At 41.1% G+C, this 144,179-nt stretch overlaps 2 protein-coding genes and 1 long non-coding RNA gene across 5 annotated transcripts; 1 reads left to right on the top strand and 2 right to left on the bottom strand.

Moving 5' to 3' along the window:
- Nucleotides 1-12,100: 12,100 nt before the first annotated feature.
- PTGER2 (prostaglandin E receptor 2) lies at nucleotides 12,101-26,347 on the bottom strand. Of its 3 annotated transcripts, none has more exons than XR_013440694.1 (3): nucleotides 24,529-26,347; nucleotides 13,180-13,488; nucleotides 12,101-12,467 (listed from the first exon to the last, which is right to left on the bottom strand). XR_013440694.1 is itself a non-coding variant. In XM_078053696.1 (3 exons), exons 1-2 carry the CDS (start codon nucleotides 25,369-25,371, stop codon nucleotides 14,696-14,698), a joined length of 939 nt encoding a protein of 312 aa, XP_077909822.1. In that variant the 5' UTR covers nucleotides 25,372-26,347; the 3' UTR covers nucleotides 13,424-13,488; nucleotides 14,675-14,695. The 3 variants fall into 3 exon arrangements, 2 of the variants coding, with proteins under 2 accessions (XP_035965096.1, XP_077909822.1); XM_078053696.1 differs by lacking the exon at nucleotides 12,101-12,467 and adding an exon at nucleotides 14,675-14,791 and having other exon boundaries at nucleotides 13,424-13,488; XM_036109203.2 differs by having other exon boundaries at nucleotides 12,101-13,488.
- A 32,758-nt stretch (nucleotides 26,348-59,105) lies between these two features.
- PTGDR (prostaglandin D2 receptor) lies at nucleotides 59,106-73,623 on the bottom strand. Its single transcript, XM_036109202.2, has 2 exons — nucleotides 72,678-73,623; nucleotides 59,106-59,472 (listed from the first exon to the last, which is right to left on the bottom strand). The coding sequence occupies exons 1-2, from the start codon at nucleotides 73,512-73,514 to the stop codon at nucleotides 59,233-59,235; spliced, it is 1,077 nt and encodes a 358-aa protein (XP_035965095.1). The 5' UTR covers nucleotides 73,515-73,623; the 3' UTR covers nucleotides 59,106-59,232.
- Nucleotides 73,419-119,720, top strand: LOC118546471 (uncharacterized). The gene is made up of 3 exons (XR_004922603.2): nucleotides 73,419-73,873; nucleotides 111,455-111,718; nucleotides 119,563-119,720. It is a non-coding gene; the product is annotated as an uncharacterized LOC118546471 (long non-coding RNA).
- Nucleotides 119,721-144,179: the final 24,459 nt, after the last annotated feature.

Genomic DNA, 144,179 nt, shown 5'->3' with positions numbered 1-144,179 from the left:
CTTCATTATTTATGTCACTTTTGAGATCTTATCTTTCATTCCTTAGGAAACTCAAACTACAGCCTCTAGTTTTAAACCCTGGGGAACTGTTCTTTGGCATAAGAAATAAAGATACTTATCAGAAACCAGTTTTATTTTATGTTTTGCCTAGAGAAAATTTCATGTAAAATAATGTATCTAAGTATAACACCATTATTTCTGTGCTATAATTTATACTCGGGAAGTCTTCTTGGAATATGATATTTTGTGACTGAACAAACTGGATTTCCTTATTTCAAGTTCTTGTTGAGTTAAGATGATAAATAGGTTCACAGAGATACATCTGACTGAACCAGTGTTAAGTGTTTTTTGTATTTTTCTTAAAAGTTGGGGACTATTTCAATCAGAGAAAGACATGTATCATATGACCTCACTGATATGAGGAATTCTTAATCTCAGGAAACAAACGGAGGGTTGCTGGAGTGGTGGAGGGTCGGAGGGATGCGGTGGCTGGGTGATAGACATTGGGGAGGGTATGTGCTATGGTGAGCATTGTGAATTGTGTGAGACTGTTGAATCACAGATCTGTACCTCTGAAACAAATAATACATTATATTTAAAAAAAAAAAAAAGCAGAAGAAGATAGCAGGAGGGGAAGAATGAAGGGGGGAAATCAGAGGGGGAGATGGACCATGAGAGACGATGGACTCTGAAAAACAAACTGAGGGTTCTAGAGGGGAGGGGATGGGAGGACGGGTTAGCCTGGTGATGGGTATTAAAGAGGGCACGTTCTGCATGGAGCACTGGGTGTTATACGCAAACAATGAATCATGGAACACTACACCAAAAACTAATGATGTAATGTATGGTGATTAACATAACATAATTAAAAAAAAAGAAAAAAAAAAGTTGGGGACTATTTGTAAGATTATTTGCAAGGGAATAAACAACTAGTCTCAGGTATGTTTTTCTACCTGTATTCAGTTTCTTTTATAGATGTAGATGATGGTATGATTCCACAGGTATTGGTGTTATATTATTGGTATTATATTATCATAATTAGGATCTCAGAAGCTATAGTCTATATGGAATAGGATGAATTTTTTTGTAAATTAAAAGAAAACATTTTAAAGATATGTGTTCAGAGGTACATATAGAGTGTGTGTGTGTGTATATATATATATTATAAAATGTCCCCATCACTCTCTTTCCTTTTCCCCTCAGTCTGTTCATTTTTGTTTATAACCTTTATTACCTGGATTAATTTAAGTTGTCCTAACCAGTTTTAGCAGAGTTACAAACATACTATTGACCATGATGTTGAATTAATTTGATCTTCATTGATGTCATGGTAGGAGTAAAAGGTCAGGAATAGCTCCCTCAGAGACTTAAAAATGGGTAGGTGTGTACCCGGAGAGAGGAGCAGAGCACTGCACACTGAGGGGCGACACGAGCCAATGGTGGGTGAAACTGCAAGTATCTCAGCACGGAGACCAGACACCGCGGGTACCTCAGGTGAGAGGAGGGAGTGAGCAGCCCCAGGCCAACCTGGCTTGCCTGCTAAGGAGCTTAGCTCTTACCCTGGGGATGATAGGGAGCCAGTGACTTAGAAATGAATTGGTTCTGGGCAAGAGTTACAGGTTAGACTCCTAGGTCCTAGAGGTGCAATGTTACAGTGTTCTATTTTTGGAAACTTATTCCATAAAAAGAAAAGCCCCAATCATGACAACAAACAAAAAAGAAACAATACAAAAATATATGCTTTTACAGATGTGTTTTAAAAGCTATGTGGCGAAGGCTACTTTGGGTTTTCTTGTTTGTTTGCTTGCTCTGTTTTGTTTTGCATGAATTGTACCGAAGTTGTCTTCTTTCCTTGTAAATCTCCCTGTAGCAAACATGGGGATTTTTTTTTCCAAAGACCTTTGGCCCCAACTAAAAATTGGGGTGGTTTGTCTCCAAACTGCGAGCTGACAATTAGACTCATCCCTTCATTTATTTAATAAATATTTATTGAACACCTATCATATGAGATATTGTTCTGATGGCAAATGAAAAAGACAAAAACCCTGCCATTATGGAGATTTTTTTTTTTCCACTCGGAGAGAAAGACAATAAGCCCCCGCACAGGTGCGTGCACACATGCCCTCCCCTTCCCCCAACTATAATGCCAGGTAGTGAGAAGGATAATAAAGGTTATAAAGAAGAATGAAGAGACTGAGGGAAAAAGGAAAGAGAGTGATGGGGACATTTTATAGAGTCATTTTATATTAGTCAAGGAAGATTTCTCTGTGGAAGTGACATTTGAGCAGAACCATGAAGGAAATGAGAGAACAATCATGGGACCATCTGGGGAAAAGACATGTTGAGTGCCTCCCACTGTCTGCATGGCATGGAGCTAGGTGGGGCAGTTGCTCAAGTCACTACTGCTTTGGTGAATCTTTGCTGTGAACATAGATGTAGATTCGGTCAGTTGCATCATCTCTGACTTCACCAGACTCCTCAGTGTCCCCAGTCAACCTCAGATTTGCTGGTAACGTGTCATTGGATAGACACCAGTATGATGACGTTTGTGTTGGTGGTGGTGGTGTGGCTGGTGGTCTAGGTGTGTGCGCCGTATGGTAAGATGGTTTTGAACATCAGAGGGCTGGAAGCCAATACACTATCAATATGGGATCTTAATAATATGATCACATTCTCATTAAAAAAATCAATGATGATAACAGCAACTGTCATTTTTTTTTAAAGCATGTGAGATGGACAAGTACTGTCCTCATGATAGAGGTGACAGAAGGGGCCTAGAAAGTCTAAGTTAACTTGCTCAAGATTATACAGTATATGCCAACAGTTAGGTTTGAAATGAGGTCTGTCCAACTTCAGAGTCCAAACTTTATACCAAGCACGGCACTGGTCTGCCTCCAAGGGTAATACCACCGAGAGCAGTATGGAGGATGGGCTCGGGAGGATGTGAGCGCTAAACAGGAGGAGGCAGTAGTTTTGAATAATTTCCTGACAACCTGCTCCCTTACCTGGGCATCCTGTTCACTTAGCCTCCAGAATAAACACAACTCTTCTACGCTTCTAAGCATAGACTTATGATTGAGTAGACAGATTTCCTATGAGGACAAGTTTTTACAGAAATTCATCTTTAAGAATAATCTTCATTTGTAAGATTCAAAACTGTATTGTATCTGTGCGGGTTGAACTGAGAAATAAGAAGGTTGAAGTCGGGCTATTTTATAGTTAAGAATGAACTGATGATTCTGTGGAAGCTGCGTAAGTCCACGAACTCAAATAATCGCAGCATGGGGCTGGACCTCTGGTGGATAAACCGTGTTTTCTTTTGGGCAGAATCATTTTCTCTTATGATATCTAAAATTAAGTGGATGCTGAGATAGCTGCATTCGCCCCCCCAAAATAACTCATGTAAATTCGAATGACCGCTCATAATTGTAAATGTGTTTGATCTCCTTTTCCCTAATGGGAATGTGATGACAGGTATATAAATTCTTTAAGCCAAACCATTAGCATCATACTGATGCTTAGCCTGACTTGGTGGTGAACGGGTTGGAAAGATTAAGATAACAGCTCTTCTCCTGCCAGTGAGATATCCATCATTAATATTTGGTTTTAGTTTTCATTTCACAGATACTCATTCACGGCTCAAAAACAAAACTTGTGAGGAAAACTGAATTAGAGTGATAGAAATTAGATTCTGATTTTAGTTTACCTTGTTAATTTCTCCCTATGTACAAAAAGCATGAATTTTTTGGCTTTCTTTCTTTTGCAGGGACTGTGCTTCTTGTTTCATTAAATTTTTTTTTTAATGTTGGAATCATCATAAACTCACGGGAACACTGTAACTTTTTTCCTTGAATTATTTGTGATTAGGTTTCAGACGTGATGATGCATCCTTACCTGGACTGCGACGGACGGAGTGTCTCCAAAGACGTTCTGCTACATAACACAATATAATCACCCAAACCGAGAAGTTAACACTGCTGCCTCCTATCATCTGTTCTTCAAAACCCATGTAAATTGTGCTAGTTGCCCCAGGGTCCTTCATAGTGATGGGGTCAAGTTCAGAACCACACCCTGCCATTAGTTGTCCTGTCCATTTGGTTTCCTTCAGTCTGGAACGGTTCTTCACTCTTCTCTTGATTTTCATGACCTTGACTCTTTTGAAGATTAACAGGCCAGGCATTTTGTAGAATATTCTTCAATTTGGGTTAGTCTGGTGTTTCCCCGTGATTAGATTCAGGTTACAAAGTTTTGGGATTAGATTCAGGTTACAAAGTTTTGGCAGGGAGAAATACCACAGAACTGACACCGTGTTCCTACTGCGTCCCATCTTCCGGCTCACAGTGCAAATGGGTTCCATTACTGAGGATGTTTACTTGGATCCCCTGGTTAAATCAGGGTCTATCAGCATTTCTGACTGTAAAGTTACTCTTTCCCTTTTGTAATTAATAGTTATTTTGTCGAGAGTACTCTGAGACCATATAAATATCCTGTTTATGGCTCCTTCTTTCCTTGAACACTAATTTTCTTGCACAATCATATGTTCCTGTTTTGTCTTACACTTTTTCTGCCCTTGGCCTGGGGTGAGACATTTCTCCAAGGAGCCCTGGTTCCTTTTAGAGGAAAATGGCATTTAGAGATCAGGATCTGTGTGGTAGATGTGCTTATTGCTATTGGCTGGGGAACGCAGTTGCTAATCTCAGTCTCAGCAGGAAAAACTAGAAAACACACACACCTACTTAGATATGCCTTTATTTCTATATTTATCTGTATAAATTGAAAAACAGGAATTAATACCAATACCCCCAATTCCAATTCAATACTACAGCATTCATTCTACCTTTCTCTCTTTTTATATTTCTCTAGCAGTGACAGACCTGGTTTCCATTATCCTTAGTATAATTGCTTGTTTGATAAATCCATTTGTAACTAGTCTCCCATCCCCACCATCAGCCTTTCCCCCCACATCTCCATCTTTCTGCTCAATCTGCCCCAGTCTGAGCCCCCATCTGCCCCACTTGGACATCTGTTCTCACTCTGCTTGGGTTCTGACAGCCCATGCCAGGCAGCCCCCCAGTGCATGCCCTTCTCAACCTGCTCAGGTTCCTAAACTCTGTTGCCAAGCTGTCCCCTTGCAAGGATGCCCTACTCTCCCACTCAGGTTCTGAGCCCCTACACCAGTTCACCCCCTGTGTGGATAGCCTCCTCATTCCCCTTGGGCTCTGATAACCCATGCAAGGCTGCTCCTCTGAATGGACTGGAAGATACTAAAACGTGGGGCATCAAAACAAAAGACACAACAGTCTCTCCCTCCTGCAACTCACAATCTAGTGCAAGGAGAGAGACCATGAATGTTATAAATATGTCAACCTTGAAGTATGTTTAAGGTCACTCATATTGGAAAAGGACGGACTAGGATAAAGGGAATGAGGAGTGGGGGGGGTGCAATTTTAGGAAGGGGGGTCAGTGAAGACCTCACTGAGAAGCTGTCACTGGAGTAAAATTTTGAAGATGAGGAAGTGAAGAAGTGAGCCATGGCTGTCTGGGAGAAGAGCATTTATTCCAGGTCAAGACAGCAGCCAGGGAAATGATCTGAGATGGGAGCTTGCTGGCCTGCACCAGGCAAAGCATGCTGGGCTGGGGGCCAGAGTCAGCAGTGGGGGAGAGGGGTGAGACAGGGGGCCTAGGGAATGAGGACACATCATGTCACCAAACTGATGTCTGCATTCCAATCCCAGCTTTACCACTCTGACTGTTGTTTACATATAAAGCTATCAGGTTTTTTTTTTTTTTTCATGTGATTTGTCTCTTAATCCCAAATTCCGATTACAAAGGATTCCAAATAGTAGTATTTTAACCTGGTCAAGTAGGTGAACTAAAGGCAAGGCATTTAAAAAACTATTAATACTGATAACACAGGATAATTTTGTTTCCTCACTTAGTATATTTTTGCAACAGTTGTGATTCACTATAACTTAATTGAGAACACAGAAGAAATTTGTAGAAGGAAGATAGGACTCTCCACCTTCCTTAGTTTTCCAGACTGGCATTTCATGGACAGATGTGAACATCTGAACTGGTGTTTCATCTTAGAAGTGGGTGTCTGACTCCCCGGTCACCATAATAGGTAGTAAAGAGAATAAAGATCCCACGTTTATAGTTAAGCTTGCCCTTCTTTTATTGGAATGCGTACTTACACCAGAAGGATTTATTTTTACAGGTCAGGGAAGTGCCCACTGTGATGTGGTTATTGTGTCTTTCATTTTACAAGTAACATGAGGTCAGGTATTTTTAAAAACATGGAAAGTTAATGTTGAATTTTCAAAAGCCTAAGCCTTTTTGGCTTGTTCCTCTGGGCTCTTCACAATGAGGGTATGTTAAGAAGCTTTCTACAACCTGAAAGACAGTCTCAACTGTGTCTTCAAAGGTTTAATTGTGCAGCTGTTGATTTTTGAAGTGTTTAATTTATGATGTATCATGCATACTCTTAGGACTGAGATGAGTATTGGTCAGTTAATTCTGGCAAAAATATCATTTGATGACTAAAAGTAGTGAGTTCCATTTTCAAGGAAAGAGATTATTCTCTGGGCCTTAGCACAGGCATCTAATTCCACATCATCTCAGGGCCCAAGTTTTTAACACAAAAGACAAGTTTCAGCTGATAAGTTCAAAGCTCGCGATTCCTAGTCTGCAGAACCAATCCAAGAATTTACAGGCAAATGACTCATGAGAAACCAAATGACTGTGTGATGTCAGGTGGCAAGATCGGCACCATAATCATAAGGGGGATCTTATGAGAATGTCCTTAGTGAGCAACTCACTTCACCCCTGCGCTCAGTTATCCTCTATGTAAAGTGGAACACTGTGCTTCTTTCATTTGTTGAAGGTTATAAAGTTATGACCTAATTGTTAATAAGGCTTGTAATACTCAGGTTCATTAATGAGAATAATGTTCAGATCAAGCCAACAACTGATGTGTCAGCACTCAGTATCGACTGGTTTAGAATTATGTGTTCGTGTTTGGTTCTGGACCCGCATATTAAGGTGGACATTGATAAGTCGGATAAGATCTGGGGGAGGCACCAAAATGGTGAGGTGTCGCATAAGTGATAGCTGAAGTAATCAGAAATATTTGCCTGGAGAAGTCCTGGGTGCTGTTTTCAGAAATAGGAAAGGTCGTCTATGGCACATGGGTTGGACTTACTCCGGGGATCTTTGGAAGATGATGTGTAAATGAAATCTGCTCAGTTTCAGTTTTTTTTTTAAAGATGTTAAAAAGATGTAAAATAAAAGATGTTAATTTATTTATTTTAGAGAGAGAGAGAGAGTGTGAGCAGGGGGAGGGGCAGAGGGAGCGGGAAAGAGAGAATCTCAAGCAGATTCCCTGCTGAGCACAGAGCCCGATGCGGGGCTCGATCTCACGACCCCGAGATCAGGACCTGAGCTGAAATCAAAGGTCGGACCCTTAACCGACTGAGCCACCCAGGTGCCCCTCAGTTTCAGCTCTGTGATAGAGTGTGTTTCCCAACACATAACATATCCTGTTTGAATAATGTTTCAGGTACTGTCCCCTCTAAGCTCCCCTACTTGGCTCTGAGCCATGTTATATGTCCTGTTGTCTGTCTGTGTCTCTTGCTCTCCTCTCTTTTATGCTTACACATTCCTCCACACTGTCCCGTGTGTGCCAGTCTACATTGCATTCTCTGAAATACAAACTTGTCCTACATGCTGATTATCATCATTGTTCTTGACAGTTACCCAGGGTCAACAAATAGATACCATGACCCCTGGCACCATGCCCCCCGCCAGGAACGAGCACTCTGAGCCAGAGGCATGTGAAGAGGTCAGAAGAGCTGTTGAACTGGGCTTCTAAGATGATACTAATCCTTAACCTTATTCGCATTTACCATGTCCAGGCACTGTGCTGAATGTCCTGCATGTATTTACTCATTTGAGCTTCAAAATAATTGAAGAGATAGATAATTTCATTATCCTTCTGTTACAGACAAGGAAAGTAAGAGTCGGAGAGGTTAAATAACTTGTCTGAAAAAGACTCAGCAGTCTGGCAAATCTATAATAACCCCTGAATAAATCTAGAGTTTGTTGAAAGGACAAAGGTTGAGTGTGTGCATCAAAGATGACACAGGACCCAGTGGTGGGGCGGAGAGGGGACGGTTTGTGCTGGGAACAGTGGGCTCTGGAAAGGGATGAAAGGAAATGAGTAAAGGAGGAGCAGAAACAGATCCTGTGGTAGCAGAAAGGGTAACTTTGACAGATGGCTTGGGAGTCAAACTTTGTCTACTCTTTTTCCATTTTGTTAAAATTTGCTTTTTCCTTGTACTTCTGTCAGCATTTAAAATTATGCAGAATTGCTGAATTGCTACATATACTCTTTCTTTACCATAGCTGTGTAGACCCATCCCTGCTATGTTAAATTTGGGAACAACCTGCCCTGCATTGTTAAGTGATGTTTTTCTTTTCCTTTCTTTCTTTCTTTCTTTTTTTTTTTTTTTTAAGATTTACTTATTTATGAGAGAGAGAGCATGAGTGGGCAGAGGGGCAGAGGGAGAGAATCCTCAAGCAGACACCCCACTGAGCATGGAGCCTGATGAGGGGCTTAATCGCACAACCCATGAGATCATGACCTGAGCTGAAACCAAGAGTCAGATGCCTAACAGACTGAGCCACCCAGGTGTCCCTAAGTGAGGTTTTTCTAGATTTTTCTCGCTCTAGTGGTCCACCTTAACAATGAGGCTCCAGTTCATTTCTAGACCAGCGTACATGGTTCCCTCTCTTTGTTCTGCCTAGAGATAGCTATACTGCTATGGGCAGGGGAAACACAAAGATGCTTTGGTCTGATCCCGCTTCTCTTTCTCCAATTATATAAAATCATATGCTTCCAAAGTTAGATAAATGTAAACGCCCAGCCTCAGGAGAGCAGGGCTAAGGACCAATATTTTGATGAAGGAATCTATAGTATTTCACCCCCTTTCATACAGATGGGGCTGATTTCTATTCCCCAAGCTTGTTAGAGGATATTTGAAGTAGAAGGCAGGAAGAGAGGCTGCTCACTTTGTGGTTTCATTTTTTGTGTTGGTGCAATAAAAAAAAAAAAAGGAGAACATATTTTTAATTTACTTATGCTGGATATTCTCCACTTGCCCTCTATTAATCTACTCTCCCCCTGTAGGAAGGCCTTCATGCACTGCTTTACCCAGGCTCCCCTGACTCTGTGGATTACAGTTGGGTTTGGCCAATGGGAGAAACAGGCTGAAGAGTAGAGAGCAGGAGGAGAGATCTTCCGGGAAGGTGGATCCCTTGTTGCCTCCCTGAGGTTTGGCAACAGTTGTGCTTACTTCCCTACTTAAGGCTACAGCTCCAATTGGGTGATGGCTCCTCCCTTGTCCCTTCAGGCTGAGGAGTGGAAGAGCTTGTGAGGGACGTCTCACCATCCCTTGCTGATTCCCTTAACTCTGCGCACCCCTCTGTATGTGTGCTGCTGAAGCGAGCACATGCCCAGCCCTCTGTAAATATTCCTTTCATTCAACAGTCCATGAATGAGATGGAGCACGCCATCTCTTTTTTCTGTTGGAAACTTTCCTGATTTGACTCGTGGCAGATTTTAAAAATGAAACACTTGGGTCATGGAATTAAACCACCCAAACTGGACTTTAATAGTACATTCATTTTATAGGGAATAAAAAAATATAATCCAAGAAAATTTACTTAACAATTAAAAGCATTGTAAAATCTACCCCCCAAAAAAGTAGCTTTCTGAAATAAAAATTAATGCCCAGTACATGTCCTTGGTCTCCTGTAGAGACTAGAGTTTTTGTGACTTGCTAAAATAATATTTATTTCCATAGTGTGCATTTATGGTAATAAAAATGCTTTGTGAATTAAAAAAATTATAATGCTGTTAGGTGATTGGAGGTATGTTATAAATGCATCCTCAGGGAGGAAATCCAATGAAGTTAAGTGTGTGATGGGGCAGAAGATCGTCATCAAATACTTAAGTTGCAACACCACCTGCATGAGCAGGCATTGTCCGCCCACACATAGAAACTTCTCATTTACAGAGAAGACTGCTACCCCATCTGTAAATGGCTCAAGTGGGGGCTCTTCCTAAATTCAGAAAACCATGAGTTTTGGCTAAATGAAATAAACAAACCTTTACATGAGTGCCAGCTAATTGTCTTCCCCTGCCTTTCAATGCCATCAAATTTTAAACCTGAATATATTGTTTTTTTCTTGATTCCAATCAGAGCTGACATCACGTGAACATTAGAACAACCCTTTCAAAGTGCACTGGCATGAGCAGACAGGGATGCCAAAAATTTAACTGAATTACACCAAGGATGTAGTGATTCAGACTGGATTTTCCCAGCCTCGGCCAACATGGTGGTTTTGGGTTGGCACTGTTTCTAGAGCTTTGTTCTGGCTCTGGGTTGTCATGGGCCCAAACAACTTTGAGATTCAGGTCTTTTGGAGGCTTTCTATAGCATCTCTCAGATCTTTGGAGATTCAAGGCCACACTTTAGTACCAGAATTTCCCAGTTCCCTCTTGGATGACCTGAGGCCACAGGGAACTGGGAACAATTTGGCTCAGGGCCGACTACTCTGGCCCATCCAATTCCTGGACACCTAAATTTAGGGCTGGCATTCTGAGGTGAAAATCCACTATAGTTTCTCCCTTTTCATCCCACTGACTGTCGGGGACAATGAATAAAATTGGTATCTTCTTTTATCACAGTTCAGTTCTCTAATATACCAGGCTAAGCCCTTGCTTTTTATCTAATTTGAAAATGAGTCAGGGCGCCTGGGTGGCTCAGTCGGTTAAGTGACTGCCTTCGGCTCAGGTCATGATCCCGGAGTCCCGGGATCAAGTCCCGCATTGGGCTTCTGGCTCGGCAGGGAGCCTGCTTCTCCCTCTGACCCTCTCCCCTCTCATGCTGTTTCTCTCTCTCTCTCTCAAATAAATAAATAAATAAAATCTTTAAAAAAAAAAAGAAAATGAGTCAGTAAGTATAAACAGGCATGTCTGATGTGATGAGATTTTTAGAAAGGAAATATTTACATATCTATTCTAAGTAAATTTTTTTGTTACCTTTAAATTGCCATTAGTAATAGGTGATTGACTATTACATAGGATTTTTACATTCAATTCCTTCTTTGTATATGCAGACGAAACAACAGGATTTAGCCATTTAACACAATGCAAGGAGCAGGAGTACATTAAGAAACAAAGCTCTAGAAACCTACTAGTTCTTAAATAAGTGGTTTAAATTCTTATATATTGGGCCCCCAGAGTGAATCATTGTGTTCCTACTAGTGATACTATGTTCAAGTGTGCCTTTTCCTTTTTTAAAAGTTCTCAGGCATTATTCCAGAATTTTTGGGGAGTGGTGAGGTGGAGTGAAGGATTGTAGTTAACATTTTCATTTGGTGGAAAAAACAGTCATCTGATAAAAGAAATCAATCTTCCAGATTCAAAGTAACTTCAGAGTTTTATGCTTAGGAATTACCCATGAGTGTAATTAATCCTATTTAGAACAATTTCTTAACTTTAGAATACTTGTGTGCAGGGAAGATTTATTTACCCGTCCAGATTTCAGTTAAGTTAAATTTTGCCTGGTTTGTTTAAATTAGTAGAAAAGCAAACCACTTATTTATTCTTTTAAAAATAAGAGCTGATTTGACATAGATTGTGTCTGATGCTAGATTGGTTTGGAATTACTTTAAGTGATCACCTAGTTTGATAACTACTTATAGGAGATGGTTTTACATAAGCAATTCAATGAGACTTTGGAAAAAACTAACATCCCTTTTTGTTTTTTTATAACAGCTATCCTGTAATAACACTCACTGCAAAATACATAAATAAATAAAATGTTCTGAAGATCATACTGTAAGGGGAAAAAAATCCTCTAATACCAAGTACTATACTGAATATTTTAATATCTAAATTATAATGCAACCACACTTTAAAAACCTGCCTGCCAAAATAAATATATTTTTTCTACTTTTATCTTATTAAAAATATTATAGCTACTCTAGAAACTGTTATTTGGGGGAATTCATTAAATACTATTCCATTTTCAAATTTTTGTTTCATAGTTTATTTTCATAACATTTCACATGAGTTTACACAGTAACTAAGATGATTGAACGGTGCAAATTTGCTGAAACACTGATGCTGGGTTTATACCATGCCAAACATCTAGATTTAGAAACATATTAAGACATGACCACTGTTGCATGATTTCCTATATAGTATGAGTCAAACCATGTTTCCTGGATAAAAGTGTAGATGCATGAGTTTTGCTAAAACACAGTCATCTTATCAAGTAGATGTTAGTCACAGCCTCATCATGAGCAATAGAAGAGTTTCAGGGTTTATTGAGAATTGACCAGATTTTTCAGTTTTTAATTCTAATATTCAGCTTCAGACATAGCCACATTTCCCCTCCCTGGAAATAGAATGAAGAGTATTAATCAGAATTTGAAACTCTCTTAATAGCCTATTATTTCTTGTTGAGAGGAAAATTCCAAAAGTGTTCTTGATTACTCTTAGCACAATGGACATTATAAAATAAATAACCAAATACTTTGACACACAGCTTCTAGAGGACTAGTAAAAAGGTGACGTTAACCAGCTGAGCCTTCTCCTTCACACATAATACCGTGGTGACCAGAGAGACGTCCCATACACACAAATAGGACGGTACAAAGTGCCTGTGATTTCCAAATTCATTGGCCAGACAAAGGGTTTGTTAAGCAACACAAGACACCAGTCTTAGTCGCTTCCAAGTACTGCCTTCTTAGAGGAGACACACGAAGTTTCATCTGGTCTGACTGCACACTGCGTGTTTATAACGACAGTAGCGTAGAAGATTAAAATAGAAAACACAGTAACTATTTAGGGTTTTAAACAAATTACAAAACCACATGCTTTCTCACTCAACGGGAAAGCTTAAATCAAAAGGCAACTGGATCCTCAAAGCAGTTGGTTTTTCCTCCAAAGCCCAACCTCATTGACCTGCTCATGGAGGGTAGGTCTTATAGATCCTTCCAACACCTTCCATGAAGTGCCTTGTCAGCACCTCTGTAGCCCCAATCTATCGCTGAGAGGTTTGTTCACTCTGTTTTATTAGGGTGGCGTTGTTGGATTTGTAAACTTACTTTTTTCATTTCTCCAAGCAGCCATTTCAAAATGATCTTCCAGATGCTGGCTAATGAAGCACTTCTTAACTATTGTCGACAAAGGTCAATCTACTTACTGGCATTGGACTGTAGAGAACAGGAAGTTGGTGTTGCATCTTGTGTTCTTAATGAAACCCGACAACAGAGGACTGAACGCATTAGTCTCAGAACAGGAGGCCTAAGGATGGCAAAGACCCAAGGGTCAATTATTGAATTGATTGATAAAAATCTAAGAGCTTGGAGGTCCCACTTGTTTTTTTGGGCGGTTTCATCCATATATGCAAAAATCTGTAAGAAGCAAAAAGGAAAAATGATATTAGTTTTATATTGTAGCAGTGGACAGGCTTGGAGCATGTGCAATTTCTTAAGAGCAAAATGGGGTTTTTTGTGTACCAGGGGTGGTGACAGATGGGTAGCAAAATCTCAGTCTTCTTCCATATGTTTATTCCTGACAAAAACTCTGAAATGTAAGTATTGTCTCCTTTTGACAGACGAGGAAGTGAACTTCAGGAGAGGTAATAACAATATGTTACATTTACGTCCAAATATTTAATCTGATTTAATTATCACAGTTCAGTGAGAAAAGGTACCCAGAGCATGGGTTCTGGACATGGGACTGCCTGGGTTTCAATCCTGGCTCCATATATAGCTTTGGAACCACAGGAAAGAACACTAACCTCTTTGTGCCTCAGTTACTACATCTTTAAAATGGGTGATAATGATAGCAATACTACTTCTTAGGTTTGTTGGGAAGATGACAGGAAGTAGTATGTGTGCGCTATTTAAAACAGTGCTTGCTCAGTAAGTACCCCACAATGTTGTCCATATCTCCAGATTACTAGTGAGGACACCGACATGAGAGAAGTTAGGTGACTTGCCCAAGTTCCCAGGCTGCTTAGTTGGCAGACTCAGGACATAAATTACAACTTCCTTGACACTAGTTAGTAAAGGGCTCAACCATGGGCTACATTCAGATAGCCTATATTAAAACAAAGGCCTTTAGAACAATATTCCAAATACTGGAAACCTGACATATTTTGCACGCTGACTAATGTTTTCAAACAGGTATACCAGCTCTCATCTGATTCCTTATATATTTTGGGATCAATGCAACTTTTTGGTAAGACTGAAAGGAATAGAACAGGACATGCTTGATAACGATCAAACACTTCACATAGCTTACAGAAAAGAGGAAAACAAATGGAAAGAAATCACACCCAGTCTTTTTTTTCCTTTTTTTTTTAAGATTTATTTGAGAGAGAAAGAGAGTGAACACAGGAACGGGGGTCTGGGGAGAGGGAGAAGGAGAAGCAGACTCCCCACTGAGCAGGGAGCCTGCCTCGGGGCTGGATCCCAAGACCCTGGGATCATGACCAGAGCTGAAGGCAGATGCTTAACCGACTGAGCCACCCGGGCGCCCCTCATACCCAATCTTTGAAACCAATTCTTTATAATGTTCTAGGGACTTTCTTACCAGTGGGAGTGAGTTAGAGAGCTACAACTTCATTCCTCCACAGTCCTTTCCCAGAAAAAGGAATGGTTTATTTCCTTTTCCCCTGGTACTTATTCTGCAGGCATCTGGCAACTGGTTCTACAAAGCGAATTGCAGGGAAGGAGAAGAGTAGTCATCTTTGGGTCGCTTATGTTAGCACAAGAGTGGGAAGGTTTGGCAGCCACAGGTGTTTATGCCAGAGAATCTTGGAATAGGGGATGGAGGAGAGACTTGGCGCATGAGCAAGGAAAAAGAAGAAGTGATGGTGGATTTCCCTGATTATACAGAGAAGAGGAAAGTTAGGTGGGAATATGCAATGGAGCAATCATTTTCTTGTCAGCCAAACTATTTTGGCTGAGAAATATACAGTGCTTATATGGTATGTCTAAGGAGCGATTTGGGAGTTTAGAAATTCAGGATAAGAGCGTACAAAAGGCTGATAGATTCAAGTATATTAGTTACTACACAAACAACTAACACTGTGTTGGAGAAAAAGTCTGTAGCAGAGTTTATGATCGAGCTTCACCAAAGCATGCGATGACAGTGAATTGGGCAGCCATCCTGGGCGGTGTGGCGAGGGTTCAGTGCTCCGGCGTCACACATGGAGATGAGTCAGGTTTTCAGTGGCGAATGACCTGTACGGTATCATAGCTCCTGATCTCATCAGAGTGACAGAGCAATGAGAAGTGAAAAATGGTTTTAGAGGATGAAGCAATTCTGTACTATTTGTTTCCTTTCCTTTTTATCCACTATGCTGGGTAATTTTTAGAAATGCTTAAAATTTGCATCTCAGGAGGTGGCCAAGATTTTATAGAAGGCAATTTCTTCTTTTGACACTGGGAAAAGTGACCCTTGAAGTTCCTGATGTAAGTTTTGTCTTTTCCGACCTCCCCATTTTTTCCCCCTTTGGTTCTTGCCTCTTGCCTAGAGTTCACAGTTTTTGATATTGTGGATACTTGGGTTTGTTTTTGATTGTGAAATACACATAGCATAAAATCTACCATTTTAACCATTTTCAAGTGTATCATCAGTGACATTAAGTACATATATATTGTTGTGCAACTGTATTGTCTATGTTTTTTGTTTTCTGTATATCAAGATGCTTTGACATCTTAAAAGCTTTCTGGCAGGGAAGAGACTGCCCCTCCCCAGGGCTACATTCTTAAGAACAGCCCAGGGCTCCCCTGAAGCAGTCCTTTGATATGCACAGTAATCAAGCGGGGGTGGGGTGGGGGGGGCCTCCATCTGGCCCTATATCCCAGGAGGCAATATTCCTCTGTAAAGGCCCAGGTTGTCCTCCTGCTTCTGTCCCTTCTGCCTCTGGACCCACACTACTGTTTTCCCTTGTGGCCCTGGTGTTGGCCCTGGTGTTGTGCACAGGACCTGTCAGTATGACAAACTTTATTTTCCTGAGCCTCTCCCGTGCTCCTCTGGTGGCCGCCCCTGACTGGCCATCAGGTAAAAGAACACAGACTACATCACCACCATCCTTCTCCAGAACCTTTTTTTCATCACCCCAAACTGAAACCCAATAACTCCACATTCCCCTCTCCTTCCAGCTGATCCTAGACTTTAATTAAAGGCTGACCCAATTGATAGGTCAGTTAATGAGTGATGTTTCAGTGAGATTCCGGAATTCAGCTTCGGAGGCTGATAGAACTTAAACACGTTTTTGCCTACACTACTAATCAATTTGCTATGAGAAAAATCTAAACAAGTTAGTTTTAAGTTCTTAGGATAGGCTCACTCTATAGGGCTTTGCTAAGAATATAGAGTTTGTTTTGATACCTACAAAGTGGTATGGATGAAAATCAGTGTTCTTTAGATTCAACTTCTATGATGATATAGAATCCTTTCAGCCTCCCGTGGAAAATTTCATCTTGGCCCCAGCCGGGGGACTGTTCTTCTGAGCTACTTCCCTACTGTTAATGCAACTCCATTGTGGTTTCAGAACATTAGAGCAAATGAGAACTTTATTTGGTTGTTCATTGAAATCACCTGAGGATTGTTAAAACTACTCTGATGGCTTGCTCCCACCCCCAGAGACTCTGATATAATTAATCTGGGCTGTAACATGGGTACCAAGGGTTTTAAATCAACCTGGGTGATTCTAACCTGCAGCCAAGGTTGAGAACCTCTGTTTTAGAACCTTTATCCAACACCTGAAAGAGTTTAAAATTATTCATTTATCACACTTAAAAATAAAAGACCCACTTAGGCCTGGTCAAAGAAATGACGTTGAGCTTCCAGAATCCAGTTTCTGATCATTAATATGCAATCTGATTTTCCTTTGGAAGTTGAACCCTATGCAGATAGCAGTTAATATTTACTGAAGACCTCTGTGTGTCAGGCATGGGGCTAAGCAATTTGTAGGCCTTATTCTGTTTAATCCTTACATCAACTTGCAAAATATTATTATTCCTATTTTAGCAAAGAGGAAATCAGGGCCTAGAAGATTAGTTACCATGCCCCAAATCACACTCCAGGTAAGTAGGGAAGCCACAGAACCACACTCCCAAGCAGTGGGACCAGAACTTACCTTTTAGCCACCACACACTCTGCCAACTTCTACATAAAAAGCTTGTGATACGGGGCACATGGGTGGCTCAGTAAGTTAAGCGTCTGCCTTCAGCTCCGGTCATGATCCCAGAGTCCTGGGATCATGCCCCTTGTCCAGGCTCGATGCTCAGTGGGGAGCCTGCTTCTCCCCCTCCCTCTGCTGCTCCCCTTGCTTGTGCTCTCTCTCTCAAATAAATAAATAAAATCTTAAATAAAAAAAAAAAAAGGCCTGTGATGTAAAGTCTCACGTGAAGTTCACCACTAACTGATATGGTTTCATAAGAGCCTTGTTTGCAAAGGTGTCACAAAGGTTTGTGGGTATGACTGTTCTTGTTTATCGACTTAAAAACCATGGCTGTATCTACTTGTCTTTCTTTGGGGCTTTTCTTTCCTTCACACTTTTTTTTTGGTAATCTACATGATATGTCTGCAGAGTGCTACATATGTATAATTTATATATATGTATAAATATACTGGATGTTTACTAAAAGATTTTATTAAAAAATTTTTTTCACTTGTATTTTTTATTTAAATTCAATTAATTAACATATAATATATTATTAGCTTCAGAGATAGAGGTCAGCGATTCATTAGTCCTAATCTTAAGAGTCGGATGCTCAATCGACTGAGCCACCCAGACACCCCTCTTTCCTTCACACTTTGCACAGTTAAATTGCAGGCAGAGATTATTATATGTTTACCTGCCTTGTGAAAGACATTTGGGTGTCCTGGCTATGGCTTTATATAATCCATTCTTTTTTTTTTTTTTAAGATTTTATTTATTTATTTGACAGAGAGAGAGAGCACAAGCAGTGGGAGGAACAGAGGGAGAGGGAGAAGCAGGCTTCCTGCTGAGCAAGGAGCCTGATGCGGGGCTCGATCCCAGGATCCTGGGATCATGACCTGAGCCAAAGGCAAACGCTTAAACAGCTGAGCCACCCAGGCGCCCCTATATAATCCCTTCTTTAAAAAACTTCTGGTGTCAGCTATACTTCAAAAAAAATTTTTTTAAACAAAAAACTTTTGGGGGGACAGTATTTTCCAGGTATATGATGTTTTAAAGAAATCCCTTCCCCCAAATCCCAGGTGCTTTGTGGTGGAGGGAACAGGAGCCTCTGTCCCTTTGAGGAAAGACTGGGGCATAGATAGGGCTCCAGCACCAAAGAGTGTTCCCTGCATTGTGCTTCCAGTGATCCCAGGGCTGGACACAAAGAGAGTTAATACTAAAGTTTAGAGCTCTGGGCTTGTATATTCCAGGCTGATGGCTCTTAATTCTTAAAAAAAAAAATGATGGGCACACTGGAACATCTACCCAGAACTCATATAAACACAAGATTTTGCAAATGATTTCAAAGTGATCCAAGTGCTGTCCATGGAATTCAGGAAGAACCCTGGTCCACGGGAAGTTTTGGCTTGCCCAAATGCACTTTCCCTATTCCTGGCCCTTCCCATCACTCATATGTCCTAACTGCAGAAGACTTCAGTCTAGTGTTCTGTTAGAGGGGGGCAATTTTAGGCAGCAAATTATTCTGAGAAGAATGAAGCTTGGTATATATTGGTCATATAAACTGAGGCACAGTGGATGTGAGATCAAGATAAGGACGGAGTTTGGTGGTCAGAAGCTACAAAATAGAGGACAGGAGAAGCGAATGGAAACCGAGCAGACCAAGTTGCAAATTAACTGGGTCTTAAACCTTAAGGTGGAAAGAGACTTGTCTTCCTAAACACCATGTTTCTGGAGATCAGTCCCTCACCATTTCTATCCTATCCTATTCCATTCCATTCCTTTAAAAAAAAAAAGATTTTATTTATTTATGAGACAGAGAGAGAGCAAGTACGATCAGGGGAGGGGCAGAAGGAGAGGGACGCAGACTCCCTGCTGAGCAGGAAGCCTGATGCGAGACTCATCCTAGGACCCCAAGATCATGACCTGAGTCCAAGGCAGACCCTTTATTTTTAACTTAATACTGTGATGGGCTCTTGACATGCCAAAGAAAGAAACACCATCCCTAAAAGCTGTTTTTCTTTATCACAACCACCATTTTATAATGGCAAAGGAAAAGGTGTCAAATGAAAACACTCATATAGAGGAACGTTCTCTTAAAAGGTTACGTGTCTTAAAATGATTTCACCAATCCCCAAGCATACCATTGGTGATGCAGAAATGATAAAAGGATTTCCCATAGTTCATGGATATAACTTAAAATATTACCAAGCAAATTCACTGTGGTTATGCATGAAGAGTTCTGAATTTCTCTTCTATCCCTACTAGAACTGTGGTATTTTCCATGTACATAATCAACAAATTTCATAAAAGTTTTACAACCCCCATTCATGTTACATTTTACATGAAGAGTTCCAGGAATGAACAGGAAACTCCAGTACTGTTTACTTGAGTTTGTTCTGTATTTTGAAGATCATATTTCCATGAATCAGGTTTGCCTAGAAATTACAGCCCTAAAGAATTTCTAAAGATGAAGACAGTTTTAGAATGAGCCAATGGTTCACTTTTGAAATTTTGGAACTGAATAAAATATTCTAATGGCAAGTAGAAAGCAGTTTAAAATGACCAGCAGCTGTCCACAGCTATTGGCAAAGTAGTGACCAAGTAACTTGACATGGGTTGGAAATTAAAACACAAACAGTATCTGAGGCAAGAATGGAGGTCTGATATAATTTCTGTGTTCTGTTCCATTTCAGGAAAAAAGTTTCTATTTATCTCTGTGAAATGGTGGCAACAGCTGATCAACATAAGGAGGAATTCATTAATTTATACACTATCCCTTTAGTACATAAACAGTTTGGAATATGTTGTTGGTCCCATGCATGATTTCATATTGGGCAGCCAAATTAATGCCATTTCCTAACGACAACAGAGGTTTTTTTTTTTTTATCACATAAGAAATGTTTTATGTGTACCAACAGAAGATTTTATGTGAGGGCTAATCTGATTATTTCTTAATTTAGACCAGTATTTATATTAGCCAATCTCCTTAAATCTCAGTGTCAGCCTTTCAATTCATAGGACTGTGGAGAAGAAAGAAAGGAACCGCACACTTGGCCCCAGCTCAGGCCCCTTGATGGGCATGGAAAAAAGGTCTTTGTCATTTTATTTTTAAAGTGAACAAGTTGGGGGGGCACCTGGGTGGCTCAGTCAGTTGAGTGTTGATTCTTGGTTTTGGCTCAGGTCATGATCATAGGGTTGTGGGATCGAGCCCCCCCACCCCACCCCGGTGCTTAACACCGAGTCCGCTTGGGATTCTTTCCCCCTCTGCTCCTCCCTCCCCATCCCAACTGGGGTGTGAGTGTTCTCTCGCTCTCTCTCAAATAAATAAATAAATAAATTTAAAAAATCTTTAAAAAAAAAGGCTAACAAGTTGGAATTGAGACAAAATGATCTAGATACTTATAACATCTTCACCATTCTTTATGAAATCTTTTTACATGTTACCCCTGAAAGAAGTACTTTTTCTCTGATAGTACTGTGGTTGGGAGGATAGACTCTGTGCATTTTTAAACTGTCTGGCTTTGAATCCCAGCTCTAGCACTCACTAGCTGGGGGACCCAGGGTGTTATTTGCCTCATCTGTAAAACAGAAACAATGATACTATCTATTTTGCAGGTTGTTGTGAAGATAATGGGTTAGTGTACGTAAAAATTAACAGTCAAAAAGTTAGCCATTTTGATGTTGATAATAATGATATTTGAAGGTTGAACTTGAGTTCATTACAGGGTGCTGGGTATTTTACATTTCCATAGTTATCACTTCCAAACATTGGAAGTCCCAGTTAGGATGTGTGGAAGACTGGTGTTCTTGGAGGAAGCAGTAATTCTAACCTGCCCCCCCCTTGGGACAATGCTGACATGAATGGTTCCAGGTTTCCTAAATTTCCCACTCCCCTCCTTCCCTCACTCCTGGATCGCTGGAAAAGGCTGGTGCCCCACTGGGTACACAGCTGTGAAATTTCTTTACTGGGCCAGTAGTGTGGCCCACTTTTGAGGGACATAGAAAGCAGCTCTGTTATCCTGAGGAAGAAACAGACAGAGATAGAGTAGATTGCTAGTACTTTCTGGGAACAAGGAAGTCAACTAGTTGGAATAGCTCATTAATAATCACTTTACATTGATTCCATTTTGAAGTGAAAATATTTTGGATATATTGGGTTAAATAAAATTACTGATTAATTTTTACCATTTCTTTTTACTTTTTGTTATTTGGCTAATAAAACATTTAAAATTCCATATGTGGCTCAATGTACTTCTATTGGACTGCATATGTTCTGTTGGAGGAACAGGAGAATTTCTGAAGGCCACCACAACTCTTTGCCTTGTCTAACGGTGTCCCAGTTAGGATGTGTGGAAATGATACCTGCCTTCTGTGGGAGATTGGTGAAGGCCATTTCTGACCACAGTTTTAGTGTGGGCCAAGTAGACGAAAAGGACATGAGGGGAAAGTGTCCCCCCTCCCAGGGCCCATGGCAAGCATTCTGAAATAGCAGAATGTATGCACCAGACAGTAGCTGCGACTTTGGAATCATCAGGTAAGCCCTCCACGAGATAACCAAAATCAGGATACTACAGCATTTCATAAGGTTTAAAGTGCTGTGCAAATGAAAGGTTCTAACAAGTATCAATAATCTATTGACAAAGTAAAATTAGTCAATGGTCAATGTAAATTTCCTTACTAAAAGACAACTTGATACTCCCCATTCAAGGTACAGTTCAAATACCTATTTGGGGCCTCGTGAGTTACCAATTCTTCATCTGGATAACATGTCATGTTAGTTCCAAGGCAAGGATCAGTGTGTCTGGCTTTCTGATTATGTTTACCCTAGGTTTCCCCTACTCTTTGGGAATCTTGGCCATGAATCCATGCAGAAGCAAACCCGGATAATATTTGCTGATAGTGTCAATGCCACTATCATAAAGGGCCCTTATAATCTTCATCTGGCGTCCTCAAGCCATAAACAGGCAATCTAAATAAAAACACAGCTTCAAAGCAAACCTCCTACTCCCCTACTCCTTCTAACCAGACTTCTAGCTCCAAGCCCCTTCCATTTGGCAACTCTGGAGCTGCCCCTGGCTTAATAGTAAATAAAGGGGGAAAATAAATATTCATATAAATGTGTGTGTGTGTGTGTGTGTGTGTGTGTGTGTGTGTGTGTTTAGACAGGGAGACTTGAAAATCGACATATAGCAAGGATTGAGTTCTCATGATAAAAGGCAAATTGACTTGAAAACAGGGGAACCTGTTGAAAATCACTGCCTTTATGTTTTATAATATATTTATGCAATGGGTTAGTCATGATCAAAGGAGAGACCTTTTCCTCCTGTTGTCTTCCTCTAAAGGGTTTAGGGAATAATAATCCTGTTCACAAGCATGTAGTCCCCTCGGAGCCCATTCCCAAGCTATTTAAGTGGCTGGGGGTAGGGGCTATTTTTAATTATACACTCAATAACCACAGATGAGACTCCAAGAACTGACCTCCCAATTCTCACCAGGCCAAGACCGGCACTGCCCAACTCAGAAAGGGTTTATGGCCTCTAAGTTGGATTCTAAGTTGTTTAGTGGAACTGGAAATGCTTTTTCTCTCATAGATACGTGTTCTGCATCTTTGTCCCGACCCAAAAAAGTTGATTTAACTCCTAACATGGCATCAAAAGTTTCTACTAGTAACGCAAAAGAAAGGCGTAGGAGCCATGCCGGTTTCTACATCACGGCCTTTCTGCTGTACAAACTCCCTGGTTCAGGGTGGAACGGAAGAGGCAGGGTCCTGCAGTGCTACCTCAGTTCATAAGGGGTACCTTCCTGTCACTTATGGATTCAGACCAGCTTCCGCCCTGACGGAGAATGGGGTAGGAGTGTGAGGACAATGGGGACCAGGGAGAAGAGAACATAGCTATGAATCAGTTCATGTAGGAGGACAGGTGTCCTTCCCCACCCCGGAGGAGGAGCATATGAAGATAATCCACAGCAGTGATGGAGGCGGGAAGTCAGATAAAGTTACTGCTTTAGTTTCTACAGCTCAGACCTGCTCATGGTAGGCACTGTCTAGCTCTTTCTTTTCTCCAAGACTGTGGCAGGCGGGAGTCACTGCCGACTGCTTACTCCCTGTAGGGTCAGTCTTGTTCTTTTGAAGAGTGGGAAGCAGGGCTACCAAAACTCCTCGGCCCCAGCTTCTGGTAAGAGGCCATGCTCAGACACATCCCAGGCTCTGCTACCTGTGTTATGCCTGGGGAGGCTCAAACTCACAGCGACACGGAACTAACTGCTAAGCTTGCCCCAAACGAGGACAGCATGCCATTCCCAAACCTGGGCTCCTGTCTTCAGTTCCCCGGGACAGCCTCTGGCTTGCTGGGTCATGGAACCAGCTGGACGTGCCTAACTCCCATCCCTGAGATGGACCAGCCATTCCTGTGTGTAGCTTTGTGCTCAACAAATGCATGACTATAAGCTGAAGAACACCTGTAGATATTTCTGATAGTGATATGAAGAGGGTATTTTGTAAGAAGATACAAATGCCTCCTTTAGAGGGATTGCAAAAGCTTAGTAAGAGGTTTCCCCAAGCAACCATCTTTCCCTTTAATTATCATTATGGACATAATATAATGTCCACATTTTTTTTTTCATGGCCACAAAGAGTTACTCTCCTAATATGTAAATTGGGAAACTTGTAAATTCTGTGTTTGTTGAACTTTTAGGACAAGTAATGAATGCTCTGAGCTTACCAACAGGGATGCTTCTCACTTGGGACCATTCTAAATGGCAGCTAGAATGCTGGGTGTTGGGTACCACATTTTGTGTTGGGAGAAACAGAAGGCAAAGCATGGAGAACTCGCACTAGTGAATGGGGAATACCTAGAGGCAAACTGCAGCTCGGGGAAGTCAGGTTGTAGCTGATACCCATCCACAGGTGGAAGGGGCTGCCTCCTCCTCAGGCACGAAGCCAGGCTGGCAGAGGCGGACAGGGACATATCCCCCCTTGTAACTCTAGGGTGGGGGTCTGGGCCGGCTTAGCGGAGGGCCAAGGATCCCTTTCAGGGGGACTGTATTAGGTGTGAGAAAACACTGGCATAGAGCTGCCGAAGGCCAGAGTTAGGGGAGGAAGGAAGTGGGGTGAAGGTGAGAAGCAAGAAGAGAAGGCTCTAGACCTCAAGAATCAGAACTTACTTTTAGAAGTTGCAAAGGCATGGCGGTGGACAGTGTGGGAGCGAGAGGGGAGAGAGTGAGAAGGCTGCTCAGAGCTGGGCTGTGGAAATGAAGTGAGTTAACTCACCGTGAAAGGCAAGGAGCAGACCGCAAAGGTGATGGTCATAATAGCCAGGAGAATGAGGTGGTCCGTCTCCTCCGCCATGGACACCCTTTCCCCTCTCCTGCGGGTCCCAGGGCCATCCCGGCAGCTGCCCAAGTTGGGTGCGCAGCGACTTCTCCTGCTCCGACGGTGCATGCGGATGAGGTTGAGGATGACACTGAAGTTGCAGGCGAGCACCGCGACGATGAGGAGCAGTAGCACGGTGGCGTACAGCTGCAGGTACGTGGTGTCCTCGGGCTGGATGAAGCACCACGTCCCGGGGCAGTACTGGACGTACTGCTTGGAGTCCAGCAACGGCAGGGAGCAAAAGAGCAGAGAGACCGTGTAGATGGCGGGCAGCACGGCCAGGCCGCCTCGGCGCGTGACCCAGCGCTGGTAGAAGTAGGGGTGCCCGATGGCTAGGTAGCGCTCCAGGGCCATGGCGAAGAGCATGAGCATCGTGGCCAGGCTGAAGAAGGTCATGGCGAAGGCGAAGTAGGTGCACGCGCGGCGCTTAGGCGCCAGTGCCACCAGGGTCTGGTTCCGAGCGTAGGAAGCCAGCACCACCGGGCTGATGAGGCAGGTCCCAAGCAGATCGGTGAACACCAGCTCTGTCACCAGCACGTGGAACAGGGAGATAGAGTTGCCGCGTCCTGCGCTGCGTCCCGCGTCCCCCCGCCAGCGGCGCGCCAGCAGCGCCAGCGCGATGAGGTTCCCCAGCACCCCGGCCGAGAACATCACCGAGCTGATGGCCGGGCTTTCGCCGGAGCGGAGCCACTCCAGAGACCTGCAGTCTTTCGGCAAGGAGTCATTGGAGATATTGCCCATGGCGGAGTGCCGGGAGGAGAGATGCGCCCTCCTCTCCCGGCTCGTACCTGGGAGGACGAGGGTCTGAGAGCAGGAGTGCTCCGAGAAGCTGAAGGAAAGGGGGAGGGACCCAAGTCCAGAGCCCCCTTCCGGCCCCCAGCGCGCCCAGGGAAGGCTCGGCCCCAGGGCTCGCGTTGCTCTCGGAGAGGCCACCGCTAGGCTGCAGCATCCGGGCGGCGCTCGAGGCTCCTCTGCCGATCCGCGCCCACCTCAGCCGGGAGCCTGCACCCAGGGGGCAGCCGCCACCGCTTCCGCACCCTCCTGGGGACGGACTCAGACGCGGGGTCACGGCGCCCGGGGCTAGCGCCCGCCAGCTACCCAAGGACTGGAACGCGCGCCACACCCCGTGGGAGCACTGCGAGTCCCTCAGCCGGGACGGGGAGAAGAGAGGGCCGGAATGCCGGCCCCGCGCGGCGCTGGGCGGGGGCGCGGTGCCCCCCGTTCCGTTCCCTCGGGGTTGGGTGCTGGAAGCCGCACGGCCGCTGATCTTGGCTAGGAAGCGTTTAGCCCCAGCAGAGGGCCGGGAGGGAGTGCGGGGCACTTGTGCGGTGTGCGCAGAACTCACCCAAGGAAACAACGGGAAAGCAAAGTGACTCACCGAACAATAGAGAAGTTAGAAGGACCCAGTCCCGGGAGATGTGTATAAGAAGGGAAAAACAGGCACCAAAGACCTCTTGCAGTAGGACCAATATCTTCTTTTTCTTTTTCTTTTGACATTCTCAGGAAGATGAACTAAGAGGGCGGGACCAGAATTAGGAGGAAGTGAAAAGCTCGCCTGGTTGTCCAAGGAACCAAACCCTGCGCACCGCTGAGCTATCTGTTGCGCTGTCGGCTTTGATTCAGTTGCCAGCATTTCGCCTTTTTCTATGTCAACACCCTGACGGATCCCCACTTGTTTAAGTAAGCAAGAAAAGAAAGAAAAGAAAAGAAAAGAAAAAGAAAGAAATGTTCCCTGTGTGTAGAATTGTGTTTGTGAACACAGCTTGAAATCATTGCACATTGTTCTCTAGTCAAGCACAGCCTTGAAAGAAAATCTTGTTCAGGATTAATTTCTTCAGGATAACCGTGCAGAGCACATCTGGAAAGACCCATTCCTGGTAAAGCTTTTTAGTAAGTGGCCAGTTTTAGAAACTAGAGCTGACAAAAGTAGACAACACTTTTGTGTTGTCACAATTGCAGACTCCTGAAAATGGGCTGGTGTTTAAAACTGTTTAAACAAATAAAATCCAGTTTGACAGACAAAAGGGGGCAATTATATTCTGTAAGGAAGGTCACATTCACCTGGGGAAGGAGGAAGGACTGGGAGACGGAAGGATCTGCATAGGGAACAGGCAAGGGGTAAAAGTCATCATGGTGGAATAAAGAAAAAATTACCTGCCGACGAACACATCTTACCACAGCCTGCTTGCTCTCCATGAATATTTTAGCTCACCTTGATAATTCTGGCCTTGGGATTGGAATGGAGATGGCGCTCCCAACAGGGCAAGTTCAAATGGAGTCTATTTTTCTCAAATAAGAAGTTCAGCAGTCATAGGCAGGTGAGCCTCCCGGGACCCAGTCTCTTTGTGTTCTACAGCCCTTCATTCCTAGCATGCTGGTTTTCTGTCTACATGTTTTTCCCCCATATAGTCACCAGCCGCTGCCTATATCAGTCAGGATGCAACCAGAGAAACAGAACCACTGTAAGTGATGAAGAATGAGAGATTTATTCTTAGGCACTAGACCTGCGCTGTTCAGTACGGTAGCCACTAGCCACATGTGGCAATTTAAAGTTAAATGAGTTAAAATTAACTAAGTAAAAATGTAGTTTCTCATTTGCACTAGGTACATTTCAAGTGCTCAGTAGCCACAGGCATGTGATTAGTGACTATCATATTGGGCAGCTCATATACAAAACACTTCGATCATCACAGAAGTTCTATTGGAGAGTGATGCATTAGACCCTACGCGATTGTGGGAGCTCCTGGAGAAGTCCATGCAAAGCTGTTTGCTGTCTTTGGTTCTAGTGTTGATTGAACCTGAAGTCACCATAGGTCAGACAGAGTGGTGGTCAGGGTAGAAAGCTGGTTGTGGATAAAAGCAAGTACAGGCTTGGAGCCTACAGGGATAAACTGGAATTCACAAACAACTAGAATCTTCAAAGACAGGCTGAATTTGTGTGTGTCTCTCACCACCTCTGACCTTGATAATGCAGGTATACTGTGGGAGAAGCTGGCATCCTTCATGGGGCTGCACATGCACTTGGCTTAGGATGCAGAGAAGCTGAAGGAGGAGATCTGACGGCAGCTGGAGTCTGCGGGCTGCCTCATACCTGCAAGGTGAGCCGGCAAATTAGGGACAATGTACTGGAGTTATCACCGTGCCTGGAGCCCTGCCTTGTCCTTCAGAGCATGAAAACCATAGGTGCTGCTTCACTGCTGTCTTCTCAATCTCACGCAACACTTGTCTTGTGGCTAATGCTAACCTTGAAACCATGCAGGATTCTGAAGAACAGATCCTGCTCAGCTGAGTCAACTCAGTATAAAGCTACCACACTGCCCCACAGGTCCAGGCATTAAGTCTGCACTGAAAGCAGATGGTGAGAAAGAGGCAGCCTCTGTGAGCTTGCTCTCTCTCGTGCCTGTTTCTTTCTTCAGAAAAGCTCGTTTTCCGGAAGCACCCCGATAGCCTTCCCTTCATATCTCATTAGCCAGAATTAGGGTAAAATGGCCACTCCTTAGCTCCAAAGGAGGCTGAGAAAGAGGGGGTACTGAACATTTCCGGCTTCTTCCAGAGTAGAGGCAGGCAGGGGAGAAGGGGCTTGGAATGGCATTGGGTTGGTCAGCCGAAAGTGTCTGCTGCAGATCTGCACAGTGGGTTCACCACTCTCCCCTTCTTACAGCCAGAAAGGAAGTGCAAGAACACCCATTCCGAGTCCTTCATTTGCAGTTGAAGAAACTGACGCACAGAAAAGTTGAGTATCTTACCCAAGGATATACAAAGTTAGTGCAAAGCTAGGAGTATGGAAGCCAGACCGTCTCATTTACATTACAGATCTCTGCATATTGCACACACTGTCCATTTAAAGCCAGAAAGGAGCCCTGGGCACAATACCCATCCTCAATCCTGCATTAGAGCTCACTGGCAAATCACTCAACACAATTTAGATGTTACTTTTTGCCTGACATATTGATAAAGTTTGAAAAGATTACACATATCCAGGATGACCAAACAGAGAGAGAAAGGGGCTTGTTGTTGGTGGAAGTGTGAGTGTGGGTACAACCTTCCTGGTGAGAATGGTTTATTAATTATCACAAACTTTGAATATGCTCCGGCGCAGAAATAATGTTATAGAAATGTACTGCCTCAAGGAGACATAATCTAACAAATACACAAAGTTGTCACACACACACACACACACACACACACAGCAGGAAGAATGTTCATTATTTCAAGAATCTAGAACTAAATGTCCTTCCATAGAGGACTGGTTTAATAAATTTTGGTGTACCCATGCGAGAGAATATATAGTCATTAAAAAGGATGACGTATATCTATATTTCTTGATAATGATCTTTACCACATATTGAGCTAAAAGCACGTATATTATTTCATTCATATAAAATTATATGCATAAATATTTGCATAGAGCAGCATCTAGAAGGATGTTCAGCAAAATGTTAGTAGTAATTTCTCTGGGTAGGACTTTCTTCTTTAGGCCTGTCTGTTTTGGCCGATTTTTCTATAAATATGTATTACCTTTATTTTAGGAAATTCAAGGAAGCTGCTTTTTGTTTAGAAAAAATTAATCATTGGAGGAGAATGTCTTTTCTACTTGACAGAAAGCAGGGAGTTAGATGCTAATGTTTTAAATCCTCCAGTTCTACTATTTAACAAGTAGGCAGATCTTGCCAGTTATTTGAGACTGAAGAAGATTGGAGATATATCCTTATATTTTTCATAAGGGTTTTGCAACTGTTATTCTTATTTGAAGATTGGAAATCATCACATATTTTGCACCATTTCTAACGAGATGTTGTCCTGCCCTACTTCAAGTGACTGCTCTGACATTAGATTTTTGTCATCCCTTAACCCAATTCTGATACTACCATTGCCAGGAAGTCCCTCTTTCATAAAGGTGGGAACAGAAGTAAAACAAAACAAAACAAAAAAACCCCCCAAAAAACCCCAACCCAAACGCAGTCAATAAAAGCCAATTTTGAGACAGGTTAAAAAAAAATAAGGGTAATTGTGAGTGGGTAGATACAGAATCTTAGTATAGAAATAGAAACTATAAAAAAGAACTGAGTGGAAATTCTAGAACTAAAATTTACAGCAGCTTGGAGTTGGCAGAAGAGAGTGAGCTTAAGGACTAATCACATCTGGTCACCTTTCTTTCCTTGTCATCATTACTTTTGTGCTCATTGGAAATAGTCTCACTCTTCCCATAACATGTGAGGCTTGCCCTGTTTTTATCCATGAAGTGAAGCATGGGTTTTCTGTTCTCTCAGATCCCTCAAACCTCTCTGAGATATGGGGTGCAGAGCCACATTATCTAGGAAATGCCTGTGTTAACATTTAAGCTCTCTTGTTCTCTTGAACCTCACCATCCCTCCTTTGCAGCCTGTGGACCCAGTGGGGGAAGAAGTGGGACAACTTTGCTCTTCCTCGTCTCTTCGGACCTAGGTCTCCTCTGTGTCTAGTCTTTCAAAAGTCCTATGCCAAACATTGACACCTGTGTTCTGTTAAATTGTCCTTTCCCTGAGGCAGTCAATACCACACCCCAGCTGCGGCTAAGACTAGGTAAAGGGCTGGACTATCAGCAAGTACTGGGCAACAAAATACATAGGTTAATATGTCAAATTATAACTTTTGCCTTCACGTAGGTGTGTGTATATCCAAGCCTTGGTGGGACTTATTACAACCTCATAGGATTGTTTGAGAAGCAATTTGATAAAGACCTGAGTCAATAAAAAGTGCTTTACAAACGGATGTAGTACAATAGTTCTCTTGTCTTTAGATGGGAAATGTCAGAACCGCTTATTAGCACCAGGAGTTAGATAAAATGAGTTACTCCAATAATGCCAGGAAGGCAAATGGCCTATGATTCTAATTTCCTTTTTAAGATTGATAGAGAACAAAGAATCCAATATAGTCATGAAAATTCTCTTTACTTAGAAAGGTTTGCTTCCAAGGACAAAACCAAATATAGGGCAGAAAAGCACATATAACACAAAAATCAGGCTATATTTATTCAATTTGTTTGTATAAAGTAACAACTCATCACAAAGATTTTGGAAAAATTAGAAGGAAGGAAAAAGTCACCCACAACACTTGATGTGTTTGTTTCAATTTTTCTTCAATGCACTTTTTTTTGTTTTCACAGCTGTGATAATATTATATGTAAATTTTTCTATACTGTTTTTTAAAAAACTTAAAAGCATGTTGACTAGCTTACATTGCAATATGCATTAAAGGCCTTAAAAATGTTCATGCTCTGAGATCCAGAAATTGTACTTCTAGAAATCTATAGTCCATTTATTTATTCACTCAACAACAATTTATTAAGGCATGTATTTACTGACGCAGCAGAGTATAGTTTGAAGAGCAAGGGTTCTAGAGTCAGATTGCTTTGGGTTTTTTTTTAAGTTTTTATTTAAATTCCAGGTAGTTAACATACAGTGTTATATTAGATTCAGGTGCAATATAGTGATTCAACACTTCCATACATTACCTGGTGCTCATTACAGCAAGTGCCCTCCTTAAGGCCCATCACCTCTTTCACCACCCCCCCCCACAATGTAACCATCAGTTTGTTCTCTATAGTTACGAGTCTGTTTCTTGGTTTGTCTCTCTTTATCCCCTCTTTGCTTGTTCGTTTTGTTTCTTAAATTCCACATATGCATGAAATCATATGGTATTTGTCTTTCTCTGTCTGAGCTATTTCACTTAGCATTATACTGTCTAGATCCATCCATGTCATCATTGCAAATGGCAAGATTTCATTCTTTTTTTAAAAATTTCATTCTTTTTTATGGCTGAATAATATTCCAGTGTGTGTGTGTGTGTGTGTGTGTGTGTGTGTGTGTACCACCTCTTCTATATCTGTTCATCAATCAATGGATATTTGCGCTCTTTCCATAGTTTGGCTATTGTAGATAATGCTTCTACGAACATCAGGTGCATGTATCCCTTTGAATTAGTATTTTTGTATTTTTTAGATAAGTACCTAGTAGTGCAATTGCTGGTTGACAGGGTAGTTTTATTTTTAACTTTTTTGAGGAACATCCATACTGTTTTCCCCAGAGTGGCTGCACCAGTTTGCATTCCCGCCAACAGTGCAAGAGGGTTCCCCTTTCTCTGCATCCTCACCAACACCTGTTGTTTCCTGTGTTGTTAATTTTAGCCATTCTGACAGGTATGAAGTGGTATCTCATCATGGTTTTGATTTGCATTTCCCTGATAATGAGTGATGTTGAGCATCTTTTCATGTGTCTGTTGGCAATCTGTATGTCTTCTTTAGAAAAATGTCTATTCATGTCGTCCACCCATTTCTTAACTAGATTGTTTATTTTTGGGGTGTTGAATTTGTTAAGTTCTTTATAGATTCTGGATACTAATCCTTTATCAGATATGTCATTTGTAAATATATTCTCCCATTCCCTAGGCTGCCTTTTAGTTTTGTTGATTGTTTCCCTCACTGTGCAAAAGCTTTTTATTTTGATGAAGTCCCAATAGTTCATTTTTGCTTTTCTCTCCCTTGCCTCCGGCAATGTTTCTAGTAAGAAGTTGCTGCAGCTGAGATCAAAGAAGTTAGAGCCTGTGTTCAAACTCCTCTAGGATTTTGATGGTTTCCTGTCTCATGTTTAGGTCTTTCATCCATTTTGAATTTATTTTTGTATATGGTATAAGAAAGTGGTCCAGTTTCATTCTTCTGCATGTTGCTGTCCAGTTTTCCCAACACCATTTGTTGAAGAGACTAGTTTTTTTCCCCCCATTGGATATTCTTCCCTGCTTTGTTGAAGATTAGTTGACAGTATAGTTGTGGGTTCATTTCTGGGTTCTGTATTCTGTTCCATTGATCTATGGGTCTGTTTTTGTGCCAGTACCATATTGTCTTGATGACAACAGCTTTGTAATATAGCTTGACATCTGGAATTATGAGGCCTCCAGCTTTGCTTTTCTTTTTCAGGATTACTCTGGCTATTTGGGGTCTTTTGTGGTTCCATACAGATTTTAGGTTTGTTTGTTCTACCTCTGTGAAAAATGCTGGTGGTACTTTGATAGGGATTGCATTAAATGTGTAGATTGCTTTGGGTAGTATAGACATTTTAACAACATTTGTTCTTCAAATCCATGAGCATGGGATGTTTTACCATTTCTTTGTGTCCTCTTCAATTTCCTTCATAAGTGTTCTATAGTTTTCAGAGTACAGATCTTTTACCTCTTTGGTTAGGTTTATTCCTAGGTATCTTACAGTTTTTGGTGAAATTGTAAATGGGATCAATTCCTTGATTTCTTTTTCTGTTGCTTCATTATTGGTGTATAGAAATGCAACATATTTCTGTACATTGATTTTATATCCTGCAACTTTGCTGAATTCATGTATTAGTCCTAGCAATTTTTTGGTGGAGTCTTTCGGGTTTTCTACATAGAGTATCATGTCATCTGCAAATAATGAAAGTTTGACTTCTTCCTCGCCAGTTTGGATGCCTTTTATTTCTTTTTGTTTTCTAATTGCTGAGGGAAGACTTCCAGTATTATGTTAAATAGTAATAATGACAGTGGACATCACTGTCTTGTTCCTGACCATAGAGGAAAAGCTCTCAGTTTTTCCCCATTGAGGATGATATTAGCTGTGGGTCTTTTGTATATGGCCTTTATGATATTGCGGTATGTTCTATCTATTCCTACTTTGTTGAAGTTTTTTTGTTTTTGTTTTTTTTTAATCAAGAAGGGATGGTGTATTTTGTCAAGTGCTTTTTCTGCATCTATTGAATGGATCATAAAGTTATTATCCTTTCTTTTACTGATGTGATGTATCATGTTGATTGATTTGTAAATATTGAACTACCCCTGCAGCCCAGGAGTAAAACCCACTTGATCATGATGAATAATTCTTTTAATGTACTGCTGGATTCAATTTGCTAGTATCTTTTGTGAATTTTTACATTCGTGTTCATCAGAGATATTGGCCTATAACTCTCCTTTTTAGTGGGGTGTTTGTCTGGTTTTGGAATCAAAGTAATGCTAGCCTCATAGAAGGAGTTTGCAAATTTTTCTCCCATTTCTATTTTTTGGAACAATTTGAGATGAATAGGTATTAACTCTTCTTTAAATGTCTGATAGAATTCCCCTGGGAAGCCATCTGGCTCTGGACTTTTGTTTGTTGGGAGTTTTTTGATTACTGACTGAACTTCTTTGCTGGTTATGGGTCTGCTCAAATTTTCTATTTCTTCCTGTTTCAGTTTTGGTAGTTTGTATGTTTCTATGAATTTGTCCATTTCTTCCAGATTGCCCAACTTGTTGGCATATATTTCTTCATAATATTCTCTTATGATTATTTGTAATTTTCTGTGGTGTTGGTTATGATCTCTCCTCTTTCATTCATGATTTTATTTATTTTGGTCCTTTCACTTTTCTTTGTGATAAGTCTGGCTAGGGGTTTATCAATTTTATTAATTCTTTCAAAGAACCAGCTCTTCATTTCCTTAATCTGTTCTGGTTTTTTTGTTTACTTGTTTATTTGTTCCTATATCATTTATTTCTGCTCTAATCTTTATTATTTTCCTTCTTCTGCTGGCTTCAGGCTTCACTTGCTGTTCCTTTTCTAGCTCCTTTAGGTGTAAGGTTAGGTTTTGTATTTGAGACTTTTCTTGCTTCTTGAGGTAGGCCTGTTTTGCAATATATTTCCCTTTTAGGACTGCCTTTGCTGCATCCCAAAGGTTTTGGACCATTGTGTTTTCATTTTACTTGCTTCCATGTACTTCTTTAATTCTTTAATTTCCTGATTAACCTATTCATTCTTTAGTAGGATGTTTTTTAACCTCCATGTATTTGAGGTCTTTCCACACTTTTTCTTGTGGTTGACTTCAAGTTTCATAGCCTTGTGGTCTGAAAATATGCATGGTATGATCTCAATCTTTTTGTTCTTGTTGAGGCCTGATTTGTGACCTAATATGTGATCTATTCTGGAGAATATCTCATGTGCACTCGAAAAGAATGTGTATTCTGCTGCTTTAGGATGAAGTGTTCGGAATATATCTGTTAAGTACATCTGGTCAGTGTATCATTCAAAGGCATTGTTGTTTCCTTGTTGATTTTCTACTTAGATGATCTGTCCATTGTTGTAAGTGGGGTGTTAAAGTCCCCTACTATGATTGTATTATTATCAATGAGTTTCTTTATGTTTGTTATTGTTTTACATATTTGGGTGCTCCCAAGTTGGAGGCATAAATATTTACAATTGTTAGATCTTCTTGATGGATAGACTCCTTTATTATGATATAATGCCCTTTCTCATCTCTTGTTACAGTCCTTGTTTTAAAATCTAGTTTGTCTGATATAAGTATGGCTACTCTGGATTTCTTTTGACATCCCTTAGCATGATAGATGGCTCTCCATCCCTTCACTTTCACTCTGCAGTTGTCTTTAAGTCTAAAATGAATCTCTTGTAAGCAGCATATAGATGGGTCTGGTTTTTTTTAAATCCAATCTGATACCTATATATTTTTTTAAATGAAAATGTTTCATTTTTAAGGAAAGTATACATTTCTTTTTTTAAAGATTTATTTTATTATTTATTTATTTATTTATTTAAGAGTGTGTGTGTGAGAGAGAGCGAGCAGGGGGAGGGACAGGGGGGAGGGAGAGAGATAAGCAGCTGCCACACTGAGTGCAGAGCCCAATTGGGGGGGCTTGATCCCATGACCCTGTGATCAAAACCTGAGCCAAAATCAAGATTTGGATGCTCAACCGAGTCACCCAGGTGCCCCATCCTATGTCTTTTGATTGGACCATTTAGTCCATTTACACTCAGGGTGATTATTGATAGATATGAATTTAGTGCCACTGTGTTACCTATAAAGTTGGTGGTTCTGGTGATGTTCTCTGTTCATTTCTAGTCTTTGTTGCTTTTGGTCTTTTTTCCCCCACTCAAAGAGTCTCCTTTAATATTTCTTGCCGGGCTGGTTTAATTTTTATTTGTCTGGGAAACTCTTTATCTCTCCTTTTATTCTGAATGACAGCCTTGTTGGATAAAGTATTCTTGGGTGTATATTTTTGCCATTCAGCACTTTGAATATATCCTAACATTCTCTTCTGGCCTGCCAAGTTTCTGTGGACAGATCTGCTGCAAACCTGATCTGTCTTCCCTTGTAGGTTAAGGACATTTTTTCCCCCTTGCTGCTCTCAGGATTCTTTCCTTGTTTGTGTAGTTTGTGAATTTGACTATGATATGTCTTGGTGATCACCACCTTTTGTTGAATTTAATTGGAGGTCTCTGTGCTTCTTGGAGTTCGAGGTCTGTGTCCTTCCCCAGATTAGGGAGTTTTCAGCTATAATTTGCTCAAACAAACCTTCTGCCCCCTTTTCTCTCTTCATCTTCTGAGACTCCTATGATATGAATGTTATTATATTTTAAGAAGTTGCCAAGTTCCCTAAGTCTACCTTTGTGATCCAATACCTTTCCTTCCCTCCTCTTTTTAGCTTCTTTATTCTCCATAATTTTAATTTTCTATATCACTGATTTGTTCTTCTTCATCCATCCTCATTGTTATGGCATCCATTCAGATTTGCATCTTGGTTATAGCATTTTTAATTTCAGCCTGACTAGATTTTAGTTCTTCTTTATCTGCAGTACAGTATTCTCTAATATCTTCTATGCTTTTTTTCAAGCCCACTAGTATCCTTATAATTGTTGTTTTAAATTCTAGGTCAGACATCTTACTTAAATCTGTATTGGTTAAATCCCTGACCATTACTTCTACTTCTTAGTCTTTCTTTTGGGGTGAATTCCTCCATCTTATTATTTTGTCCAAGAAAAAAAAAAAAAAGCGGCTAGATCCTAAGTGTGTTGGTCTCCTTGTTAAAAGAAGCTAGATCCAAAAAATAAAAGTAAAAAAATATATATATTAAAAAAATAAAAATAAAACTTAAAAAGTTAAAAAATAAAAATAAAAAGGAAGCTAGATCCTATTTCCCCTAGAGCTGAAGCTTTGCAGCACTCTGAGATCAATAGACTTGGTCCAAGCGAGGGGCTTGGTATAAGTGGCTCTGGTCTCCACGTGGTGGTGCTGTTTAGCTCACTGAAGTAGGTCAGACTGATGGGCAGGGGGTAAAATGGTGTGGCTCCACCTTCTAGGCCTGGAGAGGAGAGCTCGCACCTGCCACTCTTCAGGAAGCCCTCACAGAAGAGCAAACAATCTCCTCTCTTGTGTCCCTGGCTTCCATCAGGTCCCTGCCTTCACCCTGTCTGTGTCTGAGCTGTCAGCCTGCCAGGTGGCACAGTAGTCCTGTGTTTTATCTCGGGCACTTGGCTGGGTTTCTAAACTCCAAATTTTAGGGACTCATGTGGTGAGGTCATATGCTGATCCTCTGGGGTAGGGTCTTGCCATACTTTTGCCGTTTGCTGGTCTGTCCCACGAAAGTGGTTGCATAGCCTCCCAGTGGTTCAGAGTTTATGGCTAAGCAGAGCAGAAAGGTGACACCAAGATTCACTGCCCTCAGCCAGCATTCTCACTTCCATGACTGGGAACAGTGCAGCACATTGGCACCATCCATTCTTCTGTCCCCCAGAGAGGCCTTGCCACTGCTCCCAAATGCACTCAAAGCAGGAGAGCCATATCTCCTCGTGGGAACCTGGGGATCCTCAGACCACACTGTTTGCTCCTGGCTCTCTATCCTCCTTTCCCACAGAAGCATCACTAAGCCAGGCACAACCCTGCAGTGGTGGACTTCTAAAACTTCATATTTTATGCTCTGCTGCTTAGAATACCTTATGGTAGTCTCCGTAGGCAGGCTCCCTCCCCTCTGCAGTCCCTGCAGCTCTTATCTCCCCCAAATCAACGCTCCATAGCTCCTACTTTCCATGATTGTACTTGTAGACTTGCAGTTTTATTCTCTCAGTCCTCAGGCTGATTTCTTTGGTGTTCAGAATGATTTGATATTTATCTAGCTATGTTCAAGGGATGAAGCAAGCTTAGGGTCCCCCTACTCCTCCACCATCTTAACTCCTCCTATTTTCTTTAAGATTAAAACAAAAAGCATTACCCATAGAAAACTCTACTCCTTGACCGTGTTATCATTCTTTGAGTCCTGCCACTGCCAGAAAATAGTGTTACTTGACATGGTTTTGAAAAGAGGTGAAAAATGAGTTAGCTTATGCCCTAGAGGTCTGGTCACTTCTATTTCTGTTACCTGTGCCCAAAACCCAACATGTAGTATCACAAACCATGAAATACCAACTCCTCACTATCCCTTCTCCTGAGTTTCTACATTTTCTTTCCTGCAGTGTCCTCACATCAAATCCAAGAGAAGTAGGAGGGAGAAAAATATGGACTCAAGTAGGATAGCGAATGAAAATGTGATTCATTTTTATTATGTGGGGACATATAGACATATCTTATGATTTGACATTAAATACTGTTGTTACATAGGTGTGTTTTAGTGATAATTGTGTGTTAAAGGAAAATTCTACAAGATCACTGCTGACTTCTGTTTTCTCTTTTCCATAGCCCTTATTGACCATAATATATCAACAACTTAGTTATCTACTAGTTTTTGCTTGTTAAGTGCCTCCCTCTGATAGAATATCTGTTCCTAGAGGGAAGGGATCTTTGTCTCTTTACTTCATTGGTGTGTCCCAAAAATTAGAACTGTGCCTGGCATATAGTAAGCACTCAATAAATATGTGTTGATATTGCATGGAGCACTGGGTATTATATGGAAAAGATGAATTATGGAACACTGCATCAAAAACTAATGCTGTAATGTATGGTGACTAACATAACATAATAAAATTAAATTAAATTAAAAACAAACAAATAAATATATGTTGAATGAATAAAGAGGGCCTGGCAGGCTGGACTGGTGCTACTGAGAAGTCTAATACAATGAGTGCAGAGAAGTAGCCACTGACTTTTATTGGAGGTACTTCACTGGTGACCTGCTAAGAGCACTTTTAGCAGCATGGTGGGGAAAAAAACCTGACATGAGAGGAGCTAGGGGAGAGAATGGGGAGAGAACCATAGATGAGAAAGGAAAGAACAATGAAGACAACTATTTGGATGAGTCTGGAGAGCTATGCCCTCTGAGAAATTCAGTGGTGGCTGGAGTGATTGTGAGGTAAAGAGTTTTCTTTTTAAAATGGGTGGTAGCGTGTAGATGGAAATCACATGTATAGAGGGAGAAAAAGATGATACAAAAGAGAAAATCAGTACTTGCCAGTGCAAACAAGTTAAGAATTTTGAGAGGAGAAAGATTTAGGGCACAAGTAAAGGCATGTCAGAAAGGGGAGCGGGCACATTTCTGCCACTGAAGCTGAATGGAATCTGTGGTAGTTGGGAGGATGAGGAAGTTGTCCAAAAAGAGAAGGATGAGGAAATGTTGGCAATTTCAAGTAGAAATAATATGTAATTACCTCCTGGAGTAGGAAAGTGCATTTGTTGGGAAGGTGGTTGCTTATATTAGAATAAGCTGTGGTGAAAGTTGGCATTTGTAAAGGCAGCATTCCATACTCCCCCTCAAGCTGGATTTGCATCCATTATTCTCCATCTCAATGAATATGCATCATTGCTCATGTAGTTGCTCAAGCCAGAAACCTGGGATCATCCTTAGCTCTTCCCTCTCCCTTGACCTCTACATGTAACCACCAAAACCTGTTTGGACACTTTTCTGATTTGTCCACTTCTTTCTATCTGCACTTCCACTTTCTTAGATCTGGTTACCTGGTTACCTGGTTAGACTGCAGGTTAGGAGGCTTCCTAACTGGTTTTCCAGGCGCTAGTCCCATTCACCTCGGTTCAGTTCTCCATATTACACCCTGATTGGTCATTCCAAAAAGGAGATCTGATTATTACACTCCCCTGCCTATGTCTAGTCAGTGTCTTCCCACTGCATCAGGTTAAAGTTTAAATTCTTCAAGTTGGTATATGAAACCTGTCATGCCCTGGTCCTACCTACTTCTCCGTGAAGACAAAGACAGTAGAAGAAACAATAGCAATACAATTTTAAAAATTATAAAGATAATGGACAAAAAACTACTGATGTGGCAGGCCAGAGGTAAATACTTTTTATGATCATGAATTGTCGAGGTGACAATTAAAAGGTAGAAAATTGTTTACATGCAACGAAACACAGATATATAATAAAGAGTGTTACCTAAATTAAAGACAGAGAAGAACATTGGCAAAAAATATTAAGCATACAATTGAAGACTAGGATAGAACCTGGAGGAAGACATTTTATCTGTAAAATTTAAGTTAAAAATATGTCAAAATAGGGAGTCCAGCCACTGTCCAAAGTTACAACAATTTGAACATCAAAAAAAAATTATTTAGGGGATTTGATAAAATCCACATGTCTATATATAAAGATAAAAAAGAGAAAGTCAAAAGAGAACTCATAAGTCATAAATTGACTTCTTGCTTTGATAATGGGTAACTAAAGATAATTAAAGATTTATCCAACTTCTCCTGTAATAAATTAGAGTAACAGAACAGCCTCAACTGATGAGGGAAAATTCTATTTCACAGAAGAATGCTAGCCTCAGAATGTAGAAGGAATGATAAAATCAGAAAACCATTATTCTGTCCCCTCTCTTAAAATTATTGATTTAGACAAGGATGTTCCATTGCTATATTCATAGCATTTAGGTATGTGATGCCTAGGAACTAGACATATTAAGGACAAAACTAATACCACAGAGATCATTTTATTGATGCAAGGGGTACAAAGGGTATTAATTATTCAATAAAAGACTCAAATTCTTATCCTAACTCAGGATTAGGGCAGCAACCAGTTAATATAATAATGTATCATGTGTAAAATATGGAATATGTTTGTATGTAATAATGTCTATTAATAATGTATTTCTCTGATGGGTTGAAAATGCAACATGAAGTACAGTATCATCTGTTATATATCCTAGCTAAAATAAAAATTTAAATTCATCAACTCTTTGGTTTTAACTCTCAGATTTCAATTTCAAGAAGAACAAGCTGAATGGCATGACAAGGTGGCAAGCAGGCAAACTCAGAAAGGGGACAACTGACTGGGTCTCTTTAACAAGTAAGAGTCATTAAAAGAAAAAAGAGAAACTGTGCTAGATCCAGACACTTAAGGGACATAAATGACCAGATGCAAAGCATGGCCTTGGATTGGGTTGTCATTTGGACAATTGAACTATAAAGGTCATTTTGGGAACAAACTGTGGAATTTGAATCTGGGGCAGGCATGAGACAAGATGAAAATGTGTTGACAGGGAAAGTTGGAAAACCTTAAGTAAAATAAGCAGATAACAAAACAGCAGATAATAGTCTCATTTTGGTAACAGACACACACACAAATATTTGGAAGCACATACACTAAGGTGTTAATAATGGTAATTTCCTAGTGGTAGGAATATGGTGTTATTTTAGTTTTGCTTCTTTTTTGGGGGGTAACTTTCTATAATGTAAACATCTTTTTATATAATAGGATTATTATTATTATTATTATGAGGAGAAGGAGGAGGAAGAAAGGTCAAAGAAGATGAATGAGGGAACACCTTTGGGCAGGTGGTGAGGAACAGCGCCTCCACTTTGGCAATGGGTCCACAGCTGGGATGGAAGTCCAGGATCCTGGCTTTTTTTTTTTTTTAATTTAAATTCAATTAATTAACATATAGTGTATTATTAGTTTCAGAGGTAGAGTTCAGTGACTCATCAGTCTTATACCCAGTGCTCATCACATCACGTGCCCTCCTTTAAAAAAAAATTTTTTTTTATTATGTTCAGTTAGCCAACATGAATTGTCGAGGTGACAATTAAAAGGTAGAAAATTGTTTACATGCAACAAAACACAGATATATAATAAAGAGTGTTACCTCCCACCGATAGTGTAAGAGGGTTCCCCTTTCTCCACATTCTTGCCAACATTTGCTGTTTCCTCTCTTGTTAATTTTTGCCATTCTAACTGGTGTAAGGTGGTATCTCATTGTGGTTTTGTTTTGTATTTTCCTGATGGCTTGTGATGTTGAACATTTTTTTCATGTGTTGGTTAACCATTTGTACGTCTTCTTTGGAGAAGTGTCCGTTCATGTCTTCTGCCCATTTCCTGACTAGATTATTTGTATTTTAGGTGTTGAGTTTGAGAAGTTCTTTATAGATCTTGGATACCAGCCCTTTATCAGTAATGACATTTGCAATATCTTCTCCCATTCTGTGAGTTGCCTCTTAGTTTTATTGACTGTTTCCTTTGCTGTGCAGAAGCTTTTTATCTTGATGAAGTCCCAAAAGTTCATTTTTGCTTTTGTTTCACTAGCCTTTGGAGATGTATCTTGAAAGAAGTTGCTGTGGGCGATGTCAAAGAGGTTACTGCCTATGTTCTCCTCTAGGATTTTGATGGATTCCTGTCTCACATTGAGGTCTTTCATCCATTTAGAGTTTATCTTTGTGTATTGTGTAAGAGAATGGTCGAGTTTCATTCTTCTGCATGTGGCTGTCCAATTTTCCCAGCACCATTTATTGAAGAGACTGTCTTTTTTCCATTGGATATTCTTTCCTGATTTGTTGAAGATTAGTTGACCATAGAGTTGAGGGTCCATTTTCTGGGTTCTCTATTCTGTTCCATTGATCGATGTCTGTTTTTGTGCCAATACCATGCTGTTTTGATGATCACAGCTTTGTAATATAGCTTAAAGTCAGGCATTGTGATGCCCCCAGCTTTGGTTTTCTTTTTCAACAGTCCTCCTGCGATTTGGGGTCTTTTCTGGTTCCATACAAATTTTAGGATTGTTTGTTCCAGCTCTGTGAAAAATGTCAATGGTATTTTGATAGGGATTGCACTGAAAGTGTAGATTGCTCTGGGCAGCATAGACATTTTCACAATGTTTATTCTTCCAATCCATGAGCATGGAATGTTTTTCCATCCCTTTGTGTCTTCCTCAGTTTCTTTCATAAGTGTTCTGTAGTTTCTAGAGTATAGATCCTTTACCTCTTTGGTTAGGTTTATTCCTAGGTATCTTATGGTTTTGGTGCTATTGTAAATGGAATCATTCCTTAATTTCTCTTTCTTCAGTTACATTGTTAATGTATATAAATGCAACTGATTTCTATGTGTTGATTTTGTATCCTGCCATGTTGCTGAATTGCTGTATGAGTTCTAGTAATTTGAGGGTGGATCCTTTTCTGTTTTGCACATAAAGTATCATGTCATCTGTGAAGAGAGAGAGTTTGACTTCTTCTTTGCCAATTTGAATGCCTTTTATTTCTTTTTGTTGTCTGATTGCTGAGGCTAAGACTTCTAGTACCATATTGAACAATAATGGTAAGAGTGGGCTTCCCTGTTGTGTTCCTGACCTTGAGGGAAAAAGCTCTCAGTTTTTCCCCATTGAGAATGATATTCACCATGGGCTTTTCATAGATGACTTTTATGATATTAAGGTATGTTCCCTCTATCCCTATACTTTGAAGAGTTTTAATCAGGAAAGGATGCTGTATTTTGTCAAATGCTTTTTCTACATCAATTGAGAGGATCATATAGTTCTTTTCTTTTATTAATGTGCTCTATCACACTGATTGATTTCTGAATGTTGAACCACACTTGCATCCCAGGAATAAACCCCACCTGGTCCTGCTGAATGATCCTCTTAATGTACTGTTGGATCCTACTGGCTAGGATCTTGTTGAGTATTTTGGCATCCATGTTTATCAGGGATATTGGTCTGTAATTCTCCTTTTTGATGGAGTCTTTGCCTGATTTTGGGATCAAGGTAATCCTGGTGTCATAGAACGAGTTTGAAAGTTTTCCTTCCATTTCTATTTTTTGAAACAGCTTCAGTAGAATAGGTATTATTTCTTTTTTAAATGTTTGGTAGAATTCCCCTGGGAAGCCATCTTACCCTGGACTCTTGTTTTTTTGGGAGGTTTTTGATTACTGCTTCAAATTCCTTACTAGTTATTGGTCTGTTCAGATTGTCTATTTCTTCCTGCCTCAGTCTTGGTAGTTTATAAGTGCTCAGGCATGCATCCATTTCTCCCAGATTGCTTAATTTGTTGGCATATAGTTGCTGGTAGTAATTTCTAATAATTGTTTCTATTTCCTTGGTGTTAGTCATGATCTCTCCCCTTTCATTCATGATTTTATTGAGTTCGGTCCTTTTCCTTTTCTATTGGATAAGTCTGGCCAGAGGTTTACTGATCTTATTAATTCTTTCAAAGAGCCAGTTTCTAGTTCTGTTGATCTGTTCTACTATTTTTCTGATTTCTACTTCACTGATTTCTGCTCTAATCTTTATTATTTCTCTTTTCATGCTTGGTTTAGGCTTTATTTGCTGTTCTTTCTCCGGGTCCTTTAGGTGTCATGTTAGCTTGTACATTTGGGATTTTTCTGTTTTTTTTTTTTTTGAGTGAGGCTTGGATGGTTATGTATTTCCCTCTTAGGATCGCCTTTGCAGTACCCCATAGGCTTTGGACTAATGTGTTTTCATTCTCATTAGTTTCAATGAATTATTTAAGTTCTTCTTTAATTACCTGGTTGACCCAAACATTCTTTAGCAGGGTGTTCTTTAACTTCCAAGTGTTTGAATTCCTTCCAAATTTCTTCTTGTGGTTGAGTTCCAGTTTCAAAGCAGTATGGTCTGAAAATATGCCGGGAATAATCTCAGTCTTTTGGTATCAGTTGAGTCCTGATTTGTGACCCAGTATGTGGTCTATTCTGGAGAAACTTCCATGTGCACTCAAGAAGAATGAATATTCTGTTGTTTTAGGATGGAATGTTCTGTATATATTTACGAAGTCCATCTGGTCCAATGTGTCCTTTGCATTCTTTGTTGATCTGCTTAGATGATCTGTCCATTGCTGTAAGTGGAATGTTGAGGTCTCCTACTATTAATGTATTATTATCAATATGTTTCTTTATTTTGGTTAATAGTTGATTTATATAATTGGCTGCTCCCATGTTGGGGGCATAGATATTTACAATTATTAGATCTTCTTGTTGGATAGACCCTTTAAGTATGATATAGTGTCCCTCTACATCTCTTACTACGGTCTTTGGTTTAAAATCTAATTTGTCTGATATGAGGATTGCTACCCTGGCTTTCTTTTGATGTTCATTAGCACAGTAAATGGTTCTCCATCCCCTCATTTTCAATCTGGAGGTGTCTTTAGGTTCAAAATGAGTCTTCTGTAGACAGCATATGGATGGGTCCTGCTTTTTTATCCGGTCTGAATCCCTGTGTCTTTTCATGGGAGCATTCAGCCCGTTCACATTGAGAGTAACTATTGAAAGATATGAATTTCGTGTCATTATATTGCCTGTAAAGTTCCTGTTTCTATAGATTTTCTCAGTTTCTTTCTGGTCTATGTGACTCTGGGGTCTCTCCTCGCTTACAGAATCCCCCTTAATATTTCTTGCAGGGCTGGCTTGGTGGTTGTATATTATTTCAGTTTCTGCCTGTCCTGAAAGCTCTTTATCTCTCTGTCCATTCTGAATGAAAACCTTGCTGTATAAAGTATTATTAGCTGAATGTTCTTTTCATTCAGTACCCTGAATATGTGTTGCCAGCCCTTTCTGGCTTGCCAGGTTTCTGTGGACAGGTCTGATGTTATTGTGATGTTCCTCCCTCCATATGTAAGGAACCTCCCCTCCCCGGCTATTCTCAGGGATTATTTCCTTGGCTATAAAATTTGCAAGTTTCACTATTATATGTCGGGGTGTTGATCTATTTTTATTGATTTTAGGAGGGGTCTTCTCTCCCTCTTGGACTCAAATGCTTGTTTCCTTCTCCAGATTAGGGAAGTTCTCAGCTATTATTTGCTGAAATATACCTTCTAGCCCTCTCTCCACCCCCTCAGGGATCCCAAAAATTCTGATATTGGAACGTTTCATGGTATCATTAATCTCTCCAATCCTTTTCTCATGTGCTACTAGCAGCCTATCTCTGTTTTCCTCAGCTTCCTTCCTTTCCATCAGCTTATCTTCTAGATCACTAATTCTCTCTTCTGCCTCATTTACCCTGGCTGTTATAGTATCCAGTTTAGACTGCATCTCATGCATAGCATTTGGCCTGATTAGATCTCATTTCTGCTCTTAGAGATTCTCTATTGTCACTAATGCTTTTTTTCAAGCCTAGCTATTGACCTTATGATTGCTATCCTTAATTCTATCTCTGACATCTTGCTTATATCCATATCCATTAGTTCTGTGGCAGAGGACATTTCTCTGTTTCTTTTCTTTGTTGAGAGTTCCTCCTCCTAATCATTCTGTCAAGGGATGATTGAGTAAATGAGCAGAGTCCAACATCTCAACCACAACCCAAGCAATATGCACCCTAACAAAATCCGGAGTGGTCTGAAGCCACCACCAAAAAAACAAAGCCAAAATGAAACACAAGAATAAAATTTTTAAAATAAAAAAATTTTAAAAAGGGGGTAGGGGTAGGGGGGCTATAATCTCTCAGTGTGGACAATACAGGGTGTTTCAGTTGTTCCTGGGTATATTTTGGTCTGTGTGTTAAAGGACACTACATCCCAAAATTATAAGAAAAGTAAAACTTGTATATATAAAGGTAAAATTGAATAGTGAAAAAAGGACTACAATATAGCATATATCTATAAAAAATTTAGGTGTGAAAAAATACAAGTTAAAAAGCTACTATGAAATATAACTTGATATAATAAACATCTAGTTGAAATGAGAAGGTAAAAAGAAAAAAAAAAACAGAAAAAGCATAAGCAAAAGGAAAAATAAAAGGAGAATTTTATCTGACAAATAAACAAGTCATGAGGCCACACCTGGAGCTCAATATATAATTTTCCCCTGATGTTGGGATTTTACAGTCCACCTGTTCTTCCAGCCTGTCTTCTGGGGGAGGGGTCTGCCACGCTGTTTCTCAGGTAACCCTGCCTGGGCGGAGTTGCTCCACTCCCTCTCAGGGTGATGGGCTCAGTGGAAACTGGTCTTCTGTGTGGCTTTTGTTTCCTGGGGGCTTTCTGCTCCTCTTCAGAGGATCAGAGCAAAAATGGCCACAGCCAAACCTCTGGTTCAGAGCAGAAAATTCACAGTCTGCCCTTTAATAAGCCCTCCAGGACAGTCTCCACTTTGGCATTGAGCCACTGAAGACTGCAGCCTCCCCTGGTGTGCGCCTGCAGCAGCTCTCTCAGGGGTAGTCCCAGGGGCCCTGCGGTGCCACTGCCCTTTGTGCCTCTAAAACTGCGAGCAGCCGCGGGCCCGAGGGTGCACCCGAAGCTCCTGGATCATGTCTGAAAGCTGCTCTAAAGCCCTTTCTACACCGTTACCGCTTTGGGAGTTTTTGCCCAGTTGCGGGTGCAGGTTCCAGATTTTTTCATGCTGCCCAAGAGAAGAGCGATTATCAACCAGCCTGGCTTGAGGCTTATGGCGATCTGAGCTGAGACACGAGACATTTTGTGGCAAAACTGGGTTATAAGAAAGAGTTTATGAATCTTAAAATTTTTGAAATTTAAATCCAACAAACAGTTGAGAACGTTTAGAGTGAACTCAGAGTGAGAGCCAGATGTAACCCAAGGACTTCCAAAGCCGAACCCCAGCTCCTGTTGCAATTGGCATCATGGGAGAGACATTTCAGGTCCCAAAGTTGACCCTTGATCAGACTTGCCCTGATAAAGCCCTAATAAAATTAACCACACATCAAAGTCACAAATTCTCTCCTTTTCTTCTGTGGAGCCCAGTCTTACTAGGATACCAAAAACAAAAACAAAAAGCAAAACCATTAAATGAGCTGACAGAATTTTTTTTTTTTTTTTTGAATTTCAGGGGATAGTTATTAGATTATAATTCTATGTCAGTAATGTTAGGGCTTTCAGAAAAGTTTGCGTCCTAGATTTTTCCCCCTATTACTATCTTCCTCTCCACTGGGAACTTCCACTCAACAAGATTATATACTCATTGTGAGAAAGACTAGGTCATGTAAAAGCAGCACTAATAACAGAAAATAAATGTTTTGTAGCTAGGGAGTGCCTTCTGTATATCCCTAACATCAAAGAAAACACATTAGATTATCTTTGAAGTCCCATGAGCTCTAGAATTCTGGACTACAAGTATGGTTGTAACGTATTTTAAGTACTTGTGCTCCACCTAGAGGAGCAATATAGAGAAATCAGTCTGTCAGCTTTTGTCAAGAGTTTTTAAATTAAATGCTGGTGGCATTTATTTTTTTAAAAGATTTTATTTATTTATTTATTGGGGGGGGGCAGAGGGAGAAGCCAACTCCCTGCTGAGGAGGGAGTCCAACTCAGGGCTCCATCCCTGGACTCCGGGATCATGACCTGAGCCAAAAGTAGACACTTAACCGACTGAGCCACCCAGGTGCCCCTCTGGTGTCATTTAAAAGAGAAAGAACTGATTTGGAAATAGTCAGGAAAACCTAGTTTCAATTAACTATAATTTTTATATTATAAAAGTAATAATTTTCCATAATCATACCACTTTAATGTGATTCCTGTTTCCAATTTGAAATATGTCCTTCCAGTTTTGTCTGCTATACAATACACAGAAAATGTTGCAACCTGCTTTTCTCTCTTAACTGTATTTTGTATGTAATATCACTGTAATCGTCATTCTTCTGAGTAAATCCCAATCATTCCTCCCATTGCTGATAGTTTCCATTATTTGATAACAACTACACGTAACATCTTTCTTGCATGTAGCATTTCCACATTTGGGATTCTGTTCTAGTACTGAATGTTAGAAGTGAAATCACTGAATTGAAGAATATGATCTTTTTTTGGAATGACAGTACATATTTCCATATCACTTCCTAAGAGGGTTGTACCAATTTGTATATTATCATTAATGTATGAAAATACCAATTCCAGGAACCCTCCCAGCCCAGAGTATTAAATGTTTTATTTATTAAATGTTATTAAGATGTTTTCAAATGTTACCTTATTGTTTCAGTTTGCATTGCTTTGACTTTTGGTGAGGTTGAGCATTTTTCCCAGATTAAGAGTTTTATTTCCTCTTTTGAGAATTTCTGTTCACCTTCTTCAGCATTTGTCTTTTGGGGACTTAACATTTTCTTACTCTGTGAGCTCTTACTGTTAATGACCACTACCACCACCTCTACTAACTAGCTATCATTTGTTGAGCAGCCGTAATATGTCAAAGATCATGCTCACAGCTTTATGTGTATTTTTAACCCTTGTCACACCCTGCAAGGAAGAAGGAAATTGAGTCTCAGAAGAGCTAAACAGCTGACTCAAGGCCACACGACCTTGGACAGGTTACTTTCTACTACGGCTTCTGCCTCATGTAAAGATTTATCTTAATTTTCTAATGAAGATATTAACCCTTTGCAATACTTTCCCTAGGCTTGTCAGCACTTTTATTTTAGTTATTGTTTGGACATACAGAAATGGCATCTAATACTGTAAACTGTATATCCTTTTCAAAGCCAAACCTATCTGGGCTTTAATTAGGTAGTACAGAATAGCCATTTAAAGTGATAAAAAGATAAGACATGCTTGTATTTCTCCAAAGACAAATTAGGGTCTAGTTTCAAATTGTTAAAGTTATTTGCCTATCATATATTGACTAATCTTTCTTTTCCTCATTGATTTATGATGCATTCTTTGTCATTCAGATAGTAAGATCTATAATTGGACCTGTTTTGTTGATCTAGTTATCCTTTGTACAAATACCATATTGTTTTAATTACCTTATCTTTGTAAGATGATTAAAACAGAATAGAACTAATCCTCCCACAACTTTTTTTTTTTTCAGAATTTTCTTCCCTTTTTATTTTCCAAGTAAACTTTTGGATCATTTTGTCAATGTAGGCAAAAACATATTTTTCTTTCAAAGAAGGAACTTAAAGCAATAGAGATTTTGATTGGGTTACATTAAACCCACAAATTAAATTCAGACATAGTTATTTTCATATCCAGTCTTCCTAACCAGGAATAAATATCTGGCTACTTTCCAAGTCTTATTTTATATATTTTTATATTTAAAAAATTATTTTTATATTTTTAAAAAAGATTTTATTTATTTGAGAGAGAGTGAGTGAGAGAGAGCAGGAGTGAGGGGAGGGACAGAGGAAGAGGGAGAAGCAGACTTCCTGCTGAGCAGGGAGCCCTGTGTGAGGCTTGAGGCTCGATCCGGGACTCTAGGACCATGACCTGAGCCGAAGGCAGACACTTAATTGACTGAGCCACCCAGGTGCCCCTTTATTTTATATTTTTAATATAATTTATATTTTCTTCTTCACATGTCACTACATACCTTGTTAAGATGATTTCCAGGCATTATATGTGTTTTAAATGCCATTGCAAACAGGACCTATTTTGTTTGTTTTTGTACAGGTTGCTGCTAGTATAGAAAAATGTTCTTGATTTTTATATATTTTATATTAAGCCATATTTATAAGCTCTTATTAATTTTTAATAGTTTGTCAGATGATTCTTTTATTTGTATATATTTTTAAGATTTTATTTCTTTATTTGAGAGAGAGAGAGAGCGCATAAGCCAGGAAGAGGCAGAGGGAGAGGGAGAAGCAGACTCTCCGCTGAGCAGGGAGGGGGATGTGGGATTCAGTCCCAGGACCCTGAGATCATGACCTGAGCTGAAGGCAGACACTTAACCAACTGAGCCACCTAGGTGCCCCCTTTTATATTTTCTAGAAACAAATAATATTAGTTAAGAATGATGCTTTTCTTTCTTATAACATTCTGTGTAGGAAAGAATTAACAGAGCAGGTCTGAGACAGCTGTCTTGGAAAGGCCTGCTTACAAGGTTGGCCTGTGGTTGGTTTCTGGGAACTTGGATTTGAGGAGGGTTCCCACTGTTCCCTAAGTGATAAAGGTTGATTACTGTGCCTACACTGTTTGTACAAGCAATATTGGTTTATGCTGAACACCAGCTTTCCCTCTAGGAGTCTGAAATTTTGGTATGTACGAGGCAGAGGCTGCCTATGTGAGCAACTCCCAATAAAACGCTTAGACACTGAATCCCTAATGAGCATCCCTGAAGGACAACACTTCACTAGTATTGTCTGGAGGGATGAAGCACGTCTGTGTAATTCCACTGGAGAGAACTCTAGGAAGCTTGTGCCTGGTTATCTCTGGACTTCACTCCATATGCTTTCTCCCATTGTTTATTTTGCTTTGTATCCTTTCCAAATCATAGCCATGAACACAACTATACATATGTTGAGTCTTGTGAGTCCTCGTAGAGAATCCTCAAAACTGAGGGTGGTCTTGGAGGCCCCTGATACAATTTGTAATGCTTATCTCTTAGGTGTGGTGTTTTTGTCAAGTGTAGGTATCAATATAAACAGACCTGCTCTGCCTGCCTTCAGAGGAGAAAGGTTTGGACCCTCCTGACTTTATCTCCTGCCACTCCTCTCTAATGCCTACTCCCCAGGGGCTCTGGGCTGGGGGTGGGGGTGGGGACCTTGAAAATGACAGCTGCCTAGTAGCTGTCTACAATTACAAATTTGTATCAGTGTCATATCTCTTTTATCTTTAATTTTGTTTTGGTTGTTTTCCCAGTTAATTAGTTAACTTTGTCTTTCTTATCTCTTTCCCCACTGCCAAAGAATCAGGTTTTAGTTTACTTATGTATATTTTTTTATCCTTTATTTATCTTTACCATTTTTAAATTCATTTTGCTTAGGATCTGGGTTCTTTTTCTAAAATTGCAAATAATGTAATCCCTTTCTCTTTTTTTAATATTATTTGTTGCTACAGATTTACCTCTAACATGCAGAACTGAATACACCCTATATATTTTTTTTACTTTAACTGATCTTGTTATAATTATTTATTAAACTATTTTAGTGATCTCATTTAAGAGATTCCCTTCCTCTTCCCAGAGTTGTTTGATAGCCTGAAAACTTAAAAGAAGTCTTATTTTGGGTAATGTAGCAGGCTAGATTCTTCAGACTAATCCTCCAGTTGAAAACAACTAAAAAATGTGCAAAGATTTTAAAAGTCTAAAGAACATGAAAAAGATAGTAAGATAGGAAGGCTTTATTTATCCGGCCAAAATCTAAATGAAAATGGAAATTTAGAGGGAAAAGCAGAACACGGATGTTGCTTTTGCCTCTGAGAACATCTGCCAACTAAAAAAACTTGGTTTTCATTTGTTATATCCTCTCAGGGCCCACAAGTTCAGAAATGCAAGTCTAAATTCTGGCAAAGATGGAGAGTTTAATAGGAAACCTTCCCCCACAAGGCTAGGATCCAAAAGGGCTCTTTCCTCAGATTAAGAATGAACCAGAAGTAAACCTTGTTTTTCCCTCTCTATCCCCACCCCCGGGAGACTGTAAGAAAAATAAAATCCTTCGATGCTGAACAGTGCAGAGGCAGTAAAGAAAACCCTATGTTTTAACCACATGCTGGTAGTTTTAACCACCTGCTGGTAGTGATTGTGAGTTTGTAACCCCAATTCACCTCACCCGGATGGTCCAAAAAGCCAAGTAGTCCTGAACTGACCATAGGCACTTGGCAAATGCAGTTCCTCTCTGGAGGAAGGTGGCACCACCTTAGGTGTCAGAGAATCTCAGAAATATGAGCAGTTAGCATAATTATCAGGCTCCCAAGGAAATGAGGGGAACCAGAAGCCAGAATCAACAGAAAAACACCTACAATGGCTTCAGGTATCCTTCATTATTGAAATTCTCATTTTGAATTCTAGGAACCAAATAGATTTGGATTTACTAGAATTTCCACACTGTGCAAAATTTTGCTGCACTCTAGCCAAAGTGCAAAACTCAACAACTTAGTAGATTCAGATGATGAAACTCTCATAAATCAATAAGCAAAACCTCTTATAAAATGGGAAAAGATTTGCACGCATACCCTCTTATAAAATGGGAAAAGACTTGCACGGATCCTTTACAGAGGGATATCCAAAGGCCAATAAACATACGAAAGGGTGCCTATCAGGAATATGCAAATTAAAACCACAATATAATACCACTGTATAGTCCCAGAATGGCTAAAGTGAAATAGACTATACGAAGTATTGATGAGCATATGAATTGACTAGAACTTTCAAATACTGCTGTAAAAGTATAAATTGATACAATCCATTTTGGAAGACTGCTTGGCAGTATTTACCAAGGACAAAACCTTATGACCTAGTAATTACTTCACAGTTATATCCTTAGTAGAAATGCGTGCATGTGTTCCACAAAGATGTGTACCAGAATGGTTATTACTGTTTGTAACAGCCCAGTTAGAAATAACTCAAATGTCCATCTACAACAGAGTGAATTAATCTATTAGTAGCAAATTCACACTGTGGAATACTATACATTTCAGTGTTGAGAAGAAACAAAACTATCTGAACAACATGGGTGGATTTCATGAGCATAATGTTGAGTGAAAAATGCCAAGTATATACTGTGTGATTTTATTTACATGAAGTTCAAAAGCAGAGAAAGTTAATATATGATGTCAGAAGTCAAGAAAGTGGTTACCCTTTACGGGTGAAGTTAGTGGCTAAAAAAGTTTTGAGGGTCTAGGATTGTTTTTCTTTCTTTCTTTTTTTGATCAGCAAATGCTAAGTTAATTTTATTACTTATTTCTGCAACTTGTGGGCATAAATAATAGAATGATATACAGTTTGGTTATCCATTATTTGAGGAGATTTTTGGAAACCCTTATATTTTGGGCCCATAATCTCAGGCTTTAACATACACCAGAATCTAAAGAATTAACTATATCATTTCCCTACACTCTCTTATATATCCTAAGTAGGTTTTCTTTCATCTTTATGGATCTACTAAAATCAAAGAATCCAAACTGCTTGTCACTTGAATAAGAGGAAGTGTATTACTCTCTGCCCATGGTATAAAATGTTACAAAAGCTCTGAAGATGGAGGGTCCTGTGGGAAATCGGGACTCACCAGCCTCCCCTGGCCAGCACTGTGTGATTGATGCTGCTTCGCCCCCCCCCACACTCACTAATGAAAGCGTGCTTCATGCTGGTCTCCTCCGTAAATATAAGCAAATTATAGTGCGTCTGCTCGGAAATCGTCACTGCTTTCCTACAAATGCCACTCCAGATGCAGCATTGACTATCCTTCATGGACAGCCCGCCTTCCCAAGGGAAGAACAAAAGCAAAGCTTCTCAAACTTTAGCATGCATTCCTGTCACAGGAATAAAAATCACAGTATAGGAAATACAATCAATGGCATTGGAAGAGTGTTGTACGGTGACAGGTAGCAGCTACCCTTGTGGTGAGCATAGCGTAAAGGATAGAGAAGTTAAAACACAGCTGCGCACCAGAAACTAATGTAACGTTGTGTGTCAAGTATACTCAAATTAAAAAAAAAAAAAAAATTCCTGGAAGAGTTGTTATAACACAGGTTCCTGGAATCTACCACCACGAGTTCTGATTCAGTAGTTCTGGAAGGGGCCTCCAAATTTACATTTCTTTCTTTCTCTCTCTCTCTCTCTTTTTTTGTTTTTATTTAAATTCCAGTTAGTTAACATACAGTGTAATATGAGTTTCAGGTGTACAATTTAGTGATCCAACACTTACATACAACAAGGGTCTGGGATTCTGATGGTATTGTTTCTTGGTCTGAGTGCTGAGTACTTAGGTGTGTTTACTTTGTGAAAATTCATTCCATCATCTACTATGTGTATTATACTTTAATGAAAGCTAAAACCTTAAAAAGAGATACTGAAGAAGACCAAAGTAAATGGGGAGGTAAACCAAATTAATCAATAGATCCAGCCTAATCTCAATAAAAAAAAAAAAAAAAAACACAGCAGGTTTTGTTGTTGTTGTTGTTTGGTTGGTTTTGGTGGAACTTGGCAAGGTTATTTAAAAATTTATATGGAAACACAAAGCAGGGCCTGCTTCAAAAAGAACCAGATGGGAGGACTGAATGTACCAGGTATTATGAAACTATAGTAACTAAGATAACAGGCCAGTTATCTTAGTACAGTTATCTTATAGTACAGAGAGATATCTAGAAACTTGCTATGTGACCAAGATATGACATTTAATATCAATGGGGAAAGAAAGAACTTTCCAGTAAAAAGTTCAGTTGGAGACAACTGGTTATTTATATGGTAAAAATACAAAATTAGTTATCTACATAATACCATATGCAAAATAAATTATAGTTGCATTAAAACCTAAAAGTTAAAGGGCACCTGGGTGGCTCAGTTGGTTAAGTGTCTGACTCTGGATTTTGGCTCAGGTTCTGATCTCAGGGTTGTGAGATCGAGCCCCGCATAGGGCTCTGTGCTGGGTGTGGAGCCGTGCTTAAGATTCTCTCTCTACCTCTCCCTCTGCCCCTTCCCCTCCTCTAAAAAAAAAAAACAAAACCAAAAGTAAAAGATAAAACTATAAAGCTTTTATAGAATAATATAAAAAATATTTCATGATTTAGGGTTTCAGGCTAGGAAAAAAAATTCTCAAATAAGACAAAAAAGTTAATCATGAAATAAAAGCTTAATAAACTAGATTTGAACAAAATGAAAACTTCTATTCATTAAAAGTCACCATAAAGAGACTGAAAAGAGGGATTACAGAATGGAAGATGAATTTTGAAACACATAGAACTGACAAAGTATCAGCAGGTCAGACATCTTCAAATCAATAAGAGAAGACAGACATTTTATGGAAAATCTAGGCAAAAGACCTGAACAAAAACTTTATAAAAAGAGAACTTCCAAGAGCCAATAAAGGTATGAAAATGTGTGCAACATCCTTATTATCAAGAAGGAAAACACATTAATCCTTAATGAGATGCCATTACAAACTTACCAGAATGGCTAACACCTATAAAGTCCAAAAATACAAGTAGAGCATTGGGAGCTACCTAAATGAGGCTGCTGTGTGGTGTGAACTGGAAAACAATTTTTATAATATAGTAAAATCAAAGGTGCACATACCCTGTGACACTGCCATTCCACTCCTAGGTATATGCCGATACAGTATGTCCAACACAAGGCATGGTAAGAATAGTCAAAGCAGCATGATTTGTAATAGGTAAATCCGGAAACAACCTAAATGTTGACTGACAGCATATGATATAGTCATACAACAGAATGCTATTTGTCAATGAAAATGTATGAACTGCAGCTACTCATACAGCAAGGCTGAGTCTCAAACAGACTATATCGTGGATGCTGCCCAGATCCCCTTTGGGGAGCCCTGGCCAGTGCTCCACCCCTCAGCTCCTGTATTGGTTGCTAATGGCTTGCAGCAGGCCCCTGATCTGGACAATTGTCCTTGGCCAAAAGGGTACTCCTGGTACACACTGGCCGAAGACTTTTTATGACATGCTGTCACAAGTATCTCAGTGGGACCAACATTGTGGTACTTTCCATGCTCCAGGGCTCCGCCGGGGATCAAGCTGAAGCAGAGACCTCATCCTTGCTTAGCTCCTATCCCTGTCCTGCTTCCTTTGCCCCCTTTCTCCTGAGATCTCGAGCTCCACAAATTATATACACCTGAATCCCTGTCTTCACCTTTGCATGTGAGGAATCTGACCTGAGACATATAGCTAAGCTAGAGAGAAAGATGCAAAAGGGTATATGTATTATGATATACACATAAGTGGTAAAATAAAGGAAGTCAGAATAGTGTTCACCTCTGGAGCTGTGATCAGGGAAGGTACACAGGGGGCTTCTGGTACTGGCAATGTTCTATTTCTTGACCTGCATGGTGTCTCTGTGGATATTCACTTTATAATTATTATTTAAATTGTATGTGCATGGGGTGCCTGGGTGGCTCAGTCGTTAAGCGTCTGCCTTCAGCTCAGGTCATGATCCCAGGGTCCTGGGATCGAGCCCCACATCGGGCTCCCTGCTCAGCGGGAAGCCTGCTTCTCCCTCTCCCACTCCCCCTGCTTGTGTTCCCTCTCTCGCTGTGTCTCTCTCTGTCAAATAAATAAATAAAATCTTAAAAAAAAAACTGTATGTGCATGTTTATGCACCATTTAGCATGTATGATATATGCAAAAAGAAGAAAAATTTATAAGTAATTAAAGAGATTTTTTGTTGCGAGTTAAATAAGAACGTATCAGAGAAGATGAACTGTTTAATTTGTGCTTTCTTACATTTGTTGAGATCTTCCTTGTAGCCTAATATATCAAGGCTTGTAAACTATTTCATGTATCACATTTATCAATAAAATATGCTATGGATTTTTTTAAGATTTTATTTTTAAGTAACCTCTATACCCAACATGGGACTCAAATTCACAACCCCGAGATCAAGAGTCACATGCTCTACTGACTGAGCCCTGTGCTATGGATTTTTATGTCATTGGTATAGTGATTGTATTAGTCATCTATGACTGCTCAAAAAATTACCCCCAAATTTAGCAGCTTAAAAAAAAAAACACTTTCTCTCACGGTTTCTGTGTGTCAGGAGTCAGGGCACGGCATAGCTGGGTCCTCTGGGTCTCTCACAAGATTGCAATCAAGGTATTGGCTGGGACCACAACTCCCGCAAGGCTGGGACTCCAAAGGCTCCACTTTCAAGAATGCTCACGTGGTTGCAGGATTCACTTCCTTGTGGGCTAATTGCACTGAGGGCGTCAGCTCCTTGCTGGCTGTTGGCTGAGCGACCTCCCTCAGTTTTTTGCCTTGTGAGCCTCTCAGAGCATGGCAGCTGGTTTCCATTAGAGCAAGCAAGCAAGGCAGAAGCCAGTCTCTTTTGTCTATCTAACACAGATGTTTACATCCCAGATCTTTTTTGCTGTTTTCTATTCATTAGAAGAAGTTTCTAGGTCCAGCTCACACTTGAGAGGAAAGGATTACACCAGAGCAAGAACACCAAGACGGGATCATTGGCAGCTCTATTAGACGTTGCCCACTACAGTGATATAAATCACCAGCTGGCTTGTCCATTGTTGCTTGGAGAATCGCTAACCATCATTAAACAAACAAAATCCTGACTGATATTCATCCTAGATCACAGTATACAGAATTTCGCATGCACAAAGCAGCTAGATCACAAACATCTAAGAGCCAGAGATTCTGTTCCTTGGGACTTTGATTTTGGGGCTCCTGTTTGAAACACTGTTCATTTTCTCTGCCCACCACAGTTTTACATATGGGATGGATCTTCCTCAGTGACACAAGCTTCTTATTGAACCTGTTTGAGCTGCTCTGAAGAACCAATGCATGATTTTCTTGCGGTGCCTTTGAGACCCCAAAAGTGACCTGTAAGTCTTTATCATAGCTTATGCTTAAAAACAGACCATCCTAAATATACTCTCCCTACTGAATACGAATCCAAGTTTTGAGTTGTGTGGAACCAGAAATATGTATTTAAACAAATGTCTTTTTGTCTATTTGATCTACCTTTGATTGATGAGGAGGCCAGCTCAGAGTCTGAGTGTGTTGGGGTACAAAGGGATCCCAGAGGGGCTGAAACCTCTCTAACATGCCCCATGTGTTCTTTTACCAAAGGTGAAAGTTCTTACCTACGAACTGGGCTTACAGTTTCTTGTTTGGTTTATTAGCTGCAGCTGTATTTTCCCCACTTCTCCCTTTTGGCTGTAGTGTTGCTAACCTTTGTAAACATTTAAATGTACAATTAAGGTGCTCACTTGTGCTCCATCTGAGCCACATCCTCTCTAGTTTTGAAAGCATAGTTCTCAGGAACCTCAACATGATCTTACGGTTTCCACAAAGAGCAGAATATGACTGTTAATAGGTAGATGTTAAGGTTGTTGCTATCATCCTCAATTGAGGTTGGCTGAGTCCGGGGTGGGCTTTGCTCTGTGCCGAATGCCCTGCTGCTTCACACAGCCAAATGCAGTAAACATGACTCTCTGGTAAGTCATACATCCCTGTTTTTCAAAGAAGCATAAATCCCTCCTGCAAAGAATCCATCAATATGATAAACCTATAAAACGAAGTTTCCAAAAATTGAAACATTTTGTAACCCACTCCCAAATTTTGATACCTTAACACACAAGAAACTAGACTCCAAAAGATAAAAACTAATTTTTCTTCTCTGGGTTGTGGACCATAGTCACACCTTGTCTGTGTCTACTTATTTATAGATCACCTCCCCACATGAGCCTTCAGAGGGCGGCTGGGGAAGGTCTCCCCAAACCCTGACCTGGCTGTATTCCCCATCTCATTTCTCTGTGGAGTATCTATAATTCAGGCTATTACGATACAGAGTCAACAAATCAGGTTTCACTAGAAATGAATAGGGTAAGAAATTTTAAGAACACACATCACATAATTGTAAACAGTGGTGTTTCTGTTAGCTTTGAATAAAGACCTAGAGGTCTCTAGACCTGTCTAAAAAATTAGGGACACCAGAGGTCTCTAGACCTCTCTAACAAATTAGGGACACCAAGCACAAATGTTGGAACAATTAATATCATCATATCATTGCTTTAAGACTTTTAACATTGGTTACAATATGTGAAATTGTAGTTGCTGTTAACAACTCGAAATGAAAACATCTACTGAACTGGCTCATGAATATAGAGTGACTGCACATTGTTAAAGATGTTATCAAATAGTTTTGAAAATACATTTAGATGTTTTGTTATAGGAGATGACTTTTAAAATGTAAGTTTGTTTTTTTTTTTTTTAACATGGTTCTTTGACAGAAAATGTAACATATTCCTCAGCTTACCAGAGACTGGGTGGTAAAACAGTGTCACAGACTGGACTCCATGTTAGTTCGGCAGGAATTGCTGGGCCAATTTCTGTACATAAGAGGCCTTATGAAAATCTTGTGAAAAAACATCCGAAATACTGGTGTTCTGAAAATTATGAAAATCCAAGGGTCCACAATGGAGATTACAGATAGAAAACGCAAGGCTCGGAGGTCTTCCATTTCTTCAGAGGTTGCATCTTCCTCATGGACAGTTTTAAATGCTCCATAGTAAGCACGATACTGTTTTAAAGAAAAACATCCCATTATGATATTGAAAGTTTGATGACAGAAATAAATGCACTTACCTCACTTTAGAAACATTAATTTCTTAAGAACATGGCAGCTTGGCTTGGAAGATTCATTTTTGGTAAATGTATAAGCTGCAAAGACCACTGCTGCGAATGGGGGTGAGTGAGGAGCCGAGTGGGTGCAGGGCTGAGCTGAAGGCTCAGTGGAAGGGGGGTACTCCTGGGAGCCCGGGTCTCAGTCCCTGGAGGCTGTCCTGGCTGCTGTGAGGCTGCAGGGCTGGAGGTCTCCAGGTCCCTCCACACAGAGGAAGAGTTGAGGTGGAGCCAACCCAGTCCGCTGAATCTCTTATGAACAGGGTCAGCACACTCCCGTAAACACAGAGGTTCTCTTTCCTTCAGTTATCCTTTCTTTCTTCTGACTGCTTCCTGTCCTCTTATTAGCCCAGAAATAAGCCTTACTTGGTGAAACGTCATGTATATGGAGACAACAATGATACAGAAATTTTAATCAGGAAATACTCCAGTGAGAAGACTGGAGGAGATTTAGAAAAGGATTTGTTTAACTCCCGTGAATTACTTATTCTTAGAATAGATGGTTATTACCTTTACTGTGGTTGACGCCCTCTTTTCAGACTAGAACACACACACACACACACACACACACACAGAAATATAAGCCTACTTACTTGCGCCTGACCGCCCCTATTGTCTTGATCTTCCTGGAGGTGTCAGGCCTCCTTGGCACCCTGCAAACTGCCCCCTCGCATGGCTTTTCCTGCCATTGAGCCAAAATGGCCGACATGTCAGCTAGGGCCACAGCTGCCTCCCACTCTGTTGGAGGCCAGCCATTCCTTTCTCCAGGCCTACTGAGATTCTAAATCCATAATGGGACAAAATGGACTCTAATAGGACAGAAAATATGTAAACTCAACATTTGTGGAAGGGGATATGAATAACTGCCCAGACTAGACCCACTCGGGGCAATCAAGGAAGATGAGATGTGTTTTCCCGTAATTGTTTCCTTACCTTTTACTCTCTTTTTTATAGAGCATTTCAGCAGGCTCAGACATTCCCGTCTACCCCACTTAAGAAGATATACTTGTGGGGCACCTGGGTGGCTCAGTCGGTTAAGCATCTGACTTGGGTGCAGGTCATGATCTCAGGGTCCTGGGATCGAGCCCCGTGTTGGGCTCCACGTCAGCAAGGAGTCTGCTTGTCTCTTTCCCTTTCTCTCTGCCCCTCCCCCCGCTTGTGCTCACTCTCTCTCAAATAAAATCTTTAAAAAAAAGATATATCTGAATGCCCTTTCCCATCATCGATTACTACTGACTAATAATAATAATAATGGCTACTGGCCATGTAGAACTTACTATATCCAGGCACTGTTCTAAGCATTTTATTTTTTAAATTTTTAAAGATTTTTCTTAATTTATTTGAGAGAGTGAGAGAGAGCACAAGCAGGGTAAAGGGCAGAGGGAGAAGCAGACACCTCGCTAAGCAGGGAGCCCGATGTGGGACTCATTTCCGGGACTCCGGGATCATGACCTGAGCCGAAGGGAGACGCTTAACCGACTGAGCCACCCAGACACCCTAAGCATTTTATTTCAAAAACTTCTTTTTACCCTCACAAAAGTCCTATGAGGTAAGGATGACCGTTATCGCCATTTTACAGATGTAGAAACTGAATATTTTACTTCAAAATCTTTTGGATTTTACATGCCCAAATCCTAGCTCCTTTCAAGGTCTGTCTCAAATACTACGCCCTTCAGGAAGCCTCTCTCAGAGAGTGGCTAAGCCCAGCAGCTTTAGAATCTGACTATGGGGTTGGATGAAATCCCCTCACTGGCTGTGTGAAATCGGGCACATTATTCCATTTCCTCATCTACACAATGGGGATAATTGTACCTACCTTCCTTCTGTGACTGTTAGGAAGTCTGAATAAGATGGTATGAGTAGGACCTTGACAACAGGTCCTAGCACATAGTAAGAACTCAAAAGTTTGTTATTATTATTTTATCAGTTAGTAGTGACTCCTTTTCTCCTCTAAACTCCTTTATGGCCCCAATCACTCCATCCCTCACCCAGTATTACAGCTTACATGGGCAGATGTAATATTTTTCTTATTTTATATCCCCACAATGAACTACAGTGTGTTGAATGTTGTAGGTACCAGCTGCATGCTGAATTTGATTAATGGTTGACAATAGGCTATACACTTAAGCTGATTTAAAAAGCAAGTACTTTATGTAAGTTTGTTTTTACATTTGCTCCTTCTTCTTGAAAGTGAAGTACAGCAAAATATAATTCCAACTATTTCAGAATACTTGATTAGTTGGGATCTGAGTAATGAAATGACATCTACATAACCAAAACCATTTTATTTCTATGTAGTATTTATCCATGTCAATTCTATTGCATATAATTAGATTATTTGTATTTTCAAGTCACTTGATTTATATTAGAAATGTATTGTTCTATACCTGGCTGTTTAATTTAATTTTAATTTTATTTTAATTTATTTTATTTTAGGTTTACTAAAAATGTGACAGAAATTAATTCATTTATGACAGTGATCAAAGTACATATTCTATTAATTCTGAAAAAGGTATCAATTGGAACTCAATTTAGACTTTCAAAAAATCTCTGTTGCTCAACACTATTCTCTAGAACACACTTTATAAACTGCTCCTGTAAAAGATGGCTAGATTAATGAATAACCTCAGAATATACACCCCACATGTTTAAAGTAGTTCAATTTTCACAGGGAATGGTGTGAGAAGAGCTCCTTCTATTGGATTTAGGAGTCCATGAAAAAATGTTGCTGTTGTCAGTTTGCTGGAGACTCATGTAGCTGGACATCCTTGCTGAGGAGAGCTCTCTGGATTCTAATGCCCCTTCCATCCAGTTCATCCATCACAACACCCTAGACCTCATCCTCTGCTCTAGCCCTTTAAATCCACTTTCAACCCTTTTCCCTGGGGCCATGTTTTGCCCACCATCCCTTACGTATTTCTATCAGCTTCTTTTGAAAGGAGCATCACACTCATTCTTTTTGCCCACCAGAATGAAATACATACATATCTCAATACATGCAAGATGTCCTCCATCATGTCTCTGACTCCATGGATTCTGATATATGCAATTACACAAGCTCATACTTATCTTTACCTGGCTTGTCAACCTCTCAAGCTATTATGTCCAATCTTTCATTAGATCCCTCTCTCATCTGTCCCTGCTCACCTACCATCCTCCAATACGTTGTAGGTCTCTAAGGTAAAATGAATTTTTTTAAAGATTTTATTTATTTATTTGACAGAGAAAGACACAGCGAGAGAGGGAACACAAGTAGGGGGAGTGGGAGAGGGAGAAGCAGGCTTCCCGCTGAGCAGGGAGCCTGATGCGGAGCTCGATCCCAGGACCCTGGAATCATGACCTCAGCTGAAGGCAGACGCTTAACAACTGAGCCACCCAGGCGCCCCAGTAAAATTAATTTTGATGAAAATAGGTTATATGCATTAGAAAATGTGCTGCAAACGGCTTCTAAAGCTCATCCCATATTCTCTGTACTTTCTTCCTGAGAAAGTTTTCATGCTGGAAATTTGAAAATTCAATTTGGGGAAGTACTTTGCTCTAATGCAACATTATAGCAAAATTAATTTAAAAGATCAAACCCCAACACACTTTTCATTGGCTTAATGAAATACAATATTCATGCTATGAGCAAGGTTTCTTCTTAAGGTTCTTTTCTCCCTTCATATAGAGCCTTATTTTTCCCAATCACTAGACCCAGAAGAGTGATTAGAAGAGTGATTTTCAAAGTGTGGAGGTTTCCAATACTCTGTCAGTGTGTCTTCAGAGTCAAAACTATTTTCATAAAACCGAAATTATGTGCCTTTTTCACTCACAGGTGTACAGTAAGTTTTACCAACATCATCACTCCCATGTGTAATGACATCATCACTCCCACGTCTAATGGAATATATAGTGTGTATTCTTGTGTTTTCTATACCTTTCTAAGGTAGTTGATTTGGGGTATACATATATGTACATTTTCTTTTTTTTTTTTTGTAGTTTTTAATTTTATTATATTATGTTAGTCACCATACAATACATCATTAGTTTTTGATGTAGTGACCCACGATCCATTGTTTTCGTATAACACCCAGTGCTCCATGCAGTACGTGCCCTCCTTAATACCCGTCACCGGGCTAACCAATCCCCCCTCCCCCCTCCCCTCTAGAACCCTGTTTGTTTCTCAGGTCCATAGTCTCTCATGGTTCATCTCTCCCTCCAATTCCCCCCCCCCATTTTTCCCTTCCTTCTCCTAATGTCCTCCATGTTATTCCTTATGTTCCACAAATAAGTGAAACCATATGATAATTGACTTTCTCTGCTTGACTTATTTCACTTAGCATAATCTCCTCCAGTCCCATCCATGTTGATGTAAAAGTTGGGTATTCATCTTTTCTGATGGCTGAGTAATATTCCATTGTATATATGGACCACATCTTCTTTATCCATTCATCCGTTGAAGGGCATCTCGGCTCTTTCCACAGTTTGGCTATTGCGGACATTGCTGCTATGAACATTGGGGTGCATATGGCCCTTCTTTTCACTATATCTGTGTCTTTGGGGTAAATACCCAGTAGTGCAATTGCTGGGTCATAGGGTAGCTCTATTTTTAAATTTTTGAGGAACCTCCACACTGTTTTCCAAAGTGGCTGTACCAACTTGCATTCCCACCAACAGTGTAAGAGGGTTCCCCTTTCTCCACAACCTCTCCAACATTTGTTGTTTCTTTCCCTGTCCATTTTGGCCATTCTAACTGGTGTAAGGTGGTATCTCAGTGTGGTTTTGATTTGGATTTCCCTGATGGCTAATGATGATGAACATTTTTTCATGTGTCTGTTAGCCATTTGTATGTCTTCTTCAGAGAAGTGTCTGTTCATCTCTTCTGCCCACTTTTTGACTTGATTATTTGTTTTTTGGGTGTTGAATTTGAGAAGTTCTTTATAGATTTTAGATACCAGCCCTTTATCTGTAGTGTCATTTGCAAATATCTTCTCCCATTCTGTGGGTTGCCTCTTTGTTTTGTTGACTGTTTCCTTTGCTGTGCAGAAGATTTTTATCTTGATGAAGTCCCAAAAGTTCATTTTTGCTTTTGTTTCACTAGCTTTTGGAGATGTATCTTGAAAGAAGTTGCTGTGGCCCATGTCAAAGAGGTTACTGCCTATGTTCTCCTCTAGGATTTTGATGGATTCCTGTCTCACATTGAGGTCTTTCATCCACTTTGAGTTTATCTTTGTGAGTGGTGTTAGAGAATGGTCGAGTTTCATTCTTCTGCATGTGGCTGTCCAATTTTCCCAGCACCATTTATTGAAGAGACTGTCTTTTTTCCATTGCATGTTTTTTCCTGCTTTGTCAAAGATTATTTGACCATAGAGTTGAGGGTCCATATCTGGGTTCTCTATTCTGTTCCATTGGTCTGTATGTCTGTTTTTGTGCCAGTACCATGCTGTCTTGGTGATCACTGATTTGTAATATAGCTTGAAATCGGGCAACGTGATGCCCCCAGCTTTGTTTTTCTTTTTCAACATCTCCTTGGCGATTCGGGGTCTTTTCTGATTCCATACAAATTTTAGGATTGTTTGTTCCAGCACTTTGAAAAATGTTACTGGAATTTTGATCGGGATGGCACTGAAGGTATAGATTGCTCTGGGTAGCATAGACATTTTAACAATGTTTATTCTTCCGATTCATGAGCATGGAATATTTTTCCATCTTTTTGTGTCTTCTTCAATTTCTTTCATGAGTGTTTTGTAGTTCCTAGAGTATAGATCCTTTACCTCTTTGGTTAGGTTTATTCTGAGGTATCTTATGGTTTTTGGTGCTATTGTAAATGGAATCATTTCTCCAATTTCTCTTTCTACAGTTGCGTTGTTAGTGTATAAGAAAGCAACTGATTTCTGTGCATTGATTTTGTATCCTGCCACATTACTGAATTGCTGGATGAGTTCTAGTAATTGGGGGTGGAGTCTTTTGGGTTTTCCACATAAAGTATCATGTCGTCTGCGAAAAGAGAGAGTTTGACTTCTTCTTTGCCAATTTGAATACCTTTTATTTCTTTTTGTTGTCTGATTGCTGTTGCTAGGACTTCTAGTACTATGTTGAACAACAGTGGTGAGAGTGGGCACCCTTGACGTGTTCCTGATCTTAAGGGAAAGGCTCTCAGCTTTTCCCTATTGAAGATGATATTCACTGTGGGTTTTTCATAGATGGATTTTATGAGCTTGAGGAATGTTCCCTCTATCCCTATACTCTGGAGAGTTTTAATCAGGAAAGGATGTTGTATTTTGTCAAATGCTTTTTCTGCATCAATTGAGAGGACCATATGGTTCTTCTCCCTCCTCTTATTAATGTGTTCTATCACATTGATTGATTTGCGAATGTTGAACCACACTTGCATCCCGGGGATAAATCCCACTTCGTCGTGGTGGATGATCCTTTTAATGTATTGTTGGATCTTATTAGCTAGGATTTTGTTGAGGACTTTGAAATCCATATTCATCAGGGATATTGGTCTGAAATTCTCCTTTTTGATGGGGTCTTTGCCTGGTTTGGGGATTAAGGTAATGCTGGCCTCATAGAATGAGTTTGGAAGTTTTCCTTCTGTTTCTATTTTTTGAAACAGCTTCAGTAGAATAGGTATTATTTCTTCTTTGAATGTTTGGTAGAATTCCCCAGGGAATCCACCAGGCCCTGGACTCTTGTTTTTTGGGAGGTTTTTGATCACTCCTTCAATCTCGTTACTGGTTATTGGTCTATTCAGGTTGTCAGTTTCTTCCTGTTTCAGTCTTGGCAGCTTATAGGTTTCCAGGAAGGCCTCCAGTTCATCCAGATTGCTCAGTTTATTGGCATATAGTTGTTGATAATAATTTCTAATAATTGTTTCTATTTCCTTGGTGTTAGTCGTGATCTCTCCCCTTTCATTCATAATTTTATTAATTTGGGTCCTTTCTCTCTTCTTTTGGATAAGTCTGGCCAGTGGTTTATCAATCTTATTAATTCTTTCAAAGAACCAATTTCTAGTTTCGTTGAACTGATCTACTGTGTTTCTGGTTTCTAATTCATTGATTTCTGCTCTAATTTTAATTATTTCTCTTCTAATGTGTGGCTTAGGCGTCATTTGTTGCTTTTTCTCTAGTTCTTTAAGGTGTAGAGTTAGTTGGTGAATTCGAGATTTTTCTATTTTTTTGAGTGAGGCTTGGATGGCTATGTATTTCCCCCTTAGGACTGCCTTTGCAGTATCCCATAGGTTTTGGACCGATGTGTTTTTGTTCTCATTGATTTCCATGAATTGTTTAAGTTCTTCTTTGATTTCTTGGTTGACCCAAACATTCTTGAGCAGAGTGGTCTTTAGCTTCCAAGTGTTTGAATTTCTGCCAAATTTTTTCTTGTGATTGAGTTCCAGTTTTAGAGCATTGTGGTCTGAGAATATGCAGGGAATAATCTCAATCTTTTGGTATCGGTTGAGACCTGATTTGTGACCCAGTATGTGGTCTATTCTGGAGAAAGTTCCATGTGCGCTCGACATGAGAATGAGTATTCTGTTGTTTTAGGGTGGAATGTTCTGTAAATATCTATGAGGTCCATCTGGTCCAATGTATCATTCAAAGCTCTTGTTTCCTAGTTGATTTTCTGCTTAGATGATCTGTCCATTGCTGAGAGTGGAGTATTGAGGTCTCCTACAATTAACGTATTGTTATCAATATGACTCTTTATTTTGGTTAACAGTTGGCTTATGTAGATGGCTGCTCCCATGTTGGGGGCATAGATATTTACAATTGTTAGATCTTCTTGTTGGATAGACCCTTTAAGAATGATATAGTGTCCTTCTGTGTCTCTTATTACAGACTTTAGTTTAAAATCTAATTTGTCTGATATAAGAATTGCTACCCCAGCTTTCTTTTGAGGTCCGCTGGCATGGAAGATGGATCTCCATCCCTTCACTTTCAGTCTGGATGTATCTTTAGGTTCAAAATGAGTCTCTTGTAGACAGCATATGGATGGGTCCTGTCTTTTTAACCAATCTGCAACCCTGTGCCGTTTTATGGGAGCGTTTAGGCCATTCACGTTGAGACTGATTATTGAAAGATATGAATTAATTGTCATCATGTTGCCTGTGAAGACCTTGTTTTTATAGATTGTCCCTGTAAATTTCTGTTGTAGATCACTCTTGGGGTCTTTCTCCTTTTATAGACACCCCCCCTTAATATTTCTTGCAGGGCCAGCTTAGTGGTCACATATTCTTTCAACTTCTGCCAGTCGTGGAAGCTCTGCATCTCTCCATCCATTCTAAATGAAAGCCTTGCCGGATAAAGTATTCTTGGCTGCATGTTCTTCTCATTTAGTACCCTGAATATGTCTTGCCAGGCCTTTCTGGCTTGCCAGGTCTCTGTGGATAGGTCTGACGTTATTCTGATGTTCCTCCCTCTGTATGTAAGGAATCTCTTCCCCCTAACTGCCCTTAAGATGGTTTCCTTGGTTCTAAGATTTGCAAGTTTTACTATTACATGCCGGGGTATTGGCCTGTTTTCCTTGATCTTGGGAGGGGTCCTCTCTGCCTCTAGGATGCGACTGTTTGTTTCATTCCCCAGATTAGGGAAGTTCTCAGCTATGATTTGCTCAAATACATCTTCTAGCCCTCTCTCTCTCTCCACTCCCTCCAGGATTCCAATTATTCTGACATTGGAACGCCTCATGGTGTCACATATTTCTCTGATTCTATTTTCATGGATTCTGAGTTGTTTTTCTCTGGCCTCCTCTTTTCCCTTTTTATCTATTGTACTGTCTTCCAGATCGCTTATTCTCTCTTCTGTCTCAATTACCCTAGCTGTTAGATTATCTAGATTGGATTGGATCTCATTGATAGCATTTTTAAGTTCTGCCAATTCACCTTTCATTTCTGCCCTTAGAGACTCTATGTTGCCATTAATTGATTTCTCCATTCTAGCCATTGTCTTCACAATTGCTAGCCTGAATTCCATCTCTGACATCTTGGTTATGTCTGCATCCATTTGTAAATCTGCAGCATAAGTCATAGTCTCTGAGTCTTTTCTGTTTTGGGGGCTCCTCCTGCTAGTCATTCTGTTGATGGGTGTTTGAGGGAATGTATAGAGTCGGAATTATTGACCAGAACCCAAGCAAGATGCACCTGTTTTCTTGGGACCTTAGGGTTGCTGGCCTCTTGTTTTCCCAGCCTGTCTTCTGCAGGAGGGGCCTGCCGCGCTGTTACTCAGGCAACCCTGTTTGGGCGGAGTTGGGCGGAGTTGCCCTGCCCCCCTGTGGTGGGGGATGGGCTCAGTGGGAATCAGTCTTTGGGGCTTTTGTTCTCTGGCGCCTTTCTCTGGCGGCTTTCTGCGTATCTTCCGCGAGTCAGAGCAGAAGAGACCGTTTCCAACCCTCTGCCTCAGAGCAGAGAGACCGCAGTCTGTTCTTCAGTGAGCTCTCCAGGCCACACTGTCTCCGTTTCTGTCCGTGCTGCTATAAACTGCAGCGCCCTGGGTTGTGCGCCCCTCCGCAGCGCCCCCAGTCCTGCCTCCAGGTCGGGACTCGTCTCTGCCCTTTGTGCTTCTAAAACCGCCAGCCGCTCCCAATTCACGCCCCTGCGACTCCGCTGCTTGGGGTTTCCTGCAGTTCACCAGCACGACCCCAGCGCACCGGGTTTCCGTCTCAGAGGCTGCAGTTCCCGTGTGCATGACCATCGCTCCGGTTTCTGTCCGGGGGGGCTGCAGTTGGCGTGCGCGCGAGCCCGCCGCTCCGGGTTTCCACCCCGGGGGCTGCCCTAAAGTTCTTTCCCGATGCTACCGGTCTGCTAGTCTGTGCCCCATCTGCAGCGCGCGAGGCTGTCACTCACCGGCAGTGTAGGGTCCCCACGTCCAGCCACCCTCCTGCCTCCGTTTATCCTCCGATATCTGCCCGCAGGATCACGGCTCTCCGCTTCGTACCTCAAAACCAACCGCCTGCGATATTCTGTTTGTAGAGATCCAGATCTTCTTACATCTCAGGCTGGTTTCGTGGGTGCTCAGAGTGGTCTGGTAGTTATCCAACTCAATTCCGGGGACCAGTTGAAATAGGGTCCCCTACTCCTCCGCCATCTTTCCCCTCCCTCCTGACACATATGTACATTTTCAGAGACTGTTCTCAGTACTTCTGTGCTCTTAACATGCTTTTTTCTGTTTTACCTGCTATAATCTCTATAATTGTATTATCATTCATTAACTCATTGTGAAAGCCCAAAGTTTTCCTTACACCTATGCGAAAACACAAGAAGTACATTTTGTTAAATTGTTTTGCAATAATGTTTAAAATTTCTCTTATTTTAAATTTCTAATATGATAATACTGATAGATATAATCTACAAAAATAAAAGTTCTTTGCATCCTTAATAATTTTTAAGAGTGAAAAGAGGTTCTTAGACCAAAAAATGTTAGAAAACCACTGCATTACAAAATAATGCTCACTGGGTGATGTCTGGAAGTGTTGAATCACTATATTGTACACCAAAAACTAATATTACACTGTATGTTAACTAACTGGAGTTTAAATTTAAAAAATTTTTTTAAAAAGAAAATAATGCTATTTCCTGAGGAGATCATATTTCTTGGTTAATTTTCTATATCCAGCAGGCAATAATAATAAATGGAAATTATAATTAGGAATAATAGTACTGATTTTTGATGCCAGGCACCTGGCTAGGGGCTTTATATATATCAAATCTTCATAACTATCTTATAGGACAAGTATGGTTATCCTCGTTACAGATCAGAGAACTAAGGTTAGGGGCACCTGGGTGGCTCAGTTTTTAAGTGACTGCCTTTGGCTCAGGTCCTGATCCCCTGGGATCCAGCCTGGTGTCAGGCTCCCTGCTTAGCAGGGAGCCTGCTTCTCCCTCTCCCACTCCCCCTGCTTGTGTTCCCTCTCTCGCTGTCTCTCTCTCTGTCAAATAAATAAATAAAATCTTTTAAAAAAATAAAGAAAAGAAAACTGAAGTTAGAAAAGATAAATAAGCCACTCTCACAGCTAATAAGTGATAAAGGCTAATTCAAACCCATGTATTATGCTAAAGCCCTTATCCTTTCTAGAAAGTTTTAGTTCCTGTGAAGAATGCTGTCTGAGTTGCGTATCCTTGGAACATTACAGTTTTTTATAAAATCATTTTCAAATCCATTATTTCCTTCCATCCTCACAATCCCCTATAAGTTAGTTATTCAAGTCCCCTGAGAGACATGTCCAAATGCAATGCTCTTGTATTATACTCTATTATGCTCTTTTCTGCATTATTATTACTAAGACATTCAAACTGAGGACATAATATCCATGCATTTGGCCACTGTCTGCTTTCCCACAGCATAGGTAAGTAAGGCTATGAGTTTAGAGCAGGGGTCTGCAAACATTCTCTGTAAAGAGCCCAAGAGTAAATATTTTAAGTTTTATAGATCAAGAGGCAAATGGTGAGTGTTTGGCAGGTACTTTTATAACAAGAGAGAAAACACATTTTCACAACTTTCATTGGTGAAATTTAAAATGTAATAATAATTAAGTACTTTGGGGGGGTAATTCATGTCTACTATGGAGAAAAATCAAAGTCTTTTTTTTTTTTCTTGGAATAGTATTTGACCTAGTTGGAGTTTAGAGTTCCTGTGCACTATCATCAAATTGATGTCAAAATCGGTTCATTTGCAAAAACTCTTCTTATTTCCACCCACTGTACAAAAACAACAGCAGGATGGATTTGGACTGTGGGCTGTGGTTTGCCAACTCCTGCCTTAGAGTGTGGTTCTCCCAGATGGGATCCCTGGATGAGCAGCTTTCACCTTACCTGGGAACTTGTTAAGAATAAGAATTCTTCAAAAACATCTGAACCAGAAACTCGGGGGATGGGGGTGGGGGCAGCCATCTGTGTTTTTAAAAGCCCTGCTGGTGATTCCCAGCAGGCTAAAGTTTGAGAACCACTGCTAAATATCTATGCCCATATCTTCTCTATTCATATAGATTTATTTATTCATTTTTGGGGAATTCTGATCTTAACCCTGCATGATGATGCCACAGACAACTCTTTTCCCACACATTAAGGCCTTCGTTTAAGGACAATCACATTATATTTCACCTCTATGCAATCTTGAAAGTAACAGCCAAAATTGCTGCATTGCCATAAGAAACTTAACATTCCTATTCACAGAAGTCTCAGCGTTCAAAGGCACTGAATTGGCAGTGAATTGATTTAAATGTTGTTCGTGTTGAACAAGTACACTGGGCCTGGGGGAGAGGAGCAACCCTCAGAAAGTCTTCTCAGCATCAGCCGCTGCCAGAAGTCTTGGCCGGGATCCCAGGGGGAAATGCCTTCAAAACGACTGGTTAATTCCATCTCCACCACCACCGCCGTTAGTAAACTGAAACCCGGGATAATGACTTCCGTGTCACCCCGCTTGCCGAGACAGACACAAGACCTGTCAAGGCAGGTTATCCAAACGACACCACTGGCTGAACCGTACCTACACCCCTGCCTGTCCAGACAGCCTCTCCGCCTCTGTCGCCACCATCCTCCGCGGCCGCAGCACCAAGAACAGCAGCCGCCACGCCTCCAAGTTTCCGTACGAGTTTTTAAAAACTAAATCTACCTTTAGTCTCTCACCTTTGCAAATCACCCTGGCATGAGTACACCCTCCCTTACTCTCTTCCCACGCCAGCACCTGGGGAAAAACGACCAGGTGCATTAGCCCGTATCTGATGCCATTAAAATCACCGGCAGGTCTAAGAAATAAAACGTTACCTAGCCACCGGGAAAGAAAGGACTCGTACTGCCAAGGAGGAACAAAATTCTGCTCCTCAAAACAACCCCGAGATCTTCCCAGAGGGAAGAAGAGATGAGGGGATGCTGCTAACCGGAGAGGTTTTGCGGGGCTAGGAAAACACCATCAGACTCGGTCTCTCCCTTCCCTGTTCGGGCTCAACAAACTCGGTTCCAAGTCCTCGGGGCTGTGGAGATAACCAGATGTGGGGAGCGCCACAACAAACCGTCCTGGCCCAGGGCGTAGCTCCTCCTGCGCGGCGTCCAGCACGCTCCACCCTTCCCTCCCGCACCCGCCGCCGGCCGCGCTCCAGTGCCCCCAGCTGCCTCGGCACGAAGGGACTCACTATTAAAGGCAGGGAGCACATGGTGAAGAGCACGGTCATGAGGGCCAGCAGCAGCAGATGGTCCAGCTCCTCCAGGGGCTGCGCGGCCGCCTCCCTCTCGTCGGCGCCCGGCTCCGCGCGGTCGCGAGTGCCGGAGACTTGGCGCCGCGGGAGCCGCCGGTGCATCACGTAGAGGTTGCGCATGGCGCTCAAGTTGCACAGCACGATGGCGAGGACCAGCAGCGCCATGAGGCTGGCGTAGAGCACTGAGTAGCCCAGCACCGACAACGAGCGCTCCTCGTGCACCATCTGGATGAAGCACCAGGTGCCGGGACAGTACTGCACGAACTTCCCGAAGCCCGCGAAGGGCAGCGCGCAGAAAGCCAGGCAGAAGGCGCCCACGACCGGCGCCACTAGCGCGCCGCGGCGCAGGGTGATGTGCCGTCGGTAGAAAAAGGGGTGCCCCAAGGACAGCCAGCACTCCAGGGCCATGGCCAGGAGCTGCAACGTCGAGGCGAGCCCAAAGAAGGACATGAAGAAGGCGAAGGCTTGGCACAGCGAGCTGCCCGACGCGGGCGCCAGTCCCCACAGGCTCCGGTTCTGCGCGTAGGCGGCCAGCACGAAGGGGCTCACGAGGGATTTGCCCAGCAAGTCTGTGACCGTCAGGCCGCACACCAGCACGTAGAAGACCGAGGGCGGCGGGCGCGGCGGGCACGACCCCAGCCCCGAGCGCGCCAGCAGCCCCAGGGCCAGCAGGTTGCCCAGGAGGCCGGCGCTGAAGAGCACCCCGCCCATCGTCGCCGAGTTGCCCTTCTCCACCGAGGTGGTATTGTGGCAGCGGGAGAGCGGCGGCCGCATGGCGGGCGGCGCAGCGGGCAGGAGCGGGGCTGCGGGAGGGCCAGGGCCCCGGCGGCTGCGTATGGGAACCCCCGGCGGCTCCGGACGAGGGGCTGCGCCGCAGAGGCAGCTCCGCGGGCACAGGGGTGTTAAGCACGGCAGGCGCCTCCTTCTAAACCCTCGGGTCACACCCCGCCTCTCGGGGCGGGCCGCGCGGCCGAGTGCTCACCCTGCGCTGCCATTGTGGAGCCCCCAGCAGCCGCGCAAAGATCTCCGCGCTGACCCGCGGGCCCGGAGGAGAGTCGAGCCCTCGCGCCCACAGTCGGAAAGAAAGAAACGTAGCCAGAGCCTGAGCACCCAAGGCCTGTCCTTCCTACGAGGCAAGAGAACTGCTGAAGTGGAGGGGAGATTAAGCCGCAGCCACTAGGGAGGAGAGGGGCGTGAGGAGGAGGTGGTGGCGGAACTCTTGAGAGACGCGTGGAGGGGAGGCTGAGAAAAACCACTAGTTTCTGAATTCGTGCGGTAAGGAGGGGTAAAGGTAACTCACATTTGCATAATACTTAAGCCTTAGCGCGCGTCATCTTGCAGATCCTTGCAAGTTGAACAATGATCTTTATTGTGTAGGTGAGGAAAGTGAGACCTAGGGTTGTTAAGCTGTCTTTGCCCAAGGTGACAGAGCCAGTAAGTGGCAGAAGTGGACCTGGAACCGGGATCTTGTATTTACAGAGTCCATCGGTCTTGCTTCCATACCTTCTCCTCTGAAGAGGTTGGCTAGATTTCAGGGAAGTGGCTCCAGGAAAAACCAAGAAGAGATGCTAGCCTTGGGTACCATGAATCACAGTGGTTGTGTGTAGACGGTGGGAGGAGTATGGTTAAGAGCACTAATGCTGTTATCGTATAGACGTGGGTTCGAGTCCTGATTCGGCCTTCCACTCACTGCTTTTGTGAGCCTGAGGGCCTTGCTTAACTTCTCAGGAAGTAACCTCTAGCCAGCCTGCTTGGCTCTTCTGAGGTGTAGGGATCACATTTGTAAAGGGCAGACACCTAAGAAGTGCTCGGTACAATGCAATTGTCAGGATTTTCACCTGTTTTAGTAGCAGAAAATTTAACTGCAGTTTTTAGCATGGATTTTGAAACCAGAAAACAGTAGACTTGATTTAGAGCTTTCTCTGTTTTGTGACTACTAGAAAACATTGGTTCCCTTCTGGCCTTTAACTTGCCTGCATCATAGAGGCAAGGGAGTTCACGCTGGTAAGTGTGATTTCTTTCTATAACCCTTGATAAACTGGGAGAGCAACTGGTTTTGAGTGTGGAATTTGAGTGGGATTGATTACTGGGACCATATTACACAAGCAAATAGATTATGCTTGGCTTCAAGAAGCTCATTCTTGGGCTCAGTGCCTGTTTGGATGGATAGACTCAGGGCGAGAGAGCAAGACTCTTGAGTTTTCGATGTGAAAGCCAGAGAAGCTGCCTCCAGACTGAAAGTGTGGCCAGAAATTCAGGCCATGGGATAGAGATGAAGAGTCCAATCTTTGCAATTGGATAGTTCTGGAATTGGATAGCTGTGGCCCTGGTTTAGTTCACTCAATCTCTCTTAGTAAATCTCCTTGCAAATGGGATATGGGATTTATGCTGACCTCCTAGGGTTGCTGTTGCAAAACCCATTGTGTTTGGCAGAGAGTAATAATATCAACAATAATAATAACAATTAACATTTATGGGTCTTTATACATGCTAGGCACTTTCAAATCCTTTCACATCTGTTGATTCAGTTAATAGAAGGCCTTCCATGGGGTGAGTTCCCTTGTCATCCACCTTCTCCCACTCATCCCCACCTCCAGCCCTTAATGAAGAATGAAGGGTTTAGAGGAGCACCACTTGAGTTGATGAAGTGGAAGAAGGAGCAGGCTCTAAAACCAAGACACAAAATCTGATGACATCTGAGGTCTCCTTTTCAGACAAACAGACGCACACACACACACATACATACAAACACAAACACTCATAATTTACTCTAATTATACTGTGTTACCAGGTTCCTGAAGTCCCACTGTGGTGCCCAGAGGAGGCCCAATGGACTAGCTTAAAAACCTCCTCTAAGGACGTTGTCCCAGAGTGTTCTCTGAAGCATACCTACTCCGATTCTTTGCAGCCTTGTTGTTCTGTTACAGCTGCCTTCACCTCTGTACCCCGTCTAAGATTCGTGCAGGGAGAGAGGAGCCCACAAATGTAAGCAACTTTTTAGAAACAACTCCAAAGAGTGACTGAAGGGAGAGCTGTGATCCTTGATAGTGTTTATATATGTCATGCCTCAAATGTTGATGGCCTTACATGGGTACAATTCAGGAAACCACGTTTCCTCCTGGCTAACATAGCTGGCCTTTACCATGGGGTTTCCGGCTGCTTTCCTGCCCACTTCGCTCCTGTTCACCCTGCTCAGTTCTCAGGCTTAACTTCGGAATCTCCTAAGAATTCTGATTTTACAAATTTACTGTTCGGCCAAGAAAACTGTAATTTCTTCATGCATCATGCACTTTTTGAGCTCTTACTTTGGTGCCAAGCATGGCAATGAGGGATGTGGGGACTGAGCAGTGCACAGCAAATAAAGGAAGGCAGATGTCCTGTCCTGTGACTTTTACATGGTTACAAATTTTTATATCAGTTTTCAGAGTAATAAGGCTAAACTTTTTTTTTCCGGTAAGAGGAAAACTTGTAATGAAAATATCTTGGGCCCAATTATATAGTAAATTATCTTCATTATTTGCAGAGCTGTACTAGGCGGCTTAATTGGCTTAAAAACAGTCTGGAAAAATATGCATGGCATAATGTGAGTAGACAAATCTGAATATATAATTATGATTTTGTGATTGTAAAAACCATATGTGCTCATGAACAAGACCTAGAAGTTGACATAGGCACAGGAAACATTGACGTAAACTTGAGAAGGGATGGTAGAAAAATTTCTTTTTGGCTTTCTGATATATCCAATATAGTATCTCTAATAGTTATCTCAAAAGATTTTAAGCAGAAATCAAGTGTATGTTCACAGCCTGGTTTTAGGAAGGGGAGGAGAAGGAAAAAGAATAGCTTTTCCTAGGTCCTTCTTGACTCTGCTTCTAAATCTTATCCATCCCTCACTCCTAGTGAACTGCAAGCAATATTTCAGGTTGTGGATTGTGAAAAGCAGAGAATGGAGAAGAAGAAAGCTAAAAAGCAAAGAACGAATTAGCTACCAATTTTGGAGTATCTTCTGCATGCTCAATTCATGCTGGAAGAAGGTTCTTTACATTCAGTAGGTGGGATGATAGGACAGCAGCGTGCTGATGATGGGTAAGGTCTTTGGAGTCATACTGTGTGAATTTAACTCTCAGCTTTGCCCCTTAATAGTTTCATACGCTTGAGCAATCTTCTAACCTTTCTAAACCTCAATTTCTTTGTTTGTAAAAATGAGGGGAGGACAGATAATTGTACTAAACCCGTGGGGTAGTTCTGTGGCTTCAGTAAAAGTATCTGCAGAGAGCAGTAGTTCTCAACCTTGGCTGCATTGTAGAATCACCTGGAGAGAGCTTTACACGTTTTTGATGCTTCAGCATCCCCAACCAATTATATCAGACTCTCTGGGGATGCTTTCCCAGCTTCAGTATTTTTGAAGGTCCCCAGTTCGTTCCCCTGTGCAGCTAAGGTGAGAACCACTACGAGTTCATGTTAGTATGAAGCACGGTGCTATGACATGCTTTGCATGCCTCTGCCAGTGGGGTTAATGTTTTCATTCCTGCCAACAGCACCAAAGAATTTTTTTACCTCCCTTTTTGCAGGTAAGGAAAATGAGACTCAGGTTAATAACTTCTTCAAGCTCACATAACTAATAAGGGATGAGGATAGAATGGCATCTAGGTCTTTCAGATTCCTTAAGCCTCTGCTTTGGAGAAAAGGAAGAGCAGAGGAGATAAGAGAGTGAGAGAAAAAGAAAGGACTCTGCGATTCCCTGTGTGTGCTCAGAAGTTGGGAGGCAGAGTTACCAGCGGGGTCAGACAGCATGCCTGTCCCCTACATTTCTGCTAGCTGCATAATATCTTGTGACCACGTCAGCACAAATGTCATTTCAGCATCTTTTTGCTAAAATTTGCAGGTAGTTTAGTAAAGTCTTCGTTTTGTCTGATTTTGATTTCAGCTTTATAGGGTCCCCCAACCTTTCATCCAGCAAGAAATTCCATTTTGATATCTTTTGCTGCCAGAGCAAGAGATTAAATCCTTCAGAGATTCTGGGGAGTGGGAGTGTCTTGGCCAGCCTCGTTTGACCTTTTGTGTCCACGTGTAAATCCGAATCAGAATCTCTGTATGTTCAGACTTAGAGAAAACATACTCTCAGTTTTAGCTTGGCTGTAGTTTAAACCCTGAAGATCAGCATGAATTTTTGAAAATGTCTTTGGGTGATGACCTACGAGTAAATAAATGGTGGACTAATACATTCGTTAACTCAATTATAGGTTGTGACAGTTCACCAGATACTTAGGTTTTCTGGCATTTTGCTTGTGGTTCTAAGGGAAGTGGTTGGAAGTGTGGGCGGTTCCCTGTAAAGCAGACTCTAAGATGGAGATTAGCATGTAGGGTATTTATTAGGGAGGGCTTTTGGATTGACACCTGTGAAAGGGAATAAACAGAAGCAGGATTGGACAGAGAGAGAAATTGTGCTGTGATACAGTTTCAGTAAAAGGTCTTACCCAAACCAACCAGAAACTCGAAGATGAAAGGGGCCCCAGGTTATCCTGAGTTGGAGGTGAGGGCCTTTACACCCTTGGTGGGTCAGGCACTGGGGCCCAAGGGAAGGACACATGGCCTTGGGTGCAGCCAGTCTCTTGAGACAAAGCAGTACCTGGAGTAGGCTGACAGCTAAGGGCTACGTGTTGGCATCTGGAGGAATAAGTCCTTTTGTCTGGAAGGCGATCTACGTGGCACATCACAGTGACCACTACCGGGACAGTGCTGATGGGCATCTCAGCTGAGACCCAGGGGCAGGGGCCCTTAAGTTCCACCTATACCTATCTCAGGTTTAAAGGAGCCTCCCTAAACACATTTTCTGGTGACCTCAGGCAAGATAGGCCCATACCTAGGTCATAGCATTCAGAGCTGTTTTTAATTCATACCATTTTGATCTAGCTTTCCTTAGCATCATCTTGAATTTTTATTTCATCTCTCTGATCACTCAACAGTCTTCTTCAGATTCTTCCCAGAAGTTCCTCACCCTCATCCCCAAACCTAAGTGATCCACTCTCTTGGGCTCCCTCAAATGTCCCATAGCATTTACTATATTATATTGTGTTGTGTGTTTGCATGTTCAGGTGTGAGTCTCTCAAGGGCAAGGGTCATGTCTTGTTCAACTTTGTCCCCCTAACCCCATATCTCAGCTAGGCACACAATAGGCTCTCAGTAAATGTTTACTGCATGAATGGATAACCATGATACCTTCTATTTTTCCTTGTCCTGAAAGGCTCTCTTCTTGAGTCTTAAACAATTTTGATCTTTGATACTAAAAAGCTAAGATATTCTTTCATATTCAACTACCAGGCAGAAAGCCCAGCTCAAATAAATATAAGCTGCTTGCAAATACAAGTCTGGGTCTCAAAACTGTTTCATATACCTGGCTGTGGCTCTGGAGGAAGACCTAAAGGAAATAGTTGTGATTGACTTTTGAAATCAGTTGTTTCTCTGTGTCCATGCTAATTTATATGGAAGATGGATTATTTAAAATAACACATATTCTTAGTAGAAAAATCTTGAGAACAAACAACTGGAAGAGTTGGAAACTTCCAAGTTTAAGGATGAATTATTACTCTCAATATGATTGGGGAGAGAGAAGGAGAAATTATCTGCTTTAAATATTTCTGCAATCATCTTGTGATAAATGTGCTCCTATTACAAAGTAATATGAATTGAACAAAGGATAATTTGCAGGCATGCCACTTTTAACAGCGGATCAAGGGTGGTCAGTAAATGTCATCTAGGTGAGGAAATATGGTAAAGGAATGTTGGGGAAGACTTTGATTTAGAGTCTGCGGAGTGAATGAAATGAGCAGGAGTATTGTTAATCTGGGCAGTGAGACAGTGATCTCTGTATGTCTTATAAACCTCATCTGTATTTATCTTGTACTTGGCAAAAAATGTGATTGTGAACAACAACCAACAACTCAAATTTTGCAATTTTGGCTCTCTTTGGGGATTTTTTAAAAAAGATTTTATTTATTTATTTGAGAGAGAGAGAGTGAGAGAGAGCACGAGCAGGGTGAGGGGCAGAGGGAGAAGCAGACTCCCCACTGAGCAGGGAGCCGGATGCAGGGCTCAATCCCAGGATTCCGGGATCATGACCGAAGCCGAAGGCAGATACTTAAGCAACTGAGCCACCCAGGTGCCCCACTTTGGGGATTTTAAATACAAATTCGTGGTAAGCTTATCTCATCCATTTGCTTATCTCAGAAGTCTTCAAACTTTATTATTATTATTTATTATTTTTTTTTTTACACAACCGTAAAGGCTGATGAGTCTGATTGTGACTGGGAACTATTCTTATGTCATGGTTTATGACAAAAATAGTAAGAGAAAAAAATATTGAGTGATAAACTTGTGATGGCAGAGAGTAAAGAAGACATGCTAATCTTTGGCTTAGAGGACTGATCAAATGAAATTTTCTGCCCTGGAGTGTACTGAGTCAGGGAGCAGGGACTGTCGCTTGTTCCAATCATGCCTGCTGATTTGGCTGAGCCAGAATCCATTATTGAATTAGCTTAGCTGTGAGGCAGAGACTGCTAGTTTCCCACCAAATCCATTTCCTCTTCTTGGGCAGTCACAAAAGCTACATTTTTTCTGACTTCCTTGTCATTATGTGTCACCATATATCTACATGCTGTCCTCCCTACTCTTTTCCCATCTGCTAGCTGAATGTAAAGGACTTTAAGGTACTAGGAAAAGATAAGCCAATATATGGAAAGAGCTTGTGTCCTGGAATGACCATGGAGAAGGCTTGCTGTTGGCCAGGAACACACATTTTGGGTGTTGTGTAAGCAAGTAAAAAAAGTACTATTGTATAAGCTGATAAGGATTTAGAATTTATCTGTTAGAACAGCTGGCATTAATCTAACAAACACAATCTTGTCAGCTTATATTTCATAAGGCCAACACCACTGCAAGAGAGGGATACAGTTGGAATTGGGCTGGTAAGGAAGAAGGGGGGAATGGGACATTTGGTGGTCAACCAGCATTCTCTGCCACAATGTGTAATAGTTTAGATATTGCAGAGTGATTGAGGAAAATGAGAACGAGGAAAGATCATTCCGTTTGGCAACTAGAAAGTCACTGATGACCTTTGGGAGCCCAGAGTAGAGTCATTATTAGATTGCAGAAGATGAAGGAGTGCATGGGCCATGCGTCATTGAAAACAGCAGTTAGTTTGGGCTGTGAATGGAAAGAAAGAAATGAAAAGTTTGAGTGGCAGAGGGGTGAAATAAAGGATTTTCAAACTGGGGTAAACTTGTTCACACTTTGAGACCTGACAAAGGAAACCCAGAGTAGAAATTCTAGAGAAAGAAGAGTAGAAAAGCAGATTAAAAATTCTAGAGAAAGAGAAGACTGAGAGAAGAAGACTCAAACATACTGGAATGGGACTTGGCAGGGAAGAAGAGATGAGGAAAGGAAAGGAAAAATCTTCTCCCATGATAGGAGTTAAGAAAAGGTGGTGCATATAGAGACAGATACCTTGAGGTGAAAAGTGGGCTCCATGGTAGAGCTGACCATAAGTAGCCTCATCTGTTCATTCGCCAAATACCAGTGTAGACAGAGCTGTGAACACAAAAGACGTGGTCCCTGCTTACACAGACGGGGAGAGGTGATCATTGAGCAAAAAATTACTTAAACAAGAAGAGTGAGGCGATGAGTTTGTCTTGAAGGTATAGAGTGTCTGGGGTATAAAAAATGAGAAGAATGGAGCAGCCGGTATGGGGAAGGCCCTGAGGCACCACTAGGATGTGGTAGTGGTTAATAAAAAGCAGCTGAAGTGAGCATGAATTTGTAGTGAGTCCTTTAGCATACTTTACTTTCTCATCCGTATTCTGTGACCCGAAGGCAGGAATGAAAACACCTGGGTCACTTTAGGGAGTATTCTGTCTCTAATGTTAAGTGTGGTGATTTCTGGAACAATGGTCCAAATAAGTGAAAATCCTATACAATAAATTATTTAAAATCCATTAGTTTTATGATCTTTGTGTAAGTTAGTTGAAGAGAAAAAGAACCCTAATAGGGATAAGTTACACTTTAGTAAATACCAATTTCTATCATTTGCAAGTTATTTTGAGCCCAGATTGAACATACATTAAAGAGTTCTTAATTTCTTGAGCATGATTTGGAAAAAGTTAATGATTTTAAATTGAATTACTGTGATAGAGACCAACCGCTCACTAACCCAGTTTCCTCTTTTTTTCTGGGCACTCAGCTAGATGACATCTCTCAGCCTCTCTTACATTCAGATGTGGCTGTTGCCTGAGTTCTGGCCCATGGAATGTAGGAATGTAGGCGGAAGTGATGCGTGCCACTAGCAGACTCCACCTATGAAAACTAGCCATTTGTGAGCCTCTGGTCACTCTCTTCTTTCACCTGCTGGCTGAATGCAGAGCATCCAGTGGAGGACTCTGAATCCCAGGGATTTAAGGAGCCAGGCTCACTGAATTCCATATGAAAGGCTGCCCCCTGAAAATCCAGTTGAACTCTACTGAGCGTAAACTATTGTGTTAGGCCTCTGAAATTCTGAGGCTTGCTTGTTATAGCAGCTATCTGGCATTTCTTTCCCTAAGTAATCAAATTAGTAATCAGATGGGAAGTGGGCTTACTTAATAATGAGGCAGTTGTCTAGTCGGAAATATGGCAAGCCCTTCCTAACCTTAAATTTCTTTACACAAAATTTTAATACATACCAATTGACTTAATACCTTTCCTATAATTGTGAACATGTTGGATAATGTGTTTGTATATTTCTAGTCACTGATATTAAAGATTAATGGGAGAGTTGCTAAGAGGAAAGGGAGTTGAAGTATACGTCAGAGCCTGGGAGGCTTTGGTTTTGAACTCTTTATTTAATGATTCTCTTGGTGTATGCAGGTATATTTTTTAAACTTCTTAAATTTCCAGTTTAAAAAAAAAGATTTTATTTATTTATTTGAGAGAGAGTGAGAGAGAGGGCATGGGGTGGGGGTTGGCAGGGGGAGAGGGAGAGCTGGGGAGAGTAGGAGCAGGAGAGGGAGAGCAGGGAGCCCGATGCGGGACTCGATCCCTGAGCCAGAGGCACACGCTTAACCGACTGAGCCACCAGTGTGTCTGTATTTTTCAAATTTCTTTCCCTGTTCCTAGGATTTAAAAAACTTGGCATTCCCCCAATAACTTCCCTCTAGCATACCTCAGCACATTGCTGATGAGAGAAACGTAGCTCCACTCTCTCCCCACAGTGTCAGGAATGCAGGTACAGGACTCAGGAAGAAATTTACTTCAAATTCTTTTATTTTCCCATGGCTGCATTCCAAAAGGCCTCCTCCCAGGCTCCTTCATACACTTCACCTCCTTTTTCTCTTCATAACTTTTCCACGAATCCTTAATAACTTATAGCTTAGGTATATGTGATCCAAAATTTAGAGTTATAGAATTAGTTTGTGTTTTTTACATATTCCAGTCTTTGTGTGAGATTCTCTATCCTATCATGTATTTTATCAAACATTTTAATTACTGTTACTTTAAAGCCTGTGGTGAATCATTCTAACACTTCAGCCATCTATAAGTACATTTCTATTGTCTGCTTTTTCTCTTGGTCCTGCCTAATATTTTTTTTATTAAATATTGGGCATTGTGTAAAAATACTGTAGAGGCTTTCATGAAGTTATCTTTCTCCAGAGAGGGCTCACCTAACTTTTAGTGGATAACTAGAGGAAGGGCAAAATACCTTAATCTGTTCAGGGACTGAGCTGACTTGAGGCTGGGTTGCAGTATTTTTGGGGCTATCTTGGCTGGGGGAATGAGGGGGGCTGAAATCCAGCTGGTAACTCTACTCCTAAGCCATGATTCCTGTTGTGACCTGCATCTGCCCAAAGAAAAGGGTGTTCTGTTCAACTGACGCAAAGGAACGCGTATGGACTAGTAGTTGTCCATTTTCACCTCTTCTCATCACTGTTGTTTTTGGGAAAACAGGCACAGAAATAGGTCTCTTAGGGCAACCTCAGTTAATGGCTCTGGCTTTCCAAAACCTGTAGTTCTGAAATTCCAAGAAGCTTGTAAGGCAAATATACTAAAAAGAGTGGCACTGGCCCCCTTTAAAAAAACAAAACAAAAACCAAAAAACAAAACCCCATGAATGTGGCATCATGATATGTTAAGTCTACATTTAATAATAATTGTGTAAAAGAAAAAACAAAAACATTGTCCTGAGATGTTCTGATGTCTAATTAATTCAGGGCAGGACTGAATGGCAAGCTATCTGAAGAGTGACTCCAGCACATTTTCTCTAAAATCCCACAGGTATGTTCAGTGAACATTTACAAGCCTTCTTGGTTTCAAGATGATGGGAGCAAAGAGAGGAGAAGACATGGCAAATAATTAGAATCTCAGCTAAAGCTAGAAACCAGGCTGCCTGATCTAAGTGGTCCTTTAGGCTGACCCACAATAGACATAAATAGACAAAACCTTTTTACTTATTTAAGTCACTTTATTTGTACACATTTGGGCCCCAGACAACAAAAATATCATTTAAGGGCACCTGGGTGGCTCAGTTGGTTAAGTGTCTGCCTTCGGCTCAGGTCATGATCCCAGCGTCCTGGGATCGAGTCCTGCATCAGGCTCCCTGCTTAGCGGGGAGCCTGCTTCTCCCTCTCCCTCTGCTATTTCTCCTGCTTGTGCAGTCTCTCTCTCTCTGTCAAATAAATAAAGTAAAAATCTTTTTAAAAAATCATTTAAAAGTAACCCTTGCAGTAATTTTTAACTAAAGGAAGCACAACTTCACTGAGTGTTATATGTAAGTGATGAATCACTAAATTCTACTCCTGAAACCAATATTACACTATATGTTTTTTTTTTTTAAGATTTTATTTATTTATTTGACAGAGAGAGACACAGCGAGAGAGGGAACACAAGCAGGGGGAGTGGGAGAGGGAGAAGCAGGCTTCCTGCTGAGCAGGGAGCCGACGCAGGGCTCGATCCCAGGACCCTGGGATCATGACCTGAGCCGAAGGCAGACGCTTAACGACTGAGCCACCCACGTGCCCCTACACTATATGTTAACTAACTAGAATTTAAATAAAAACTTGAAACATGGAATGAATGAATGAATGAGTAAGTAAGTAAGTAAATAAACAAATAAATAGGAAGCACAATTTGATTTAACCGGAATGAACTTTGCAATTATATAATATTTTCCATGTATTCATCAATTAGGGTGAATGACATGAAACAAAAAGAAAAAAGAGCTGAAGCTTATATTGCATTTTTCAACTGTTTATTTTCAGGAGATATTTATAGGTGGTGCATATTTGCACATTTATTAAAGTTCAGAGTAATTGATGAATTTCCAATTAGACATACCCAAATATGAAAGGAGATCTCTGGGAAAAAGTCTCTCTTGTAACTTTTCATTCTTTCTTAATGTATGTATCTGTGTTCTGTCCAGGGGTCTTTGCTCCTTGCCCTGCTCCATTCCATCTGGATATTCCCTGGGTGACTAATGTCAGTATAAGCAAGAAAGTATTAGGCCTCTTCTGTTCTATCTTTTCCATTCCCAGCTGTTGGCCTTAGATAGGGCATCTGAAATGGGAAGGAAAAGCTCTAAGGCCAGCCAGCATGACTCTCCAGCTATCCCGCCCAGAAGTAGAGTTGATGACACAAGCTGAACCCTTAGTCCATTAGGGCCCAAGATTTTAGAAATTCAGAAGCCCTTTTCTTCTCAGAACTACGGGCTCTAACACGAGTCGAAATCCTAGCTAGAGGGGCGCCTGGGTGGCTCAGTCACTGGGCCTCTGCCTTCGGCTCAGGTCATGATCCCAGGGTCCTGGGATCAAGCCTCGCATTGGGCTCTCTGCTCAGTGGGAAGCCTGCTTCTCCCTCTCCCACTCCCCCTGCTTGTGTTCCCTCTCTTGCTGTGTCTCTCTGTCAAATAAATAAATGGAACCTTTAAAAAAAAAAAAAATCCTAGCTAGAAACTCAAAAGCCAGGCCTTCCTTTCTTTGCTTCTTGGCTGTTCTTGTTATATCTTTTTCTTAAGGCAAAGGTAGAAAGCCCTATCTGTTTGTTCTGGGGGACAGGTAGAAAGGTTCACCACATTAGGTATCATACCAATACAACAACTAACACTCTTCATAATCTGGCCGAGCCCCTCTCCTCTCTTTTTAGCCTTTTAACTTATTCCTTTTCTTTTTTTTTTTTGAATTTAAATCATTTTTATTGTTATGTTAATCACCGTACATTACATCATTAGTTTTAGATGTAGTGTTCCATGATTCATTGTTTGTGCATAACACCCAGTGCTCCATGCAGAACGTGCCCTCTTTAATACCCATCACCAGGCTAACCCATCCTCCCACCCCCCTCCCCTCTAGAACCCTCAGTTTGTTTTTCAGAGTCCATCGTCTCTCATGGTTCATCTCCCCCTCTGATTTCCCCCCTTCATTCTTCCCCTCCTGCTATCTTCTTTTTTTTTTTCTTAACATATATTGCATTCTTTGTTTCAGAGGTACAGATCTGAGATTCAACAGTCTTGCACAATTCACAGCGCTCACCATAGCACATACCCTCCCCAGTGTCTATCATCCAGTCACCCCATTCCTCCCACCCCACCCCCCACTCCAGCAACCCTCAGTTTGTTAACTTATTCCTTTTCTTCCTCCACCCCCACTCCAACCTGCCTGCCACTCACCATTTATCCTATAGTCCAGCTGTACAGAACAGTTTTCATTTTCTGAACATGCTGTGCACTTTCATGCCTCCGTTCTTTGCTCATGTTGTCTCTGCCTAGAATGCTCGTCCACCCTCTTATGCCCTCCACTGCTGAAAGTTTACTTGGTCTTTAAAGTTCAACTCTTACATTACTTCCTTGGAGAAGCCTTTTTCCTGTGCCTGTCCTGGGTTCTTCCTCTGTGCTTTGCCAGCATGTAGTCCCTACTGTTTACAAAAAGAAAAAAAAAAACATATATCATACCATTTTAAGGTCAACGTTGGGTCTCCCCCACTAGTAGTTAGCTCCTAGAGAAGGGAACATTTTTCTAGGTATCTTGGAATCTCTAGTGCCTAGCACAGTGTCCAGCATGTAGGAAGCATTCTATAAATGGTGAGTACTTAAATAAATTAATGAATGAATGGGAAAAAAGTGGGGAAGTCTGGAGGAGGAATAAATTTAGATAAAGGGGAGGCGATAATGAATTAGATTTTAGATACTTTAAGTTTGAGGATGCCAGTGGGGCATTCGGATAGAGACTCTCTCTCACCTACGTTCTCCCAGACCCTCCTGGATTCCCAGTCTTGCTACATGTGTCTTGAAATGATGCCGACTGGATCTATTCAAGATCGGGACTATGTCAGTTAGGGTTGTGGCAGGAAAGAGATACCACATTTAAGCAGGAAAACCGAAGAGGGTTTAATGGACTATTTACAAAGACGTTAAGGGAAATAACGTTTCTTGGTCTTGCAAAGGCAAAGAGTGGTTACTGGCATTTATGAGGGTGGAGTCGGAACTGTGGTTCTAGCTCTAGCTGTAGGAGAGGCTGCTGGAGAGAAGTTGTGCTCTTCGGTGGGGCATGCAGCCACTGCCAACCTACAAGCACACAGGAGGGAACTTGAGAAATCAATTTCCTGCTCTCTCTTTCCTACCTGCCCCCAACTGAACATCAGTGGATCAGTGGGTAAGGGCAACTGTTTGATATTATCCATAAGGGTCAGCCTTCTGGGGCATGGAGCAGGTAGAAAAGCATGGAGAGTGGACCTGGAGGGCAAACTGAGGCTGTCTAGCACAGAGGCTATCTGAATCAGCCATCAGAGATGCCTTGAAGCCCTTCTACATGCTCTCCTTTAATGGAGTATGCCTCTTGGGCATATGCTGTGAAAGGAAACCCCACGGTTTAGGCTGGATTGAGCAAATGATTAACTACAAAGCAGGGAATTCAAAGGGATGAATTAGAATTGTAATGAATATGGAAGCTAGAAGTCAGAGCTGGCTGCAGAATAGCAAACATAAGTCTAAGGAGTGAGGCTGTTAGAGGAAGGGATAAAGGAGTTGGAATAATGAGACCAGGAAAAGCATGATGTAGAGGGCGGGATTGGTGGAGGCAGCCAGTTCAGGAAGAAAAGCACAGAATTATCATATGGTTTCACTCATATGTGGAACATAGGACTAGCGTGGAGGACCACAGGGCAAGGGAGGGAAAACTGAATGGGAAGAAATCAGAGAGAGACAAACCATGAGAGACTCTGGACTCTGGGACACAAACTGAGGGTTACGGAAGGGAGCCAGGTGGTGGGTATTAAGGAGGGCACGTGTGGTGATGCGCACTGGGTGTTATACACAACTAATGAATCGTTGAACACTACATCAAAAACTAACGATGTACTATATGTTGGCTAATTGAACTTAATAAAAAAAAGAAAAAGAAATAATAAATAAATAAATAAATAAGCACAGAAGAGGTGAGGTTGTTACAGGTGAGCTCTTAACAAGGCCTGGCATCACAGTAGGGTGCAGAGAGGTGTGAGCCCGCTAGGTTAATTATGCCAGGCCAGACCCAACACAACTTTTGTTAACCTTCCACTGATTTTTTTAAATCACTACTGCAATTCTTAAGTCTCTGAGACAACAGTCCAACCTACCTCTTTCAGCAGTGGCCCCAGCCTCCTACTTTAGCAGGGGGATTGAGGTCCTCAGGAGTATACTTGCTCAACCTCCAACTCATTACCTCACTTCTTGTCTTCCCTTCCTGTTGTCTCAGAGACGTGTTACCTTTCTGGCTCCCTCAGCATTCTGAGCCTTCCCCTGTGTCCTTGATCTCTGTATCCATCCTCCCTACACCGCCCCCCCACCCCCGGCAAAAGACTTTGTCACTTCAGTTGTTTTCTCTCTTTAGCACTTTCATTAACTTTCCTCTACACAAATAAGCACAAGTATAGTGAGCCTGAAAAACAAAACCACAGACTGATCCTGATTTTCTGGCTACTGTCCTCTCTTTCCTTACCTTAGGCACCAGAATTCTAGAAAGGTGGCTGCCTCTCAGTCCCACCACTTGCTCCATATTTAATCCTCTGAGTTTTGGCTTCTTTGACACTGCTCTGCTGAACAAACATTCCTAAAGTCTCCAGAGCCCAACTAATCATTGGCTTTTTCTCAGTCTGGGGCTATGGACTATTTGAGAGATTTATCACTATGAATGACTTTGCCTTCTTGAAACTCCTCTCTTCGTATCCATGATCCGGTGTTCTCCTGGATCTCTGCCACACCTCTTGCACAGCACCACCCCCCACCCCCCGCCTTCTCTGGCCACACTGGGCACGGTGTGGTTCTGCAGTCAGACTTACTGGGTTCAAATCCTGGTTCTGCCACTTCCTATCTATGCAATGTTGGGCAAGTCATTGGATCCTACTGTACCTTACTTTCCTCATCTGTTAAACAGAAATGGGAATAGTACATGTCCCTTTGAGTTGTGTGAGGATTCACTGGCATATTGAACATAGGGCACTTTGTAGATTGCCGGCTTGTAATAAATGCTCAGAGTTAGCTGTCAGCATTTTAATCTGTCTCTTCTTGTCTCTGATATATTTTCTTCTACCAAGGGTACCTATACATCATTTCCTAAGCTTTCACTGTGCTTCCCATCTTACTCACATCATTGCCTCTCCCTGGAGGGTCCCCCCCCCACCCTCATCTATTGAAATCCTTTGACTTCCTTAAATGCCACCTTTTCTAGGAAGCCCTCTCAGGTCACTCAAGCCAAAGCTGATTTGTTCTCCAGTGAAGTCTCATAGTCTTTTGCTCATTCTTCTGGCATATTATGCCTTGTGTTATAATTATTTAATTCCATGATTTATCTTCCTTACAAGATTCTAAGTTCTTTGATGGCAAAAGAACACCTAGTCAGTGTTGAATAGTAGATGATCATGAATGGAGTAATATGGGGCCATGTATCCTAATCCAGTGAGGAAAGCATTACATTAGATTCAGTGGGAATGTCTTTACAGAGTATCTACATGATCTGCAGAGACTACTGAATAGAGTCCACTTAGAAGATTCTGAAATAAATTACATGGGAACAGCAAAAGAATGAGCAGATAGATTCATTTTTTAATGAATATAAAACCCTGGGAGAAATATATAGGAAGCTGAAGGTTGTAACCTTAGAAAACAATTTGATTTTAATGTACACAAGAATGAAATGCTGAGTCAGAGGGGTTTAAGAATTAAGTAAAAAAAAGAAAGCTTATATATTGAGTCCATCCATGCCTGTTCTCAGAAACTCAGGAAACAACCAAGAGAGTTTGAATTTAGCTCAAGAGGGGAAAAGGGAAGAGATATTGGAACAGATCTTCCATACACAGTTGGTCTTCACTAAATATGAGTGAACAAATGAGTTAAGGAATGAATTTGTCAGGGTAAAATCTTATTGCTTTAAGATCACCATATTGCACCGAGTAGATGGAACTTGGTTAATTTGCCTATGTGACTTTGACAGTGAGCACTTCTCACTCTGCTAATATTTGTCACATTTTCTCCTGCATGTTCTCCCTTCTCCTGGGCTCTTTCAAGATAGTTTTCCTCTTCTCTGGCCACCCATTCTGTTTCTCTTTCTCAGCATTCCATTCTTGGAGCACCTCACTTCTGTCTTGCTCTCTACATCCTCTCAGGGTAATCCATTCATCCATGTCCATGGTTTCAGCTCTCCTTCATCTGCTCATAAGCCTCAAATATGCATTTCCAGGCTCCACACACACATATCCGACTATCTTCTTGAAATCTTCACAACTCACTTGTCACACTGAGCTGAAGTCATCGGTTTCTACCACCCAGCCTGAGATACAGGCGCCTCTTAGCTAGTTACTAACTTGGCACTCCACACTTCATCCTTTTATCCTTTATTTAGGATAGAGGCTGAGAACTTCTGTGAGGAAGAGTAGAGAATGAATTGTTACTGTTCCAAAACCCCAGCCTCTCTTTTACTTTCCTGGCCCAAATCAGCTTGGTACCAGACTTGGATATCCCATTCAGAAAAACAAAACCAACATGGCTTATCAGAACCTACATTTTTAGGAGTCAGGTGAGTTACCATCTTGGGAGGAGAGGAGTCTTATCCCAATCTGAAGTGGCTTATGAGAGTATTCCTTAGAACTACATGTAATAATCTCTTTCACAGAAGTTCTGTAGACAGTCTTCTGCATCTCTTTATATTGCCAGTGATGTTTAGGGCCCCACATAGATAAGGTCTCCAGGAAGCCGCCCACCTAGTAGACTCTGCCCTAACTCAAGGCTCACTCCCCTGCAGAATTAGCAATCTCAGTAAATGTTACCACATCACATATTTCCTCAAGTCAGAGCACCAGGTATCATTCTTATTTCTTCCTTCTCTTACTCAATCACCAAATCAGATCTGCTTCTAAATTTCTAAAATAAATGAGCTTTCTTATTTTAAATAACTTATCCATATATCCTCTTGAATTCTTGTGCAGAGAAGGATATCATCTATGTGTGTAATGACCATTTTGTTTTTTTCCTTCCAATCAGTATGCCTTTTTATCTTTTCCTTGGGCATCCAGTAAAATGTTAAATGGAAATAATGATGGCATCTATCTTGTTTCTTCTCAAAAGGAAATGATTCTAATGATTCATCGTTGAGTATAAAATTTGCTCTAAGTTTTTGGTAGATACTCTTTATCAAGTTAAGGAAGTTCTCATGTATTTCTAGCCTGCTAAGAGATTTTTTTAAAAGTCCTATATGTGTGTTATCTTTTACTATTTTTTTTCTAAATATCTTGAGATGATCCTATTTTTGACCCACATAAATTGACAAGAATCATGCTTCTCTATTTACTCCGGAGATTGTTCTGCATTTTTCTTTTCTCATATTGCTCTTACCTAGGGTTAGTATCAAGCATATACTTGGCTCATTATATAAGATGGGGGAATGGACCTCTCTTTTTCCTCATTAGAACAGTTTGTAGAAGATTGAAATTATATGTTTCTTAATGGTTTGCTAGAGCTCACTTATAAAACTGATTAGACCTAATGTTTATTTTATTTTATTTTTAGAAGCAGATTTTGATTTCTTTAATAGCTATAGGCCTAATCAGGGTTTCTTCTTGAGTTTCCTTTGACTAGTTTGTTTTTTTAGGAATTGTTCCTCAATCCAAATTTTCAAAATTTATGGACATAAAGTCTCTTTCTCTCTAAATGCAATATAATTTACTTCTTTAATTGCTCAGTACTCTTCAAAAGTGTCAATATCATAAAAAAGAAGTAAAGTCTAAGGAAAAGTCACACATTGGAGGAGACTAAGGAAAAATAACAATTAAATGCACATGAGGGCCTGGATAAGATCCTGGAACAGAAAAAGAACATAGTGGAAAAGCAAGTGAGATTTGAATAAGGTCTGAAATTTAGTTAATAATACTGTGCCAATGTTAATTTCTTGGTTCTGATCTTTGTACTATGGTTATATAACATGAAGAGAAATGGTGAAGGGTATATGGGAAATCTATTCTTGCAACTTTTCTGTAAGTCTAAAATTAGTTTAAAGTAAAAATTTTTAAAAAAGAAATCATTCTGGTAGTTGTGTAGAAAATAGACTGGGGGTAGGGACAAACTGGACACAGAGAAAACAAGTAGACATTCAGGAAAGGTGGTTTGGAAGAGTAAAGATGGTAGCAGTAAAGATGAGAAGTGGTTTACTAATTTTTAAAGCTATCATAGCTACACCTCTGTATCATTTTTTGATTGATAATATTATTTATTTGCACCATCTCCCTTTTTAAAATTGATAAATTTTACTAACACTTTATTGATTTTGTTAGTCTTTTTAAGGAACTAACTTTAAAAAAATTCTTTAAATTTTTTCTTTCTTTTCCATTACATTCATTTCTGTTCTTTATTTCCTCAGTAGATATTTGCTGAGCTTATTATATTCCAAACACTGTTCTAGTCACTTGAAATAAGTCAGTAAACAAAACTGACCAAGATTCTTATTATTAAACCTACCAAGTCTTAAGTCAGATGAGCCTAGCTGCACTCCATTGTATGAGGGAAATGTATATCTGGGATCAAGCCCAAGTAGGACCAGAGGGCATAAATAAGCTGTATTAGCCAGTTATCCAAATCCTCATGTCACCCCCACAGTTGCACCAGTGCCCCTGCCCTTAGTTATGGCCATATGGAGAGACCCATATGACCAACTGAAAGAGGCATAATCTCAAGTTTGGTTTACAGATGAGTTGGGTTGGTATGTTGTGTAAACTAAAAATGAACAGTGGCTGCATTATAGTCACATTCAGGAGTGGCCTTGAGGGACATGGAAAATGAAAATCTTTCCAATGGCTGGAACCGTGAGAGGTGTACCTGGTCATCTACTTTATGTTGAAGAAGTGGCCTGAGCTGAGAATGCATATAGATTCCTGACCAACAGCCAATGGCCTGGCTGTCTGGAAAGGAAATGTACTGGAAAATCAGAGACAAGGAAGTCTGGTGTAAAAATATTTGATGGACATATGGGAGGAGGTATGAAGTATGATGACCTTTGTGTCATATATAATGCCCACCAGAAAGCATCTACCATGGAAGAGGCTCTGAACAACCAGGTAGACAAATTGACTCAGCCAATTGACATTAGCCAGCCTTCATCATCAGCCATCCCAGAAATGGCATGATGGGCACATGAATGGAGTGGGCATGGCAATTGAGATGGAGGCTACAGACCTGATTTAGCTACTACTACCTCTAAATGTCTGCCCTGTCAGCAATAGAGACCAATACTAAGCAACTGGATATGATACTATTCCTTGAGATCAATCAGCCACCTGGTGGCAAGTCAATCAAATTAGGCCTCTTTCATTCTGGAAGGATAAGCAGAGAGATACTTTTTCTGGGTATACTTTGCCTTTCCTGCCCATAGAGTAAGCCTCAGCCAGCATCCTTATCTATGGGCTTATAGAATGCTTGATCCACAGGCATGGGATCCCACACAGCAAAGGAGATCCATTTCACATTAAGAATGTGTGGGACTGAACCAATACCCATGGGATCCATATACCACATCCTCCAGAAGAAGCAGGCCTTATAGAATTCTGAAACAGTATTCCAGAGGTGCAGCTGAAGCACCACCTCAGAGACAACATGCAGAGAGCCTGGGTATTATCATTTAGGATGCAGTGTATGTGCTAAATCAGAGATCTCTGTATAGCACTGTGTCCCCATTAGGAATAATACACAGGTTGGGGAACCAATAGGTGGAAGCATGAATGCCCCCCATTACTCCCAATGATCCACTGGGGGGCATTGTGCTTCCTGTCCCTACAGCTCTGGGATTTGCAGGGTCAGAGACTATGGTTCTCCAAAGAGGCTCACCTTACCAGGGAACTACTGAACTACAAACTACAGTCACTATCAAAGCACTTTGGATTCCTTGTATCTAGAGTCAAGCAGGAAAGCAGAGGTATCACTATCTTGGCAGGAGGTAGAGCTGTTGTTACACAAGGGGGCAGGAAGAATACATGTGGAACTAAACAATCTACTTGGAGCCTCTTGGTGCTCCCTGGCTCCTTGTAACTGTGAATGGACATATGCAACAACCCCAACCTGAGAAGACACCTTAGGAATGAGGGTTGGGTCATACCACCAAGGAAGGCACCAAGACCTGCTGAGGAGATAGCTGAGCGTGAGAGAAATTCAGAATGGATAATGGAGGGAGGAGATGATGAGTGTCAGTCATGCCTTGGTAGCAACTCCAATAATGCACCTCCTCTAAGTTTTCCCTTAAGACTAGAGGACATGGGAACCATGAAAGAACTGCTCCCCAGCTGCTTCCACTTACATGGAAAACTGTGCATAGATCTGTGCAGCTTAAGGGGTGGACTATGGCTGCTATGGAAGTGAGCCACTGAGATCTGCTATGGGGAGTGTATTTGACTAACAAGCCCTCTATATCTACCACCATGTTCACACACAACATGGCACATGACTGGCACAGCTGGGGTATGAGTGAAGACTCATTCCTATTGGTCATGGAATAATTCTAAAGGGAAACTTTGGCTCAAAGACTGCAAACTAGCTGTAGCTCCTCCACTACAAAGAGTAAAAAAACCACATCTAGATGGGTAGGAGAGGCAGAGATGTGGTCTCACCAAAAAAAACCATTCCTCGTGCAATGACTCATAATCAGGAAGGATCTTACAAATACAGAGTTTCCTCCTAAAAGTGAGGGGTCTGTGTCCCAAATCAGGCACCTCAACCCTTGGGACTTGCACGAGAGAGACAAAGCCCCCCAAACATCTGGCTTTGAAAACCAATGGGGCTTATGTGCAGGAGAATCATAAGGCTGGAATTTCCATCCTTAAAGGGCTCACTTGCAGACTCATTCACCACAGGATCAAGCACAAAAGCAGCAGTCTGACAAGTACTTAGACTGTACATGAAGGAGATTCATTTGCCTTAAAGTGTCTGCTGGAGGGGCAGGGGCTGTTAGGACTCCAGGGATGGAGGCACTGGCAGGTGCTATTTCTTGTTCTCCATCCACCTTACTAATGCTGGCAGGTGCCATTTTTGCACTCTCCCTCTAACCTGCTAGCACCACCCCAGCAATCCCACCAGAGTCAGGCAGCCAAGTACCCTGTCCTTGTACTGCCCCTGGGTGGCATCACCAAATCCATCAGGCACATATAGCCCATAAAGGGGACTCCCCTTGAGCGCCTGGCTCTGGTGACCAAGAAGGACCATGATTCTGGACCCCATGGGTCTGAAACAATCAGAGACAGTTCTTGATAGGCTACCACCCTCAATGCACTGCTCAGCAGACAGCAGACGAAAATATACCCAGTCTTCCTATGAAAAAGGCCTAGTTACTTGCCCTGGAGCTTCAGCCTGAGTTGCATGCTTCAGGATTACCATACATCTAGAGGGTATGGAGATGCTCTCAGGGAATGCAGACTGAGAGACATCATTTTTACTCTCTCCTTTGGACTCACTACAGCTCACTGATACCTCCCAGAAAGGCTTATACACTCGTCCAGGGCCCTGATTTTTGAAACTGTTGCCAAGAATACACCTTCAGATTGTCTGGTCTGGAGGCCAACAGCGTTTACATTTGCAGTCCCACAGGACTGTGTATATTGCATACCTTAAAAGATCCTGCCTGAGAGTCCAGCTTCCAATCAGCCTGAAACTAGGGGTTGACTGAGATCCCTCCCTCTGGAACACACGGGTCTTGACATTCTCTCAACAAGTGGGACCTACCAAGAATAAATCAAGATGCTTAGACAAACTGCAAAGGTTTCAACAGACAACCAAGAGCTAGGGCAAAGTTAAACAATAAGGTTCATCTACTACACAGGCCACTTCTTAAAGATCAGGAAAGGTAGCTGTTTCACCTAATACATAGAAACAACACAGAGTTAAGCAAAATGAGGAGACAGAAGAATATGTCTTTCCAAACGAAAGAACAAGATAAATCCCCAGAAAAAAACCCAACGAAATGGAGATAAGTAATTTACCTGATAGTTCAAAATAATCAAGTTAAAATAAAGTACTTTACATCAAAGTAAATATGCTCACCAAACTCAAGAGCAAAATGGATGGACACAGTGAGAACTTTAAGAAAGAGATAGAAAATATAAGAAAGTACCAAACAGAAGTCACATATTTGAAGAATACACACTCAATGAACTGAAAAATACATTAAAGGGGTTCAAAGCAGACCAGATGGAGCAGAAGAAAGAATCAATGATCTGGAAATCAGAGCAAATTTGATAGATGATAAGAAAGTAAATCTTAAAAGCTCCCATCACAAGAAAAAAATTTTTTTGTAGCTTTGTGTGGTGACAGATGGCAATGAGACTTATTGTGGTGATTATTTTGAAATGTATACAAATATTAAATCATTATGTTGGACACCTGAAACTAATATAATGTCAAATACACTTTAATTTTAAAAAATAATAAAGTTAAAAATTTAAAAAAAAGAGAGAGGCAATGAGAAGACAAGAATTGGAGATGCTGAGTATAGGCAACTTTTTTGCAAAGGGGAACTGAGAAATGGTTCGGTAGCCTGCAGGGGAATTGAGGTCAAAGAAAAGGCTCTTATGATGTAAGAAATCACAGTATATTAGTATGCTGTTAGGAATGATCCAGTAAAGATAAAAAATTGATGGTGTAGGGGCACCTGGGTGGCTCTGTCAGTTTAAGCGTCTGACTCTTGATCTCAGCTCAGGTCTTGATCTCAGGGTTGTGAGTTCAAGCCCCACATTGGGCTCCATGCTGGACGTGGAGCCTACTTAAAAAAAAGAATTGATGGTGTAAGCAGAGAGTGAAGTGAGAAGGAGCGAGGTTCTTGAGTAGGTAAGAAAGGATGAGCTCACTGAGGTCACTGGCGGGGAATCTCTTCAAAGAGTCTTTGCTCCAACTCCCTGCTTTTCCCAGGCCCAAGCCTTGCCTGGGGTCAGTTCAACTCCAGTCCCTGAAATAGAAGGACACAGTTTCCCACATTTCCACAGAGACTTTTGCATCAGCTCAGGCACTATCCTCTCCAATTTTCAGTTCCCTCTTCATGTTTGGTGTCTATGGATTTCACTCTGCTGCTTGTAATTTTGACTGTGCTTTTAAACCATTTTTTAAACTTCTATGCATTTCATGGCTTTATATTTGGAATTTTTCTCCTGGCTATCTCACCCTCATATTACTGGAAATGAGAGTGCCCTAGAGTGATTTTTCTCAAGTATGGAGCTGATTAGGCCATATGTAAAATCCTTTGCTGGTTTACAATTACCATCAGAATAAAATCCAGGTTTCTTATGATGACCTAGAACACCTGTCATTCCTCTCTGGGCTTCTAGCTATCCATCTCTGCAGCCTCAGGAGATAACCACGAGTTCTTGGACCCACCTTACTCTCTCCAATGGGCCCTTGTCTTTGCATATGCTGCTCTCTTCCCTGGAAAGGCACATCTCTTTCATATGTGTCATGTTTGCTTATGCTTTTTGGACACATTTCAGCAGTTGCCTATGAGACATCTTTGCAACTCCTTTTATCCCCAAGAGTGTTTTAAATGCCTGTCTCATGCCTTCCCTCAGCCAGTGCTTAGCTCCTGTAAAGCTTTTCACCCTGGGCGTCATAGTGTGTTTTTACTTCGTGGTCCAATCAGCTCCTGGCTGCCTCCAGCACTCCCAACATTTCCATATGTTTGGCACGTAATAGCTTGGTAAATGTTTGTGTTGGTATTTGTCTTGGGTGCAGTACAGTTTTCAATATGAATCACGTAAGTTCTCAAAATCGATTCAACTCACTGGAGAGAGAAACATATCTTAACAATTTATTAAGGTAAAAATGTATTTTATTGATTGCTACAACATTTATACATCATTGGCACAACTCAGAGAAATACAAACTCTCAGAATTTTAAATCTTGACTCATGGAGATCACTTAACCCATCTCCTCTATTTTCTGGGTAAAGAAAGGTATCTTCCTTCGTACTGATGTAGGTGTCTACCCGCAGTGTCTAAGAATGCGTGCTGCCGTACACATGTTCTCATGAGCCTGGGTGTTTTCAGGGTCCTGTACCTCGGGGAGTAAATTTGGGTATATTTATATATGTTTATCGGCAATGTATCTTTTTTCCTTTGTGAGATGTCTGTTCATCCTTTACTCAGTTTTGATTGGGATGTTGATATTTTTCATATTTATTTGTAAATGCGTTTTATAACTAAGGGCATTTCCTTATGAGAAGCCCTTTGTTTTTGGTGTACACATGCAAGAGTTTTTCTAGGTGTGTTTAACCTTCTTCACAGTGTCTTCTTCCGTGCCAGTGGTCAAATATGGCCCTTTTCCTTTTTTGGCTTCTGACCTTGGTGTCATTCTAGGAATGTCCTTCTTCACTCTAAGATTATAAAACTGTTCAATACTTAATATAGTACATTTTATTTGTTTATTTGTTTATTTATTTATTTTTACATTTCAGATTTTAGTCCACCTAATTTTTTTTTTTTTTTTTTTTTTTTTTTTTTTGTGATGTGAGGAAGTAATACTTTACTTTTTCTCACAGGTTTGGCTAATTGCTCCAGTGCCGTTTCTCCAATTTTAGCTGTTACTGATTCACTGAGTTGCCGTGAAGGCCCTAGCATATTTTCAGTAAGAGCACAGAGTTTGGGGTCAGAGAGGTCTGGGTGTGCGTGGTGACTTCCAGCTCTACCTCTTCCCTGCTGCTGTGGGCATGCGTGGAGACAGTTTACGTGCGGCACTGACGCCAAAGGGTCATTGACTAATGTCATCACGTTGGGCATCATTTTGACGTAGCAGTGTAGCAGGATTAATAGATTTTGGGGGGACTCTATTCTATTCTGTTGATCTGTTCATTTATACCAGGACTGTACTGCTTTAATTTCATGCAGTTTCATATAATGTTTTAATCTCTAATGGGTAAAATCTCCTGTGTGAACTTTAACTTTTTGTAAATAATGTTTAAAATCTTTTTATTGCACATATTATAATGCTTATCACTGCTCCTTTTTCCAAGTCATTAATTATTATAAAAGCATTTTAAATATTTTTTAGTATTTTGGGGTTTAGCATTTAGGATTTTAGTATTCAGAATGTAAAAAAGGATTATAGATAATGTATTTAATGGGAAAAGTTGAATGGTTTAGGGGTATTACATTGGCTGGATGTATCATGAAGAAGAAATTTACTGTTTTCCATTGCTACTGAGAACCAAAGGAGGAAATAGGTCTAAATTGCAGCATGGGTTTCAGTTAAACAAAATGTTTTGGGGTTTTTTTTTTTTTTTTTTTTTTGGTTTGTTTCTTGTGTGTTTTTTTTTTTTTTTAATATAAGTCTGACTTGGGAGTGAAGCATACTTCGAAAGAAAATGCTGAACACTGTTGTGGGAATTTTTTTTTTTTTTTAATGTCTGGTGTTTCTTTCTCTCTCTCATGCTTGACTCTTATCCTGCTGAGGGGAAAGGAATGAAAGACAGCTGATTGCTTGAGGGGCTTTCTAACTTTATGATTACATGAATGTTAACATTTAATGCAGACTAACCAATATCTTGCGGACTTTCCAGACACGTTAGGAACCCCAATACTGCTATCCTCACCAGAGTCACACTTAAGCATAGTTTTGCACAATCCTATACATCTCTTAGAACACTTGTTTTCCTTTGTTTTAATATTTTCCTTGCCCTGTCATTAGTATTTCAAGCATACCACCAAGTTATTATCTCTTCACATTTTCTCCTAAAATACAGCTTTTCCCCTTGTTTGTTTTCTGCACATAGATCATGGAGCAGGAAGCAGCAGGAAATGATCCTTCACTGACCACTATCATTTAGTGCTCTGTGGTTTCTTTTGCTACAGTTTTTTTAATTTAATTTCACATTTACAACTAATTTTATTGGTGCCCCTCCCAGCCTAATGCTTATTACTACTGTGGCTTTACATTTGAGGAAATTGCAAAATATCACCAGTGACCTGGAGACAGAGAAATAATGGAGATTCATGGCATTGTAGTTTCTAGAACAGTTTCAGTTTCCAGTAACTTTATTGTTGAAGGAGGTAATCAAGAGGACATGACTGCCAGTTGACCCTTGAACAGGACCCAGGCAATTGGAGCCCTCCCCCCACCCCGCCACCCCAATCCTTAGAATGTACACTCTGCCCATTGTTCCCACAGAGTGGGTGTTCCAATGACATAGACCTGAGCCAGCAATTTTCTGCCGAGACTATCTGCATGGTATACATGAATGAACGCAGTTAAAACCTATATATAAACTTTTAAGTTTGGATGAGGGGGTGTTGAGATCTACTTATCTTGTGGCCACCCAAGACAAGCCTTGTAACTAAGTTCCCTTATTTATTAAACCTGCCACCTACCAACCTGGAGTGGCCTGCCTTTCTTTGCTCTTGCCTTGCCTTCTGTGTATGGGTCCAGTTTGTGAACCAACAATTGGTGAGCCAGCCAGGAGACTGAAGAAATGGGCCTTGATACAGAAGCAACCATGGGACGCCTGGGTGGCTCAGTCGTTAAGCGTCTGCCTTTGGCTCAGGTCGTGATTCCGGGGTCCTGGGATCGAGCCCCACATCGGGCTCCCTGCTCAGCGGGAAGCCTACTTCTCCCTCTCCCACTCCCCCTGCTTGTGTTCCCTCTCTCGCTGTGTCTCTGTCAAATAAATAAATAAAATCTTTAAAAAAAAAAAAAGAAAGCAACCATAAAGGATATCCTGAGTGAGCCATTGACCTCTCTGTGGGAGGAGTGGCTTGTATGTTAGATGCTTCTGGACTGCTGCCCAGTATAGGAACGCCCCTTAAAGGTAGGCTGCTTTCACGTGTTTGCTTAAGAAACATGCACGTAGCACGCTGTGGCCAAAGGGAAGCAGATGGCTGCTGCAGTGCACTGGGCTCTGCTGGAGGCAGCTCAGCTGGCCACTGATGCCCAACTAGATGCTGAATCTCAAGTTAGAAAGTTGGAAGGAGAGCTGAAGTGAGAGAAGGATGTGCAATCGTTGGCTGCTCTGTTCGCTTCGGAGCCAGCAGACAAGGTCGGAGAGCAAGACAATACGTTGGAGACCTGCGTGTGCCATTTTGCAAAGCTACAAGCGCACAAACTGCCACAGATTAAGCTCTGAGTGCTTGAGACTAAGCCTGATTAGAACACTAAGAGGTGGAATCTCTGGAAAGGGGAGGAGAGCAAAGGGCAGGGTGTTGTGATCAACAGTAAAATGGATGGAGTGCTCCATGCCATCCAACCCCCTAATACAAAGAAAAATTACAAATAACAATCGCCCTGGACTTCTGATGATAGAGAAACATACCCCAGAACTCCTAGGAGAAAATTTGCATTCTTTCTCTGTCCTTTGAAGTTGTTTGTAAATCTTATCATGTAAACATCTCAGAAGATAACTAAAACAATGCCCACAATAATTGATGGGGGAGAGAGGGAGAAAGGGGCTTTGTAAAATACAGACTGTTCCCTTGCCCAGAAACCAAGTCCACAGCTCCATAAGATTATTCATCAAGAGCAAATTCAAATCTTAAAAGTCTTCTCCACATATATTACTAAAAAGCTTTAGCTGTGTGAGTGGGTACCTGACTCATGGATAAAGTTTTGGGATGAGAGCTGTAGGGTCTCTGTTTGTGTCTGTCTGTATGTTTATGTCTGTCTGTGGATACATGTCATGTATACGTGATGTTTCTTTGCCTCCAGAGGGTATTGCCCAAATTATTTTGTAAAAGAGCTCTATTTAATTGGCATCAAGAAAAATAAGCTTTAATATCAATAGTGTACTGGAGCGCCTGGGTGGCTCAGTAGTTAAGCGTCTGCCTTCGGCTCAGGTCATGATCCCAGGGTCCTGGGATCGAGCCCCACATCGGGCTCTCTGCTCAGCGGGAAGCCTGCTTCTCCCTCTCCCACTCCCCCTGCTTATGTTCCCTCTCTCGCTGTGTCTCTCTCTGTCAAATAAATAAATAAAATCTTTAAAAATATATATATCAATAGTGTACTTATAAAACTGAAACTTAATTTTCTTTCATCTGCTATAAGGACAAGGTTTTCTTGGACTATTGGTCAGTTCTTGATGGGATTGTGAAAGGTTTTTCTTTACCTTTTAATTAATCTGCCTAGAAAACAAAGATTTTTTGTTTTATCAAAATAATTTTCTGTGCTTCATGTTGTCTTTAGTAGGTCTTCAATTACTTAAGAGTCTTCTCTATTAAAAGAGCAAAGTTTTCTGTTTTTTGTTTTTTTTAACCACAATGTAACTTCCTGTATTTGCCTTTGAGGTCTTTGTCATTTTGCTTAAATAGATAACTAAGTATTGTTTCACAGTGACTTAGGATCCTATTTCATCAAGTGTTTTAAAACCTTTTGGTATTTTTGACAAGCTTCCTAAAAATGAAATTGTTAATGAAGTCTTGTTGATCTTGAACTTACTTCGGGATTTTCCAGAGGGTCCTGGAAAATCTCATAAGATGCATTCTCTCTCCTTATAAAAAGAGATATTAAACCGATTAAGTCTATTTGATATGTTAAATTACATGGGAAACATGGCCAAATACGAAGTGATGCTCAGCTTTCTTTAGAGTATATTCGTATGAAATCCCTAAAAATCTGATATGTCTTGATATAATTTTGTCAGTCATAATTTTAAAATTATGTACTAATTTAATAATTAGTACACTAATGATGTACTAAATGTTGGCTAATTGAATTTTAAAAAGTTTTTAAATAAGTGAAATAAATAAATAAATAAAATGTACGTCACAGAAATAGCCAGATTTCCCTGCTAGCTGTATTATAATGAACTCTTGTCAGATCTTTAACCATGGTTATTTTAAAGCCTTTTTTCACTTACAGACATTTCTTGTTTTACTCTGACACTTTTGCAGAAGTGTTCCTGCAAAAGTGCATTATTTTCAAGGAGATCCATGGAAAAGACACTGATTGACAAGTATAGATTCCTGATAGCTAAGATCAATTTGCCTTCACATGGGAGGGGCAGCAAGGGACCTTTCCAGTGCTTCTCCAAGGCTACCTGGGATATTAGCTCGAGACCTGCCCCTGTTTTCCTTCTCCACGTCAGCTGCAGGACACTCTCTGCAAGCTTTGCTGGAACATCTGTGAGAGAGAGGTTGGGAGGTGAACCCACATAAAATTCAAGGCTCAGGCACAGCTGAGGTTTTTGGGAGTCATCTGGTCAGGTGAAATGTGCATTGTCCCAGAAGCTGTGATTGTTGAGGTGCAAGCCTATCCAACTCCTAAGGCCATGAAAAAGTTGCACGCCTCTGTAGGGATTCGGGGCTTTGGGAAGATTTTTATTCCCCACCTGGCACAGTGCCTCCATCCCTCATGTTGCCTGATGAAGAGAGGGCATGTGTGGGGCTGGGTATCAGAGCAACAAGCCAGCTCTAGAAAGGCAAAATACTAGTGAAGCAGATTAAAGCTGCTTATTATTATACTAGTGTAGCAGATTAAAGCTCCCACACAGGGCTACCATTTGAGTGAGATGTGTCTTTGACTCCAGAAGGTATGTGTTGGGCACTGTGGCAGAGACAACAGAAGAAAAGAATATCTGCAGAATTTTGGCCTCAGCTCTGGAAGGGGGTGGAAACCCAATATACCCTCCACCAAGCAACAGCTCCTGCCAGTGGACACAGTGCTCCTCCAGGTAGAGCCTCTCATATAGGAACAGTATATTGTGGCAAGAACTTCCCTTCTTACCAAGGGGTGGGTTGAGAACATAGCCCATTGACCCATCTCTGCCATGGCTCGAACTCCCACTTTGACTAACTGGCCTGCCTGTTTACAGCAGAGGAGCGCCCTGTCTGCCAGCCCACTGTCTCCAGAAATGTGGATGCTGCTAGACCCTGTAAAGCATGTACATGCTCCGAATACCCCCACTCCTCTTCCTGTGTTGGCCCCTGCGGCCTGTAGAGAGGGAGTGAGAGAAATTCCTACTGATGCCTGGTATACAGATGCCTGGAACCAGGAACAAATCAAAGCAGGGGGCGGGCTGAACTTGGAGCAGTTTGGCCCTTGGTCACTCCTAAGCCCTGGACATTAACCCTTTGCAGTGACTGTTGAGCTATTCTAAAAGGATTAACCCTAGCGTTGGGACAATGGCAAGCCGAGGGGTAGATGATCATGAATAAGCCCTTGTGGGGTCAGGATATGTGGAAAGATATGTGGGTTTGCCTGCAAGGGTCTGAAGCAATCCTCACTGTCTTCCACATCCTGGCTCATAAGGCGCTGATATCCCTGCCAGTCAGAAAGCTGAGGCCCTAGACTGGGTACAAGCCCTCACAACCGACCCTTCAGTAGACACAGCAGATTGGTTGCATAGGAAGGACAGCCATCGTTATGCCCAGGTGGGATAGCCTATTGCCGAGAATGCTGGGCTGCCCTTGAAGTACAGTGACATGGATGATGCACTAACAGCATGTCATGTATATTATAAACAATGCCCGAGGCAACTGTCAAAGGGGTCTGAGGACATCCACTGGAGCTCCCAAGCAGTGATGGATTGGCAAATTAACTGTATTGGCCTCCTCCCTCTGAGTGAGGGTTCTAAATGTGCCCTGGTTTGTGTGGATGCTGTGTCTGGCCGAACCCAAGCTTTCCACTGTCGCCATGCAAACCAGGCTGCCACCATTAGGGGATTAGAGAAACTGAGCACCGTGTATAGATACTCTCATTGAACAGACAGTGATTGGGGGGTCACATTTCAAAGGTCATCGTGTGCAAGACTGGACAAAAGAACATGACACTGAATGGAAGTTCCATCTCCCCTATAACCTGCAAGCAGCAAGATTATAGAAAGGAAAAATGGAATATTAAAGCAGCAGATTAAGTTACTAACAGGTAAAACCATGTTGGCCAGGTGGACTGAAGTACTTTCTCAGGCTCTAATACATTTGAATGAGCAACCAGTAGGGCCTCTTGTCCCATATGCTAGACAGGGGACCCCCGCTGAGGCAGCCAATATTGAAAAAATACGGAAGTTGAGGGCAACAGCCATTGCCCTAACTCTCAATGTAGGTCAATGCGATATGCTGCTAAGAACACCAAGCACTGTCATGCCTGGGAGAGGAGTTATTTATTGGAATTTGTAATGGGATGGCCTGCTGGGATGGGTGAATTGCTTCAAACTGCTGAGTGAGGGGAAACTACTCAGTCTCCACTAGGATCGCATTGACCTGCTGCGGGCTAGAACTGTTGAAACACACTATACCTGGAAAGGAATATGCACCATTAAAAGAGGGGAGAAGGGAGGGATCCCGGTCCTGTCCCCAGTCTGTCTCCTCATGCCTGACAATGCTGCCTCCCCTGGTGAACATGTATGGTGAGCATAACCAGCTCACGTTCCCAAGGCTGCCAACCTACCTCTCCTCGAGGCCAGGTGGGCATGTTCTGTTTTCCACTGTTACAATCATTTAGTCACCATCTTTGTCCCCTCCATTGGCCTGGGGACATTAGAATATATATATAGAAGCCCTTACTGTATTTACTGAGCAAGCCTTAAATGATAGCCATCACACTCTACTCTTACTTAATACTGAAATGTCTCATATGAGAAAAACTATCCTCCACAATAGAATGGCCTTGGATATTATTATTGCCTTACAAAGGGACACCTGTGTCATTACCCAGAGAGTGGTGTGTTCATACCTGATGCATCTGCCAATGTATCATCTCTGTTAAATCACATGAGGACAAAAGTGGACACCCTGAGTGATCCAACCACCAGTCTAGGGGACTTAGTAAATCAATAGTTTGAATCCTGGGGCTCTTGGCTCTTGTGACTTTTTTTGGGAATCAACTTAGTCTGTGTTTTCTCTTTCATGTGTCCATATTGTTGCTGTGCTGTCAGCCGCCAGTGCAACCAGATGGCCACCCAACAAGCCACCTCCATGCTAGTGGAACCCCTTGCACACCACTCAGGGCACACTTGGAAGAGGAGGGCGTGTAAGATTGTAAGAGCCGGTCATGAGGGGTGGAGTATTGGAGGAGATCATCAAGACTGGCTGTTGACCCTCAAGCTGGACCCAGGCAACTGGAGACTACTTCCTCCCTCCCCTGTCCTTGAATTTACGCTATGCCTACCATTCCCACAGTGAAAGTTATTTCAAGGGCAGAGCCTCAAGAGAGCAATGTGTTGTTGAGGTCATCTAGACTGAATACATGATTGATCCCAGTTAAGGCCTCTACATAAACTTTTAGGATTTGGCAAGCAGGTATAAAGATTTACTCATCTTGCAGCTGCCCAAGGCAAGCCCCGTAAGTTCTCTGCTTATGAAACCTGCCACCTACCAATCTGGAGCAGTCCACCTCTTTGGTCCCTCCTTGCCCTCTGTGTCCAGGGACAGTTTGCAAACCAACATTCATTGCGTTCAATTAACCCAAATATTATCTAGAGTTAGCATCATAGTGGATGTTGTATGAGAATCAAAGCATTTAATTAGTTATACATTTATCACTCAGCAAATATTTATTGAGAGCCACCTGATAGGTGCTGGAGATACACTGGAAAGAAACTAGACACAAAGTTTTCAGTCTGGCAAGGTTGGCAGACATAAGTGTTACAAGTGTTATGAAAAAAAGAAGAGGTGAAAAATTAATTTATTCAACACACATTTCTTTTCCACCTCTTGCTTTGTGTAAAGCATGGAAATTACATAAACTGGGGGTGCCTGGGTGGCTCAGTTGGGTAAGCAACTGCCTTCGGCTCAGGTCATGATACCAGAACCCAGGGATGGAGCCCATATTGGGCTCCCTGCTGTTCGGGAATCCTGCTTCTCCCTCTGACCCTACCCCCTCTTGTGCTCTCTTTCTCTCTCTCTCTTTCTCTCTCAAATAAATAAATAAAATCTTTAAAACAAAAAAAGGGGGAATTACATAAACCAGGAAGTGGGTTAGCAGGAGCTGCCCATAAGAGGAGGTAAGCACTAGCTAAAATGTAGGGTCTTTTTGAGGTTGTCAGTAAACCAATTGCATCTCTGGTGCATTAGTCAAGGATCATGAGGGAGGAAGTGGGAGAAATTTCCCTCCTGTCTTCATACTGCCTGCCAGAATTAGAGCCACCCATCCCACAGACTGCCATTGCAAGGGGGCATCTGGAGCAGCTATGGGAGCCACCTCCAGCTGGCAGGTGGAGAGGTCAGCAGAAGGGCCTGCAGGGGCAGTGGAGGGAAAAAAGGCAGAGAGAGAAATTCTCCCAACCAGGGGAGGTTCTGAACATGCCCAGGTAAGGGATAAGTGTAGGTGTCTATGAAGTGAACTCTGTGAAGTAAAGAGCCATGCTCCTCCCACGTGCTCTGAAAGTGGGACTTCTGATATCCTTTCCAACTTTGCTCTAAGTCCTAAATCACACGGAGAGCCACACCATCTGTCCTTTCAAATAACCATTCATTCAACCAGCCATCAAATCAACCAGCCAAAAACTCACATATCTCACACTGGCCTTTCACATTGAGCTCTTGCTCTATTTTTTCCCCTTTCTGGATTGTTTTCAACCTTGGATGCACATTCGAATTATCTGGGGAGTATTAAAAATACTGATGCTTGACTTCCACCCCCTCAGAGATTCTGATTTAGACAGTCTGAAGTAAGGCCTGGGCATTATAATTTTTTAAAAGCTCCCCAGGTAATTCTAATGTACTAACAAGCTTGATACTCATTAGTCTGAAAAATAAGTGTAATCAACGCACCATCCAATTCACTAAAGGAAAGAGAACACTGCTAATCATGTTTGTCTGTTTGCTTTGTTAGCAAAACTGGCACAAGTTTAAATTAGAATTACATAGGGTCTTAAATAGATGTTAGGTTTAGAACTGTTGAAAATAGTTTCCAGGTAAACTAATAGTAAATTAATAAAGAAGGTGAAGAGTTGGCAGCCCAGACAGGAGTCCTGGGAAGCCTATGGCCGCAAAGCGCAGCTGGTACATGGGTGTGCAGACAGTCTTCCGCATTACTAAGGACATTCTCCCAGGGGGCCCTATCCCAAGACTGCAGAAGAACTAGCTGTGCTGCCAAAAATGTACTATGTGGATGGAAAGCTAGAAGCAGTACCTGGTTGATGACATGGAGTATGATGATTACCAGAACCTCCGTGAGCACTCACAGCAGGAGAGTGGTTCACGGTATGACTGGGATTACCCACGTCTGAGGTTGAACTAGGGTGAACCATTGCCCGGATCTAAACGCACAATCAGGAACCGTGTGGCCACATCTCCCACACCCATTTTTTGGAATCTAATGTGTAAGCAGCTCCTTGGCTTCCTGACTTTCATGCTGTTTCATGTTTTGGGCTGGGAAGAATTACCCACTTACCAGCCTGTGAAGCCAAAGCTGTGTCCTTGTACTAACCTGCACCTGGAACTGAGAGGTTGATCCCACCAAAGAGCCTGTGGTTTGCTGTGAGATTTAAGGAGGCTTTGTGGGCTTTGTGATCCTGACTCCCTCATTCCTAGAGATTTAACCTTAATGAAGTCTCTAATAAAACTTTGTCCTGGGGCGCCTGGGTGACGCAGTCAGTTGAGCGTCAGACTCTTGGTTTTGCCTCAGGTCATGATCTCGGGGTCGTGGGATCGAGCCCCACGTTGGGTTCCACGCTGGCATGGAGTCTGGTTGAGATTCTCTCTCTCTCTCTGCTTCTGCTCCTCCCCCTGCTTGCACGCTAAATAAATAAATAAGTAAATAAGTAAATAAATGAAATCTTAAAAAATATATGAAAAAACAAACAAACTGTGTCCTTCCCCTTTCCTACCTCCTCTCCACCAGATTCCCTCCCAAAGTTTCCAGGTTGCTTAGTGCCCAACGATGACAATCTGAGGAATTTCTGTGTTATTCTGTGTTAGGCCATTGGCTCACCTATCTTTAGGAAACAAGGATGTAATTGGCAGTGGTTTGGGATATGTGTTGTGTGTTTGGGGGCAGCAGTCGTGGGCAGGCCTGGGGAGAGCCTTTTTCTTGTCCTCGGTCCTAGGGCCAGGCAACATGGAAGCCCATTTGCAAATTTTAATTTTATTTATGGGTATAGAGATTTAAAAATAAAGTGCTATACTTCTTTGCCATGGATTTCTTTCTTTACAAATGTAGGCAAGTGAAACACATTACTCCTGTGTTATATCAGGAATAATTTCTATGAATAATAAATGAAAATTTATGAAAAAAATTATCATGGAAAGTTCAGTTTTATCTTGGAAGAAAACGTAAAAGTGACACATCTTCAAAGTAGCAGAAAGAATATTTGTGTTCCCAGGAAAGACATCATCTGCTCCTCATAATGAACACTTACCAACACAACACCCAGAGGCCATAGGGTTTCTCTAAGAATTTTATTTCACTGGAATGTCATAAAAGAATAAAACTGGGTGTTTATTTTCCTGAGAAAAAAATGACAATAGACGTTCTTCGGTGTGAAAGATTTTTTTATCTCCCCCCCCAACCCGTTTTTAAATTCTGTCTTTTACATACTCTATCTGAATTTTGTAAATTGGACCTCTGTCCCTCCCCCAACAGAAGAAATAAGTCTTTTCTTTGTGGAGGTGTTTTTTTCTCTTCCTTTGAGAATCAGCTCTCAACACAGGATGTGGGTAAGAATAGCAAACCCCTGAAAAAGTGAGCTGCAATATTTTTAATTTCCCCCTAACTTAATCAAAGACTAGCAATTAAACACAAGTTAAAATTTTCTTTTCCCCCAAATGGTTAATTTCACCTCTGGCAATTCACCTGGGATATTTGGCCTGCTTGATAAGTGGAAGAATAATCACACACACACACACACACACACACGCACGCACACAGGCATACACACATGGGCGCACACACACACAGAGCCTGGCTCACTCTCTCGGCCTCACTCTTTTGCCTCCATAGGCACCTAAGACAAGTTTGAAAGGGGACTTATCATGAGGTGACAGTGTCCCAAATTTGCATTCTTTGAGGAGAAACACAGCCAGGAGAGATATCACCTGAAGCTGAATGTTTCCCCTTGTGATGGGTTTTACTCCTGACTATGTGGAATAGGGCAGGGCTGTCTAACTTTCGTGGATTTATGAACTGCTGGGGAACTTGTTAAAATATAGATTCTAGGGGTGCCTGGCTGTCTCAGTTGTTAGGGGTCGTGAGTTCAAGCCCTACATTGGGCATAGAGCTTACTAAAAACATAATAAAATTTAAAAAAAAACTTATAAACTTATAGTTCATGAGGTTCTGGAGTAGAGTCCACGAGTTTGCACTTCTAATAATCTCCCAGGTGATGTAGACCCTTCTGCTCTGTGGCACAGTAGAATACTTCTCCCTGACCTCCTCTTCCTACCTCCTCACCATCACAGAATTTTAGAATGGTAAGGGATCTTAAACAGCTTCTCTAGTTACCCCTGAAATATTGGTCTATGGAGTGCCCACGTTGGAATCACCCGGGGAGCTTAAAAAACCTAGATTCCTAGAGGTTCTGATTCTGTAAGTCTGTGTGAGGCCTCAGGCATCTGTACTCTTCCAAAGCTTCCCAGGTCAATTAGAAGAGCAAAAAGACTTTGACCCATTAACAACCACTTTATTTTACAAATAAGGAAACAGGCTGGTTATGTGGCCTACCTGACAAGATCTAGTTAGTGACAGCATCAGGACTCAAATTTAGACCTTTTTCAGCCCATCATTTCCTCTTCTGCTTAAGTATAAAATAAAAGTCAGGCCCAGTGCTGTTTAATGGAGTGCTCTATCACCAGAACACTTTCCTGTGCTGGAAGCAGTCCCAGAGAGGTCAAATGTGCATTACTTTCTACCCTACTCTGAAAGGAAGTTGCATGGAGAAGTGCAATACAGAAATGTTTCCCATGATATTTCCCTAGGAAATAATTTCATGGTTTAAAAAGTCCTTGTTTCTGGATGTTTTTCTGACACCCAGTGGAAAACATTGAAAATACTTCAAAATATCGAAAATAAGGTTAATCAGCAATCCTAAAATTGACATGTTGCAACCCGTTTTTCCCTAGAACTTGAAGATTTCGTGTTTATTTTCATCTCATGTGCCATATTTCTGGTATTGGGTTGCCTTTTCCTGGTCTCTGATTTTAGGTGAAACCCAAAAGCTTGGCACAAAGCCCGTACCTTCTCCTTCCTTACTGAGCTGTGCCAGTTCAGAGAATGGAACTGTCGTTTGGGTTTTTTCCTGCAGTCTGGGTAATTCCTGCTTCACCATTTTTGTTTTTTTCTCTTTAGGAAGAGGAAAATCTCCATCAATGCTAACGGGAAGTATATGCTGGTCTTGTCCCCCATAAACAAGCCTGTTGACGGGCTGAGGAAGGCATCATGGCTTTGGGAGGGCTTTCTCTGCAGTATCTGCATCTTGAAGCCAGACCTTCTCCTCTTCATGTAGGGTGAGGTAGCTCAGCCTGGAGGCCTGTCCTCCTCGATCCTGAAGCCACACTGGACTGCTCTGGCAATTGGAGACACCAGCCTATGGTCACCCCCAGGAGTTTCCAGGTAAACAGGATCTCTCGTGACCCACCATTGGGTGTCTGTGCTAGAGATAAATCTGTTCTCATCCTATGAATACCACCTCTCGTGAAAGGATAAACACAGGAAGAGCCTTCTTCAGAGTGAATTTTCTTTCTAAGCAACTTATAAGCAAGTGGTCTAAGACTCATTCTCTTTTAAGGACACAACAAACATTTCTGAGGTACTGGGTTTCAGCAGGTGCGTCCATGGCCCAGTAGACGGAGCCCTATGAGGTTGATGGTTGAGTGCGAGGTTCAGTTCCCCTCTGCACGCACAGGTGTGCGGGAGCTTCAGGCTTCACAGCCTTATAACGTAGATAATGTCACCCCGATGGTTCAATGAGAGGAGATACATAGAAGCACTTGGCGAGCTGTAAACCTTCAGACAAATGTAAGGCAGTACTGTTATCACATGTTCTGTGTCTTCGTTGGTCTTCCCCGGTTGACTTTTATAAGCCGTATGAAAGCAGGTGTGGTAGCTGTGTGGCCACTGCGACAACTCTCCACTGACACCAAGTCCTGTGGGAGCAGAGTTTCCTGGGATCCCCAGTTGCTGCTCTCTGACGTCCAGCACAGCGTTAACACCAGGCCGTGTTTTCCGGGGAATGCTCCCAGCAGATGGCTAAGTGTGGCAGGGAGTCTAGGACATGGGAGACACAGGCTCCTCAGAAGGATGACCTTGGATGGACTTCTCATAAATCTTGCTGAAACTTCCCTATAAACTGTTCTGCCACTTAACCTCCTCCCTTTCCCCTCCCTCCCTCCAAGGAGCCAGAACTCACTGTAATCGGAATGTTCTCCCTGCCCCCTCGACCTCTCTCATTTTTCTCCACTGGGGTTGCCTGGCTTCATTTCTTGAGAAATCTCTTGCCTGCCTTCATCTTGTCTTAGCATCTGCTTCTTAGATGCAGACGAACGTAGACCGTGCATTCGACTTCCTGTGAATGTCCCGCAGCACCTAAAGCTGTTGGCAGCGACAGTCCCCCACCACCCCAGACCCTGGGAGCTCCCTTGGCATGTGCTTCCTAGACCGGGAGAGTTGTCTGGTTCTACTCAGTTCTCCTGCACTTGGCCCGGCGCTCACAGGAATGGAGGTCTAGTGCCCATTCCAGGCGGGGACCCACTGTCTAAACTGCCCCTCAGCCTCTCCCTGGGGCCACCGCTTCTCTCTTTAGTCCTTCATTCACAAAAAAAACCCCTCATTTTGCCTTTTTTCCCCACACAATAATTCTTAATATTTCTCAGTAAGAATGAACTAGGTTGCAATGGAGCTAAAAACAATATAAGTGGCTTAAAATAATGAAGGTTTCTTTTTCTCTTGTCCTGCAAGTCTGACATGGACGGGCGGGAGGGTTGTGCCTGTCACAGTGATGTCAGAACACAGGCCGGGCTGAGCGTGTGCCACCCTGATGATCAAAGCAGAGGAGAGCAGACCAGAGCCTGAGTGCCTGCAGGAAAATGCCTCCTTCCAGAAGTGTTCTGCTCCCGTTTCATTGGCTCATGTGGGTGTCTTGGCCATGCCTAATTCTGTGGCGCAGGGAGGTTAAGGGTAGCAGATGCCACAGGTGATGCTGCAGTCCCTCAGGAGTGATGGGTCTGAAGGAGCCCCGGTTCTTCACACAGAAGCTCTGGTGCTTGTCCCTGGAATCCTGGGGCAGTTCAGTCCCTCTGAAGTGGAGAGAACAATAAGTCTCATCCTCCCAAGGATGAGCCCAAAGATTTTTAACATGGCTAAAGAGGAAAAGTTGAGTTTTTCACATCCCGCATACTGAGTTCTACCAATATCCATCTTGGTTGGGAGGACACAGCCAACGAGGGGCTGAGGTTTGTATGAAGGAGTGTCAGATGGATGGATATGGAACGATTCTCTTCTGTGGCCTCAGCTAAATGACTCTCTATATAGTTTTTCTGTTTGGCTCATGCTTTTCCTCTGGTGTAGGGAGGTTTTTAAGTGCCTTGGATTTAAAATGCCAAATACAATGTGGATTGAATTTCAGTTTTATCCGGTGAGTTGAGTAAAGGCTATTGCTGCATGGTTCCGGAGCAGGTCAGTTCAATAGAAAAATTAAGTCCAACAATTTTTTCATATTGTGTGAAACAACAACCTACAAATGAACGACAATGTCCATTTTCCTGGGGGCCATAGAAAATCAGTTTACAGAAAATGAAAATACATAAAATATGTATAAAGTTAAAAACAAGAGTCTTTCTCTTTGAGGGATAGTGCAGTATAATAGAAATTAAAGGTTTGAGGATACATTAGCAAAGGAGTTAAGCATCAGTGAGAGGCGTTTTAAACAAATTAGCTTGAAACAGTATAATAAAATTCTGTTTGCCTCAAAAGAAGACTTTAGGTCACAGAGTTCACTTCTTCCGGACTACCACTGCAGTGCAGCCTCCTGATCCCTCTCAGTTTAAAAAAGTCATTCATCTTTTCTGATGGCTCAGTAATATTCCATTGTATATATGAACCACATCTTCTTTATCCATTCATCTGTTGAAGGGCATCTCGGCTCCTTCCACAGTTTGGCTATTGTGGACATTGCTATGAACATTGGGGTGCATATGGCCCTTCTTTTCAATACATCTGTATCTTTGGGGTAAATACCCAGTAGTGCAATTGCTGGGTCATAAGGTAGCTCTATTTTCAACTTTTTAAGGAACCTCCATACTGTTTTCCAAGAGTGGCTGTACCAACTTGCATTCCCACCAACAGTGTAAGAGGATTCCCCTTTTGCCACATCCTCGCCAACGCTTGTTTTTTCCTGTCTTGTTGATTTTTGCCATTCTAAATGGTGTAAGGTGGTATCTCAGTGTGGTTTTGATTTGTATTTCCCTGATGGCTAGTGATGTTGAACATTTTTTCATGTGTCTGTTAGCCATTTGTATGTCTTCTTTGGAGAAATGTCTGTTCATATCTTCTGCCTGTTTCTTGACTGGATTATTTGTTTTTTGGGTGTTGAGTTTGAGAAGTTCTTTATAGATCTTGGATATCAGCCCTTTATCTGTAATGTCATTTGCAAATATCTTCTCCCATTCCATGGGTTGCCTCTTAGTTTGTTGACTGTTTGCTGTGCAGAAGCTTTTTATCTTGATGAAGTCCCAATAGTTCATTTTTGCCTTTGTTTACCTTGCCTTTAGAGATGTGTCTTGAAAGAAGTTGTAGTGGCCAGTGTTGAAGAGGTTACTGCCTATGTTCTCCTCTAGGATTTTGATGGTTTCACTCATATGTGGAACACAAGGATAGTGCAGAGGACCACAGGGGAAGGGAGGGAAAACTGAATGAGAAGAAATCAGAGAAGGAGACTCTGGACTCTGGGAAACAAACTGAGGGTTACAGAAAGAAGGGGGGTGGGGGATGGGGTAACTGAGTGATGGGTATTAAGGAGCGCACGTGATGTGATGAGCACTGGGTGTTATATGCAATTAATGAATTGTTGAACACTACATCAAAAACTAATGATATGTTGGCTAACTGAACATAATAATAAAAAATGAAAAAATAAAAAGAAGTCATTAAAAAATATTATTCACAGTCATGAGCCAGGCACCATTCTAGGCAAGGGGGATGTAGCCATGAGACCTATCCAGTATTTCAGCATAATTGGTTAGATGTAGCTCTCGAAAATGGGCTCATACACCTTTTCTTGGTCACTGTTCATGGAACTGTTATTCCAACAATTGTCCCAAATGTTCTATGTTGTTCTTTGAAGCCAGAACCCAATTAGACTTCTAATAATATCTATTATTAATTTCTAACATGGGCTTTTAATTGGAAAATAAGTGAAATTTCCCCAGAGTTTTCTCAGAGATTAATTTCTACAGTATTGGATGTGATTATTAATTCTCCAAGAGAGGATTAGAATATATAGAAGGCATTTTCTCAGTCACAATTTTCTCAAGGTGGGACTTTGGTGACACTATTATTAATCATGAGATTTAGTCTGCCAAAATAAAATGCCACCCATCAAGCACAGAGAATATATGATAATAATAGCTACAATTTGTTGAACACTTACTATATAGCTCTATTCTAGGTACTTTATAGGGCTTATCCTGTTTAACTTACAATCTAATATATGGTGCAATTGAGACCAGGTGGAAGATCTTGCCAGACACCCCAGACTTCTTACATCTCACTGGACAGAATGGGTCGCATGTTCCCCTCACAGACTCATTACTGTCAAAGGTAAACAAACAGAATTGTCATAGCTGGTTTAGACTAATTATGATTCATCCTTTGGGACTGGAGTCATAGCCTCCTGTGATAGGCAGAATAATAACCTGCCTAGAGCCTGTGACCATGGAACTTTGGAAATGTGATTATGTTAAAGATCTTGGGGAGATTATCCTCAATTATCAGGTGGGCCCAGTGTAATCACAAGCGTCTTTATAAGAGGGAAACAAAATTAAAGTCAGAGAAGGACATAATGGAAGCAGAGGTTGGAATGAGGCAGGGCCACAAACCAAGGAATGCAGATAGCTTCTAGAAACTAGAGAAAGCAAGGGAATGGACTTCCCCCTAGAATCTCCATTTTAGACTTCTGGCCTCCAGAATTATAAGAGAATACTTTTGTATCTGAAGGGCAAAGCTTTCTTCATTTTTTTTTTAAAGATTTTTATTTATTTATTTGACAGCGAGAGAGGGAACACAAGCAGGGGGAGCGGGAGAGGGAGAAGCAGGCTCCCTGCTAAGCAGGGAGCCTGATGCAGGGCTCAATCCCAGGACCCCGGGACCACAACCCGAGCCGAAGGCAGACGCCTAATGACTGAGCCACCCAGGCACCCCAAGCTTTCTTTATTTTTAAGGAGACATTCCAGAAGTTCCATATATCACTTCTTTTTACTTTTCATTGACCAGAACTTGTTCACATGGCTAAATGTTAACTATAAAGGAGGCGAGGAAATGCCATCTTTTAGCTGGATGGCAAGACACCCAATTAAAAGTAGAGTTCTTGTAGAAATGTACAGTTAAAAAATAAATAAGACCTGGGGATGTGGTATACAACATGATGGCTATAGTTAGTGCTGCTATGTGGTAAACTTGAAAGTTGTTAAGAGAGTAGATCGTAAAGGTTCTCAACACAAGAACAAATTTTTTTTGTAACTACATGAGCTGATACATGTTAATGAAACTTACTGTGGTAATCACTTCACAATATATGTATATCAAGTCATTATGTTGTACACCTTAAACTCATACAGTGGTGTATGTCAATTATGTCTCAAGAAAACTAAAAAAAAAAAAAATTGAATTCTTATGGGAAAAGGGGAGAATGGATACTGAGACAGAACTAAAAGTCTTTCTTAGAGAGTAAATGTAGCACTCTATAATTGTGGCACTTCTAGGTGTTGTTTGTTTGTTTGTTTGTTTTTTGACAGCATGAACAGTTAAGCAAGAAATCTTGCTTTTTATTTCCATGAATAGTGAGGTACTTCCTATTTCCAAAAAAATCTATCAGTGTTACCAATTAAGTATGTTAGACTTCTAGAGCACAGACTTTTTTTACTCTCTCCCCAAACTCCACTAGGATGACACTGAATAAATTTAAAGGGGAGAGTGAGGTACCTAACTGAAATCAGGGGGATTAAGTGGAGGATTGCAAACTGTATGATGTCTCTTCCTGCTCTCTTTCTCCTCTTGGCTATGCAATAGTTGGCTGTTGGATATATTACCTCTGTCTCCTCTTCTCTATTTCCCCTTCCCCCCACAAGGTAGGAGATTGGAAGGCTTTCTGGAGAAAATGACTGGCTTGTGAAAATATATTAACTTAAAAATACTTTAATTTGGTTCTGCTTAAGTTAAAAGAAAAGAATAGGTTACAAGGTGTAAATATATGTAATGAGAAAGATGGAGTAAGGAGAACTTGGTTGAAACAAGTATTTTAGATTCAGAGTTAAGTTATTTGCCTCATGTTAATGAGAGACAGATAATAAAAGGACTCTTGTATTTGATTCTATCAAGAAAATGAACAAAAATTTTGAACAAAAGGGGCAAAGTTCTCTCTAAGTTTATTTTTAGTTTACACAGGCTTGGCTCTTTAAAATACAATTATACTTCTTGTTACGTATTTGCTTACTAAGGGCAGAGAGTATCCTTGATATTTAACTTCTAAATACAACAGCTGTATAATGTGTATACTATATACACTGTAGAAAATTCTATTTGCTAGGTAGGATTATGTTTGTTCACTTAAGTTATAAACTTTATTCATCATGGGAAATTGAATTTTCTGACCTGTTTTCTTATAATGAAATCACTAATCATCACCATACTTGCCTTGTTACAGTTAACTTTACCAGCAATAGAAGTTATATAAATTCCCTAGATAATTCCTCCTTGTAGTTGTGAAAGCAAAAAATAAAATGGAGTTTATAGAATATTTATTTCTAAAACACAACACCAAATCTCACTCTTGCACAGACTCAAGAGAAAAGACCTACAAATATGACCCCTGCTAATCTCAGCAGCATTCTACTAGTCACACCTCAGGGAAGCAGCCCCTGGGTGGGGAGTGGGGGAGGGGGGGAAACAAGTCCAGCCCATGCACATGGAGTTTACAATCATTCTTTTTTCTTTTTCTTTCTTCCTTTCTTTCTTTCTTTCTTTCTTTCTTTCTTTCTTTCTTTCTTTCTTTCTTTTTCTTTCTTTCTTTTCTTTATTTTTACAATCACTCTTTTTTTAATTGTCTCATTCTTAACTATAAATGGACATCTGTGGGATATCCAGATACTTAAGGAAATCCTCCAACATTTACGGCAGAAAATAAAATAATCAAGGAGAAACAGTTCAGAGGAAGTAGAGACAACACAGCAGCAGGACACTTGATGGAAGATAGGCTATCCATAATAAGATAATTGAGATTGATCTAAAGAGGAAACATTCAGAAATAGCAAAAAAAAAAAAAAAACTTTTTAGAAATTAAAAATAAGATAGCAAATAAAAATTCAAAGGGTTGGAATTGAAAGTTGAGGATATCATCAACTTTAAAAGTGGAGCAAAGAAATGAAGTGATAGACAATAGGAAAGAAAAGAAAATGAAATTACAAATCGACCCAGGAAATCCAACATCAGTCTAACTGGTACTAAAGCAAGAGAGAACAGAGAAAATGGAAGGGAAGAAACTGTCAGAGAAAGGATTCAAGACAATTTTCCAGAACTGAAGGATCCAAGTTTCAAATGTAAAGAGCCCACTAATCCCCAGCAAAATGGTTGAAAAAAGATCACCCCAGAGCATATTGTTATGAAATTTAGAGCCTAAAAGCTAAGGCTTGTTTAAAGTAGCTTTTGACTTTTTGATTTCAACATTGGAATTAGGTGAAAGTGGAGCAATGCCCTCAGCATTCAGAGGGAAAAGGAATTTCATCCCCAAACTAAAATTTTTCCCTGATTTCCCTCTCTCCTTTCTTTTGATTATCAAACTCCTATGTTTTATCTATGTATGTGATCGCTCAGCTAGAGCATTTCTAGGCTCCTATTGGATGGCGATGGATGGATGATTAAGTTTTGGTCAATGGAATGTTAACAGAAATGACACATCCATTTCTGGGTAATGTCTTGCCTTCCACTGCCTCCTTATCCCTTCCCACAAACCAGAACATGAATGGAGCTTCAACCATGAAGACAACATGCTAGGGCAGGAGTTATCATGGGCCAAATCTAGCCTGCCACCTGTTTTTGTAAATAAAGTTTTATTGGAATAAAGCCACACCCATTCACTAATATATTATCTGTAACTGCTTTTGTGCTACAGTAGCCACCTTGAGAAGTTATGACAGAGCATGTATGGCCTACAAAGCCTAAAATATTTACTATTTGGCTTTTTACAGAAAAAGTTTGCTGACTTCTGTTTTATGTGATTATGGAGCAACAAGAGAGGAGTGTGGTTCCCCAAGTGACCTGGTGAATGGAGACTCGTATTTGCCTGGACTGTCTGCCTACCTCTGGACTATTACCTGAGAGAGAAATAAACTTCTCTCGTATCTGAGTCACTACTTATTTAGGTCGCTTTCTTATATCAGCTCATTTAAATTTAGTATGCTATAAAAACAATATTTAACAAATTTAATTTCCTATAACAAACATATAATGAGTAAATTTAATGTTTCTGTAACAAATAACTGAATATAGCTTAGCCACAAGATTAAGGTTATATAAGACAACACTACTTAAAAGTCAGGACTTAAAGGGAACTCTTGCTTGCAATCATAACTGGAGAGAGAAAATATGAAAACAACATACAGAATATGTATGTATCTCACAAGATGGGATCATGACCCTAATGTGGTTTAATATATATATTCATAATGTTTTTAAGGTAAATTCTTCTAAATATGCTCCAGTTTTTACTCTTATTTAATAAGACAAAGGATGGCCCAGTCTTGTCTCCTCAAAGCAGCTGTCCACAGGGTCTACTTTCTTGAAGTTCTTCAATAAACCCCTAATTGAGATTTATATCCTCTGGCTTCAGCTATAGCTCCTAGCCAAGGCTGCATTTAAAAATATGTGTCTTATAATTTTTCATTTCTAAAAGAGACAGAGGGTTTAATCCTAAAAGAAATCAGGGGTCAGGGGGAGGAGCAAGATGGCGGAGGAGTAGGAGACCTGGATTTCATCTGGTCCCAGGAATTCAGCTGGATAGGGACCAAACCATTCTGAACACCTACGAATTCAACAGGAGATCAAAGAAAAGAATAGCAACAACTCTCTGAAAGAAAAGCGACCACTTTCTGGAAGGTAGGACGTGCAGAGAAGTGAATCCGAGGCGATATTCAGGAAGATAGACAGCGGGGGAGGAGGCCTCCATCAGCCGCTTCTGGCAAGTGACAGAGCAGCAGAGCACAAAATCGGACCTTTTAGAAGTCGGCTCTGCTGAGGGACGTCACTCCAGTGGCTTAGCAGGGGGTGGAACCCTCTCTAGGACAGTGTAGTCTCAGGACCCTCAGGGTCACAGGAAGACCAGGGGTGCCTGAGTGCGGCAGAGCTCCCAGGTATCGGAGTGGGGAAGCCAGCTGCAGAGACGGAGCCGAGGCGCAGGCTCTCAGCTCGGGGTTGCCATAAACTGTGTTCCGCAGCACAGTTGGGCCATGCTTCTCCAGCAGGGACCCAACAAGCGGCAGATCCGGGGAGACTCCCCTTCCTCCCCTGGGAGGAGTGGCGTGGGAGCGCACCGCAGGGATCTGCTGGGTTTGGCGACTCCACACGGGTCAGGTGCCAGAGATAGAAACGCTCAGTCACAGGCTGGGTGAGCATAGAGTGAGACCGGAGATCAGGGAGATGGGAGTGATTGACGCTTTTCTCTGGGGGCGCACTGAGGAGTGGGGCCCTGAGTTCTTGGCTCCTCCGGGGCAGAGATTGGGAGGCCACTATTTTCATTCTCCTTCTCCAAAGCTGTGCAGAAAGCTTGCAGGGAACAAAAGCTCCCAAGAGCAAACCTGAGCAGATTACTTAGCCGGGACCGGCAAAGGCGGGGCAATTCCACCTCCGGCAAAGACATTTGGGAACCATGGCAACAGGCCCCGCCCCCAGAGGATCAGCAAGAACAGCCAGCCAAGACCAAGTTTATGGATCAATGAGAACAGCAGAATGCCAGCACTAGGGGAACACAGCACACAGAATTCATGGCTGTTTTCCCCATGATTCTTCAGTCTTTCAAAGTTAATTTTTAAAATTTTCTTTATTTTTTTCTTTTTCTATTTTTTTAATTTTTCTTTTTCCTTTTCCAACCAACATCTTATCTTATCAATTCCTTTTTTAAAAATCTTTTTTAATTTTCATTTTTAGAGTCATATTCTATCCCTTCATTGTGGTTAACCTTATTTTTTATGTATATATAAGATTTTCTCTCCTTAAAATTTTGGGATACAGTTTCTTCTAATAGACCAAAATATACCCTAAATCTCTAGTGTATGGCTTTGTTCTAGTTTCCTGCCTGATCACATTCTCTCCCTTTTTTTTTTTTTTGATTTTTCTTCTTTCTTTTTTCAACCGACTTATTATCTTATCAATTCCTTTTAAAAAAATCTTTTATGATTTTCAACTTTACAGTCATATTCCATCCTTTCATTGTATTTACCCTTATTTTTGTTCATATATAAGTTTTTCTTTCTTTAAAATTTTGGGAGGCAGTTTCTTCTAACAGACCGAAATATGCCCAAAATCCAGTGTGTGGCATTGATCTATGTAGCAGCCTGATCATATTTGATCATATTCTTTTTTTTCTTTCTTTTTTCATTCTTTCCCTTTCTTTTCCCCAAGCTTTGGGCCTCTTCTGATTTGTTTAGTGTATATTTTTCTGGGGTCGTTGTTACCCTATTAGCATTTTGTTCTCTTATTCATCTATTCTCCTCTGGACAAAATGACAAGACAGAAAAACTCACCTCAAGAAAAAGGAACAAGAGGCAGTACCAACTGCCAGGGACCTAATCAATATGGATATTAGTAAGATATCGGAACTAGAGTTCAGAATGACAATTATAAAAGTACTAGCTGGGCTTGAAACAAGCATGGAAGATACTAGAGAATCCCTTTCTGGAGAAATGGAAGAACTAAAATCTAACAAAGTCAAAATAAAAAAGGCTATTAATGAGGTGCAATAAAAAATGGTGGCTCTAACTGCTAGGATAAATGAGGCAGAAGAGAGAATTCGTGATAGAGAAGACCAAATGATGGAGAATAAAGAAGCTGAGAAAAAGAGAGATAAACAACTACTGGATCATGAGGGCAGAATTTGAGAGATAAGTGATACCATAGATAAAACAATATTAGAATAACTGGAATCCCAGAAGAAGAAGAAAGAGAGAGAGGGACAGAAGGTATATTGGAGCGAATTATAGCAGAGAACTTCCCTAATTTGGGGAAGGAAACAGGCATCAAAATCCAGGAGGCACAGAGAACCCCCCTCAAAATCAATAAAAATAGGTCAACACCCCGACATCTAATAATAAAACTTACAAGTCTCAGAGACAAAGAGAAAATCCTGAAAGTAGCTCGGGACAAGAGGTCTGTAACCTATAATGGTAGAAACATTAGATTGGCAGCAGACCTATCCACAGAGACCTGGCAGGCCAGAAAGGACTGGCATGATATATTCAGAACACTAAATGAGAAAAATATGCAGCCAAGAATACTATATCCAGCTAGGCTGTCATTGAAAATAGAAGGAGAGATAAAAAGCTTCCAGGACAAATAAAAACTAAAAGAATTTGCAAACACCAAACCAGCCCTACAAGAAATATCAGAAGGGGTCCTTTAAGCAAAGAGAGAGCCTTGGGGCACCTGGGTGGCTCAGTTGGTTAAGCGACTGCCTTCGGCTCAGGTCATGATCCTGGAGTCCCGGGATCGAGTCCCGCATCGGGCTCCCTGCTCAGCAGGGAGTCTGCTTCTCCCTCTGACCCTCCCCCCCTCTCATGTGCTTTCTCTCTCTCTCTCTCTCAAATAAATAAATAAAATCTTTAAAAAAAAAAAAAAAAAAAAAAAAAAGCAAAGAGAGAGCCTAAAAGTAACATAGACCAGAAAGGAACACAGACAATATGCAGTAACAGTCACCTTACAGGCAATACAATGGCACTAAATTCATATCTTTCAATAGTTACCCTGAATGTAAATGGGCTAAATGCCCCAGTCAAAAGACACAGGGTATCAGATTGGATAAAAAGACAAGACGCATCGATATGCTGCCTGCAAGAGACTCATTTTAGATCCAAAGACACCTTCAGATTGAAAGTAAGGAGGTAGAAAACCATTTACCATGATGTCTTTTGGACATCAAAAGAAAGCTGGGATGGCAATCCTTATATCAGACAAATTAGATTTTAAACCAAAGACTATAATAAGAGATGAGGAAGGACACTATATCATACTTAAAGGGTCTATCCAACAAGAAGATCTAACAATTGTAAATATCTATGCCCCTAACATGGGAGCAGTCAATTATATAAGCCAATTAATAATAAAATCAGAGAAACACATCGACAATAATACAATAATAGTGGGGGACTTTAACAGCCCCATCACTGAAATGGACAGATCATCTAAGCAAAAAATCAACAAGGAAATAAAGGCTTTAAATGACACACTGGACCAAATGGACTTCACAGATATATTCAGAACATTCCATCCCAAAGCAACAGAATACACATTCTTCTCTAGTGCCCATGGAACATTCTCCAGAATAGATCACATCCTAGGTCACAAATCAGGTCTCAACCAGTACCAAAAGACTGGGATCATTCCCTGCATATTTTCGGACCACAGTGCTTTGAAACTAGAACTCAATCACAAGAGGAAAGTCAGAAAGAACTCAAATATGTTGAGGCTAAAGAGCATCCTACTAAAGAATGGGTCAACCAGGAAATTAAAGAAGAATTAAAAAAATTCATGGAAACAAATGAAAATGAAAACACAACTGTTCAAAATCTTTGGGATGAAGCAAAGACAGTCCTAAGAGGAAAGTATATAGCAATACAAGCCTTTCTCAAGAAACAAGAAAGGTCTCAAATAAACCTAACCCTACACCTAAAGGAGCTGGAGAGAGAACAGCAAATAAAGCCTAAACCCAGCAACAGAAGAGAAATAATAAAGATCAGAGCAGAAATCAATGAAATAGAAACCAAAAGAACCTTGGAACAGATCAATGAAACTAGGAGCTGGTTCTTTGAAAGAATTAATAAGACTGATAAACCCCTGGCCAGACTTATCAAAAAGAAAAGAGAAAGGACCCAAATAAATAAAATCATGAATGAAAGAGGAGAGATCACAACCAACAGCAAAGAAATACAATTATGAGAACATATTATGAGCAACTATATGCCAGCAAATTAGATAATCTGGAAGAAATGGATGCATTCTTAGAGATGTATCAACTACCAAAACTGAACCAGGAAGAAATAGAAAACCTGAACAGACCCATAACCACTAAGGAAATTGAAGCAGTCATCAAAAATCCCCCAAAAAACAAGAGCCCAGGGCCAGATGGCTTCCCAGGGGAATTCTACCAAACATTTCAAGAAGAATTAATACCTATTCTTCTGAAACTGTTCCAAAAAATAGAAATGGAAGGAAAACTTCCAAACTCATTTTATGAGGCCACCATTACCTTGATCCCCAAACCAGACAAAGACCCCATCAAAAAGGAGAATTACAGACCAATATCCCTGATGAACATGGATGCAAAAATTCTCACCAAAATACTAGCCAATAGGATCCAACAGTACATTAAAAGGATTATTCACTATGACCAAGTGGGATTTATTTCTGGGCTGCAAGTTTGGCTCAACATCCACAAATCAATCAATGTGATACAATACATTAATAAAAGAAAGAACAAGAACTATATGATCCTCTCAATAGATGCAGAAAAAACATTTGACAAAGTACAGCATCCTTTCTTGATTAAAATTCTTCAAAGTGTAGGGATAGAGGGTACATACCTCAATATCATAAAAACCATCTATGAAAAACCCACAGTGAATATCATTCTCAATGGGGAAAAACTGAGAGTTTTCCCCTAAGGTCAGGAATACTACAGGGATGTCCACTATCACCACTGCTATTCAACATAGTACTAGAAGTCCTAACCTCAGCAATCAGACAACAAAAAGAAATCAAAGGCATCCAAATCGGCAAAGAAGTCAAACTCTCACTCTTTGCAGATGATATGATACTTTATGTGGAAAACCCAAAAGATTCCACCCCAAAACTGCTAGAACTCATACAGGAATTCAGTAAAGTGGCAGGATATAAAATCAATGCACAGAAATCAGTGGCATTCCTATATACCAACAACAAGATAGAAGAAAGAGAAATTAAGGAGTTGATACCATTTACAATTGCACCCAAAGCCATAAAATACCTAGGAGTATATCTAACCAAAGAGGCAAAGAATCTGTACTCAGAAAACTATAAAATACTCATGAAAGAAATTGAGGAAGACACAAAGAAATAGAAAAACGTTCCATGCTCATGGACTGGAAGAACAAATATTGTGAAGATGTCAATGCTACCTAGAGCAATCTACACATTCAATGCAATCCCCATCAAAATACCATCCACTTTTTTCAAAGAAATGGAACAAATAATCCTAAAATTTGTATGGAATCAGAAAAGACCTCGAATAGCCAGAGGAATGTTGAAAAAGAAAAGCAGAGCTGGTGGCATCACAATTCCAGATTTCAAGCTCTATTACAAAGCTGTCATCATCAAGAGAGTACGGTACTGGCACAAAAACAGACACATCAATCAGTGGAACAGAATAGAGAGCCCAGAAATGGACCCTCAACTCTATGGTCAACTAATCTTCGACAAAGCAGGAAAGAATGTCCAATGGAAAAAAGACAAATGGTGTTGGGAAAATTGGACAGCCACATGCAGAAGAATGAAACTGGACCATTTCCTTACACCACACACAAAAATAGACTCCAAATGGTTGAAAGACCTCAATGTGAGACAGGAGTCCATCAAAATCCTAAAGGAGAACACAGGCAGCAACCTCTTCGACCTCAGCCGCAGCAACTCCTTCCTAGAAACATCGCCAAAGGCAAGGGAAGCAAGGGCAAAAATGAACTATTGGGACTTCATCAAGATAAAAAGCTTTTGCACAGCAAAAGAAACAGTCACCAAAACCAAAAGACAACTGACAGAATGGGAGAAGATATTTGCAAATGACATATCAGATAAAGGGCTAGTATCCAAAATCTATAAAGAACTTATTAAACTCAACACCCAAAGAACAAATGATCCAATCAAGAAATGGGCAGAAGACATGAACAGACATTTTTCCAAAGAAGGCATCCAAACAGCCAAGAGACACATGAAAAAGTGCTCAACATCGCTTGGCATCAGGGAAATCCAAATCAAAACCTCAATGAGATATCACCTCACACCAGTCAGAATGGCTAAAATTAACAAGTCAGGAAATGACAGATGTTGGTGGGGATGTGGAGAAAGGGGAACCCTCCTACACTGTTGGTGGGAATGCAAGCTGGTGCAGCCACTCTGGAAAACAGTATGGAGGTTCTTCAAAAAGTTGAAAATAGAGCTACCATATGATCCAGCAATTGCACTACTGGATATTTACCCCAAAGATACATATGTAGGGATTTGAAGGGGTACATGCACCCCGATGTTTATAGCAGCAATGTCCACAATAGCCAAACTGTGGAAAGAGCCAAGATGTCCATCGACAGATGAATGGATAAAGAAGATGTGGTATATATATATACAATGGAATATTATGCAGCCATAAAAAAGAATGAAGTCTTGCCATTTGCAACGATGTGGCTGGAACTGGAGGGTATTATGCTGAGCGAAATAAGTCAATCAGAGAAAGACATGTATCATATGATCTCACTGATATGAGGAATTCTTAATCTCAGGAAACAAACTGAGGATTGCTGGAGTGGTGGGGGGTGGGAGGGATGAGGTGGCTGAGTGATAGACATTGGGGAGGGTATGTGCTATGGTGAGTGCTGTGAAGTGTGCAAGACTGTTGAATCACAGATCTGTACCTCTGAAGCAAATAATACATTATATGTTTAAAAAAAAAAAAGCAGAAGAAGATAGCAGGAGTGGAAGAATGAAGGGGGGGAAATCGGAGGGGGAGATGAACCATGAGAGACTATGGACTCTGAAAACAAACTGAGGGTTCTAGAGGGGAGGGGGGTGGGAGGATGGGTTAGCCTGGTGATGGGTATTAAAGAGGGCACGTTCTGCATGGAGCACTGGGTGTTACATGCAAACAATGAATCATGGAACACTACATCAAAAACTAATGATGTAATGTATGGTGATTAATGTAACATAATAAAAAAAAATAGGTCATCCTCCAAAAAAAATAATTATGTTTCCTTTTTTGATCAAGATCTTTCCTCAAAAGCATAGCTGATTAAGAGTAGCTTTTTGTAGTTAGAGGTTTCAATCCTGAGTGCCAGGAAAGACCTTTCCTGGTTGTCATATCCCACATCAGGGGGAAAGTGCATAGATTAGAAAGCACTAAAGCCACATTTGAGTAACAGGGAAGGGTAGGAGGGAAGCCTATCAGTCATTTCCCATTGTAGATAAGCACTGGAAATCACCTCGAAGCACTGAGCTAGCATTACTCTAGTGGGCTTATCATTTCGGTTAAGATTTGACAGGCAACAGGTGTAAAGCTTACTAATGATTATACAGAATAAGATGAGAAGCAGACATTCTTCAAGGAACCATCCCAGGTTAAAGGTGTCCTTTCTAAAAGCCTTGTAACAGTTCAGTGAGTTAGCTCATTTGTATTTCTCTTGGATACAGGGGAACACAGTATTTAAATAGGGAAGACTAAGGGATCTCTGGCATTATGAACAGATTGCAGTTTCTGGTGACAGATCCAATAGTCAGAAAGGTTTTCCCCTTTTGCAACATGTTGGGCCAAGAAAGAAAGGGAGGAAATAAGGTAAGAGGCAACAGTGAGAAAAATGTATATAGGCCTAGTCCAGTCATCTTGGGAAAGCTGTCCCCTTCAGCTGTCGTTTGCTTCAATTCCTGGAAATCTTTATTTTCAGGTCATCAGTTGGTGTGTATGTCAAGTCAGGGTTTAGTGCTTTCTCTAGATGTGACACATGGATCCAAGAGCCTATTCCTTGGAGTTTGATAGCACAAGGGTGGGTTAATGGTACCTGATAGGGGCCTGTCCAGTGGGATTGAAGAGTCTTTCTGGAGAGGTCTTCCTCCATAGATGAAATCTCCAGGCTGCAAGATGTGGTGTTTAAGGTCTTTGTGTTTTGGGAACATGCTGCCGATTCTTCTACTAAAGCATGGTTATTCTCAACAGAAACTATTAGGCCTTTGCAATATTGGATTATATACAACCCCCCTTTACCAGCTGTGGATTGGAAGAAGCAGGAGCCAAGTTCATTGAGCATCCTATGATTATCTCAAAGGGTACGAGTTTATGGGTTCCAAAGAAGGTAGACCTGAGATTTGAGGGAGGTTCCACAGGTAGGGGTGATCTTTCCTAGTAGGAGTTTAGCCACAGAACTAGCAGTAGCTATCTACAAGGTAAGACTTCAGTTTAATGAGAAAACATACAAACCATTACCAAGACATACTAATATCCATGAAATGGGGGTAGCTGAATAAAATCCACTTGCCAAATCTCAAGTAGTCCATTGGACAATTTAAAGTGTCTGGGAGCAGTGTGAACAGGTTTTCCTGAATTGTACTTCAGGCAGGGGGCAAGCAAAGTAGGCAATTTTTGCAGGCTTGTTAATATATCCCCACCAGTATTGGTTCAGGAAGTTTATCATTTTATCAGTAGACCAATGGTTCAATGTATATGCAGTAGTAATAGGAACTTTAGATAGTCTCTGGCAGAACTGGATTATTATTTGGCCCAAGCCAGAGTTTTGTTTTTTTTTTTAATTGAACCAACAGTTATTAGATTTCCAATAATGTTTTTCCTTTTGGGAGGCCAATTTGGGCATCTCTGGTCAATTTTTCTAGATTATCACTTGGGGGAACATTCCTTTGGACCATGCATAGGCTTGGTTGTTCCTTCCTTTGAAAGCATGTTCTTTGAAGAAATATCAGCGAGGTGGTTTCCTTTAGCCTCCAGGCAATCATATCAGGAATGCCCAGGTACCTTGAAAATGGATAAAGCAGCTGGCAAGGATATGGCATCTAATGGCAAGGATATGCATCTAAGCACCTGGACATAAAGGCTGTTTTTTTTTCCCCCACTGGAAAGGAGGAAACCTCACTAAATACCATGTCATTCCAGAGTCATGAGCTACTGCAAAGGCACACCTTCTATCAGTATTAATGTTTGCAATTTTTTCCCTTGCTGAAATGCAGGCCTAAGCAAGAGTGTACAATCCAGCCTGTTGAGCCAAGGTAGCCAAGGGCAAAGTTCAGCCTTGACAACTTTGTAGGGAGTTGCAATAGAATAGCATTTACCATTTTCACCTTTTAAATAAGAACCATCAGTACATCACAAAAAGTCAGCATTATCCAAAGGAGTTTCCTATAAATCATCACAGGGGTCAGGAGGTAATCTGCCAATCATGAAGAGTATCATCCATAGCAGTGGGAAGAAGGGTTACATGGTTAAGATTATTCCAGTGACAAAGAGTTAAATGAGGAATGGTTAGCAAGAGGATTTCATAGGAGGCGAGAGGACTGGCCAAAATGTGTTGGGTTTGATGAGAATTCAGGGGGTGCTTCTACTGCATGGGGTGATAGATTGTTAGAAGGTATCCCATGACTAGCTCTCCAGTGGCCTTGACTAACAGGGTGGTGGCAGGAATAGCCCTGAGGCAAGGGGGGTATCTTTGTGCCACAGGATCTAGCTGTTGGCTATAATACCCTATCAGTTGATGGTGGTTCCATGTTTTTGGGTGAATACCCCAAGGGAGTTCCCTTCCCTTTCAAATACAAAAAGAAAAAATGGAAGTTGATAATTGGTATGTCCAAGGGCAGGAGAATTTATCAAGCTTTCCTTTAGAGCTTTCAAGGTTAAGTTTACCCTGATCTTCCCAAATAATAGGGTCAGGCTTGTTGTTTTTGATAAAACACATTGGGGTTGGGCCATAAGAGGGAAGTTTGGAATCCAATTTTGATAGTGGCCCGCTAGGCCAAGAAAACCTTGCAATTGGCACTTGGTTTTCGGTTTAGAAAAGTTCAGGATACCATGAAACCCATTTAGACCTAAATATAGCCCTTGTTCTAAAAGTAGGTGCTCCAAATATCAAACCTGAGTTTAAGCAAACCACAGTTTCTCCTTGGAGATTTTGTTGTCCCCATAAGGCTAGAAGTTTTAACAAGTGAATGCTGTCTTCCTGCAGAGGCCTGAGAAGGGGAGCGGAGAAGTTGTCTATATATTGTCATAAAGTACAGTCTCTAGGTAACTTTATATCATCTAAATCTGCTTTTAAGGTTTGGAAAGGACTTTAAGGTTTTGAAGCATTACTGTCAGGTGTAACATTTCCCTTCCCCAGTTGAAGCAAAGAGATACTGGCTGGCCTTATCCACAGGGATGCTAAATAAGGCACTACGTGAATATAATCTAACAAAGTATGGGGATTTGGAACAACAGGGTGATGAAGGATGACAATATTGTTTATGGCTCAGAGATCCTGGATAAATCTCTATTGGGTTTCCTCATGGGCAAAAAGGAGTATTACAAGGACTAGTGCAGGGTGGAGGAGGCCCTTGGTCTTATAATATTCTATTGTGGGCTTAATGCCTTGAAGGGCTTCTTTGTTTATAGTGTATTGATTAGTTCTGGCAGAGATCTTAAGGGATATACTTGGATCTTGAGGGATATACTTGGATCTTAATTGGAGATGCACTGTGGATTCTACCAATATCAGTTGAAGATTTTGCCCATAATGAGGGTGAAAGCTGATCCAATAGGGATAAATTGCTAGTGTCCTTAAAATTAGCTCTAGTGCCATCAGAGAAGGAGCAAATAAAAGATGTTGAAGGGTCATTTGATTCACCTAGTTGGCTATTTGGTTGCTGCTATCAAATTCTAAAATTATCTCCCCCTTTTGGGAGAAAGAAATTCCAGCAAGATAGTTCTCTAAGAAATCACAGCTCAATATATGCACAAGGGTGGGGGAACTAAGGAGAAAAGAATGAGTATCTTTCAGAGGGCCTAAACAAAAGGAAAAAAAAAAATGGGCTTAGAGATAGAAACCTGTTGAAGTTTGTTAGAGACCTCTGCTATTTGAATTATTTCAATACTTGGAGGCAGGAGCTGTTTAATAACAGTAGGGTTGAGCACCAAGCTTGTAGCTCCAGTGTCAATGACAGAGAAATTCATTCCCAATCTGGAGAGTTATTTATCCAAGCTGGTTATGAGGAAGGATTGGAAGAAGGCCCTGTGATTCCTTGGAGTCCTCAGATTGGGAGTTAGGAGGGCACTGAAAAGGCTGGTTAGAGGGCTAAGGGCACCTGGAGTGCTTAAGTTTGTAACAATCTTTCTTTCAACATCCTGGATTTTTGCAATAGTGGCAGAGACTGGGAGGGGTTTGGTTTTGTTTAGACGCCACCATTTATTGGAATTGAAAAATAAGGATTTTAGTGGCCTTCTTGTTAATTGAATCCTCTAGGGTACAGCGAGGTGATTTGCATTTTCACCACAAGGGAAAGATCTCAGTTCAATCTGTTAATGAACATAGAGTAGAAGGCTACCTGAGTGGACTCAACATCCATAGGAAGGCCAGAATTTTCCTTGAAAACAATTGGGAGTTGATGCTAATAGTTATGCACAGGTTCACTGCATTTTTGAGTACAAGTCTGAATCTTATTTCAATCAACAGGTTTTGGGAAAGTGCTGGGATTCCCAGGTGAAGTAGTTTAGTGATTGCTGAGCCTGATCATATAACAAGGCAGTTACATGCACAGTTGTAAAGATTCTGAAAACAGAATCGTCCCAGTTAGCTGTTTCATCCACTGTTGGGCTTGGCCTTCACCAATGAGCATGTGAACTAGTTGGTACAAATTGAGGAACCCGGTTAGTAAGTCTGGGTGACTATATTAAGTCCTTGGCAAATTTATGAGGATTTTCAGTAATTCTAGGAAAATCTTTGATTATGGCTTATAGTATGGCCTTAGTCCAGGGGACATAGGAAATTAGGTGCTTAGCATGAGAATCCTCAGAGGATTTAATTTTAAAAGGGCAGGTTCTAATGGCCTTAGAGGAGGAGGGAGCAGGGAGACATTCCAAGAAAAAAGAAAGTTCAGTGAGAGAACTGGAATGAGGAATTAGATGGTATAAAGGAGGTAGAGATAAAGACAAAAGGGATGGGAGAGGAAGGCCTCGAAACCTTCTTAAATTTCTTTTGTTTGTGTGCCTTGGTTAGTTTAGAAATGGTACTTTGTAAAGAGGGGATTTTAGTCCTGAATATTCTTGGAAGCCTCAAGATAACAATTGAAATAGGCATCCTATTCAGTGTGTTGTTTTTTTTTTTTAAGATTTTATTTATTTATTTGAGAGAGAGAATGAGAGAGCACATGAGAGGGGGGAGGTCAGAGGGAGAAGCAGACTCCCCGCTGAGCAGGGAGCCCGATGCGGGACTCGATCCTGGGACTCCAGGATCATGACCTGAGCCGAAGGCAGTCGCTTAACCAACTGAGCCACCCAGGCGCCCCATATTCAGTGTGTTTTATTTTACAGTCATGGCCTTCTAACTTGGTTCTAAGAAAAGCGAGTTTGAGGAGATCAAAAATCCCCCATAATGGTCACTGGAGTTCTAAATTATGTATTGTTATGTTGGTCCAATTAGTTAAAAATGTGCATGAAAAGGAACTGTAATTTTTAAATGTAAAACCAGCCAGGGTCCCAGAAGGAAGACCCCCCTGAGAAATTTTAACAGATTGGGATACCATTACTCAAAACCAGAGGTTCAGAAAGCAGAAGAGTACTCACCAGGAAGGACAATGCCTTCATAAAAATGACAACAACAAAAAACCAGATCCTGAGTAAAGTCAGACCAAAAGTCAACCAGAAGGAGGGAGCTCGGATCTAAGAGGAGACTCACTGAACCGAAAGGAAAGAGATGACCCATGGAAGCAGAGAGAGAGAGCACAGGAGCTCATGTGAGTACCTAACACAGTTTTGGGGGTTGTTAGTCCCATAGGGGTTTATCTCCTGCAGGTACCTTTGTGATTGCCGTGTAATGTTGACCTTAAAAAACAGAAGAGCCAGTTATTTCACCAGCAAAATGAGCTTATTCGGGAATAACAGGAATTTCCACAAGAAAACTATGACAAATTATAGACAAGTCTAGAGAACAGAAGAGAAGGGCTTGCATTTATAGGGCCAAAGAGCTGGGAGGGGCCGTGTTGCTGCATTCTCATCGGCTGAGCTGTTGCTGGGCGAGGAGAGATTCTTCCTTCTACATGCTGAGGTCTGTAAAGTAAGCTTCCTCCTGTTAGGGAATGTGAGGTAGGCTCTTGTGGCAAGTGGTAGTGTGTGAGAGCTCCCCCTTCAGGGCTTCCAGACTCCATCTTTGATGGAGTTAAGCTACACGGTTATACAGTCACACAGTTATACAGATTAAGTTAAATTATACAGATCTATATTAAATTGCCTGGCTTATCTTCCATTTTAAATAATTGTTACACCATTTTCTTTTTTAAAGTGTTGAACTGGTGGTTGAAGACATTACCTTACAGACCTAGCTATATAGAATTTGCTATTCATTGCAAATATATGTTAACTCTAAAAAGATAAGTAGATGAGATTTTAATAAACATTTAATAAAAGGGAAGATAAAATAAAGATGAATCAATGATAAAATAAAGATGAATCAATAAAATAGAGAACATAGAGGAAAAGGCAGAAAAGCTTAAAAAGAAATAATTTAGTGATCAATAAACAACAAAACAGGTAGAACGAGAAAGTTTAAATGATTTTAAAAAATGCTTAAACCAAAAAGATAAAAGCCAAAGTGAGGTTTGTCTCAAGTATGAAATTCACTATTTCAGTTTGGGTGTGCTAAAAGGGGGACGGGTGCTTTTCCTTATATCTCTTTGGCTCAATTCAGTCTTTGCTAATGGTAGAAAACTTACACTTGCCAATTTACTTTGATTCACTACCTTCTGTTTTAAAACATAACCACTTTTGTCTAATGGCGCTATTCAAGTGGCATTTTCCCTCTCCCTCTTTTCCTTGCCTTCTCCGTGGGGTGGCCTGAGACTCCAGGGGCTGGCATGGTGTCTTGATACTGGGGTGGGGACACCTGGGGCTGGTCCTGCCTCTGCCCTCACTGGCCTCTGCCCTTCCATTCCTTGAGACCCAGGGGAATAGAACAAGGAAGAAAACTTTAAATAGAACAGCCTATTTCTAGGGTAAAAGACTAAGTGGGGGTTCCTGAGGGACCCAATTGCCTTGTGAAGAGAAATATAGGCATGCTAATTCCAATTTATGGCACCATAGGCTCTGGCGTCTGCCCTTAAACCTACCTCTAGACCTTGCCTCTTAAACCTACCAGGAGGACACAAACTCAGTCCCTGGCATTAGTCCATCTCCTGGAGCATGTTGCTAATCATGGAAGCTATGAAGATGACTATAACTTGTCTACTAATATTCATTTTTAATTTTCCTAAGAAAAATGATCCATTTTTAGCTAGACACATGATTACCCAGAATAAAAACTATGTTTCTCAGCCTTCTTTGTAGCTAATTGTATCCATATGACACAGAATATTTTTTACAACTAGATGCTAATAACACATTTGAAACCTATAAAAGTGAATTTCTGGTAAAAATAGAAAATACTAATATTGTCACAAAAAGATAACTTGAACAGGTTAATAATAATCACTAAAGAAATGAAAATGGTAGTCATCAGAGATCTCCCCCAATCACCCTAAAACCTCCAGGCTCAGAGAGTATTATAGTTGAATTCCACAAAGCTTTTGGGGAATAGATAATACTTGTTTAATACAAGTTGTTTCTGAAAATAGGAGAAAAAGATACCCCAACTCCTTTTTTTTAATGAGGTTAGTTTAACCTTGTTCCCAAAATTGAATGGGGAAAGGACAAGGAAAGAAAGTTATAGGCCCATTTTCACTTATTGACAAAGACATAAAATTATAAGTAAACTATTAGTTAATTAAATCAAATGGCATATTAAAATATATTATGATCAAGTAATTTCTTTCAAGAATGCAAGGAGATTCTAAAATCTGAGAAATCTCTTAATATAACTCATCCCTTCAATGGAATAAAAGAGAAAAATGACATGACTGTTTCAATAGATGTAGAAAGAGCATTTGGTAAGTTAACACCTAAAATAATTAAAAAATAAACCCTAAGGAAACTAGTAAATGAGAGCTACCTTAATTTCTATACACCAAAAACTAATGGTAATCAATTTTCTAAATGAAGAAAAGTTAGACACATTCCTTTTTTAGATCAAGAAACAAAAAAAGGGGAAGGGGAGAGGAAAGATGGTGGAGTAGGGGACCCTATTCCAACTGGTCCCCGGAATTGAGCTGGTGACCACTCTGACCACCCACGAAATCAGCCTGAGATGTAAGAAGATCTGGATCTCTACAAACAGAATATCGCAGGTGGTTGGTTTCAAGGTAGGAAGCGGGGAGCCATGATTCCGCGGGCAGATATCGGAGGATAAGCGGCAGCGGGAGGGTGCCTGGCTGTGGGGATCCTACATCGCCAGTGAGCGACAGCGTCGCAGACCAGTAGCAGCGGGGAAAGGACTTTAGGGCAGCCCCCAGGGCAGAAACCCGGAGCGGCGGGGTCGCGCCTGCGAACTGCAGCCCCCGCGTCGGAAACCCGGAGCAGCGGGGCCGCAAGCGCGTGAACTGGGAGCGGCTGGCGGTTTTAGAAGCACAAAGGGCAGAGACGAGCCCCAACCTGGAGGCAGGACTGGGAGCGCTGCGGAGGGGCGCACAACCCAGGGCGCTGCAGTTTATAGCAGCACGGACAGAAACGGAGACAGCGTGGCCTGGAGAGCTCACTGAAGAACAGACTGCAGTCTCTCTGCTCTGAGGCAGAGGGTTGGAAACGGTCTCTTCTGCTCTGACTCGCGGAAGAGACGCGGAAAGCTGCCAGGGAAAGCCGCCAGAGAACAAAAGCCCCAACAGCTGATTCCCACTGAGCCCATCCCCCACCACAGGGGGGCAGGGCAACTCCGCCCAAACAGGGTTGCCTGAGTAACAGCGCGGCAGGCCCCTCCCGCAGAAGACAGGCTGGGAAAACAAGAGGCCAGCAACCCTAAGGTCCCAAGAAAACAGGTGCATCTTGCTTGGGTTCTGGTCAATAATTCCGACTCTATACATTCCCTCAAACACCCATCAACAGAATGACTAGGAGGAGGAGCCCCCAAAATAGAAAAGACTCAGAGATTATGACTTATGCTGCAGATTTACAAATGGATGCAGATATAACCAAGATGTCAGAGACGGAATTCAGGCTAGCAATTGTGAAGACAATGGCTGGAATGGAGAAATCAATTAATGGCAACTAGAGTCTCTAAGGGCAGAAATAAAAGGTGAATTGGCAGAACTTAAAAATGCTATCAATGAGATCCAATCCAGTCTAGATAATCTAACAGTTAGGGTAAGTGAGGCAGAAGAACGAATAAGTGACCTGGAAGACAATATAATAGATAAAAAGGGAAAAGAGGAGGCCAGGGAAAAACAACTCAGAATCCATGAAAATAGAATCAGAGAAATAAGTGACACCATGAAGCGTTCCAATGTCAGAATTATTGGGATCCCTGAGGGGGTGGAGAGAGAGAGGACTAGAAGATGTATTTGAGCAAATCGTAGCTGAGAACTTCCCTAAGCTGGGGAATGAAACAAACATTCACATCCTAGAGGCAGAGAGGACCCCTCCCAAGATCAAGGAAAACAGGCCAACACCCTGGCATGTAATAGTAAAACCTGCAAATCTTAGAACCAAGGAAACCATCTTAAGGGCAGTTAGGGGGAAAAGATTCCTTACGTACAGAGGGAGGAACATCAGAATAACATCAGACCTATCCACAGAGACCTGGCAAGCCAGAAAGGCCTGGCAAGACATATTCAGGGTACTAAATGAGAAGAACATGCAGCCAAGAATACTTTATCCAGCAAGGCTGTCATTTAGAATGGATGGAGAGATGCAGAGCTTCCACGACCGGCAGAAACTGAAAGAATATGTGACCACTAAGCCAGCCCTGCAAGAAATATTAAGGGGGGTTCTATAAAAGGAGAAAAACCCCAAGAGTGATATACAACAGAAATTTACAGGGACAATCTATAAAAACAACATCAGCGGGGAGGGGGATTGGTTAGCCCAGTGATGGGTATTAAGGAGGGCACGTACTGCATGGAGCGCTTGGTGTTATATAAAACAATGGATCTTGGATCACCACATCAAAAACTAATGATGTATTGTATGGTGACTAACATAACATAATAAAATTAAAAAAAAAAAGAAACAAAAAAGGGGGAAGGACGATTAAGAGAATCCAGAAGAGTTGACTGACACGTTATTGAAATTAATAGTGGAATTCATCAAGGGTATTTGATAAAAGATTCTTAGACAAAAATCAGTTACATTCCTTTATACCAGTAAGTTAGGTCTATGTATTTTTTTCCTTTTATTTTTAATTGAAGTACAGTTGACATGTAATATTAGTTTCAGATGTACAACAGTGATTTGACAATTATATACATTACAAAATGCTCACCACAATAAATATAGTTACTCTCTGTTACCAAAGTTATTATAGTATTATTGAGTATATTCCCTATACTCTACCTTTCATCCCTGTGACTTGTTTATTTTTTATTATTTTTTTAAGATTTTATTTGACAGAGAGAGAGGGAGCACAGGTAGGCAGAAGGCAGAGTGGTAGGCAGAGGGAGAGGGAGAAGCAGGCTCCCCACAGAGCAGAGAGCCCAATGCTGGGCTCAATCCAAGGACCCTAGGATCATGACCTGAGCCAAAGGCAGATGCTTAACTTACTGAGCCACCCAGGCACTTGTTTATTTTATTAATGTAAATTTTTAAAATAAAAATTATTTTTAAGGGCAATAAGAAACATAAAGTGCCAAGGAACAAATATAATTGAACATGTACAAGATCTTTGAAGTATTTTGACATTTTATCAAAAGATATTAAAGAAGACCTAAATAGATGGAAATATTTATATCTTTTGTGAATAGGTACTCAACATAAAAGGTTGATTTTGCCAAATTAACCCATAATATTAATATAAATCTTGGATTGATAAGTGTTGATACAATTAAAAATTCCATTTTTTGTGGAACTTAATAAGCTGACTCTAAATTTTATATAAAAGAGCAAAGGGCCAAGAAGAGTCAAGAGATATTTTAAAGATGAACAAGCAGGGAGACATGCCTTATCAGATATCTATATTTATAATGAAGTTAAGTAATTAAAACAGTGTGACATAAATGCAGAAATAAACACATGGGATAATGAGACAGCTTAGAGAGTCCAGGAACAGGCCTATGAACTTAAGAAAACTTGCTAAATAAAAGAGATGGTGATACAGATCAGCAGATGGACTATGTGGGAAATGGTCCTGGGGAAAATTGTGAACCATATAGGGGAAAGATACAACTAGAGCACCACATCTCACCATACACAAATGTGACTTCAGCTAATTTAGACCTGGATGTCCAAAGCAAAATTTTAACTCTTTTGGAGAAAAATTTAAGAGAATTATTTTATGTCAGGGTGTAAAAATATATATTTTTTTAGGTAGGACAAAATAAGTTTAACTGTAAGTAAAAGATTAGAAAATTTGACTAGATTAAAAAAAAGAAAAAGAATCTGTATTACAGAAGATCCCATGAAGGAAATGATAAGCCACAGGCTGGGAGAAGGTATTTACAGTGCGGGTGATAGACAAAGGATTGGTATTTAATATGTAAAGGATTCCTAAAAAGACAAAAATAACAGATAACACAGTATAGAAATGGTAAAGGGTATAGACAGGCAATTCATAGAAAACTTTAAAAGGAGTTTAACCTTAAGAGGAATCAAGGAAATGCAAATGAAAACCACGGTGAAGTTCTATTTCACACCTATCATATTAATAAAAATTTTAAAGTTTCACTTCTCTGGGAGGTGGGAACGATATTGGTTAACACTGCTGGGGTGGGGCTGGGGAGTATAAATTAGAATCATCACTTAGAGCAATTTGGCAAAATGTAGCAAAGTTGAGAATGCTTATTCCCTATAATGCTGCAATTCCACTTCGAGGTGTATACCCTAGAAACTTGTACAGGTGCACAAAGAGGCATATACAGGATGTTCACTGCAGCATTATTTATAATGATAAATAACTGGAAATCTCATTGATGCCTATGAACAGAAGAACAGATAAATAAATGATGTGTCTTCATACTCATTTATTGGTCATGTGATCTAGAGCTTAACCCTCTGTATCTTTGTTTCTGTACCTAATGATGAGGGTCACAATGGTACCTATCTCAGTAGAAAAGATTTTTAAGGATAAAAGGAGTCTGTTAAGCACAAAATAAAATCTATTAATAGCAGTAGCAGAGAAGTGGGCTGAAGTGGCAGAGATAACATTCCCAGGGAGGAAAACAGGATTTCATCAAAAAGATCCAGGCTGAACCCAGAAAAATGACAGGCTCTAAAGGGCAAAGTACTAAAGACCAATGTCAAGGATAAACAGGGTTGAAGGCTCAAAAGCAAGAAAGAAACTAAGTTGTTCAAAATCAAGTTTGTTCACAATGAGTTTGTGTTGGAATTCCCACTTGGATGGCTTAGGGGAGTTCATTTATAGACAGGGCATCTGGAAGGAATTGCTTCTTAAATAATCAGATGCTTTGTCTTTCTATCTGAAACTTGAGATCCATCCCTTCCCCTCTTTTCCATTCATCTCCTTTTTCTCCTCTCTTCTCTTTTTTTAATCTGGAGAAAACTTTATATATGTTCTGCCGCTCAGAATGGACAAATGTTAACATTTTATCATGTTTGCTTCAAATATTTTTAATCAAATAGAATGACAAAGTTGTCCCTCTTCTCAGTCCTGTTCACCTCCTTCCCTGCCCAAGCACATCTACAGTCATGAATTTGGTGCAGATTCTTCTAGTCCACACTTTAAAAAATTGTGTTATTCACTCATCATCAGGGAAATACAAATCAAAACCATGATGACATATCACCTCACACCTGTCAGAATGGCTAAAATTAGCAACACAAGAAGCAAGTGTTAGTGAGGATGAGGGCAAAGGGAATCCTCTTGCACTGTTGGTGGGAATACAGACTGGTGCAGCCACTCTGGAAAACAGTATGGAGGTTCCTCAAAAAGTTAAAAATAGAACTACCCTACAATCCAACAGTTACACCACTAGATATTTACCCAAATGATATAAAAGTACAGATTTGAAGGGGTACGTGCACCCCAATGTTCATAGCAGCATTATTAACAATATATATACACACACACATACACATGCAATGGAATATTACTCAGCCATCAGAAAGAATGAAATCTTGCCATTTGCAATGAAGTGGATGGAGCTAGAGTGTATTATGCTAAGTGAAATAAGTCAGAGAAAGACAAATACCATGATTTCACTCATATGTGGAATATAAGAAACAGATGAACATAGAGGAAGGGGGGAAAAAGAGAGAGAGGGAAACAAGCCATAAGAGACTTTTCTTCAAGATTTTATTTATTTGAGAGAGAGCACGAGCAGGGGGAGGGGCAGAGGGAGAAGCAGGCTCCCCGCTGAACAGGGAGCCCAGTGTGGGGCTTGATCCCAGGACCCTGGGATCATGACGTGAGTGGAAGGCAGATGCTTAACAGACTGAGCCATCCAGGCACCCCCCATAAGGACTCTTAATGATAGAGAACAAATTGAGGGTTGATGGAGGGAGGTGGGTTGGGGATGGGCTAAATGGGTGATGGGCATTAAGGAGGGCACTTGCTATGATGAGCACCAATGTTATATGTAAGTGAAGATTCACTAAATTCTACTCCTGAAATCAATGTTACACTATATGTTAACTAACTAGAATTTAAATAAAAATTTGAAAAGAAAAAAATAAATGAAATTTTAAAATTTTGTTACTATACATATATTTGCCCACAAACAATATAATGTACTGTTTTGTCTGTTTTAAAAATAGAGTAATGGGGCACCTGGTTGGCTCAGCTAGTTAAATGTCTGACTCTTGATATCAGCTCAGGTCTTGATCTCAGGGTCCTGAGTTCAAGCCCAGCGTGGAGCCTACTTTAAAAAAAAAAGAGTAAATAGGTCATACTGTGCATATTGTTGGACAAGTTGCTTTTGTCACTGAACATATTTTTGAGCTCTAACCATGTTTATATATGTTGATCGAGTTTGTTCCTTTTAACTGTGTATATTCCATCATATTGTATACCACGTTTTATTTATTCCCATTCTTTTCTTGATGTGTGTTGTGTTTTCCAACTATTTGCCATTATAATCAATGCTACAGTGAACATCTTAATATCCACTTCTTCATTAACAATGAAAGAACAGTTTCTAGAGCAAAGAATAAACTAAATTCTGGTCTTTTTTGTGCATTTTATGGTAAAGGACTAAGATGCATCCAAAATTAACTTGTTATGAGTTAGATGTGTCCAAGTTCTACCAGTTTGTTGTCCTAGATAAGATCACTTATCTTGGCAGAATTCTCTAGTATGTAAGAATAAAAGCTTGAGATCCAAACTGCCCAGGTTTAAATCTTGTCTTAGTTTCCAATTACCGAGGCTCACTGGCTAGTCAGAAAAAATCTTTCTCCTTCTAGTGTCAGCTAAAGAGTGGACTCGGGTCTGTTTCTGTTGGCCATCAGTACCTTTGAACATATTTCTCAATGTTTAGGCAGGGGAGTCCCCATTTGAGTCCCTATCTCCCCCTACAGAAGCTGGAGCATAGTCATGTATCCTGAGATCCACCAGTCAGATACCAAAGCTTGAACCCTAAAGGAATGGAGGCATTCATTCTGGCAAGGTTGAGGGAGACTGTATCCTGTTTTCAGAGGGGGTGACATTGCAGGTTCTAACGTGGTACCTAGGCCTGTTGTCTAACAACAATAGTCTTGGTGATGCAAGCTGCATTGTCTAGCCCAGGGTGGCAGCATCAGTGGTGAGCTCTGCAGTGTGATTTAGGACATGGTTCCTGGTGAGGTTGCCTCCAAATCTTGTTTCTCTGGCTATCAAAGAAACTTAAAATCCTTTAATAAATTATTTTTCTATTTAAAACAGAACAGAGTTGCTTTCAGTTTTTTTGCAGTTAAGACTCCTTTCTAAAAGAGGGTGGAGTCCACAGAAGACTGTCTTGGGTCTTCCCATTATATCATGCAAACTTTTCTTTCTTAGGCTGCACTGGTACTCTGGTAAGGGCGAGCTAGAAGAGTTCAAGACTGAATTCCTGTGACCCCTGGATATCTTGTTTGTCTAACATTCAGGTCTGGCAATGTTCACTGGGTTAGATTTTCCTTATTATTTAAAAACAAAACAAAAAACCCACCTATTTTCTCCTCTGTGATTTGGCTTCTGTGGCTCCTTCCAATCCCAATCAACTATACCAAGTACACCTATATATTATTTGAATTCTGATACTCTGATTGTGGAGAGAGATTAGATTCTCTTGCAGTAGGACTTCTAGGCTCTAGAGAAATTAGAGGAGGGGGTTAGATTCTTGTTTAACCCTATTTGAGTATCTCATGGCCATTAAGGAGTGTTTCATTAAAGATCACCATGACCATGAGATCTAGAGCTACTCAAGTCTTCCTTTGACCACAGCTACCCCTTTTATTGTGGTTTCTAAAGTAAGTATATGTACAAGGAAAATAGAAGGAGAAAGAAAGTCACACTTTAATTTTTGTGTGTCTTAGACTCGAGTCCCTATTTTAGAGAATTCTGGTAAGGTGGGCTGCTTTGTGGAGCTCTCCTTTTATATAAGCTATTAGGCAGTATGGCCTCAGACCAAAGAAGCTGTGAGCCCTTTCTTTCTTTCACCCATTACATCCTTCTCTAGCGTCCCCTGTAACACCCTTGCGTATCTTGGAGACTAAGCCAACACACCTGCCAGCACCTGACCAGACGACACCGCAGGGAAAATGGCATCCATGTGCTTCCCCACAGTGTGAAGCTGAACAAGGCCACAGCTAGGGCCTAGTCCTGCCCCAACCATTAGGAAAGACGGGGTAGAGGGAGAGAAGTTGATTTCCTCCCATGTGGGAACAGACTCTGACTTAGGACTCCAGCCAAGAGGAAAAAGGAGTTGAAAGAAAGTGAGCCATACTCTATATGACTTTTAAAACTTGTGACTGTACCCATTAGAAAACTAGGTCAAGGGGTGCCTGGCATATGACTCTTGATCTCAGGGCCATGAGTCTGAGCCCCACATTGGGTATAGAGATTAATTAAAATAAATAAATAAACTTAAAAAAAAAGGAAAGGGAAGAAAACTAGGTCAAAACAGTGCCCTGACAACTGACCAATCCAGATCGATATTCATTCTGCCTAGGGTGCAAGAAAAAAGGCTGAGGAACTAGGAGAAGAGGAGGTTTGTAAGCTTCTTCTGCCCAGGCCAGATGCACAGAAAGGTGTTACCAATTCCCAGATACCGATGAGTTTGGGTCCCAGCTTCTTCTCAAGTTAGGACACCTGTTATAATGGTAGAGTTAAATCTCTCACCCCAAACTAGCCCAGGGATCTTCAGGATAGAGAAAATAGAATATGCTTATAGGGACATTGAGAGAAAAGGTAAAGGATATCAGGAGTTTGGGTTTTAGTTCAATTCTATTTATTTAAGGGGGTGGGAAGTCAGTGAACAAGTCTTTCATTCTATCTACATGGCAGTGAATTGAATTAACTATAGCATGTTTACATGTATAAATCACTAACCATAAAATCACATCAAGATAGGTAAAATCAGTCTTAAAATATTAAAAAGGGGTGCCTGGGTGGTGCAGTAG

The sequence above is a fragment of the Halichoerus grypus genome, chromosome 8 (assembly GCF_964656455.1).
Source record: "Halichoerus grypus chromosome 8, mHalGry1.hap1.1, whole genome shotgun sequence".
NCBI lineage: Eukaryota > Metazoa > Chordata > Mammalia > Carnivora > Phocidae > Halichoerus > Halichoerus grypus.
This window is presented reverse-complemented; position numbering and strand designations above follow the sequence as displayed.

Coding starts and splice junctions, on each gene's coding strand:
- PTGER2 (XM_036109203.2), bottom strand. CDS start 25,371: ATGGGCAATATCTCCAATGACTCCTTGCCGAAAGACTGCAGGTCTCTG. Junction 13,489..24,528: donor TCTGCTCCTTGCCTTTCACG/GTGAGTTAACTC, acceptor TGCTTCTTACAG/ATTTTTGCATATATGGATGA.
- PTGDR (XM_036109202.2), bottom strand. CDS start 73,514: ATGCGGCCGCCGCTCTCCCGCTGCCACAATACCACCTCGGTGGAGAAG. Junction 59,473..72,677: donor TGTGCTCCCTGCCTTTAATA/GTGAGTCCCTTC, acceptor TCTTTAAAACAG/TATCGTGCTTACTATGGAGC.